General features: G+C 50.3%; 2 protein-coding genes and 1 long non-coding RNA gene across 7 annotated transcripts; 2 read left to right on the plus strand and 1 right to left on the minus strand.

Moving 5' to 3' along the window:
• PITRM1 (pitrilysin metallopeptidase 1) lies at positions 32,286-58,272 on the plus strand. Of its 4 annotated transcripts, XM_018057333.1 has the most exons (28): positions 32,286-32,377; positions 34,288-34,390; positions 37,911-38,017; positions 38,188-38,339; positions 38,772-38,886; positions 38,965-39,061; positions 39,663-39,823; positions 41,650-41,776; positions 42,016-42,104; positions 42,605-42,733; positions 43,295-43,408; positions 43,568-43,664; positions 44,459-44,593; positions 45,885-46,023; positions 50,872-50,988; positions 51,939-52,071; positions 52,811-52,931; positions 53,031-53,107; positions 53,316-53,481; positions 53,714-53,814; positions 54,346-54,466; positions 54,663-54,719; positions 55,166-55,278; positions 55,865-55,990; positions 56,689-56,834; positions 57,046-57,148; positions 57,228-57,336; positions 58,155-58,224. In XM_018057333.1, exons 1-27 carry the CDS (start codon positions 32,325-32,327, stop codon positions 57,325-57,327), a joined length of 3,099 nt encoding a protein of 1,032 aa, XP_017912822.1. In that variant the 5' UTR covers positions 32,286-32,324; the 3' UTR covers positions 57,328-57,336; positions 58,155-58,224. The 4 variants fall into 4 exon arrangements, with proteins under 4 accessions (XP_017912822.1, XP_017912824.1, XP_017912821.1 ...); XM_018057335.1 differs by lacking the exon at positions 57,228-57,336 and having other exon boundaries at positions 58,155-58,272; XM_018057332.1 differs by having other exon boundaries at positions 57,228-58,224.
• Positions 58,226-111,011, minus strand: PFKP (phosphofructokinase, platelet). The gene is made up of 22 exons (XM_018057336.1): positions 110,815-111,011; positions 101,214-101,287; positions 91,204-91,281; positions 82,697-82,886; positions 81,346-81,511; positions 80,368-80,412; positions 80,103-80,211; positions 78,468-78,563; positions 77,111-77,203; positions 76,414-76,539; positions 74,395-74,459; positions 73,872-73,941; positions 73,474-73,620; positions 73,046-73,116; positions 71,421-71,508; positions 70,773-70,925; positions 64,149-64,313; positions 63,103-63,164; positions 62,751-62,862; positions 61,164-61,263; positions 58,617-58,719; positions 58,226-58,539 (listed from the first exon to the last, which is right to left on the minus strand). The coding sequence occupies exons 1-22, from the start codon at positions 110,927-110,929 to the stop codon at positions 58,392-58,394; spliced, it is 2,376 nt and encodes a 791-aa protein (XP_017912825.1). The 5' UTR covers positions 110,930-111,011; the 3' UTR covers positions 58,226-58,391.
• On the plus strand, positions 108,258-112,727 carry LOC108637394. 2 transcript variants are annotated; one of them, XR_001919018.1, is made up of 2 exons: positions 108,258-109,630; positions 112,274-112,727. It is a non-coding gene; the product is annotated as an uncharacterized LOC108637394 (long non-coding RNA). The 2 variants fall into 2 exon arrangements; XR_001919017.1 differs by lacking the exon at positions 108,258-109,630 and adding an exon at positions 111,211-111,328.

Here is a 142,093-nt window from a genome sequence, read left to right on the forward strand (position 1 = left end):
GAGATGCTGTCCCGCCAGACTGACCTGGGAACCCGCACAGAGAACCTGAGGTGTGCCTCGGAGTCAGAAACACAGGGACACCCTTCAGAATAAATGCAGCAACGGCTCAAAGGGGCTGGACAGCAGACACTTTCTGACTGACCGGTAAGATTCTATCAGCAAAGCAATAGCTATTTATCACAGCTGTGGTCCAAATTCTTGGTAAAAAAAATCTACCTCCTTATGGTTTTTTAATTCAGAATAAAAAAAATTTGAATGATGGTGGAAGAACGACTAGGCAGAGCACAGAGGATCAGGGCAGTGAAACTACTTAGTGTGACACTGTGATGGTAGATACTTGTCCTTGGACGTTCGTCCAAACCCACAGGACGTACAGCACAGTGACCCCCAGTGTCAGCTGCGGACTTGGGTGCTGACGACATGTCGTCCATGTAGGGTCATCACTGTAACAGCTGTGCCGTCTGGTGGGATGTTGATGGTGGAGGAGGGGGACAGGAATGGGTCATGTGTGGGAAGTCACTACGCCTTCCTCTCCATTTTGCTCTGAACCTAAAACTGCTCTAAAAATAAAAAAACCTTTAAAAAAATCACTGTGATATGTAAATAAACCCCAAAGTACGTCACTTCCAGAGACAGTGTTATCGGATATGCGAAGGGGGACTGAGAGTATTCAGTAGCTCTGGATCATCTCAACATGTTCATAAACTCAAAGAGTGGTTTTATACCACACACAAGAAAGCAGTAGGGTAGAATATTTTAGTTGGAAAGAATTCCTTCAACCAGTTATCTGTAAAGCCAGTCAGAACCACTTATCAGCATCCACCTGCAACACACAGCCTTTTTCCCGGGATGACTGTCAGCACTGCCAGCCACCGTGCATGGCCGATGGCAGAGGTCACACCTGCTTGTACATATGGACAGACGCCCAGGCAGGCTGTCAGTGACAGGGCCCAGGCCCAGGGATCATGCTGCGAAAGTGCTGCCGTCAGTGTGGTCCCAGGAGCCCACGGAATACACGGGCAGTGTCTTTACAGTCCTGTCAAGACGTGAGTTTTTGATAGAATGTTATTTCTGGTTCTCTGGGTACTGAGAGAGATTGGTGGAGTGAGCATGTAATATTATCAGCTTATGGTAACTGTGTCAGGGGCATTCTTTCACACTGTCGTTTGCTTTGGGGTATATTCGAATACTTCTACAAAGACTCATGGTACATGACCTGAATATGCTAAAGGGTCGGTAGGCAGACGCATGTGTCTTCTGCTCACTCATTGTGACCAGGTTCTGATCTGTCTTTCCAGGTCACTGTGTATGTGTGTGTGTGTTAGTCGCTCAGTCATGTCCGACTCTGCGATCACACAGACTGTTGCCCGCCAGGCTCCTCGTCCATGGAATTCTCCAGGCAAGAATACTGGGGTAGGTAGCCATTCCCTTTTCCAGGGGATCTTCTCCACCCAGGGATCAAATCCGAGTCTCCTGCATTGTAGACAGATTCTTTACCATCTGAGTCACCAGGTCGCCGAGGTTATTGGTATTTATGATAACCTGGGTCGTGCCTCCACTGAATGTTATTCTTCCCGTGTGTGAATGTGTATTTGCTTTTTTAATTTAACTGTGGTAAAATACGCATAACAAAACTCACCCTCTTAACCATTTTTAAGTGTTTGCTCAGTGGCGCTAAGTACGCGCACATTGTTATGCAGCCATTCCCTCCACCGTCTTCCCAAACTGCGACTCTGTCTCGATTCAACACTGACTCTTTATCTCCCCTCCCCTGGCACCCACCATTCTATTTTTGTCTCTGATTTTCACTGTCTTATGGACCTCAGGCATCATGTTTGTACTTTTGCATCTGGCTTCTTTCACTGAGCGTAATGTCCTCGAGCTTCATCCGTGTTGTAGCCTCTCAGCATGTGCTTCCTTTCTGAGGCTGGATAATACCCCACTGTCTGCAGAGACCACACTCCTTGATCCACGCACCCCTCGCTGGGCATCTGTGAACTGTGCCGCTGAGAGCATGGGATGCAAGTGTCTGCCAGAGACTCTGCTTTTAGTTCCTTGCGGTTCACACCACATAAAATAAGTAAGATACTGTCCAAAAAGGATTAAGTATATCTCCTTACTGGAGGAAGTGGAATTGCAGAGTTTGGTTCTAAGTTTGCCTTCTGCTTTTAATGCTTCTTCTTTTCCTGTTTGTTTCTTTTTTTTTAAATTTGTCATTGTGTAGCCTACTGTATGATCTTTATATGCGCTTTGGTGTCCTTTCTTTTATGCTAATTTAAAAGGGTTTTTTTTTTTGTCTTGCTACTAGTTTATACTACATTACTCTGCCAACAAAGGTCTGTCTAGTCAAACCTATGGTTTTTCCAGTAGTCATGTATGGATGAGAGAGTTGGACTATAAAGAAAACTGAGTGCCGAAGAATTGATGCTTCTCCAATACCATGGTATTGGAGAAGAATTTTGACAGTCCTTTGGGCTGCAAGGAGATCCAACCAGTCCATCCTAAAGGAAATCAGTCCTGAATATTCATTGGAAGGACTGATGCTGAAGCTGAACTCCAATACTTTGGCCACCTGATGCAGACAACTGACTCATTTGAAAAGTCCCTGATGCTGGGAAAGATTGAAGGTGGGAGGAGAAGGGGACGGCAGAGGATGAGATGGTTGGATGGCATCACAGACTTGATGGACATGAGTTTGAGCAAGCTTTGGGAGTCGGTGATGGACAGGGAGGCCTGGCGTGCTGAAGTCCATGGGGTGGCAAAGAGCTGGACACGACTGAGCAATTGAACTGACAGACTGACATTTTACTTGCAGTTTTTGTAGTTTTATATATATGGTTTGTTTTGCAGCTTTAAACTACCTGTGTGATATCCTTAATCCTGTTTGGACAGTATCTTGTTTATTGTATGTTACATTGACAGCATAATAGCAGAATGTCATAAGTGAGACGCTGCAGCCCAGACAGCGTCAGGGGCGTGGGTGGCAGTACAAACAGGTAGTATCTCTCCCGTGCTTAGTCTGGAGTTGACACACGTGGCATCAAAGCAAGTGATGCAGGCAATATCCCGCTGTGTCTCTGTAATCCTCACCATAGTTCCGGTCTTATTCCTACATTTAACTGGCTTCAGGGCTCACAGCCCATGTTTTATGTCAGCCTCTCCGTTCCCTCCAGAGCCATGTTCCAGACGCCCCCGGGAGGGGTTCCAGAGACTAGCCCGTGGGTCTTGCACGCTCCAGGTGGCTTTACTCCCTCCCAAGAATGAGCATCATTGGTGAGTGAGAGGGCCGCTGAATTTCCCTTAGAAACATCTCATTCTTTGTTCCCTTGGCCTGGACACCTAAAGGAACTTTCCTTCACCTCTTATAGATGCCTGTTCCTCACCCGCGGCCAGTGTTTCCTTAGTGTCTGGCCTGCAATCTGCACGTGGCAATTTATGCTTCTTTCTGTATCTGATTTAAGCCTCTGCCTTTATGACTTCTTCCGCCTCTTGACCTTGACATCCTCATCTCCAGCACTTTGCCCCGTCCTCCTCCTCATTGCCGGCCCTTGCTACGGTGGCTGCGCATCTGCAGTGATCTGCGTGTCCCTCAGATCGGGCAGAGGAGCCAGAAGTGACCATCTCTCCCCACATGCCCGAGCGTCCCCCGTGTCATGAGGGGAGCCTTTCTCTGATCTCAGCACTCACCCCAGCCTGTTGGTTCCCCTTTATCCAACTTCTCCCTTCCCTCTTTTTTTTTTCCTTAAATAGTATCTTTCCTAGATGCCCGTTTTTTTCTTTCTTGTTAAATTCACCTTTTAATAAAGGGAGCCTTTTTTGGACCAGCTGTTTACACAAGATACAAATGAAGCTCTTGGTGACAAAGGGAAGTGTGACTGTGTGCAGGTGTGCACGTGTGTGTGTGTGTGTGCAGGTGTGCATATGTGTGCCCGTGTATGTGTGTGTGCACAGGTGTGTGCACGTGTGCACATGTATACCCGTGTGCATGTGTGTGTGTGTGCATCATCTCTGTTGCTCTGCCCCAGCCAGCAGGGAGTCAGGACTGCGCTGCTGTGTCTGCGGTCTGTGCCCCACACCCCCAACCCTGATCTGTGGCCTCCAGCAGAGGGTAAAGTAGCACCGCTGTTTAGAGTGACACCTGACACGAGGGCCCAGTGTTCAGGACGGGTAGTTGCTTGCTTCCTTGTGGGCTGTCTCTGTTCCTCTGGGTGCTGGGAGGTGTCTGCAGCTCCTGTCTTCCAGCCAGGCTCATGTCATGTGGGAAACCTGGGGCACTGCCAGCTGTGCCCTGGCTCCACCTGATCAAACCGCGTTTGACGACCTTTCCCGCCACTGTGGTTCACGGTTGTGCTGTCTGCTTCACGGAGGAGAATCTGCTGTCTGGATTTTTTTTAATGAATGTTTGTTAAAAAAATTTTTAACATTATTTTATTTTTGGCTGTGCTGGGTCTTGGTTGCCGCACAGGCTTTTCTCTAGCTGTGGCGAGTGGGGGCTCCTGTCTAGTTGCGGTATACAGGCTTCTCATTGTGGTGCCTTCTCTTGTTGTGGAACAAAGGCAGGTGTGGCTCAGTAGTTGCAGCTCCCAGAAGCACAGGCTCAGTAGCTGCCATTGCACAGGCTTGAGTTGACCCGAGGCACACGGGATCTTCCCAGACCAGGGACTGAACCCGGCTCTCCTGCATTGGCAGGTGGATTCTTTACCTCTAAGCCACCAAGGAAGCCCCTGCTCTCTGGATTTGTTCTTGTTCTCTGGGGATCTCTTTGGATGAGAAGATGATCGAGATGTCTATACTCTGCTGCCTTAAAGTGGAGGCGGTATGTTGTTTTGTTTCCGTTTATAAGCAATAAAAAGACCATCTACTCTAGGACATTTCTTTACTCATCATCCGACAGAAGTTGGTTTTGTTAACATTGCTAACTTTGGTACATGTGAGGCATATAAAAATAAACAAGACCCAGTGGAAATAGAAGGAGAGACTTGAAGGTCTGTCTGTACAACCATGTACACAGCGTGACTCACCACCGCCAAGTGTGCATACAACCCAAGAGTCCATCAGCAGATAACTCCATACACAGAATGTGGTGTACGAATGCAGTGGAATGATACTCAGCCTTAAAAAGGAAGAAAACTGTGACACAGGCTACAGCAGGCATGAACGTTGAGGACATTATGCTGAGTGAAGCAAACCAGGTGCGAAAGGACAAACCTTGTAGGATTCCTGTTACACGAGGGCCCCAGAGCACTCATGTTCATAAGTGGAATGGCAGGGACCCGGGGCAGAGGAGGTGAGGAACTAGGATTTACTGGGCAGGGAGCTTCCGTGTGAGATGGCTCAAAAGTTCTGGAGATGGTGGTGGTGATGGTGGCACAACAATGTGACTGTCTTAATTCCCCTGAGCTGTACACTTAAAGAAAGATAAAGATGGAAAGCTTTATGTGTATATATTTTATCACAATTAAAAATGAGGAAAATAAGCAGAACACCATCGCAGCCTTCAGGAAAGCCCTGGAATGGCCAAGGATGAGGCTTGTTGGCAAGAGACGCCGCTCCCTTGCAGACCCTTGCAGTGTGGAGGCATCAGGTCCCTGTCTGAGCCCGACGGGACAGACTCTCCACGTTCTCTGAGGTTCTGACGTCATGGCCTTGCTTGATGTTGCCCCAAACAAATCGTTAATCTACCAGGATTATTATCACACGGCCCATGCTTTTGCACACACAGCTCTCCACACAGCTATGGACAGCTCTGTACACACAGGTGCAAACCAAGGTGGACAGAAATGGGGTTTTGGAGAACTGTGCAGGGTTCAGGCCAGAGGTGCCTGCTGTGCCCAGTGACCAGAGCTGGCTTCCTCTCCTTGACATTGGTAGGCACCCAGCCTGCTGGGCCTCATGCCCCGCCGGCCCCACCTTGAACATCTTCACGAAGCACAGGGTCCCCAGTCATGTGGCTGGCTCTGGATAGGCTTTCACCCCAAGCAGTGAAGGTCAAGTAGAGTTGCTTCATTTTCAAAGGAATCCAGCCCTTGGCTTCACTACGAGGACAGCTGACCAGGGCTTTGAAATACCGAGAAGGACAGGGCAGCAGGAGGCATAAATATGTCAGAGAGACGCCGCGGAAGCCTGCTTTCTTACGCCAGGCCCTCGGCGAGGGCTGGGATGAAGGATGAGGCTGGGAGCTGGCTCACAATGACCAAACTCGGACTGGTTGACGTCACTTTTTGGCCTGTGCACTTGGCTCTTCCTTTAGGCTTTATTTCTGTTCCACTCTCCCCTCCCCAAGGGCTCCTTTCTCTGATCACAGACAGAATTTTACTAGCATTTTTGAGAAGAAACAGGAGAGGAGAGAGGTTAGGTGGCCCCATGGGTCTGGTTCTGCTTCAGTTGGCCGTTCCTCACTGAAATTTAGAGTAAATAGTTAACCATCTGGAAAGCAACCAAAGTAGAGAATACATTCCTGGCTCAGCATCTCTTGGCTGCTGTGTCATTGAGTGTGCCATGGGTGCTCTGGGGAGCCCTTTCCATAAACCCTGGGGCTTCAGATTACAGGTGTGAAATGTCAAGGCGGTAGAGACCCCAGCCCGGGTCTGTGAACCAGGAAATGGGTCTTCACCAGACACCCTGTTTGCTGGTATTTTATCTTGGACCCCCAAGATTCCAGAACTGGAGGAAATGCACACCTGTTGTGTATAAGCTGCCCAAGGGGCTGGGACACAAGGTCACATGGGGATAAAGAGGCCCCAAGCGAAAAGAAATACTGGAGCCAAGGCAGTTTTGAGGGCTGCTTACACAGTTCTGCAAACAAGGGCAGCTAAGAGTCAAGATTCATTGATGGCTCCCTACCACAGATCTTAGAACTTCAGTGTTCGTTAATTTTTACACCTGATCCAAAAAAGCAGTGTTCTCCATTGTCTTCTCATACACCAGACTCCCATCTCCGTAAATCAGTGTATCCGCCTGCCTGGAGCCTGGACGGTGTGAAGTGCGTTTTAGTCGTGATGCACATGCTGCCCAGGTCTGGAGGGTTGGGGGATGTGTCACTTTTCACAAGCAAAGAGGAGGATGCTTTCCTCCTCAGTGCTCAAGGCAAACGGGAACCACAGGTTAATATCTCCATGTTATTAAAGGTCATCTTCTTTAATTAACATAATCAGGGGAAAATAATATACTTTGGAGGCCAAAAAAGTGGCATATCTTAGATCAAAGATTTTTCCTGGTGATTGTGTTTGATTATCTTTTAAAAACATGCATCATAAGAGTTTCTAGATGGCGGTAATTTGGTTCTTGGCTCTATTTACTTTGTATAATACTTAGTCTGATTTTTAAATCATAAGGCGACAGGGGATTTCCTTTTATAATGTTTGTACTGTTGGTAATCCAGAGGGGAAACTATGTAAACTGTACATTTTCTTAATGCTAACTAGAATTATACCTGGACCTGCAATTATTTTCTTAGGAACAACTTCAATGAGAACAGAGCTTAGCTTGTCCCCCACTGCCCTGTACTCCTTCCTGGTGCTGCCCTTCCATGTGGGAGAATCAAAAAGGCCATGGCTCCCACACCTACACGCTCGTGTGTGTGTGTGTGTGTGTGTGTGTGTGCCCGCGCACGCTCATGTGCATCTTTGTGTATGTGTGTGTGGTATGTGTGTCTGTGTGTGTTTCTTTGTGTATCTGTGTGTTGTGTGTGTACATGTGTATGTCTTTGTGTATGTGTCTCTCTGTTGTGTGTGTATGTATGTGTCTGTGTGAGCACGTGTGTGTTGTGTGCGTGTCTTTGTGTGTTGGTATATGTGTCTCTCTGTGTGTGTTGTGTGGATACATGTGTATTCTTTTATGTGTATGAGTACATGTCTCTGTGTGATGTGTGGACACATATGTCTGCCTGTGCTCTGAAGACCTGCAGGCCCCCATGGGGTAAGGACTCCGCATGTCCCGTGGAAGGTCCTGTGGGGCCCTGCACAGACTCTGCACGTTTCGGTGCCCCTGAGCTGCTGGCCTCGCTGAATCTCATGTTTTCAGGTACAGCAGATGCAGAGAAGACCATGGCTAAAATAAACATGATAACACACACGAGATGCGGGCGGGCCAGCCATGTGCGACCAGGGTGCCCTTGGGTTGGTTATGGTGGGTGGGCACCCTCTTCCTGGCCTGCAGACAGCACCTTCTCGCTGAGCTGTCACAGTGAGGAGTGGGTTGTGGGTCCTTTCCTGTTGTTTTAAGGGTCCTTTCAGATCAGGGGCCCACCCTTACCACCTTGTTTAACCATAATAATGCCAAGAGACCCCGACTCCAAACGTGGGGTCAGGGCTCAACGTGTGAATTTGGGGGACATGGTTCTGCCCCTTCTGGGGCCCTGGAGACCCAGCCATCTGCCCTCCTACATCCTTCCGTAACCTGAGACCTCTACTCCCAGAGAGAGCCTGGGAGCTTTTTCAAACGATGCTCCTCTGAAGGACCGAGGTGCCTGCAGAAACCCAGGCCAGAGCTGCCTTGCCTCCATATCTGAGCCCCCGGGGCAGGAAAGCCTGCCTGAGAAGGTGAAAGGACTCCATCCCATGACCTGAGGAGGCCTGGAGCTCAGAGTCCTGTGTGGAGTCCTGGGGGCCCCACCTTGGAGAGGCGGCTACATGCCTTTCATTTTACAGAGACTCTGAGAGTAACAGAGAAGGCGATGGAACCCCACTCCAGTACTCTTGCCTGGAAAACCCCATGGATGGAGGAGCCTGGTAGGCTGCAGTCCATGGGTTCACTAAGAGTTGGACACAACTGAATGACTTCACTTTCACTTTTCACTTTCCTGCATTGAAGAAGGAAATGGCAACCCACTCCAGTGTTCTTGCCTGGAGAATCCCAGGGACAGGGTAGCCTCGTGGGCTGCCGTCTATGGCGTCGCACAGAGTCGGACACGACTGAAGCAACTTAGCAGCAGCAGCAGCAGCTGAGGGTGAGGGATGACTCAAAAAGCCACGGGGTCCAGAGCACCAGGCTGGGAGGTGCTCACAGTGACCCCAGTGTAGGGGCAGAGGCCCCGAGCTCGCCCCGGCCGCTCACTGGCCCGACAGCAGTCAAAACAGTTCTCTAGGCCTCTGCCCCTCCAGCCAGGCCTCCTCCTCTGTCTCAGAAGACAGATGGCATGGACAGAAACGCAGACTGAGCAACATAGCACGCTCATTTTCAAAAGGCAAAGTTTAAAACCCTCAGAAGCTTTTAGATCTGGCCTCATATTCAACAACCAGTCAGAGCCCTGGCAGCAGCCGCGGCCACGTTGTGCTGACACTCCTGCCCTGATGGGCAATTCGAGAGGTTTTGTCCACACAGAGACTGACCTCTGCTTGAGACCCGGGTCCTGCTCCGTGGGGCAGTGAGCACTGAGCAGGTGATGGCTGGCCCCACAGTGTCGCCTCTGCACTGAAAATACTGGAACACGTAAAGGCCCCACAGGGTACCGCTTGAGTCGGCGCCTGGTGACATCCTGAAGGACCTCGCCATGATGCTCCTTCTCAGTCCTGTGGAGACAGCTCATGGGAAGAGCGAGGTTCGGGCAGAATCATAACAGAGCGGGACCCTTGGCTTCGGAAGCTGTACCCACCCTTGACCCTGAAGCTGCTGTGGGAAATGGAGGGCTTCATCTTCCAGAAAACCCCCAGGTCAGCACTGCGAGTGACCATGATGGAGCAAAGCACGTGCCTCCTCCCCTGTGAGACCAGGTGGTGTTGCTGGGAGGTCCTGGGTATTCCCGAGCACCAACCACCGCCCCCAACCCTATCCCAGGACAGGCAGTGCCCACCCGCAGAGCCAGGCCATCCTGGGGAGCAAGACTGCCTACTCCCAGAGACTACTGTCTCCACACCCGACTGGAAAGACAGACAACGGGAAAGCCCCAAGTGAAAGCTTGGAACTGAGCAGAGTGTTCGTGTGGGGAAGGAGGGAGCTCAGATTTCACAGGTGGTGGGAGGAAAAGGATGAAATTCATCATCCCGGATGCTTCTGAATTGTGGTGTTGGAGAAGACTCTTGAGAGTCCCTTGGACTGCGAGGAGATCAAACTTGTCACTCCTAAAGGAAATCAGTCCTGAATATTCATTGGAGGGACTGATGCTAAAGCTGAAACTCCAATACTTTGGTGACATGATGCAAAGAACTGACTCATTAGAAAATACCCTGATGCTGGGAAAGATGGAAGGCAAGAGGAGATGGGGACCACAGAGGATGAGATGGTTGGATGGCATCACTGATTTGATGGACATGAGTTTGAGTAAACTCCAGGAGTTGGTGATGGACAGGGAGGCCTGGCCTGCTGCAGTCCATGGGGTCGCAGAGTCAGACATGACTTGAGTGACTGGACTGAACTGAACTGAACTGAACTGAACAACACAGGTGAAAGTGGTGGTCACTTGGTGTGTCTGACTCTTTGCGACCCCGTGGACTGAAGTCTGCCAGGGATGAAGTCTGCCAGTCCATGGGATTCTCCAGGCAAGAATAGTGAAGAGGGTTCCGTTTCCTTCTCTAGGCTAAACATACAAATAACCCTGAATGTGTAAGACAAGGGAAGACTGCTCGGAGGTGGATTGCTGTGCAGAGGCAGAGGGCTTGGGAACAGAGAAGGAAAGATGCTGGGTTGGACCGTCTGCTGAGCCATCGACACAAAGATCCTCTGTTCCTTTAGAGCCATGGCAGGAAGCAGACGGGTTCAAAGCTGCTGTGTCTCTCGTCATAGGCACAGTGTGGGAACTGCCTGATCCACGTGATATACAAGCTTCTAACCCATCCGGTCCTTTCTCATGGCAGTCATGCAAACGTGGGTTCATGATTGATTTGGCATATATTCAATATTTCTTTTCCATATGTATTTTTTTTCCTCTTCAACAAGTTATATCAGTGTCCTCATTTATCTTTGGCCTGTTTTCTTTGAAAGGAGTTCTGTATCCCCTCTTCTGGTTTCATATTTTCAGTAGAGTGAGCCCAGATTTGAGAGAAGTAAAGAGCTCATCAACGGCTGTCTTATAGGTGATGACTGAGGCCCTCCCTGTGCTGGGCTTTCCAGTGAAGGGGTCCACTTGGAGAAAGATGATCACTTTCTTCAGCTGTGGAAATGCCATGGGCTTCCCTGGTGGCTTAGACAGTAAACAATCCACCTGCAATGCAGGAGACCCAGGTTCAATACCTAGGTCTGGAAGATCCCCTGGAGAAGGGGATGGCTACCACTCCAGTTTTCTTGCCTGGAGACTCCCATGGACAAGCAGCCTGGTGGGCTACAGTCCATTGGTCGCAAAAGAGGACACAACAGAGCAACTGACCCTTAGATGTTCTCACTTTCAGGAGAAAATGCTCTCCCTCAACTGCGGAAGTCCCCTGGGTCCTAGCACTGCCCTCTCTAGCCAGGCAGCGGGGTTCCCAGGACAGTGGGATCGTGCCAACAGGACCCCTTCATGCCCTCCAGGGTGGCAGAGGCCAGCACTAACACGCCTCTCAGCTGCTGCCATCCTGCCCTTGCTGGCGTCTGGCTGGGATGCCCTGTAGCCTACTTTGTTGGAAACTTAGTTTTCCTTTTATTGTGTGGAATTCACACTTAAATTTCCTGTATATTGTCTACACCCTAGTGAGTCCTTAGAGCCCTGGTGTTTTTTTTTTTTTTTTTTTTTTTTCATGACAGAGAATATGATCAAAGCTGCTTGACCCTCTTCTTACAAAAAGTCTGGATGTAGTCATGTGCAAAAAAAAATATACAGTTGATTTTAGGAGGTCAAAGTCCATAAATAATTCTTGAGATTTCCAGCTTGAAACAAGGTGAACAAATACACTCAAAACCCCAAGAAAACATTAGGAAAACTTTGGTTAAGAAGATGTTGGTGGACTAACAGCAGACTCTCTTAAACTGATAGCTGGCTCTGCCCGCTCATGTACCCTTACTAGCAATTTACCTGGGAGGGATTAGAACCACCTCACCACCATGAATCACAGCCACAAGCAGTGTACAGTTTGTGTAGAGAAGTAATGAAATGCTGACCGTGGGTGCTGGAGCAGGTGTTATTTATTATATTACGACGGAGCATTCACTGTGTGTCAGATCAGGCTGGCATCCCCGGGCAGTGCCCAGCAGGTGACCAGCCGCTGCCCTTCTGATCACACAGGGACACTGAAAGTGGCCTGTGGGTTCGGTATTGGCTGCGCCACACCTTTACCACTACTGAATTTCAGGTCTTCTGTTTGTGTCCTTAAGCCCTGTTTATGGGCTTCCCTTGCGGCTCAGCTGGTAAAGAATTTGCCTGCAATGTGAGAGACCTGGGTTCAACCCCTGGGTTGGGAAGATCCCCTGGAGAAGGGAAAGGCTACCCACTCCAGCGTTCTAGCCTGGAGAAGTCCATGGACCATATAGTCCGCAGGGACGCAGAGTCAGACACAACCGAGTGACTTTCTCTTCACTTCACTTATGTCCTTAAGACATTTCAGTTTGGGAGACAGAAAGATCCCAAGGGGAAAATTGGATCACTGACTGCAAGAGTTCTTCTGCCCTAAGAAGGAAGCTGTCAGTTACATCCTAGCATGATTCTTACTTGCCTGGACCCTGACAGAGATCAGGACTTTCTATGTTTCCAACAAAGGTGTTTCAAGACTGTAGCTTCAGTCAGTGATGTATTTGTTTTTAAGAAAACTCAATAAAATGCGTGTATCTCAGCTTCTCTCTGGGACAGTATTTGATACTTTGCTAGTTTGGTTCTTCTGTGGACTGGGAGGATGGGAGAAAGCATTCGTCAGCAGAGAGAAAATTGGACAGATAATCTGCCTCACTCCTGGAGGTCAAGTCCTCTGACCCAGCCTGACCTTGGAGGAGGGCACGCTTTGTGTTGAGCTTGTCTTCTTCAATGACTGCCATCTTAATAATGCCTGATTCTTGCATTACCCCTGTGGGCGCCTCCTCTTTTCATCCATACTGTGGTCAAAGGTTTCCGGATATTCCATTGTTATTGCCCCAAAGAAACATTCTCACTATTGTGCCTAACTCAGAACACAGAACAATGAACATTTTTCAAAGAGGAAGAAATCTGGGAGATTTCTTTTCATTTCACAGACTTCTTAGTGGCCATTTCAGGAAACGGAGTGTACCCAGGCGACAGGAATTAAAACAGGGGAGGGGGTACTTTTCAAGAAATAGGTAAAGAGAGTCTTTGGGAAACAGAATTGAGCTTGGCTAAAGTGAAACTGAATGTGTATCATTGGGGCCCTTGTGTCCTCTGTGTCCCATCAGGTGACACAGTTACCTGCAGGGTTAGGAGACGCTCGGGCTGTTTGCCTGGAGTCCTTTGAAGATCAGAGAATGATGAGTGCGTTTCAGACGTCATGGCAAACATCTTCAAATAATTGTGCAGGCCCCCCTGGGCTTACATAAAAGATGCTTTATTCTCACCTGAGAGCGGGTGTGATGGCTGGTGAGAAGGGCAGAGATACCTGAGACAGGTGAGTCCCAGACACGAGTGCTCTGAATGGAAGGACACCTGGGGTCCTTTCTACAGGACAGTAAGGAACAGGGACCAGGCTGTCTGTGACGAAGCAGCCTGTTGATGCCTCACTGAGTTACAGTGACCAGCACAAGGAGGAAGGTCACTCTCATGGGTGCTTTTTTTTTTTTTTTTTTTTTTTTTTTTGGTGGTGGTGAGTGCCATGTGGGATCTTAGTTCCCTGACCGGGGTGGAACCTGCACGCCCTGCAGTGGAAGTGCGAAGTCTTAACCCCTGGACCCCAGGGAAGTCCTCACTGGTGCTGTTTGCATGAGACTGGAGCGGGGCGCTCTTTCCAGGTTAACCCCAAGCCTCCCAGCTCCCAGTGCACTGTGCCCACGCCCCCACAGAGCAGTGGTCAGGCTCACGGCTCCTCACCCCTGATGCTGGAGCACCAGCTGCCCCACCTGGGACTAACCTGTTTATGTCTATTTTCAGAGCTTCGGGCATGGCCTGACACACGAATTTCCATACCCCATATATGTTCATTGAGTGAACGAGTAATGGAATCTCTGAAGGAAAGGTGAATGATTTATTATGTTCAGAAGTGTGTCTACCCCATGTTCATTGTTTAGATGTGGGAGCAGCCCACAGGCAGTTATTACTCTTCCACCCTTTGCTGTGCCCTGTGCCCTGGCCAGGCTGAAGTCTGAAAGAACCCTTGCCGCTACCCCCATCCCAAGGGTTTGGGGCCCTTACTTATCCACATATTTGAGCAATTCATGGTGCTACAGGTCCCTGACCTGTGTCCTCCCGTCCCCACCTCTCTACCCACCCCCTCGCCAAGTTCCACTGCCCCCGGCACCAGCTCTGCCCTAAGGTCGCCACCCACGCAGCCCACTCTGAGCTGTCACCTGCCGGCCTGATGTTCACAGCAGATGGTCCAGATGCTCTTCATGTGGTCGCGAGGCTCCACATGGTCACCTGCCCGGAAGACCACTGCGAAGTGGGACCAGATTTGCCTGTAGATCCCACCCCGACCTCTGAGTCAGTCTTTCCTGGCTTGCTCCTCCCACCCCTGCCCTTTGGAAGGTTCCCCTTGAGGCCGGGAAGGAGCTGCCTGCCGCTGGGAAAGTGAGGGCTCCTTGTGGCGTGTTCACAGGTCTGGATCCTCCATCCTCAGGGACGTCAAGGACTGTCCCCTCGTGGTTTTCCCAGGGCTGGGTCCACACTAGACTCCAGGCCCCAGCCCTGGGCCAGGTGCTCCCCACTCTGGATCTCAGGACCTAAATTCTTGGACGCGTCTGTTTCATTCTCTATCAAATTTGTGTTGAGGGGTCCTGAGGTGCCGGACACTGCAGGTGGTGAGGATGAGAGAACCTCCACGGGGGCGGGGGGCATAGCGGGGAGAAGACGGGAAGCAGCAGGAGCCACAGGCAAGGTCCCTGCTGAACGCGGGCCCCTTCCTGGGTGGACGGCCTCACCAGGAACAGAGCAGAGCACCGGGGACCCTGGGCCTCCAAACTGCCCTCACTGGGTCAGTCCTGCTCACATGGAAGGCGGGCTTGGGGCCTCAGGAAACTGTAGGCCCTGGCATCTGGGCCCCCACCTGGGTGCTCCCCAAGAGCGGCTGCGGGGTTCGGGCACATTCCAGAACTTAGGGCTGCTGTCGAGTTGTCCGTTGTTAAGTAGAGTTGTGTTGAGGTTGTCATGCAAGGGAGGAAAGCTCTGCGGTTGTGGGTTAGTGTGTCCCCTGTGTTCCCCTCCTAACCCCAGCACGCCCCCACACAGGGCAGGGCAGGTCTGTAGGGTCTGCAGGCGTCCGTCAGTCCATGGTCACATGGCCCAGGGCCCCAGGCAGCTGCTTGATCCTGAGAGGCCTCAGTGAGGCACAGGGACAGGTGCCGACCAGGGGACCTTTGGGAGCTCTCATTCTACTTTCTTTTAAAAATAATCTTATTTACTCATTTGCGGCCATGCTGGGTCTTCATTGCTGCACCAGCTTGCTCTAGTTGTGGGTGTGGGGCTACCTTCTAGTGTCTCTTGTTGCGGGGAGTGGGGGTACACCCTATTTGGGGTGCTCAGGCTTAGCTGCTCTACAGCTGGTGAGATCCTCCCAGACCTGGGATTGAACCCATGTCTCCTGCGTTGGCGGGATTCTTTACCACTGAGCCACCTGGGAAGCCCTGATTTCACTTTCTTAAGGAGCCTCTGTGCTGTTCTTCAGAGTGGCTGTTAGCAATGTATGTTCCCACCATATGCAGAATTTATTGCTTGTAGCCTTTTTATGCGGGTCATTCTGACCAATGCAAGGTGATATTTCATTGTACTTTTGATTTGCATTTCTCTGCTAAGAAGCAATGTCAAGCATCTTTTCATGTGAGCTTTTGTTTAAAACACTGTGAGTAAAACTTACCTCTTGAAACTGGCTTCTTGAAAGTCTGCCCTTTCTCTTTCAGTTATCTACCCCAGGACAGTGCTTGCAGGCAGGGGTCATTTACAGCCCCTCGGGCCTTGTGACTATTAACAGCCAGTTTTAAAGTTGTTATAGGAAATAGCCACAAGGTGACAGCATTTCTTCATGCCCGACTCTAGGTTCCTGGGGAATCAGAGCCTGACCCAGTGGGGGACCCACGTGTTCCAGGAGGTGTCCTGGGCTGGAGCGGCGGGAGGCCCCGGGCTGGACAGAGCGTCCCTGCACTTGGAGGGCTGCTTCTGGAGCTCAGCTCAGAGCAGAGGTGTGCTGTGGGGGCCTCATGTTCGCGGGGAGGGGGCCAAGGTGGGGAAGGGGGCTCCGTTCTTGCCTGCAGTGCAGGGGCGGACCCCAGGCCGACCTTCCTCTCTCTGCCTCACTTTGCCTTCATGACACACAGGTGACTACCTGTTCTGTCCTGTGTCACCTGCCTGCCTCTGGGAGGGTCACTCTGGTTTCTGACAAAACTAAACCCAGCGGGCAGGAGTGTATCTGGGCTCCCCAGAGGAGCTGGGGCTCTGGCTCTGTCCCCTGCCCTCCACCCCCTGCACAGCCTTTCTGCTGCTTCTTCGCGGGCTGAGCCATCTCACGCCGTGCTGACTGCTGGGTGTCGGGGGAACTGGTCTTGGAGCAGCTGAGGCCCCCTCAAGCGCCTCTCACGCATCCTGCCGGTCACCTTGGCCTCTGTGGCCATGCAGGGTCCCTCACTGCCAGGTGGAGAGGGTGGCCCGGGGCCCAGTCAGAGCTGCTGGGCTCGGGGGTGGGGGGCCCTGCAACCCTCGGATGAAGACGGTTCACGGGAACCACTGAGCCCTCCATCTCCGGTCCTCCCTCTGCCAGGCGCTTTTCTTTTGTGATGAAATCAGATGAAATGAACCCAAAAGTCAGCCTTCAAGGTTCAGTTCATTTCAGTTCAGTCGTTCAGTCTTTGTCCGACTCTTTGCGACCCCATGAATTGCAGCACACCAGGCCTCCCTGTCCATCACCATCTCCCGGAGTTCACCCAGACTCACGTTCATTGAGTCCGTGATGCCATCCAGCCATCTCATCCTCGGTCGTCCCCTTCTCCTCCTGCCCCCAGTCCCTCCCAACATCAGAGTCTTTTCCAGTGAGTCAACTCTTCGCATGAGGTGGCCAAAGAACTGGAGTTTCAGCTTTAGCATCATTCCTTCCAAAGAAATCCCGGGGCTAATCTCCTTCAGAATGGACTGGTTGGATCTCCTTGCAGTCCAAGGGACTCTCAAGAGCCTTCTCCAACACCACAGCTCAAAAGCATCAATTCTTTGGCGCTCAGCTTTCTTCACAGTCCAACTCTCACATCCATACATGACCACAGGAAAAACCATAGCCTTGACTAGACAGACCTTAGTCGGCAAAGTAATGTCTCTGCTTTTGAATATGCTGTCTAGGTTGGTCATAACTTTCCTTCCAAGGAGTAAGCATCTTTTAATTTCATGGCTGCAATCACCATCTGCAATGATTTTGGAGCCCCCCAAAAAATAAAGTCTGACACTGTTTCCACTGTTTCCCCATCTATTTCCCATGAAGTGATGGGACAAGATTCCATGATCTTTGTTTTCTGAATGTTGAGCTTTAAGCCAACTTTTTCGCTTTCCTCTTTCACTTTCATCAAGAGGCTTTTTAGTTCCTCTTCACTTTCTGCCATAAGGGTGGTGTCATCTGCATATCTGAGGTTATTGATATTTCTCCCGGCAATCTTGATTCCAGCTTGTGTCTCTTCCAGTCCAGCGTTTCTCATGATGTACTCTGCATAGAAGTTAAATAAGCAGGGTGACAATATACAGCCTTGACGTACTCCTTTTCCTATTTGGAACTAGTCTGTTGTTCCATGTCCAGTTCTAACTGTTGCTTCTTGACCAGCATACAGATTTCTCCAGAGGCAGGTTAGGTGGTCTGGTATTCCCATCTCTTTCAGAATTTTCCACAGTTTATTGTGATCTGCACAGTCAAAGGCTTTGGCATAGTCAATAAAGCAGAAATAGATGTTTTTCTGGAACTCTCTTGCTTTTTCCATGATCCAGCGGATGTTGGCAATTTGATCTCTGGTTCCTCTGCCTTTTCTAAAACCAGCTTGAACATCAGGGAGTTCACAGTTCATGTATTGCTGAAGCCTGGCTTGGAGAATTTTGAGCATTACTTTACTAGCATGTGAGATGAGTGCAATTGTGTGGTAGTTTGAGCATTCTTTGGCATTGCCTTTCTTTGGGATTGGAATGAAAACTGACCTTTTCCAGTCCTGTGGCCCCTGCTGAGTTTTCCAAATTTGCTTGCATATTGAGTGCAACACTTTCACAGCATCATGTTTCAGGATTTGAAACAGCTCAACTGGAACTCCATCACCTCCACTAGCTTTGTTCGTAGTGATGCTTTCTAAGGCCCACTTGACTTCACATTCTAAGATGTCTGGCTCTAGGGAGGCTCCAAATGGAAGCCCTGGAAGCCCTTTGTTCTCAGCTCTTCTGCTCCTCTACAACCTGGAGAGGGGGCGGGGCCTTCCAGGAGAAACACCAGAGGACGCCTGCACCCCGGGCCTCTGGGATCAGGGGATGCCTGCACCCCAGGCTTCTGGGATCAGGGGATGCCTGCACCCCCAGCCTCTGGGATCAGGAGATGCCTGCACCCTAGGCCTCTGGGATTCGGACCTGCTCTCAATGGATAACAGGCCACAGGCCCTGTGGGTGGGGACTCCATCACCACAGACACGGTGTAGCTGTGGTCACTGCACAGAAGTTTCCCTGCGCTTGCTGGCCTGGGTCTTGGGAAACTCCAGAAAGTCAAAGAAGTTGACACAAGCCACGCTGAGGTTGGAGTCACTCACACACAGTTCACTGAAGGGTGGAAATGTGACAGAGGCTGGAATGGGAACCACACTCAGCAAATGGACGTCTGGCAAAGTGGACATTCTGGGAATGGGTCAGCCATGAACGGATTTTTGGTGGGTTGGCCCATTTCTGGATTCATGGCCAGAGGCCAGGTGAGCAGAGCCTGGTCTTGGTTCCACTGGAATTATTATTTCACAGGGATGACTGCCAGGAGCAGCAGAGGAGCACCCTTGCGATGGGGGTGTCCAGGCGGGGTGCTTGGGGGAGAGTCTCAGGAAGTACTGATGATAGACAGGAACGCACGGACCACTCTCGGATCCTCAGGGACGTGTTGGTCTCTGAGCCAGCTGCGGAGATGGGGACAGCAGTAGGAGGAGCAGACGTGTCCAGTCACACCTGCTCTGTGCAGGGACTCCGCCTGAATCCACTCGCTGACCTTCACAACCCTTGACTTAAGGATCATGATTCTCGCCCTGTTTCTCAGAAGAGAAAACTGTGTCATGTTCACAGGTTTTAATTTTCCAAAGCAAGAATCAACTAGGCTTCTAACAGTTTTATAAATTTTTATGTCCACAACAACCGCATATTTCCTATATGAAACATAGGAACATGTTTGGCACTTGGTTGTGTAAACTTGACCGTCCTCTTGTGAACTTCCTCTACATGAAGATCCTGTCATACTTTTGTGTGCTGCTGCTGCTAAGTCACTTCAGTTGTGTCCGACTCTGTGCGACCCCATAGACGGCAGCCCACCAGGCTCCCCTGTCCCTGGGATTCTCCAGGCAAGAACACTGGAGTGGGTTGCCATTTCCTTTTCCAATGCAGGAAAGTGAAAAGTGAAAGTGAAGTCGCTCAGTCGTGACCCCATGGACTGCAGCCTTCCAGGCTCTTCCATTCATGGGATTTTCCAGGCAAGAGTACTGGAGGGGGGTGCCATTGCCTTCTCTGTACCTTTGTGTAGGCCCAGGCAAATGGCCCATGTTTCATAAATATTTATTAATAGCTTTATGTTCGCCTCTCAAAGCAATCACATCGAAGGGACTCAGTGTCACCTCCTTCCTGTATATTTCATGCCTTCTTGAAGGAAATGTAGATTGATTCAGGAAAAGTCAGTGACTGGAGGGAAAACAGCTTGAGAGAACAGGTGGAAGAAGTGGGAAGCTTTCATAAAATCACTTCAAGAGACACTTTATTGTGATTTGGGGAGATGTTTGTTAAAACTGTCCGAGACTGAGCTAGGATATTTTGCCTGCTTGTGGGGTAAAATTCAGCTTCGAAATGAGGGTACAGGCAAGTGTGGGAATATATGGATTCAAGTAGAAGGCTCCATCGTGGGTTAATGGGACCGGTGTGTGTTTTTTAAAAAGAGACATGATTGAGGGAAAAACGAGATAACAGTCATCCTGGGCTAACAAAAACAGAAGTGTTGTCAGACTCCACTTTCTACTGTAATAAGAGTCTTACTACACTTATAAGTGTAATAAGAGTTCTGGGAGACAGAACTCGCTATGGTATTTTCATTAATTGGGACTCTTAAGTACCAAAAGGTGAATTCGTGAATTTTAATCACCTAGTATTCAATCCTTGTTATAATCTTTCTCCAAACCAGTCTCCCAGGAATGGTTTCCCAAGTATGGTACTGTGAAACTGTTCACAATTCACCAAAATAGTCAAGACAAAATCCAATCTCAGATTAATGTAAGTGCTTCACATGAATTACCCATGACAAATGGAGAGGTGAACCGAGCAACGAATTAACGCCCTCTGACCCACGGAGCTGCCTTGCCAGCCTCCTGCTCCGGACTGAGGAGCTGCCTACAGGGGAGGGAGCGTGGGAGCTGCTTCTGTCTGCAGGTGTGGTCAACTTGTTGCCAAAGTCCTCAGTCCCTTGGCGATTCCCTGTTGAAATAGTTTCTCCTCAAAATGATTGCAATTTGAAGTCTGAGTCTCTGGATGAGGGTATGCTAAGAGGCCACCTGATGTAGGCGAGCGGTGGCCGCGGTGGGGGCAGGCAGGCAGGCAGGCTGCGGAGGGCTGAGTCTGGTCGTAGGAGTCAGGCTGCAGAGCCATTCAAGTTTCTGAAGTCTCAGGAGCTGAAAGCCCACGGAAGTAGTGAGTCTGACCGTATCTCTACAAACATGTATGTGGAGAAACGCTGGACATACGGGTAGCGGGTGAAGGGTCAGGCTGAGGGGTTGTTTCACACCAGCGGCCGTGGGAGCCCCGTAAAGATGGGTGAGGAGTGTGGGCATTGGGAGAAGACCGTTCCGGGTGAGGGCACCGCAGATACAGGCCCTGACGCAGGGAAGACCGGGCGAGAACACGGATCACCTTGTCAGCTCATTCTGGAGACCTGGGCTGGCACCAAGAAGTCGGGCACAGAGGGTGGCTTTCAGGAGGCACTCAGCTGACAGCCAAGGGCTCGTGAGGTAAAGACACGAGGAGACGCACGTCCACACGTGGAGGACGAATTTCAGCCTCTGTAATCCCTGCTTCTCGCAGAATGTTGAGCTGTCAGGGTTCTGGGAAGGGGCGCTGCCAGAAGGAACCTGAGTCCTCACACCCTTGGGTCTGAGAGACGGGGCTGCTCATTCCTGAGATGCATGTGGAGCTGTGTCCACGACATCTGACGAGAAGCTGTCAGCCAAACAGGAAGGCACCAGGTCCTCTCGCCCAGGACTGGCCAAGGAACCTCAGAAACACACAGTGTGTGAAGGATGGGAGGGGGTGTTTCCACCCCCGCAGCCAGAAAATCAGCAGTGGCTTTGGACTTTGTAGCCCCAGGACTTTGGGCTGCCTGGAAAAGGAAATGGCTTAAAATGGGAAATGGTCAAAACCCAAGAGCGAAGAGAGTTTGGGCACGAAGGCCGAGCGTCTGCTCCGCCTCTTGGCTTCCTGGAGGAACTGTCTGCCAGCTTTCCCAGCTGAAGAGTGGAGATGCCCTGCGGTGGGGCCCAAGAACATCCTCGGAAAGGAGTTGGTTGCTTGAGTCTTTGCTCCGCTCCTGAACCAATTCCTGGAGGCACAAGGTGGAACCAATTCCAGTGGAGGCACAAGCACTCTGGCCCACAGGGTGAGGAGATGGACCATTCACATGGAGAGGGCTGGAGGGTGTGTGCAGGACTGGGACCAGGAGGGACGTTCTTGGACGCTGTGGAGACAGACAGCCCTCGTGCACCTCCCGCTCCCTTTTCCACCTCAGACTCCCTTCTCCTCCACAAAGCACCGCTATCAGTGTGTTTATTGTAAAAGTGCGATAGTACTTTGTTGAGGATTTTGCGTCTATTTTCGTCAGTGATACTGGCCCGTGATTTTCTTTTTGGTGATGTCTTTGTCTCCTTTTGGTATCAGGGGGATGGCAGCCTTGTAGAATGAGGTTAGGAGTGTTCCTTCCTCTGCGGTTTTTCAGAAGAGTGTGGGAAAGATAGGCATTAGCTCTTCTCTAAATGTTTGATAAAATTCACCTGTGAAGCCATCTGGTCTGAGACTTCTGTTGGAAGATTTTTAATCACTCTTTCAGTTTCCTTTCTTGTGATTGGTTTCTTCATATTTTCTATTTCTTCCAGGTTCAGTCTTGAAAGGTTGTACCTTTCCAAGAATTTTTCCTTTTCTTCCAAGTTATTCATTTTATTGGCATAGTATTAATAATCTCTTGTAGTAGTTTCTTATGATCTTTGTATTTCTGCGATGTCAGTTGTAATTTCTCCTTCATTTTTTATCTTATTGCTTTGAATCCTCTCCCCATTTTTTCTTGAGGAGTCTTAGTGTTTTGTAATTTTTGATTTTTTCTTAGGATAGATTCCCCAAAAGAATAATGATGGAGATCCACTTTATACTTTCATAGTGATGGACCAAGAAAGGAGGACGGATCTAGGGAATAAGCAGCTTCTGACTCACTGTTGGACACAAGAGGAGGAAATTAATGTTATGAAACAAGAATTGTCATAGAACCGAGATGCAATAAAAACATAAATAATGTTGGGAAATAGGTCTTAAGTTATATGTTACAATACAGTCATTTGAATGATAGATTTTATATTCATTGCCTTCTCCAAAAAAGTCCTTTTTTTATATTTACAGGAGTTTTTTTTTTGATAATTGGGCCTTTCTTTTTTTTTAAAGTTGCTCTATTTAGGTTGTGCTGGGTCTTAGTTGTGACATTTGAATTCTAGTTGCAGCACGTGGGATCTAGTTCCCCTGCACTGGGTGCATGGACTCTTAGCCACTGGACAACCAGGGAAGTCCCTGTGTTGACAAAATTGCTTGGAGAAATGATCAAAGAACAAACCAATAAAAAAACTTAAAAAAAGAAAAGAAATCTCAGCGGTTCTAAACTCCCTGTTACTTTTGATTTATTTACACCAACCATGGCTTTGTCTCACTCATCCTTTTTACAGTGCCAGCCAAGCAGGCTGAAGTGGTCGTAGGTGTGAATAACTGTCATGAAAGCAATTTCAATGAAAATAAATAAACCGTGTAAAGGACGTATTTATGCAAAAGCAGAATCCTCGCCATGGAAATGGTGAAATTTAAGGAAAAGGCACCATCTAGTGGCTGTTACTGAAAATCAAACTGAAGGCTTTGGGAAGACACCTCTGTTGGAGAGGAAATCATTTTATCTTTCCTGTAGGTGACAGTCATTGCTAGGGGCCGAGGGACCCCAGAAAACGTGTCTCTCCTGGACCAGAATCACTCCTCCACATCGCTGCCTCGCAGACTCCCTGTGAGGCAGGACGTGGACCTCAGTAGTTGCAGCTCATGGGCTCCAGACTGGACTCACTAGCTGTGGCAGCTGTGCTTGGTGGCCCTGTGACGTGTGGGATCTTCCCAGACTGGGGATCTAACCCCTGTCCCCTGCATTGCCAGGCAGGTTCTTAACCCACTGGACCACCAGGGAAGCCCCAGACATTTCTAACTACAAAGTTTTATTCAGTACAGCAGTTTTTTTCCATGTAAAGGATAATCCTCTGCAACGCGATGGAAATTCTACTTTATTCATTCGTGAATATATGCACATGGTAAGCCATGCGAGGTAAAACGCCCACTCTCAGGCATGTGAATTATTTTATCATTTGATCAGCTGCTGAGTGCTGCTCTAAAGTGTCCTCAGCGGTTAATACTCCCACAATTTGTGTGGGAGGAGTTCCCAGAGACACCCAACCATTCTCAGACACGACGTCTTTGCCAACTGCATTGGCTAAAAATGGTTTCACACTTCAATTTCAATTTTCTTAGTTGCCAGTTTAAGGGTCTTTCTTTTTTGTTGGTCATTTGTAATTCTATTTTTGAGCCAACTTCCCCAATCTTGAAGAACTGTTAGTTATTTAATTTTGGCTGCACTGGGTCTTCATTGCTGTGCGTTGGCTTTCTCTAGCTGCGGCAAGTGGGGGCTGCTCTCTAGATGTGGCGCCCGGGCCTCCAATTGCGGTGGCTTCTCCTGCTGCAGAGCACAGGTTCCAGTTGCCCCCGTGCCATGTGGCATCTTCTTGGACCGGAGACTGAAACTGTGTCCCCTGCATCTGCCAGGCAGATTCGTAACCACGGGATCACCAGGAAGTCCCCCGAAGGTTTTGATTATTGGTATTTTCCTATAAGATTTTCCTATAAGACTTATCTGTATACGAAGGGCTCTTTCTGTCATGATATTTGCAAAAGAATTTTTATGGTTTGTTGGTCTTTTGACTTTATATTGATACTTTTGTTTACACATATACTTTAAAATTTTATACTGACAAATGTGCCAGGTTTTCCCTTTATGGATTCTGGGGTTTTGTACTATGTGGTGTGCTCAGCCGCTTGAGCTGTGTCTGACTCTTTGCGACCTATGGACTGTAGCCTGCCAGGCTCTTCTGTCCATGGGATTCTCAAGGCAAGAATACTGGAGTGGGTTGCCATGCCCTCCTCCAGGGAATCCTCCCAACCCAGGAATCGAACCCATATCTCCAGTATTTCCTACATTGCAGGCGAGTTCTTTATACACTGAGTGACCTGGGATGCCCATTAGCACACTGAAGTGAAGTGAAGTGAAGTGAAGTGAAGTCGCTCAGTCGTGTCCGACTCTTTGCGACCCATGGACTGTAGCCCACCAAGCTCTTCCGTCCATGGGATTCTCCAGGCAAGAATACTAGAGTGGGTTGCCATTTCCTTCTCCAAGACCCCCTAAATCTTGTTCCCATTAGCTTGTTCCTGTTTTATACCATACTTATAAATATTTCCTAAGTTATGTTTTGCATTTGCTTATCTTTTATGTTTTTACGAGGGCATTTTACATTATACTCATTGATCCATCTGGACTCTCTTCTGGTATAAAGAATGCATCAGTATTAAGCTAATTTAATCTCAACATCATTTCTTAAATAATCTTTTCCTCAATGATTTAAAATGCTTTTTATTGCACATGAAATTCCATATGTTCTGGGTCTGTTCTGGACACAATACACTGGGTTTCTGAGGTCAGTCTGTTTCTTCCCTCTTGAGCAGTGGCCTTCTGTGCTGGTTTGTTAGGGCCAAAAGGGGACACACATCTCACCTGAGGCCTTAAACAACAGACATTTGTTGTCTCCCAGTCCTGGAGGCTGGGAGTTCAAGATCAGGCTGTCGGTGGGGCTGGTTTCTCCAAGTCATTCACTTTCACAGAAAAATTTTGAGAAGATGAGTATTTGCATTTTAAGCCTTTTCCTGACTTGGAAGTGTAATTCTGTCTCCCGCTGGAGTAGTTCAGGCATTAGTGAGTGAACGCTGGGGGTGATGTGTAGAGGAGGTCCTTTCTCTGCCTTGACTTCTTCTGAAAATTGCACCCTGTGAGTGACTTATTCTGAGGGCATTTTAATCTTCAGGATTTTTCTATTACAGGAAGCAGAGACAAGCATAAGTGAGAAAAGTAAAACTTTTAAACCCTTAGAAAAAGTATAATATCACTATGGCATTGGGGTAGGTGCTGAGTTGAAATAGCAATTCAGTTTTTTCCCCCCATATAAATTACGAGATTTTTTGAATTTTTTCTCCAGTGACCTACTTCTAGGTGTCTATTCCTGGCTTTTTATAGATTCCTTCAGCCTGTTTGCTTTCTCTCCCTATGTGCTTAATGCACACAGTCTTATTTGCTATAGCTTTGTTGACTTAAGTCTAAAAGTCCTTAATAAAAAAGTTTTTTAAAAATTCCTGCTAAAGTAAGTTTCCCAAACTGTCCTTCAGAATTGCTTTGCCTCCTCTTGTCTTTTCTCCTCACCTGTGTCTTCGGATCGCTGTGTGCTCCTCACATGTTGGGATCTTTACCAGATTCCCATTGCATTTTTGCAGAGAAATGACGTTCTTATCCCACTGAGTTCCTATCTATGGAAATAGAACATCTTGCCCTTTACCTAGGTCTTTATCAAATGCCTTTCATTAAAATGTTATATTTGATTCGCAACTAAAATCTCCTTTTTGACTCATTCCACTCTAATGCAAATATATTTTTCCTACTCAAGTGAGAGCTTCAATATTCCTTTTTTGGGGGGAGAGGGGGGCCATGCTGTACCAGTTCCTCGACCAGGGATCAAACCTGTGCTCCTTCCTATGGAGCCCAGGGTCCTATCTGGACCACCAGAGGGTCCCATGAATTTTTTTTCTTATTAATCTGTGATAGGTAGGTAGGTAGGTAGATAGACAGACAGACAGATGTAGATATTTATATAGATATGTGAAAGATGATGTATATCACTATTTTTAACTATCAAAAGGAGAAGAGGGCAGTAGAGAATGAGATAGATAGATAGCATCACTGACTCAGTGGACATGAATTTGAGCAAACTGAGGGAGACAGTGAAGGACAGAGGAGCCTAGCGAGCTGCAGCCTACGGGGTCACAAACAGTCAGACACAACTTAGCAACTGAACAACAACAACTAATGACTAATTATATAAACGTGTTATAGTTCATTTAAGAAAACTCCTCTTGGTAGACTTGTATGTTGTTTAGTATTTGTTGTAGTCTAAAAGGGCTGCAGGGAATATCTGTCTTCATATGTCATTGTGCCCTTGAGAGAATATAGCTATAGGTTAATTTTCACAAAGTGAAATTTCTGGTAAAAGAGTTGTCTTCCGCCCTCTGTTGCCCCTTTCTCCTGCCCTCAATCTTTCCTAGCATCAGGGTCTTTTTCCAGTGAGTCAGCTCGTTGCATCAGGTGGCCAGAGTATTGGAGATTCAGCTTTAGTCCTTCCAATGAATATCCAGGGTTGATTTTCTTTAGGATTGACTGGTTTGATCTCCTTGCTGTCAAAGGGACTCTCAAGAGTCTCCTCCATCATGACAGTTCAAAGCAATTCTTTGGCGCTCAGCCTTCTTTATGGTCCAATTCTCACATCCATAGATGACTACTGGAAAAACCATAGCTTTGACTATATAGATCTTTGTGGGCAAAGTAATGTGCATTTAACATTTTTATAAATGATGCCAAAGTGCTTTCCAAAAGGTTAAAAATATATATAGTACCACATAGCCCCTAGAGCATAAAAATACTTAAATCCTTTAAATTCACAGACCTCATTAGCCTTGAGTTTTATCAAACTGTTACATTTGATAATGTCCCATTGTTATTTTAACATACCTTTTCTAAATCATTAATCCTGGTCCTTTTTCATAGTTATATCTATATTTGTAAAGTTTTTATAAGTATTATTGTTCTTAAAGACATTAGCCAAGAGGAATCTCAACAACATCTTGGGTTTTCTAAAACAACTACTTAAGACATGCAGAGTTAAACCAAGCTCAATGACGAGGTGATATGCATCAGGATGAATGTCAGGGATTGTACCTGGAAGCAGAAATGAAATAAAATCTGCCAAATTAACCCGAATTTCTGAATGGGTCATTTTAAACAGACAAAATAAAGCACGGCTGAAGTCAGTGTGTGACCAATGTCAACATTAAGACCCACAATGATAAAACTATGGAACCTTAGGGTTGAAAGTCAAGTGGGAGGAAATCAGGGCCTCTTTCTCTTTACAGATGGACCCACTTTTACAAAAAAAGAGTGCTAGGATTGTAGTCCAGGTTTAACTCTGAGGCTCTTTCCCTGGTTGCGTGTTATCAGCACTGGGTTCTGTTGACATTTTATCCCTTTCAGTCATGCCAACTTCAGAGGCACTTTGCATTTCCTGCAGTCTCACTTGACTGCTGTTTATGATGGATTCAGAAATAAAGGATTTGCAAAAGCATGCATTTTGTCACGGAGAAGGCAATGGCATCCCACTCCAGTACTCTTGCCTGGAAAATCCCATGGATGGAGGCGCCTGGAAGGCTGCAGTCCATGAGGTCGCTGAGGGTCGGACACGACTGAGCGACTTCACTTTCACTTTTCACTTTCCTGCATTGGAGAAGGAAATGGTAACCCACTCCAGTGTTCTTGCCTGGAGAATCCCAGGGATGGGGGAGCCTGGTGGGCTGCCGTCTACGGGGTCGCACAGAGTCGAACACAACTGATGCGACTTAGCAGCAGCAGCAGCAGCATTTTGTTAATGACATGCAATCCTGGAAAACAACATAGTCAGTTAAACCACTGCCTGTTTTTCTTCTGGAGGTAAAATAACCTTGACATCTTGGTATTCACTTGCTAGGACTTCGTCACAAAGTACCACAAACTGGGTGAGTTAGCACAATAAAAACTTATTGTTTCGTAGTCCTAGAGGCCAGAACTCAGGGCTCACAGTATCAGCAGATTGGTTCATCCTGAGGTTGTGAGGGCCAATCTGTTCTATTAGCTCTTCCCCTGCCTTCTGGTGTTCTCAAAATCCTTGGGCACCTTGGCTTGTAGAAGCATCACTGCCTTCATCTTCTTCATCATCACCCCAATTTCAGTCTTCATCTTCATCATCATCACCTGCATCTTTGCCTTCATCTTCATCCATCACCCCTATCTTTGCCTTCAGTTTCATGTGATATTCTGTGTCTGTCTCAGTGTGGCCAACCGTCTCCCCATGATAAAGACACCAGTCATACTGGATTATCATTTTAACTTGGTTACCTCTGCACAGACAGTTTTTCTGAATAAGGTCACAATCTGAGGTTTCTTTAGGACATCAGCATATCTTTACGGGGAGATGCACTTCTACACCTGACACTCCAGTGTTAACTTGATTGTCTTTCTAAGTCCCAGTCACACTTTCCAGAGAATACTCACTTGCTAATCTAACACAATGTTTCATTGTAACAAAGGATATTGCATAGACAATTTTTGATCTTTCTTTTCTACATGGCAGTGATTTGTGTTAATGTAAGTTGAGATGACATACTTTGCATCTCAAAGTAATGATTTATAAATTCTTAGTGGAAAGTTCTGAAAGAGATGGGAATACCAGACCACCTGACCTGCCTCTTAAGAAACTCATATGCAGGTCAGGAAGCAACAGTTGGAACTGGACATGGAACAACAGACTGGCTCCAAATAGGAAAAGGAGTATGTCAAGGCTGTATATTATCACCCTGCTTATTTAACTTCTATGCAGAGTACATCATGAGAAATGCTGGGCTGGAAGAAACACAAGCTGGAATCAAGATTGCTGGGAGAAATATTAATAACCTCAGATACGCAGATGACACCACCCTTATGGCAGAAAGTGAAGAGGAACTAAAGAGCCTCTTGATGAAAGTGAAAGAGGAGAGTGAAAAAGTTGCTTAATGCTCAACATTCAAAAATCTAAGATCATGGCATCCGGTCCCATCATTTCATGGCAAATAGATGGGGAAACAGTGGAAACAGTGTCAGACTTAATTTTGGGGGCTTCCAAAATCACTGCAGATGGTGACTGATGAAATTAAAAGACACTTACTCCTTGGAAGGAAAATTATGGCCAACCTAGATAGCATATTCAAAAGCAGAGATATTACTTTGCCAACAAAGGCCCATCTAGTCAAGGCTATGGTTTTTCCATCCATGTATGGATGTGAGAGTTGGACTGTGAAGAAAGCTGAGCACCAAAGAATTGATGCTTTTGAACTGTGGTGTTGGAGAAGACTCTTGAGTCCCTTGGACTGCAAGGAGATCCAACCAGTCCATCCTAAAGGAGACCAGTCCTGGGTGTTCATTAGAAGGACTGATGCTGAGGCTGAAACTCCAATACTTTGGCCACCTCATGTGAAGAGTTGACTCATTGGAAAAGAACCCTGATGCTGGGAGGGATTGGGGGCAGGAGGAGAAGGGGACGACAGAGGATGAGATGGCTGGATGGCATCACCTACTCGATGCACATGAGTTTGGGTGAACTCCAGGAGTTGGTGATGGACAGGGAGGCCTGATGTGTTGCGATTCATGGGGTCGCAAAGAGTTGGACCCGACTGAGCGACTAACTGAACTGAGTGTGTATGTGTAGGTCGGCTATCAGTGGGGTTTATCCTGTGGGAACATTCTACTAAGTGGCAATTACTGGGTTAATGTAGCATTTATTCTTCAGAGATCAAAATACTAGAAATTTCAGTGCCTCAGTTTCCTGCACAATCACTACAAGGTTAACCATGCCCAGCTGTGTCCCCCAAGATCACAGAGAAGTTGTGGTGACTCAGTGACATTCATCAGCCAGATTCTCATCAGAGGAAAGGTATTTGCACAGAAAGTGTTCATGTTGCAGTGTCTCACCATCACCCTTGCTTGTCCTGAACCCACGGGTATCCCCTCTGAACAAAGAGGTGCTGTGGTTAACTGCAGAATCCTCGGTGCTACAGAGAGGTTTCTGTAGACTTTGCTGACTATCTTTTAGGATGCTGGAAAAGTGTCATGTGTTCAGATCAGCTGCACCTGTCTACTTTGCATTATTTCTTTAGAGCCTGGAAAAAGGGGCCATGGGATTTGAGTCCCTTTTAAGTAGTGGGTGGGCAGGGGATGGGGTTGGGAGGAAAGAGGAAGTTGAGACAAGGGAGGAAGCCAAAGCTTTGAGAAACTGAGGCCAGACTTGGGTCCTGCCTTCTTCCAAGTGCCCCCAACCCCAGCCCCCAGTGTTCCCACCAGCCTGCAGCCACCTACCTGGCCCACCCACTCATTCTCCGCCCTCTTGGGGCCAGTCCCTGAGGTTCCAGAAGGCCACCTGTCTAGTCTCTCCAGGCACAAATGCAGGTAGGGAGCTGTCCTGAAGTTTGCTGGGACATTTTTTTTTTGTAGTTTTTTTTTTAAACCTTTTTATTTTATACTGGATAGCATGACACACATGGATAGCATGTTAAAAAGCGGAGACAACACTTTGCTGAAAAGGTCTATATAGTTAAAGCTATGGTCTTTCCAGTAGTTATGTATGGATACGAGAGCTGGATCATAAAGAAAGTTGAACGCTGAATAATTGATTCTTTTAAACTGTGGTGTTGGAGAAGACTCTTGAGAGTCCCATGGACTGCAAGGAGATCCAACCAGTCAATCCTAAAGGAAATCAGTCCTGAATATTCATTGGAAGGACTGGTGCTGAAGCTTCAATAGTTCATCCTCCTGATGCAAAGAGCCAACTCACTGGAAAAGACCCTGATGCTGGGAAAGATTGAGGGCAAGAAGAGAAGGGAATGACAGAGGATAAGATGGTTTGATGACATCTCCAACTCAATGGACGTGAATTTGAGCAAGCTCTGGAAGATGGTGAAAGACAGGGAAGCCTGGCATGCTGCAGTCCATGGCATTGCAAACAGTTGAACACGACTGAGCGACTGAAAATCAACAATTATATATTGGTACCGAGTCCTTTGGACTGCAAGGAGATCCAACCAGTCCGTTCTGAAAGAGATCAGCCCTGGGATTTCTTTGGAAGGAATGATGCTAAAGCTGAAACTCCAGTACTTTGGCCACCTCATGCAAAGAGTTGACTCATTGGAAAAGACTTTGATGCTGGGAGGGATTGGGGGCAGGAGGAGAAGGGGACGACAGAGGATGAGATGGCTGGATGGCATCACTGACTCGATGGACAGGAGTTTGAGTGAACTCCGGGAGTTGGTGATGGACAGGGAGGCCTGGCGTGCTGCGATTCATGGGGTCGCAAAGAGTCGGACACGACTGAGCGACTGAACTGAACTGAACTGAACAATGTTGTGATAGGTTTCAGGTGGACAGCAGAGGGACTCAGCCATAGATATACATGCATCCATTCTGGCTGGGGACATTCTTGTTGGGACCATTCCTAAAATAGCGTGACATCATGGAATCCTGGCCCTGGAAAGCAGGCAATGCCAGCCTCAGACCACATCCACGAGGCCCCACGCCCCGGGGCTAAGGCACCCGACAGGTGAAGCCCTACTCGGTCCACTGCCCTAGAGTTGCTGATGGAAGCCTGAGCTGGCAGAGTGCCGGCGCCCAAACGTCTGTCCCAGAGACCGGGGTTACCTCTGGCCTGAGAACCAGGCAAATCGCCAGGCTTGGGGTAAGCCCACCCCTCTCGCGCGCAGCCCTTCCTCTCCCCGCCCAGGCCCCACCCCCCCGTGCACAGGCCCCACCCCCTTCACGCCAGCCTATCGGAGAGACCGTAGTTCCGCGCTGGCCAATTGGGAGGCGGCTGGCTGGTCCCGCCCCGCGGCGTGCGTCGGGTTGCACGGGGTCACGCCGGCAGCAAGCTAGTCTGGCGGCATGTGGCGCGGCGGCTGGAGGGCGCAGGGCGCGCTCCGGAGGCTGAGCGGCGGGTGAGGGGGCGGGGCTGGGGGCAGGGAGCGACGGGACTGTGCGCGGGGAGGGCACGAGGCGGCGTGGCTCCCCCACCTGGGACCCCTCGTGCGGGGCTCTGGCTGCGAGAGCCCGGCCCCCAGACGGGGCGCCCTCGCAGGCCGCGGTGCGAGGACGGCAGAGCGGGCCCCGCGGTGGCCTTCATCCCGGAGGGAGGGAGGGAGCCCCTGTCCGGTTACCTCGGCTGGGGAGCTGCCGCCAGCGGAGGCGGGGTGAAGCCGGCCAGGACCCAGCGCGGACCGGGGGTTGGGCCTCCGAGGCGGAGGCCCCCTGAAGTGAGCTGACAAGAGCGACACTAGGGGGCGGCGGGCAGGGCTCTCGCTGGGCGTTTGCTCTTTTCCCCGAGGTTGTGGGCGGGGGGCTTAAGCGCCTCTGCGGCCTGGAGAATGGGGCCTCCGAGGTGAAGGGCTGATCATTCGGGCGTGTCCGACTCTTAGCGGCCCCTGAACCGCAGCCCGCCGGGTTCCTCTGTCCACGGGATTCTCCGGGCGAGAACACTGGGGTGGGTTGCCATGCCCTCCTCCAGGGGATCTTCCCGACCCAGGGATCGAACCCGGGTCTTCGGCATTGGCAGGTGAATTCTTCCCTGTCTGAGCCTCCAACTTCGTGTTTAATGAGTGGATTTATGGGAAAAGAATGCATTTAGTTTCAAACTGAATCAGCTTCATTCCTTTTGACTTTGTAAAATGTAACTTTTTACTCTGTAAAGAAACATAAATTGTTTAGTTTCATGCTGATTCAGAGAATTATTTTATGGTGGAGTTTAGCTGCTGTTGATCCAGGGGAGGGAACGGGGGTGTCTGTCGTTGGGCTGTCTTTTTTGGGTATTTGGGTTAAAATCTTCTATCCCATAATTCTAGAATTGGCTAAATCCAGAATGGAATTGTTGGTTGTTTATAAAATAGACCCATACTATTGCATAATGTTGAATGAGTCAGTGTTTTCAGCCCATACTTTCTATAAAGAATATTTTTGTGAGATTTAATGTTAATGTAGAAAATACTATAAATTGTGTCCCTGTTACCCAGGTTAAGCTTACCCTTTACCCATGATAACTCTCCCTCTCTCTTAAATGAAATTGCTCTTCTGGTTTACAGAAGTAACTTGCTTTCCCCTGTATTTTTACCATCCCTGTGTAGTCTTAGGTTACGGTGTTAACCGGTTAGATGGCACCTTTTTTTCTTTGCTTCAGCATCATGTGCCCACATCGCTGATACATGTAGTTGTTGTCCATTCATTCTTAGGGCTAAGTCTGTCAGTTGAATAGTTCCGTTTATCTGTTCTCTGTTACTGGACATTTGGGCTGCTGAGTTTGGGGCCCTTGGGAATGGTGTGCATGTTGTGTGTTTGTGCGCCAGGGAGTGAGTGCAGCTCACGGGCACATACGTTGAGGGGAATGAACTGCTCATCTAATAAGGACAGGGCTGTTCTGAAGTCTCCCTTCAGAGTGCACACTCAGTGGCCATGTGAGCCCCTGACAACACTAGATTGTTAATTCTCACTAATTGGGCAGGTGTGGGATGAAACTTTATTGTAGTCTGAGTTCATTGGGATACCATGATCTTGACATGAGAATTGTATTTTTCCCCAGAATCAAGGGAAATTGGTGACATGATTGTATTACAGTTATTTATGGACATGTAGAAATAAAAGGTTTTCAACATTAAGTGTTTGGTATTACGAGGCTTAGGTGAGTTGAGATACAATTGAAAGGACTTTAATGGAAACTGATTTTCTGAAATGTGTTTAGCAGATGCAGGTTTTCATTTTTCTTAGAATTCTTTGTCACATGGCAGTGTTTTTTGTTACCTTGCTGAATTATGTTAGCCAGTCTTCCAGCAGATCATCTGACTCCTTTCCTTAAATGTAGTAGTGCCCACCTCGGAGCCTGGAGGTGGGGGAGCACCAAGGCCTGTGAGCGAGCGCTGCAGTACCGCATTGGAGAGAGGATCCACAGCTTCACCGTCAGCCAGGTGGGCCTGGGGCCGCCTCCTGTGTCAGCTCAGAGCAGAGATGTGGGGGGTGGGCTTGTTAATCTGTGTCCCCAGCCCCGCTTCCTTCAGTTTCACAGCAGATGCTCAAAGGAGCAGAGTTTGCAAGTGAAAGGGTTTCCTGACTCAGATGAAAGCGGACCCCCTAATCCCTTCCCTGAGTGCCTTAGGCCTTGCTTCTTTTGTTTCTGCATTGCTGATAACCTGTGTTGAAGACTGAAGGCCCCACATCTACTCAGGTGAAGTTCCTACCATCAAGCAAGTTTGCTCCAAAGTTGGGCAAAATCTTTCTGGTTTTGAGCCATTTAGGTTTCAGGATTATAGAAGAGAGATTGTGTGGGCTTATAGGTACTTAGCTTATGTTAAAATATCTTGTTTTGTTTGGCTTAAACTTTTTTTTATTTTAATGCTATAATTGACAATGATGTACATGACATAGTCGACTGGATGTTGGTTTCACACTGTTCTTTACACTAATAAAAACAGAGGCAGGCAGCTCACAGTCACAAGGACTCAGGTGTGCAACAGGAAGACGCACGAGGGTCTGCTGGGCACAAGCAGGGTGGGGATGGATTTGTGGAGAAGTAAAGGAGAGCCACCATCTGTCTTCAGGAACAGGGGCAGGGGGTATTCAGGGCAGGGTCTCCGAACCACTTAAAGGGGTTCATGGTTGTGGGGCCCCTAAAGAAGTCTCAAGAGACTTGGGATTTCTGTATAGTTCTGGCTAATAATACCTTTTTCAGAGGCATGATTCTTTTCCTGTACATTTCAAGTTTTGTGGAAACTTAGTTTATAATAAACCATGGTCCTTTTTGAGAAACAATTACTGTGAGAGCTGTTTATGAGGTAAACTGGTTTTATTTTATTTTATTTTTACTTTTAATTAACTTATTTTGGCTGCACTGGATTTTTGTTGCTGTGTGGCTTTCTCAGGTTGTGCTAGTGATAAAGAACCTGTCTGCCAATGCAGGTTAGACTTAAGAGGCGCCAGTTCAATCCCTGGGTCAGTAAGATCCCCTGGAGGAGGGCATGGCAACCACTCCAGTATTCTTGCCTGGAGAATCCCATGGACAGAGAGCCTGGCAGGCTGCAGTTCATGGAGTTGCAGAGAGTCGGACAAGACTGAAGCGACTTAGCACACATGCACGGGCTTTCTCTAGTTGTGACGAGCATGGGCTACTCTAGTTGAAATGCGCAGGCGGCTTATTTCAGTGGCTTCTCTTGTTGCAGAGGACGGGCTCAGGGCACGAAGGCTTCAGTAGCTGCAGCACTCGGACTCAGTGGTTGTGGCTTCCAGGCTTTAGAGCACAGGCTTCGGTAGTTGTGTCACATGCCCTTAGTTGCCCCGTGGAATCTTCCCGACCCAGGAATCAAACCCATGTCCCCTTTCTTGGCAGGCGGGTTCTAAACCACAGGACCACTAGGGAAGTCCAGAGGCAGACTGGTTTTAAATATTAGGTTGGTGCAAACATAATTGCGGTTTTGGGCCATGAAATTTAAATCATTATAAGTAGGCTCAAATACATCTTTATTTATTAAAATAGGAATCATTACAATAAACACATTTTTGCCAACAAGACATAAGTTTGTTTATTCCTGTCACATAAAAATCCGTGCTTCAGGATTCAGTGAACTCTTGGGAAGCATTTTCTGCATCCTGTTGGTTGTGGAAGCATTTTCCTTGCGAAAGATTTGTCGAGATGCTTGAAGAAGTGGTTATCCGTTGGCGAGAGGTCAGGTGAGTGTGACAGATGAGGCAGAACTTTGTAGCCCCGTGCGTTCAACTTTTGAAGCACTGATTGTGCAGCTTGTGGTCGGGCCTAGTCATGGAGAAGAATTGGGCTTTCTGTTGACCACTGCCTGCTGCAGGCTTGCAGTTTTCAGTGCATCTCATTGATTTGCTGAGCTTGCTTCTCTGATGTGATGGTTTTACTGGGATTCAGAAAGCTGTAGTGGGTCAGGCATGCAGCAGACCACCCAGCAATGACCATGACCTTTTTTTGGTGCAAGTTTGGCTTTGGGAAGTGCTTTGGAGTTTTTTCTCTGTCCAACCGCTAATCTGGTTGTCATATAAAATCCACTTTTCGTCACATGTCGCAATCTGATTGAGAAATGATTTGTCGTTGTTGTGTGGACTAAGAGAAGATGACACTTCAAAACCAGGATTTTTCTTTTATTTGCAGTCAGCTCATGAGGCACCCACTTAGCAAGGCTTTCCACCTTTCCGATTTGCTTCAAATGCTTAATGACTATAGAATGGTCAGTGTTGAGTTCTTTGGCAACTTCTTGTGTAGTTGTAAAAGGATCAGCTTTGATGATTGCTCTCAGCTGGTCATTGCCAACTTTCAGTGACCGGCCACTATGCTCCTCATCTTCAAGGCTCTCATCTCCTTTGCAAAACTTCAGCCTCCACTGCACTGTGTACATTCACTAGCGGTTCCTGGGCCAAATGCGTTGTTGATGTTGTTAGTTGTCTCGGCTGCTTTACGCCCATTTTGAACTCAAAAGAAAATTGCTGATTTGCTTTTTGTCTAACATCATTTCCATAGTGTAAATATAAAATATACAGTAAGTAATAAGTCATTAGCAAAAAACATAAAGCAAGAAATACCCATTAAAATGATGTATGACATAACCGCATTTAAGAATGTGTTCTAATAACAAGTGGCAAAGTTCGACATTGCAAAACCACGATTATTTTTGCATCAACCTAATACACTGATCACATCTGACAGAAGTACAGTTGTGAACTCTGAGGTGTAAACAATTTCATTGCTGTAACTTATGTGGGCATCAGTAGGCCACTTAAAGCACATAGTTTTTGTAGTAGGGTCCCCAGAGCAGGCTCAGGACAGCAGAACTTTGACCTCTGCCCGGCCAGGAAGTTGCATCAGTAAAGACAGGTCCCTGTCACACCAGGTGGTGGTCATGGTGGCAAGGTGCTGAGGTTAAGGGTGGGGCCTTGATGCTGTTGCTTCAGTACCAAGGACAGTGGAAGTTATTCAGCGCTCACAGACAAGACCTCCCCCGGGGGTGAAGAAGAGTTTGCTGTTCTTAAATAATAGAATAGTTCTTTTCATTTATTTGACTGTCCTGAGTCTGCTTTGCGTGGGCTTTCTCTATTTGTGTTGAGCAGGGCTCCTCTTCATTGGTATGCGTTCCAGGTAAGTCCCCTCTCTTCCAGGGCAGCCCGGTGAGACACAAGGGGTCTGACTCTAGTCTCTGTGATCTTGGCATATTGTCCTGTCAGCCCCAGGCTCAGTTTTCATCTGTAAGTGGGGTGGGATGTCTCCCTCCCAGGGTCACCTGTGGCACACTCGGGAGATGGTAGCAGACAGTGGGAGCTCAGGAGGGACAGTGGTGCTGTCCTCAGCCCCAGGTCTGGCCTTCCTGGTCCGTGGACTCTGGACTCGGAGGTTTCCGCCAGGTCCCACAGACGCAGCGTCCCCATGGTGCACGCCTTTCCAGCCAATCTAACTCCCCCATTTCCTCGTTGGTTCAGGTGACGCCTGTCCCTGAGCTGTCGCTGACAGCCGTGAAGCTCAGCCATGATGGCACGGGAGCACAGTATTTGCACCTGGCCCGCGAGGACAGAAACAACTTGTTCAGGTGTGTGTGCATCCTGGGCTCATGGTCTGGATGCCCTGCAGGGGCGCCTGCAGCGGTTCAGCAGGAATGGAGGGGAGGGGAGTCTCCGCCCCGCCCCAGCTCCCTTAGGTCAGGCGGGGTCTCGGCTGGCCCGCACCCTGAGGGGCTCTGACGTGTGGCTATGTCCCCAGTGTGCAGTTCCGCACCACCCCCACCGACAGCAGCGGCACCCCCCACATCCTGGAGCATACGGTCCTGTGCGGCTCTCAGAGGTACCCCTGCCGAGACCCCTTCTTCAAGATGCTGAACCGGTCGCTGTCCACATTCATGAATGCCTTCACGGGTGAGACGCTGGCCCGGCCAGGGCTGTCTGGTCTCAGATGTGGGGGTGGCAGCCTGGAGGCTGGGGTCGAGTTCCCAGTCTCTGTCTGGAGGCCGTTTGATGCATAATCCCTTAGGAAAACTGGGTTAATTATAAAACCTGGGATTTTAGGGAAAATGCATCTGAATTTTTTCTGGAAAAGGTGACGGCTGTTTTCTTTGGGGAATAATGCTGTAAGAGGTTGGTTAGTAGGGCTGGTGTCTGGGTTGTGGCTGCAGGAAGCAGGGGGTATGGGCTGGCGGCAGGCGCCCTGTGGGCAATCCCACCCCCCGCCCCCAACAGCTGCTGCTGCCTCTGTGCCCCAACACCGTGGACCTGCTATGAGGCTGAAACAGTGCTGGCATGAACCTGGGGAACCGCTGTGTTTAAAACCCTGCTCTTCTTTGTGTCTAGCTAGTGATTACACCCTGTACCCATTTTCCACACAAAACCCCAAGGACTTCCAGAACCTCCTGTCCGTGTATTTGGACGCAGCCTTTTTTCCGTGCTTGCGGGAACTGGACTTCTGGTATGTCGCGATTGGTTCATTGAGCTTTAGTTCGGCGATAGAGTCACTGTCACCATGTAATCATCTGTCACTCTTCAGGCAGGAAGGATGGCGACTGGAACATGAGGACCCGAATGACCCCCAGACGCCTTTGGTCTTTAAAGGTGTCGTCTTCAATGAAATGAAGGGAGCATTTGTGAGTGTTTCCCTCTCTCATGCTGTGTTAAATTATCCTACTGTATAAAATGTTGGAGTACAAACAGTCTTTGCAGATGGCTGGCATCTTGTTATGTCACTTAACATCCTCACTGTGAGAACTTGCGTCAGCGCAGACAGTGCACTGAGCTGACACCGCTGGGCTATGAGCTGGACGGCAGTTCTCAGCGAGGGTGTGGGGACCACAGTGACGTCTGGTCTTTGGGGCTTGGCCAGATGAAAACTGTGTTCCTGACAATCCTGAGACCTTGGTTTTCCGCTCTTCCCTGCCCGGTGTAGGGTGGGGTTCACAGACACAGGGTCTCTCAAGGTACGGTAAAGACGACCACATGCAGTGAATGTTGCAAGAAGGCAGGTCATGGGAGTTTTTGTTTCCTGACGCTGTACTCTGGAGGTCGGGTGTGCAGGAGCACCGTGTCTAGAAAAAAATGTGCACGTCTTAATCAGCATGGCATGGCTGGAAGCATCTGCGTGGGTGCTTGGGGATGTCAGCCGGGGGACTCCCAGGACGCGGCTGCTTTGTTGGACATGTGAACAGTGTGTGTGCTGGTTTTCACTTACATGTGTATTTTTACTTGAAGACAGATAACGAGAGGATATTCTCACAGCACCTTCAGAACCGCTTGCTTCCTGACCACACGTACTCTGTGGTCTCCGGAGGGGACCCCCTGTGCATCCCCGACCTCACATGGGAGCAGCTCAGACAGTTCCACGCCGTGCACTACCACCCCAGCAATGCCAGGTGACACTGCCTGGGAAGCCTGGTGCCGGGCTGCTTTCCCCCATTGTCCTGCTTCTCTTGAGTTGGGCTTGGGAGGCTTCCTTCACGACCACAGGCAGTGGACGGGAGCTGCTGTGCGTGGACACGCCCTCAGACCCACAAGGCGAGGCCCCTGCCTGCTGCCTCTGAAGCTCAGCCTCAGGCTGATGGTATAACAGGAAGTTGTGATCCTCCTCTCAGGGTGGACGCAGTCCTGGAGAGGTGCCCCCAGACAGGTAGCTGTGTCATTCAACCTCTGATCAATTGCCTGTTTCAGGTATGATTAATAATAAAACACTGACAGTTTGCAAGGACTTCCCTGGTGGCTCAGTGGTAAAGAATCTGCCTGCAGTGCGGGAGACGTGGGTTTGTTCCCTGGGTCAGGAAGATCCCCTGAACAAGGAAATGGCAACCCACTCCAGTATGCTTTCTTGGGAAATCCCATGGATAGAGGAGCCTGACAGGCTACAGTCCATGAGGTTGCAAAGAGTCAGATAGGACTTAGTGACTAAACAACAGTAGTTTACAAATACTTTAAGCAGTCATGTAAGGTCATTTGCAAAACTATTTTAAGTGTAAAATTTAAAAAATTTAATTACGAAAACTCCTAATCATCCAGGAGAGTGTAGGGAGTAGATCAGTGAACCCCATGTGTTCAGCCTGTAGCTCCGTCCTCTGGGTGTGTACATAGACACATGTAGACACATGTAGTAACAGGCAACTAGACATGTATAGATATACACAGACATATACGGATACACATAGATGTTTACAAGGATGCTCTCTTATGTGAGATAACACTGTTTTCACATTTAACAGAATAAATGATTGAATAAAACCACCTATGCCTTGACCGAGATTGATTTCCAGTTGTCCCTGAGATGTTTGATCAGTCGAGGCCCACAGGCAGCCTTTCCTTGCTGTGTCCCTTAAGCACCCTTTCTGGTGGGACATTGCCCCCTCATGGCCCATAATGACCTCATGGAAATATTTTCATATGTGTATATATTTAAGACCATGTGATCACCAAATGAAATTCAAAAACTTTTTAGTGCTCAAATTGTCCCCACGGTGGCCTGAGGAAGTTCCTTGACACTCATCCTTGACATCTTTGGTGACTTCTGAGATCTGCCCTGGCCCCAAAGGCAGGCCTCCTCCTGCTCTAGACCCATGGCCGTTCCTCCAGGGGTCCTGGGGCTGAGCCAGTCGGGCGTGTGGGGACCAGTGTGCACAGCCAGGTGCTCCTCACTGCTGGCTTTGCACTATCTAAGCTCTGAGGGGGAGGCTGACGGGATCTATAGGATACTAGCTCCCAGGCCCTTAATTATGGCTCAGACTGTGTTCTGCTAAAAAGATGAGGTCTGCACTATGCTCTTTATCCCAGTAAGTAATGTGTTGTCCTAAAAATATGGGCGATCTGAGATTTGTGACCCAGATTTGATGTTTGTGACATTTTAAATTTTGTTGTTAGTCTTGGATTATTGTGGTGCTGTAGCTTAGGTTTTAAATATTTTAATGTGTAGTTTATTTGGTTTTTCTAACACATTTATAGTAAATTCAAAATGAAGAGCAGTTTTTGCCAGATTTTAATTAATCCTTTTTGTACAATCTGTGCTTTGTTTGAACCACATCTTGAGAAAAGAGCAGAAGCCTCTCTATTCGGTGTTGTGGTTAAATTAAGTGAAACAAGTGTTCCTGTGTGAAGTTGACATCAGCATGGGGACTGGCGTGTTCTGGCCGTTAGATCCTGGACACCCTCTGGTTCATACAGAGCCTGATGTAGACTAAGGTGCTCTCTCAAACTTCAGGTTCTTCACTTATGGTAACTTTCCGCTGGAGCAGCATCTGAAGCAAATTCACGAAGAGGCCCTGAGTAAATTTCAGAGAATTGAGCCACGGACGTCAGTGCCAGCCCAGAAGCCCTGGGATGAGCCGGTGAGAGCTGGGTCCGAGTCACGCGTCAGCGGGCCTGTGAGCATGTGACATGCAGGTGGGGTGTGTGTTCCTAGGGTTTCCAGCGCTGTGGGCCTGCCCTGGGTGTGAGGGTTCTCCACCCGGAAAAGCGGTGGTCCGTGCAAAAGCACAGTTGCCCTGATGAGAAGCACAGGGAATGTCCTGCACGTCAGGTGCCCTTGCCCATCTGTGCCCGTTGACGCACGCCTGTGCCCTTGCAGAGGGAGTTCCAGATCACGTGTGCCCCGGACTCGCTGGCTGAGGGCCCCTCGGGGCAGACGACCATCAGTGTCAGCTTTCTCCTGCCGGAGTGAGTGTGTGAGGCTCACGCGGACCACCCTGTGGGGACGCGCCCCTGGGAGCACATGGGTGGGGGCATTTGGGCCTCCAGTGGTATTATTAGATGTGGGGTGTCTTTAACAGCGGTGGAACGGTTTGGGTTTAGTATTGGGGTCACAGTGCCTCTGCACGTGAAAAGAGCCCTGTGAACTCTGACCTTGAGAAGCTTTGTTCACTCAAGACTGACCCCAGCGGCCTGACATGAGGGGTGTGGGCAGGGAGGGCTCCTGCTGTGCTGTCACTGTCTGCTCATGGTGTGGGACCCCCAAGGGCCCGCAGTGTAAGAGTTTTGCAAGTCAAGAAATGCTCTTTTGCCCATGTAACTATTAAGATAGAGGTTGAAGTGGAAGAATTTCTAGTAGAATTTCAGCTGCTTTGGAAAATAAAAGTGTTTATTGTGGTTTTAATAGTTTTGAAAACATTTCCACGAGCCAACCATTTCCCTCTCTTCCCCCCTTTTCATAAATGAAGCATCACCGACACGTTTGAAGCCTTCACGCTGAGCCTTCTGTCTTCACTCCTGATCAGTGGCCCCAACGCCCCCTTCTACAAAGCCCTCATTGAATCCGGACTTGGCACCGACTTCTCTCCTGATGTTGGGTGCGTGTCACTGTCAGATCAGATCGTTACTCCGCGGTGAGGGGCACTTCTAACACCTGATAGTGTCTGGACACATTTTGGGCTGGTCACTGCAGGGCAGGGGTTACTGGCCGCTCGCAGGGTGTGGGGCTGGGGGGGATCAGTGGTATAGGTGGCTCCGTACCTTGTGCTTAGGGAGGGGCCTCTTCCTGCCCCAGCTGTGCTTCCAGCACAAGCTGTAGATGTCCCCTGCAGTGGGCAATTGACAAAAAAACCCAACAAGGTAACTCTTCCAAGAGTGGCATGCTGCTGCCTGCTTGAAAAGTCAGGCCATTAGAAGTCCTTTGAAATCATAGTATTTGATAAAACTCTCTAGATTTGTTTTGCTCTGGAATTTTAATTGTGGTGGTTTTTGGAAAAACTAAAAGGGTGTGAGTGTGAGCCATCGTATCTGAGCAGCGGGTACCTGAGGAGCTGCCCTCCTGGCTGAGTCCTGTAGAGGCTCTGATCTCAGTGAAGAGTCTTCTCAACCAGCGATGGAGGGGCGTGCAAATTCTGACGTGTCACCTGCTTTCATACCAGGTACAATGGCTGCACTCGGGAGGCCTACTTCAGCGTGGGCCTGCAGGGCATCGCAGAGAAGGATGTCCAGACGGTCCGGGACATCGTGGACCGGACGCTAGATGACGTCATTGAGTACGTGTGGCACCTGCAGCGCTGGGCTGGGTCCTCGTTCCCGAACACAGGCTCACATCACACGCAGTCCTTCGTGGCAGCTGTTTGAATGTCACCTTTGTGGCCTTATTGTTGAGACATATGGATTTTTCAGGGTCTGAGTTCTTGATGTTTTTGTAGGAAAGGATTTGAAGAGGATCGCACTGAAGCATTACTTCATAAAATTGAAATACAGATGAAGCACCAGTCCGTCAGCTTTGGACTCACCCTGACGTCTGTGCGTAGTTTTAAACTTCTCAGTCTCTTTTTTTTTGGTTAGTTCGTGGTTTTCTAAAATTTATTTTCAGCTGTGCTGGGTCTTCATTGCCGTGCGGACTTTTCTCTAGTTGTGTTGTGCAGGCTTCTCATTGTGGTAGCTTCGCTGTGTCGCAGAGCACAGGCTCTAGGTGCTTGCGCTTCAGTAGCTGCAGCATGTGGCTCAGTAATTGTGAGACTCAGGCTTAGTTGCTTCATGGCATGTGGGATCCTCCCGGATCGGGGATCAAACCTGTGTCTCCTGCATTGGCAGGCAGATTCTTATCCACTGAATCACCAGAGAAGCCCAGTTAGTGGTTCTTGAAAATACAGATTGTTATTCACAGCACCTTTCATTTGAACTGGAGAAGTTATGGTGTTTGGATCTGATATAAAATTACTGTTAATTTAGTTTTATAATACATCATTCCTGTTTTTATTTGCTTACTTCATTAGCTTTCCAATGTCTTATTTTTTAATAGATTTAGAGAGTACTTTAAATGGTTAGGGATTTAGCATGATTTCATAATTATATTTTCCAAAAAGTAATCTTTAAATCTGTGCTTTCTAATTTGTTAGGGGAAAAAAATCATGAGTTTAGTTATTCTTCTAGCCAAAAAAAATGATTTAATTTTCTTCATGAGCAGTTGTCTGTGGTATTTTTAAGTCTAGAAGCTGAGTCCTGATAAAAAGGCAGGCTTGGATGTTTGCTGGGCAGACACAGGGTTTGCAGGTTACTGTGGCTTGTTGTGACTCTCCTACCTGCCCCCTCAATAGTACATTGCTTCCTGCTGGAACCATGACGGGGACCCCATAGAGCTCCTGAAGCTCGGAAGTCAGGTGGCTCAGTTCCGAAAGTGCCTGAAGGAAAATCCAAGGTTTTTGCAAGAAAAAGTGAAACAGTATTTTAAGGTAAGAAAGTTGAGAATTTATGTCTGTAATTTTGAAGTTGAATTTTATAATAATGAAGGGAACATTAGGAATATACTCTGCATTGTATAAGTCGAGTTTTGACAATATGAGATTTAATTTTTTAATTGTTGATTAAAAATATAAATGGTCATATATTAGCTTTAAAAATTCTGTTTTCCAGATATTCATGCAGGTGGGTTTTTGTGTATGAGTGAGGGTGTGTGTGTGTGTGTGGGTGGGTGGGGGGGGGGCGGGTGTTTAATGGAGCATCTGCCTGTATTGCTTTGGTGAGGAGGGCGCTTCTTGGCTTGTGGGTTCTTGGCTCCCAGACCAGGGATTGAACCTGGACCCCAGGGGGTCGCCCTGTATTTCTGTTCTGTTTTGCTAATAGATTGTATTGAACACGAGACGAGTTGCCCAAGTGTGTGAATGTTCTGATTGTTTTTACCAAGGTCTCTTTGGTACTCATTTGTCTCCACAGACTTGTGGGCTTTTGTGCTTTGTGTGTGTTCCCTGGTGGACCGTCACTGATGGAGGGGAATGTCATCTCCCCGGTTGCCCTGGGTGGGTGGGGGTGGGGAGGACTGTCCTGTGGTGAGTGGTGTCGTGGTCCTGGGCACCCGTGCTGGGGTGGGGCACCTGCTCTGGCCGTTCGTTCTTCATCTCTAATCACAAGCCATTTTGCACATGGTGCTTGATGTGCTGTGGTCCTCCTGCTCTGTGGTGTCACACTTGAGTTTTCTGTGGGCGTGTGTGTCTAGTGCAGTAAGTCAAGGGGCCCAGTGTCACCTGAGTCATGTTAGATCAGCATCTATTTTGTCCTCACGGTTTATAAAATACTGATTTTAGTTTTGGTTTGAGAGGTTAGTGGTACTATGAAGACTCAGTAAAAAATTATTTTATTCTGTTATCTTCAACTTAGACTAAAGCCAAAGGTTTATTATGGTATTAAAAGGTGCCGGTGGTTTCTTTGTACAACCAAGGTGTAAAGGCACTGTTGAATGTCGATGAATTTGTGGTTAAGACATAGGAACTACAGTGACTATGCCTCAGATGGTAGCAGCTTGGCATGTGGACCACATGGTCCCTGCAGAGCAGGTGGCCTCAAGGATTGCTTGTGGCTCCCGGGCTCTGCATGCACAACCTCGTGGGGCAAGTTCTGTTGTCATCACCGTGAGAAATGAGAAAACGCAACTGTGGGGCTAAGCGCACCCTGCTGGAGGCCGGCTCAGTGCTGGATTCCATAAGACCGTGTTTTTAATTGACTTTTCTCTTGCTCTGGTTGTTGCAGAATAATCGGCACAAGCTGACTTTATCCATGAAACCAGATGATAAGTATTCCGAGAAGCAAGCACAGATGGAAACAGAAAAACTGCAGCAAAAGGTCACTTCTCTTTCCCCGGAAGACAAGCAGCAGATCTATGAGAAAGGTCAGGTCTGGCAGCTGCCCCACCCTCACCCAGCCCCACCGAGCTTCCAGCGTAAGGAGGCGGCTGGTTTCAGCCAATAGGTCTCTGCCGGCTGCCTGCAGAGTTCTGTATTAACCCCAACAAGACTGACCTTCCCCTCAGAAACTATACCCTGTGATTAGCAGGAGAGGCAGGTGTTCTGGGAGAGAGGTGGCTTCACAGGGTTTATGCATTTACACACTTCACAGATGCCGTCTCCTTACCTAGGCTGTATAGGCCACTGGGTGCGTGCTGCGTGGCAGTCTGTGGCTGACTGCAGACGGGTCCTGGGGACAGAGTGCGCTGTGGGCTCAGGAGTGGCAGGTCTCCATTCTTCACAGAGCCCCCACGGGTGCCTCTGGTGCAGGCACTGTGAATACAGAAACGGGTCTGTGGTTTCTTACGTGGTAAACCTGCACCGCCTGTAAAGCCCAGCGGTCCTACTCCTGAGTGTTCACCCAAGAGAAGTGAAAGTGTCTGTCCACACAGGACTTGACATGCCCCACATGTGTCCACACAGAGAGGGAACTGAGGTGTCCACATGGGGGGATTCTGCTCAGCCATAACGAGGGCCAGAACACTGGGACACGCGGGGTCTGTGAGTCTCACAGGCTGCGAGGCCAGAGCGGGTGGGGCTGCCTTCTGGGGCGGAGGCACCTGCCTTCGATGGTGGTGTGCTGCTCACGCTGTGCGTTTGTCAGAGCCACTGGGTTCTATCCAGCAGTTGCAGGTTGCAGCATATGACGTTTACATATGTACACGGTACACAGGAATACATGTACATCCACCCACCTCCCGACCCCTGGAAAGTTGGCTGGGATTACACGAAGAATTTATCAGGCATGTTAGCAGGTGGGGTTGACTGGCGTGACTTGATCATGCTGAGTTTGAGGTGATTTGACTTTGTAAAGACAGAGTTAATGTCGATGTGTAACCTGTTTAATCTCTGAGTTCTTTACATATGCAGAGAGTTACTTTAAGGTCTTCCATAAATTTGTTAATTAAAGTATAAATGAAGTATAATTGATTTACAGTGTTGTATTAGTTTCTGGTGTACAGCAGAGTGGTTCCATTCCTTTTTCAGATTCTTTTCCACTGTAGTTTATCACAGACTATTGAATATAGTTCTCTGTGCTATTACAGTAGGTCCTTGTTGGTTATGTACTTTAGTAGTGTGTATTTGTTCATTCCCATCTCCTAATTTATCCCTCCCCACCTCCTTTTGCCCTTTGGTAACCATAAGTTTATAATTTTCTAAAATAATCTTATTTATTTTTGACTGTGCTGGGTCTTTGTTGCCACAAGGGCTTTTCTCCAGTTGCAGCGAACAGGGGCTGCTCTCGCATTGTGCTCAGACTTCTCATTGTGGTGGCATCTTCTGTTGCAGAGCACGGGCTCTAGGGCGCATGGACTTAGTTCTTGCGGCCCTCGGGCACTGGAGCACAGGCTTGATGTGGGATCTTCCCTCATCAGGGATCAAACCTGTGTCTTCTGCATTGGCAGGTGGATTCTTTACCACTGAGCCACCAGGAAACCCTCCTAAATTTTTTTTTTTTAATTGAGGAGTAGCTGACATAACATCATATTAGTTCCAGATGTATAACATAATGATTTGATGTATTTATATGTGGTGAGATGGTTACCACAGTTTGTCCAGGTAATCTCTATTGTCGTCGTTCAGTCGCTCAGTCGTCTCCAGCTCTTTGCGAGCCCATGAACTGCAGCACACCAGGCTTCCCTGTCCCTCACCATCTCCCGCAGTTTGCCAAGTGCATGTTTGTTGAATTGGTGGTGCCATCCAACCATCTCCTCTTCTGCCACCCTCTTCTGCCTTCAGTGTTTCCCAGCATCGGGCTCTTTTCCAGTGAGTTGGCTCTTTACATCAGGAGGCCAAACTGTTGGAGCTTCAGCTTCAGCATCAGTCTTTCCAATGAATATTCAGGACTGATTTCCTTTAGGATTGACTGGTTGGATCTCCTTGCAGTCCAAGGGACTCTCAAGAGTCTTCTGCAACACCACAGTTCAAAAGCATCAATTCTTTGGCACTCAGCCTTCTTTATGGTTCAGCTCTCACATCCATATGTGACTACTGGAAAGACCATAGCTTTGACTCTATGGACCTTTGTTGGCATAGTGATGTTTTTACTTTTTAACACACTGTCTAGGTTTATCATAGCTTTCTTTCCAAGAAGCAGTCTTATTCTAATTCCTTGGCTGCAGTCACCATCCACAGTGATTTTGGAGCCCAAGAAGAGGAAATCTGTCACTGTTTCCACCTTTTCCCCTTCTATTTGCCATGAAGTGATGGGACCAGATGCCATGATCTTAGCTTTTTTTTAATACTGAGTTTTAAGGCAGCTTTTTCACTCTCCTCTTGTACCCTCAATCAAGAGGCTTTTTAGCTCATCTTCCCTTTCTGCCATTAGAGTGGTATCATCTGCATATCTGAGATTGTTGATATTTCTCCAAGCAATCTTGATTCCAGCTTGTGCCTCATCCAGTCTGGCTTTTTGCATGATGTATTCTACAAAGAAGTTAAATAAACAGGGTGACAATATACACCCTTGTCATGCTTATTTCTCAATTTTGAATCAGTAATTTGTTTCATATAAGATTCTAACTGTTGCTTCTTGACTTGCATACAGGTTTCTTAGGAGACAGGTGAGGTGGTCTAGTATTCATATCTCTTTAAGAGTTTTCCAGTTTGTTACAATACACACAGTCAAAGGCTGTAGTTGGGTGGATGGTGAGAGAAATGGAGAAAAGGAGTCAAAGCTACCCCTCAGTGAAACAGAAGTAGATATTTTTCTGGAATTCCCTTGGTTTCTCTGTGATCCAGCGGATGTTGGCAATTTGATCTCTTGTTCTTCTGCCTTTTCTAAACCAGCTTGAACATCTGAAAGTTCTCGGTTCATGTAGTGCTAAAGCCTAGCTTGAAGGATTTCGAACATAACTTTACTAGCATGGCAAGTGAGTGCAATTGTCCAATAGTTGGAACATTCTTCAGTACTACCCTTCTTGGTAACTGGGTTGAAGATTGACCTTTTCCAGTCCTGTGGCCACTGCTGGGTTTTCCAAATTTGCTGGCATATTGAGTGCAGCACTTTCATAAGCATCATCTTTTAGGATTTGAAATAGCTCAGCTGGAATTCCATCATGTCCACTAGCTTTGTTCGTAGTAATGCCTCCTAAGGCCCACTTGACTTCACACTCCAGGAGGTCTGGCTCTGGGTGAGTGATCACACCATTATGGTTATCTGGGTCATGAAGATCTTTTTTTGTATAGTTCTTCTGTGTTTTGTTGCCATCTCTTCTTGATCTCTTCTGCTTCTACTAGTTCTTTACCATTTCTGTCTTTTATTGTGGGCACAGTAATAGACACACGCTATTATCATGCCTGGTGAGTGGTTTGGGGCACCTTTTCCTATACCCATTGGCCATCTTTGTCTTTGGAAAAATGCCTGTTCAATCCTCAGCCTATTTTTTAATTGGATGGTGTTTGCTACTGGGTTCTTTGGATATTTTGGATATCTTACCAGTAACATTAGATTTGCAAATACTTGCTTGCTGTGTAGGCAGCCTCTTCATGTTGACAGTGTCCTTTGCTGTCAGGTTTTTAGTATGATGTGGTCCATCCATTTTCCAAGCTGTTTGTGGCACAGAAGGTAATTCCACAACCAAGCACAGAGACGTGGGTTCCCTGAGTTATCAGGTGCCTGGCCTGGCCGTGGAGGTGTCTTGCGTTAAGAGAACTCGTATGTTCCAGCACACTCCTGCCTGTGGAGGGATGGCGGCCCTGGTTTACAAGATCATGGCAGAGTGGTCTGGAGACATAGGACACAGCCTAGTGCATTTACCATTGTGTCAGGTCAGTAAGTCTTGAGTGTGGACTCAGTGCAAAGAGTCTGTGAATCGGGGTCCAGTCTGCAGATAAGCACCAGTGAGAAGTGGGAATGGGCGTTAGTTTGTTGGGAAAGTCAGTCTTCCAGTTTGGGGCCTGTATCGTGTGTGCCGTGTGCAGGGGCATGGCTGGGCCGCCAGGGCCTGTGGTGGAGCATGCGGCCTCTGCCCCATGCTCACCAGGACAGAGGGCGTGAGGGGGCTTTCTCAGGATGCGAGGACATGTCTGAGGCGCAGCGATTGGGGTGCTCCACTTGACTGGGGAAAAGTGGCTGGGTGGGGCCCTTGAAGGTGTCGGGGCTTCAAGAAGTATGTGGAGCTGGCTCCCTGGGCCTGCGTGAGGCCAGGTGGGGAACCTGGTGCTAGAGACTCAGGGTAGGGGTGAGGTGACTCAGGCTGACAGGACTGCACCCTGTGACACCCCCTCCCCACGGGTTGCCTGGTCTGAGCAGGAACTCAAGGAGAGGGTGTCCGTCCATCCTCCATCACCCCTCCCTCACATCAGTGTAAGATCAGGCCCTGGAAGTGTTCACCCATTTCTCTCTTTGTGAACTTTATGTGATCACACAGCATATTGCCAAGATGAGTGAAGATGAAATACAAGTAAACAAGTACAGAGTTAGTGCACTTCAACCCACAAGCTCAGTCTGTGATATAAAATGGGGGTGGGAACTGCTTGCACAAACTCCCCTCCCCCAGCAAACCTGTCCTCTGAAGTCACTGAGGATGAGCTGGGGAGACGACTGCTGCTGGCTGCTTACTGTGCTGCTTTCTCTGGTTCTGGCAACCTCCGACCCCAGCGTTGTGGGGCTCCCTGCGCCCAGGGGAGACTACAGAAACTAAAGGACAGGAGAGGGGCTGAGCAGGGGCTTCTAAGGGCTGGCTTGGATGCTCACTGCGGCTACGCCCCTGCCCCGCCCCCTGCCATAGGTTTGGAACTGCAGGCTCAGCAGAGTCAACCTCCGGACGCTTCGTGTCTGCCAGCGCTCAGGGTGTCGGACGTCGAGCCCCGCATTCCTCTCACGGAGCTGGAGGTGGTGCAGGCAGGTCAGTGCCGGGTACCAGTGTCCCTGGGAGGAGAGTCACCGGTGGATGTCTACAGAGGATGTTTGCGCCCCGTTTCTAGTCCTGGGTCCAGCAATGCTGAGCCCCTGCTTCTGGGTTCCCCTGTGTGTGTACACATGGCTCTCAAGGGCATGGGGTCCGGAGGCCCACAGCGCTGGGTGTTGCCTTGTGGGATGCAGAGGGCTCGTTGCTCGCTTCCCCTGGACACTGGACCCTCGCCCGTGGTGCTGACGCTGCTCCCCGTGGCCATGATGTGACAGCCCCTCCTGCCCGAGCAGGTCTGACCCCAGCGCTGGCCTTCATGGTGTCCATGTCTAGCCAGGGTTCTGGCTGTGCGCGAGCACCCCTGACTCATGATGTGTCTGTTGTTACTCGTGTGTGAGTGTCGGCAAAGCCCCTTCTCTGGCCCAGGCTTCTGGGAAGCCAGGTCAGCGTCCCCTTCAGGTCTGGTTTATCAGTGAAGTTCATTGAGTCAGTGTTGTAATTCATCATGAGTAGTGCTCAGCTCCGCTGCAGGTCAGACACTGCGCTTGGGATGTGAAAATGAGAACAGAGGGTAGTGCCTGAGGGGCCTGGCGGTGAGTGGCGTGTGGGGTGTGTTGTGGGAGGGGCCGCCAGTGTCCCCCCATGCCCAGGATTTGAGTGCAGGCGGCGGTGCTGGGCCGCAGGTGGTCAGACACCCAGCGAGGGTCCCTGCTCTGCTCTGGTTCCTCACAGAGCAACTCAAGACTTCCAGGTTCTGCCGTAACAAAAGTACAGCAGGGAAAGTTGTCTGATGATGTGTGGCGAATGAATCGCGTTTTTTTGCTAATATAATATAAAATTTAAAACTCCATCCTTGAAAAACTTTAGTGTTTTACAAATATTACATGATGGTTACATTGTTAAAACTTTGCTGGTAAGAATATGAAGAAGTACCCTTATTCCTGCAGCTGGGGACACGCCAGTCCAGTACTGCGCACAGCCCACCAATGGCGTGGTCTACTTCAGAGCCTTCTCCAGCCTCAACGCCCTGCCTGAGGAGCTGCGGCCCTACGTGCCGCTCTTCTGCAGCGTCCTCACCAAGTAAGGGGCTGCATGGGGTGGACGCGCGCCTCTAGAGCCCGGCACGTCTTCCCTGGTTACTCGGGGCTGTTCACTGTGTGTCCTGTTTCAGTGCATCAGTGTCACTTGTCAGTGAACGGTTTTATTTTTCAAATCTCGTAGTGTTGTTACAGAAAGGTGGATGGGGTATTTGTTGAGAATTTTCCTCCTGGACGTCATACTTTCTTACTGTAATGTAGTACATTAAAATACATTTATAAACTGTGAACGTAATACACAGCTATCTCAACTAGATTCTTTTTAAAATGATGAAGAGGATAATTCTTCTCATCAGAAGCTTTAAGCTTTAAATGTGACGTGTAGGCCTGGGGTCACCCGCAGAACCTGTCCACTGCTCCTCGTCCTCATTACTACAGCTCCTGCTGCCTGCCTTCCATGGCAGAGGGTTCTGGGATAGCCCGGTCGTCACCTTGGCTTCAGTTATTCAATTATTTGGGACAGTTAGTTAATATTGCACTCGGGGCAGCAATGAGGGTATTCCCTCCCAAGGCGTCATCCGTGTTGAAGTGACTTCTTGAGAGTGCAGAGAAGCTTGTTTTGCAGGTCCCCCACCCCCGAGGCTGCTTGTACCTGGGGGCTACAAAGCTTGGGGTGGGGGAGCCCAGCTGCTGGGCGGGCATTGCTGTGGGCGGGGGCCCAGTCGGGGGACTCCCTGCCCAGAGGACCCTCTGCCCTGTGACTCTGTGCTCTCTCTGCACAGGCTGGGCTGCGGCAGCCTCGACTACCGAGAGCTGGCCCAGCAGGTGGAGCTGAAGACGGGTGGCCTGGCTGCCGCCCCCCAGGTGCTCCCCGACGACTCACACCTCAACACCTATGAGCAGGTGACCATTTCCTCGGGTGCAGGCTGGTGGGGGTTGGTTTTCCCCATGTCTTTTTTTCTTTTTCAGAAGATCAGAATTCTTTCTTCCCTCCTGGTTTAGGGTGTGCTGTTCTCCTCCTTCTGCCTCGATAGAAACCTAGCAGACATGATGCATCTGTGGAGTGAGATACTGAATGAGTAAGTATTTGCCAAGACGTGACCCCAGACACAGGGACCCAGTCCTGTGAGCACCGTGCCCTGTTGTGATTGGTCGCAGGCCTGGTCCTTGGTCCCTGCTGGAGTCTCGACATTTCCCTCCCCTGAGAACTTGCCCTCGGCAGGTTTCCCACTGGGGACGGGGGCGTGGCTGTGTCCCCGGGGCTCATCACGGCTTTCTCCGCTGCAGCCCCCGCCTTGAGGAGGAGGAGCACTTCCGTGTGCTGGTGAGGATGGCCGCCCAGGAGCTGTCTAATGGTGTCCCCGACTCGGGCCACCTCTATGCGTCCATCAGGGCGGGCAGAACGCTGGCACCTGCGGGGGACCTGCAGGAGACCTTCGCGGGGATGGACCAGGTGAGGTGCTCAGGCTGGCCGCCTCTCCGGGGCTCTTAACAGATTGGCCAACATGAACTGGCCAGGTTTCGGGGCGGGGGGGCGGGAGGTGTTCTCTCTCACCTTATTTTCTCAAGCCACAGCTCCCTTCCCTCGAGCTGGGCAAGTGCGAATCCCACGCATACACATACACACCTGTTTCCCTGTGTCAGGATGTCTGGTCCAGGCTCTCCCTATGGGCTCTCTGACTCAGGTGCTGCTAATGAAGAGAATTGCGGAGATGACTAACCTGCAGCCCATCCTGGGGAATCTTTTGCACATCTGGAAACACCTGCTGAGCTGTGACAGCCTGAGGTAGGGCCGCGCTGGCCTCCAGGCTGCACTTAACCTCCTTGTTGCTGAGTGTGGTGTGGAGAGGTTTTTCAGAGGGAGTGCTCGGGGGCGGCCACAGCATGCAGAGAAGAGCCCAGGTCTTCTCAGTGTTTGTCAGATGCTTTCTTATGATAGTGTCTGATTCAGTGGAGGTTGGAGGAACCACAGAGAAACGTCTTCTGAGAGGGTGGAGAACTACCACCACCCTCTGACTACTTAACAGTGCTTCTTGAATGAAGGTTTATCTTCCTCTCAACAGTGTGTGTGCTGAGACCATGGCCCTGAAAGCACTGCGGGTGGGTTGTTCTCTGCACCTCCTCCTCCTCAGGGAAACAGAGCTCTGAGCCGGCCAAGAGCAGGGTCAGGCTTTTTCGTACCCAGAAAGCATGTGGTGAAGAAAAGCATGTGGCTTTTGGTTTACTCAGCTTTTGTTTGTACATTTACATGTACGTGTCTTTACACTTCGGTAATCTTTTCACAGTAATGGTTCTGTGCATACACTGTTTTAAACAGATGTTCTGTGAACGCGACTGCCCAACAGATGTCGCAGGTGGAGGGTGCAGTGGAGACCTTCTTGAGGAGCCTCAGCCGGAGTGAGAAGGAGCAGAGGCCTGTGTGCCTGCACGTGGTGGAGGTGAGGCTCGGGGCCCGCCCTGGGGCCCAAGGACGAGGGGACTTCTGCTCCCAGAGCTTCGCGATGGAAGGGTACTCAGGCCACAGAGCCTATACTGCCTGAACCCGAAGCATCCAGGCTGTTTCCAGAATGTACCTGACCCACTCACGTGCATTTCAGGGTTTACTCATTTCTCTGGGAAACATTTCACTTCCAGAAACCTGCACCTAAGGCATCCAGTGGAAGCTGCCCAGTCATAAGGAGGCTGGTGACGGTGAGTCCCTTCCTCTTGCGCCCTGCCCACTTCGCCGTCCCTTCCATGGCCAGCCTGTATCTGAGGCCACCAGGTGCTGTGTGGATGCCTCATGCTCAGTCCACCTTTGTTCAAACATCACTGCTGTATCGGGATCACTTCACCTCCCACCCCACCCCCACCCCCCTCCTGATGACCCTGGGAAAGACAAAGGCGCTTATTCCGGGAAAGTGACCAGACAAGGCCACATGCTCAGGGCCCTGGGAGGGAGTGGGTGAGGTGAGCCAAGGTCTCTGGGCGGGCTGGGATGTGCCACCTCCACCCTGCGGAGGTTGTGTGGGGCGAGCTTGCGAGTGCTGTTATGTGTGGATGGGGTTGCTGCTGCTGCCCAGGGCATCACGGTCAGGGCTCTGGGTCCTCGAGGGTCCTGGCCATGTGGCGCTGACACCGCCTGGCCTCTGCCCCAGGACCCCACCTTCGAGCCCTGCCAGATGAAGACGCACTTCTTGCTTCCGTTCCCCGTGAACTACGTTGCCGAGTGCATCAGGACCGCCCCGTATACATCCCCGGACCACGCCAGGTGCATGGGGCTGGGCCCTCAGGAGCAGCACTATGTAGGGCTCTGATGAGTAGCAAGATGTGGTTTTAGAAACAGACAGGGACCCACCTTCCCTGGGTGTGAGGACTTAACTTCCCGTATATCACAGAAAGAGAAGTTCCTGAAAAAAGACGTGTGGACTGGTGGATTCCTGCCCTCCTCCACACCCGCTGTCCCTGCCAGAGAGCAGAGCCATGCACGGCCCGCCACCTCTCCCAGGAACTCAGGCTCACCCTCCACATGCCCCCCGCCCCGCCATAGAGGAGACCCAGGGCAGGGCGGCACGCTGTCATTGCTCATGGTGGACGTCATGGGGATGCAGAGGCCTGGTAGATTTTCCCTGTTGGAGCGTGTTTTCTAAGGGAGGGACACACTCACGGTGGAGGCCACTCACCTAAGACACCCAAATGCTGCGGCGGGGCAGGAGGGAGTAGGCCCACCCCCATCCCTCCCATCACCCAGGCCTCACCTTGCTCACGTCTTTCTTGCCCTCGTGGATCACTGTGTTATGTTCAGTCTTGCCCTGCCAGCTGTGCTGTTGTTAATGTGCATCTTTTTATCTTTTCAGCCTCAAGATCCTGGCACGGTTGATGACTGCTAAATTCTTACACACGGAAATTCGAGAAAAAGGTGGTGCTTACGGTGGAGGCGCCCAGCTCAGCTACGGTGGGATGTTCACACTTTACTCTTACAGGTGGGTCTGAGCGCACTGCACACTTCAGAAAGACGCTCCCCTGTTCTCACCCCCCAGCAGTGGGGACAGATAATCCTGGGAACCCTGGGCCTGAAACAGCTCTGGGGTTGGTGACCAGGGTGCTTGGGAGACAACCTGGAAACTCTTGGGGCCGGGCTGGGTCCTCGGGGCCACAGACTCTCCGGCCCGTTCACGTCTCCGTCCTGCGGCCCCGCTGCCTGAGGGCAGGACTGACACCCCAAGGAAGAAGGGGCTTCCCTTCTCACGGGCTGGACGTGGTTGTGGTCGTGCGGGGGCCATGGGTCTCCAGAGGGACAGAAACCAGGCGTTTTTCACAGATGCCCTGGGGACCACGTGCCTGTGTGAGGACCTTGGAGGATTCCGTGCTCAGGGAGGATGCAGGAGATTGGCCTCCGCAGGGGCCATTGTTGCGTCTGGGGCGTCTCACATGTGTCTTCTGTTCCCTCTGGCCAGTCCCTGTCCTGGTGGCAGAGGTGTAGTTCACAGGGTGACAGGCTGGGTCTCCAGGGATAGTGTTGGTGGCTTTTGTGGCCACTTGTCAGTGTCCAGAGCACTGGGGTGTCTGTACCATGTGAAAACAGCCGCTGATGAAAACAGCCGCTGATGACCCCAAAGTGTGGACAAACTGCGTCATACTTGGTTGATAAACGTCAGTGTCTGACCCCTCGGGTCTCCAGGGATCCACGTTCCACGGAAACACTGCAGTCCTTCATGAAGGCCATCGACTGGGCCAAGGCCGGGAGGTTCACCCAGCAGGACATTGACGAGGCAAAGCTCTCGGTCTTCTCTGCCGTGGATGCTCCGGTGGCACCTTCAGATAAAGGTGCGTGGTGTAGCAGACACACCTGGAGCCCTGGTGCCTGAGCTCGTCCTCCCGAGACTCTGCTTCCTCCTTTGCCCAGCGTCTCAGCCGAGTCGGGAGGAGCGGGCCTGAGGGTCAGTGCTGAGACCTGTGGTGGAAGCGGGGCGTGAAGGCTGGGGGTGGCTGTGTGTCCTGACAACCACCCCATCCCATCCCCTGTACGCTCTCTCAGGCCTGGACCACTTTCTGTACGGCCTCTCAGATGAGATGAAGCAGGTACACCGTGAGCAGCTCTTTGCCGTCTGCCATGAAGACCTGGTCGACGTGAGCAACAGGTGAGTGGGAGCTGGGTGCTTAGTGTCCAGTCCCTGTGACCCCATGGTGCCTGAGTGACCACTGCCCCCCTGCCTCCAGATACTTGGGCGCCAGGAGAAACACACACGGCATGGCTCTGCTCGGACCAGACAACGCAAGCATCGCTAAGGACCCGTCGTGGGTCATAAGACAGCGGTGACTAGATGATGCGAGTATCGCCAGGGCCCTATCGTGGTCATATGACAGCAGTGACCCTGCCTCCTGACTCCGAGTGCCTTGCTTTCCTCACCTTTTAAGTTATTTTTTTAACAAGACTCTTGATCATGTGTATATATTATTTATATATCAAATATATATGATCGTATATACATGATATCATTTGATATCATTCTTAAAATTTTGCATAAGGTCTTGCCTGGCAAGTCAGATGAAAACTCTTTTGTCTTGAAGAAGGAAATAGTGATCACAAAGAAATTAACTGAAATCATTACTCAGTACATGCCAGAGACGCACAGAGTATATAGTCTTGAGACTTTCTAAAGCTCTAAGTGCTGTTTTACTTTACTGTCCTAGTGCATGCCTTTTAAAACTAAAAGGTGACTCTGACCTACCTGCGCTTTAGGCATTATTTTAAATGACTATTTGCTGAAGTAGTTTTTAGGGACTTTATGGAGAAATGCATGAGGTGTCCTGACGCTGCTGACGCTGCTGACGCTGGCCTTCACTCACTGGCTGTGGGGCAACTGTGTCCAGTCAGGCTCTGCTCCTAGGGGCACTGACTCTCCCCCAGCCCCCTCCTCCTCCAGGCACACAGGGTGGGAGTGGGGGCCCCTTCTCTGCAGACTCTGGGGTGCATGCCTCCATTCCCCCTTGGCAGCATCACCTTCCCTGATCCAGGGCCATCTGTGCGCTGGGCACCACCCACGCGTTGCAGGTCAGAGCACTGCCTGTTTCCTCCGGTGACTTTGCCCTTGCCTGTGGCCAGCTCCAGTTCCCTAGAAAACACCTGTCTGTTTCTGCCAACAGAACCCTGACAGCCACCCGCACACCCCGAGGTCTTCAACTCCCACGTAAAATAAAGACACTGGGCACAGTGGTTGGAGTTGTAGCAAACATTTAATTCTGCGGGACCCGCAGGTTGTGAAGCAGGAGACAGGACAGCACAGGCGGCCCGTGCGCCAGGGCCTGGGGTCAGGCATCACATGGACGATGCTCGCGTAAAGTGCTCATAAATAACTGGACCACGACAGCCGGTGGGCGGCACTAGATGGCGGCCGGCTCCTCAGCGCCACGGGGCTGCACAGGCTCCAGCTGGCTGGCATCTGACACCTCGAAGCTGACCTTGTACTTGGCCAGGATCTTCATGAGGGGCCGCAGCTTCAACCACCACTGCTCCTTGGGGATCCGGTGCCTGCGGGGGGGACCAGGCTGAGCAAGGGTAGGGCCCACCCGGGGGGCCTCCCCCGGCCCCTGGCCTCAGGCGCTTACTCAAAGTCTGTCTCCTTCTTCAGCTCCGCCACGGGCTGGAACAGCAGTGTTCTCTTGCTGATTCCCAGCACACACACAGAGTCCTCACTTAAAAATTTTTTTCCTATGAAAGGTAGAAAGATGATGTAAGAAAACAAGAGGTGAGGTCTAGATATTGGCACAAATTACCAGGGTTTGGAGAGCAGGAGAGCAGGGGGCACGGAGAGCTGTAGGAACTGCAGAGGAGAGGGTAAATTGTGTATTTTCATGCCAAACTTCACAGATTCAGACAAAAGCAGGTCTGTAAACATGGAAGACGTGCAGCCGTCCACTCTCCCTACCGCAGAAGCACAGCCAGGACACAGGCAGAGGTTTATCGAACATCCAAGATCAGGACTCTTAGAGACACTCTCCCTAGGGAACCCCCAGGCCTCTAGGATGCTAGAGCAAGTCAGCCCTCTACACAGAGGGGAACAGACAGGGTGAGTGTAACATGAGCAAGTCAGCTAAAGAAAATTCAAGGGACCATCCATCTCATTCAGTGCAAAAGTGTGTCCTAGCCTTCATGACTGAAACAATTCTTAGCGAACATCAGAGCATCCAGTATCCACCAAAGACCATCAGCAAATAAGTTGCAGAAAGACTTCACTTAAATATTAGGGAGAATTCTGAGTCATGAGGCACTGAGGTGTTCCCTGTGTTATCCAAGAGACAAGACAGGAGTTCTGTCACTACGTCTGTTGGGGTTACTCTGGAGGAAACTCATCCACAAAAAGTCAAGGAAGAAAAAGATTTGCATGCAGATGCTGTGTGTGAGAAAACCAAGAAAAGTCGCATCCATGCAGATGCTGTGTGTGAGAAAACCAAGAAAAGACACATCCATGCGGATGCTGTGAGAAAACCAAGAAAAGATGCATTTACACATAATCACTACAATTTACATCAGTGTATAAAAATAAGGTGTATTTCTGTACTCCAGCAGTTAAGAAATTGTAATACCCTTTACAGTGATATATTTTTAAAATCACTAAGTCAGGAATAAACTTATAGTCAATAGCTTTATGGAAAACAGTGCTTTAGTAGCAAAGGGTCTAATATATGGAGGTTAAATTGTTCATGAATTAGAAGATAAATATTTTTAAAATGTCAATTCTTCCAGATTACTTGTTGTTTATGTAATTTGTTATTTACATGTAATCCCCACCTCCAAAAATCCAACAGAACTGATGGACACAGAGAGTCAGGAATAGCTGAAATGGGAGAAAGCCCAGGTAGGACTACCTGATGACAGTAATTGTTCGCCAAGCTGGAATATTGGCAAGATTGCTAACTGCCAAAAAAAGAACTGAACAATCCAGAAACAGTCCCTTAGGTTTCTGGGTTCCTGTTCTTGGATGGAGATTAATTGTACTGCAGATTGGGGGGAATGGATTTTTCAGTGGCTAGCACCCAAGTAATTATTCCCATGGAAAAAAATTAGACTTTAAATGTTATACCAGTTCAAGTGGGCTAAAAACCAAATGGAAAAGGTGAATATTTTAGTAACAAAAAGCTCAAACCTTCAACGACAAAGTTAAAAAGAACCGACTACATTACTAAATTAAGAGTTCTTCATAAAAAGATAACAGAAAACGACAGGGTTTGCCAAATGGGAGATACATATCTGCAACCTGTGACTCACAGAATATAAAACATGGACCTTCTCCAACATAAAATATCAAAAATTCTTAAAATGTTTTTAAATTCTAGGAAATAACACAGCCCAAACAATCAGATAACAGGAAGAATTAACAGAATAAATGAGTGCTGGGCCAGCAGGAGGGGCCTGGCCGTCTCCCTGCTGACCTGGAGGGTCAGCCTCTGGCCAGCCACAGGGGGACAGGATACCCACCATCATAGCAACAGCTCAGAGGTGACACGGATGGGTGAGCCCCAGGGAGGGTGGGGTCCCACCAGTGAGCATGTGGTGGGCGAAACTGGTTTGGGGAACTGGCCTCACTGGACCTGGGCAGCGGCTGTGACCCTGGAACCACTTGCTCAGGGCCAGGTGGGTTCCAGGCCATAGCAGAGACCAGCTCCCCTCAGGTAAACCACAAAACCAGAGCCTTTGAAGGTTTAATCCTGCAAAGTCAGACCCTGAAGGAAGGATCGCAGGGCTGCTGCCCTGGGGAGGGGCTCAGAGGTGGAGAGAGGACCTGCCGGGGAGGAAGCTGTCCAGGTGCCTCCCCGTCCCTTGCTGTCCTCCCCAAAAAAAGAGGCCATAAAGGAATAATGGAAGGTGCCAAGCGTCAGGTAAAAGCCAACTCGTCGTCAGCACAGCAGAGAAACAGGGAAGGTCACAGTAGGTCTGGGGCCCTCAGAGCGGGCAGTTTCTTCCTACATGAGCGGAGTGCCTCCTGCAGTAATTAGCATTCTGTTTCCTTAAGTACATTTATTCTTAGTTATAACCTAAGTCACAGGCAGCAGCTGCAGAAGTCACGTGCAGCCCAAAGCCAGATGGACATGGGGCAGAAACGCCTGCGCAGAGCACGGCCCTCCCAACCCACGCCGCCTGCCACCAGTTGGTACCTTTCCCCGCAGACTCCCTCAGCTTCGAGCTGATCCACTGCATGGCTCTGGCGGAAATTTTGGTTCCAAAGTTTCTGTCGAACGGAGAAGGTGCCCCACCCTGTGGTTGGTCAGAGTTACACAAGAGTTAGACACCAGCACCTTCCTGGCTGTTAGCTTTTAAAATGGAACGGAAGTTACAATGACTAACAAAATTCACGTCCTATTTCTAAGAAACTCTATAGTTTGTAAATACGAGTTTGGGGGTCTATCTCCTTGTACGTGACTGGGACCAAACCACAAGAAACCCTGTCACTCCTGCAGCCAAAACCCCCCGGTCAGGTGTCACTGCTTCCTGAGGAGGTGGCTTTTAATCAGCCAGACCCTGAGCATCCTCCTCATATCAGCATCTTCATCAGGACCTCTTCAGCTTGTTTGGGGAGGCCGTGGGGAAGGGTCACAGTTCTCTTAAGGAGCTGGCCCACTCTGTGGGCTTGCTTTCAGAAAGACCTACACACACCTACCACACACACCATCGTGTAACTTGAGGGCAGTCAGTGGGTTTGTGGACCCTGCACTACAAGCTCCTGAGACAAGGACTGAAAGGTGGTGATGGGCAGGCCTGCTGTCAGGGGACCGGGTCCCGCGACTCCACCCCAACTGCCTGCCCTGTCTGGGGTGCGCTGACGTGCATACCCCAAGATTCTGTCCAAATCGCTCTGATTTCACGCAGATCTCAAAGAACTGTCATTTGTCTGACACTCCAGTTTAAATGGGTATGAAAGTCTGATACTGAATCAAAGTATACTGAAGAAAAGTTATGACCAAACTAGACAGCATATTAAAAAGCACAGACATCACTTTGCCAACAAAGGTCCATCTTAGACAAAGCTATGGTTTTTCCAGTTGTCATGTATGGATGTGAGAGTTGAACTCTAAAGAAAGCTGAGCACCAAAGAATTGATGCTTTTGAATTGTGGTGTTGGAGAAGACTCTCGAGAGTCCCTTGGACTGCAAGGAGATCCAACCAGTCCATCCTAAAGGAAATCAGTCCTGAATGTTCATTGGAAGGACTGATACCGAAGCTGATGCTCCAATACTTTGGCCACCTAATGCGAAGAACCAATTCATTGGAAAAGACCCTGATGCTGAGAAAGATTGAAGGCAGGAGAAGGGGACAACAGAGGATGAGATAGTTGGATGGCATCACTGACTCGATGAACCTGAGTCTGAGTAGGCTCCAGAAGGTGGTGATGGACAGGGAGGCCTGGCGTGCTGCAGTCCATGGGGTGACAAAGAGTCAGACAGGACTGAGTGACTGAATTGACTGACTGAATCAAGTACTTAATTTGAATGCATCTTTCCACTTAACTGGTGTCACTGTGTATATGGAGGTGGACCGTTTACTGACAAAGCCTATCTGCTCAACTGTCAGAACAGAAAGTGTTCCTGAGGCGGCTGATAACTGGTTTAACAGCATACATAGTTCAGACGCCGATTTTAATCACTGTGGAATTGACTTAGGAATACATTTTCTGTTTGCAAAACGGCTAACACAGGCCATCCAAGTGAGAGAAGGCGTGAGGCCATGCCCCGCCCGCGGCCCACCTGCTGCATGTGGCCCAGCACGTTCTTCCTGCAGTCGAACACGCCCTTGCCCTCCTCGGAGTAGAGCTGGTAGATGAAGTCGGTGGTGTAGTTCTCGCTGCAGCTCTCGTTCCTGCAACACACAAGCCCAGGGTCGTCCCGCCCCGGCACCCGTGCCACCCTCGCTGCTTTATCACCACGGCGTCACTGTGGCAGAAACCACTGAAAGAATCTTCAGAACGGAAACTGACGACCAAGCAAAACTGCATCTCTAAAAATGGCCCTTGAGTCTAAACGCCAGCTGGTCTGAACACGGAGCGAGCGAGACCATGCGGAGGAGGAGCAGCCGTGCTCGGGGACCATGGGCTGTTACCTGAGCACGAGCCCCCTCTGGATGCTGGTCTTCATCTTCTCTGTCAGGTGCTCCACGTTGGACTAGGAAAGCCAGGACACTGTGATTAGGCGCCTGCTGTGTGCCGGGCACTGCCCCAAGGGTGGCCGGCATGGCTGCTCTCAGCTGACCTTGTGGCAGAGGGGACAGTGGACAGTGACGTGTCGGCTAGTGACACCCACTGCGGACAGCGGCGTGTGGAGACCACAGCTGGGGCGGGGGGAGGGGGTCATGGCGTCAGTGCGCCGCTCGGTGTCCGCAGGAGATGCCTGAGAGGTGAGCAGGCCCCTGGTCACGTCACTGTGTGCTCCGTGCGCTCGCCTAAGGCTGCTCCCCAGGCCCCCGGCCAACGCCCGCGCCTGCTGTCTCAGAAACACGGCTGTCACCTGGCTTTACACAGAGACTCTTGACCCTGCCTAACAGGCACGTTCAGGCAGGAGGATTTTCTAAGGAAGGACATGGCTTGAGAGAGGACGTGGGCAAGAAAAAGGGAGCGAGGACACACAAGCACAGGTTCCAAAGGAAGCCGGCTGCAGAAGAGCAGGCGGACTGTGAGTTTCCTGTCCTGATTTTGGGGGCGACACTCCCCTGGGCTGCATCCTGGCCAGGGCAAGCCTCCCCAGGGGCACTGGGCAGCCCTCCCCATGTCCTGGGCCACAGGGGACCAGGGGCTCCTCCAGGTGGGGGTCTGTCCTCCACTGCTGCACAGTTCCCCTGGCTCAGACCCACAGGGACCCCAAGCTCTGGCTGCCTGCGCACCCGAGGCCTGGACATGGTGGCCATGAGCTGGCACATCTGTGTCCCTGCAAGTGTAGGGCCTCCAGGGAGGGCGTTAACTGCTTCCCAGGTAAGCATGTAAGAGACACAGTTTCAAACTCGGGGTACGAGCAGCAGGTTCCAGGGATCACCCTGTCCCTGCACATGGAGCTCTAGTGCCTCACTGGTGTCTGATGTGGCAGGGGGGTGGGGTGTTTCCTGAGACCCTGGACCTGTCGGTCAGCGACCCCTAGGGCCCTGTGTCCACGCACCTGCAGGTCCCGGATGTCGAAAGGCTCCTCAAAGATGTAGGCAGCGTCTGCACCAGCCGCCAGTCCCCCCATGTTGGCCAGGTAGCCGCAGAAGCCCCCCATGGTCTCGATGATGAACACGCGCCGCTTGGTCCCGCTGGCCGACTGCTTGATGCGGTCGCACGTCTGCACGAGGGGACACGGTCAGGAGACGCGGACACCGCCCCATGGCTGGCCCTGACCTCGGGCGGTGTGCTGTGCCCTAGGCCCTGGCCTCTCTGGGCTCGTCAGCAGGCATGTCCCTGCTCTGTTCTCTCCTGAAACACTCCGGGGACACGTGGCGGGAGGAAGACTTTGTGCACCAAAGTGTACCACCACCAGCGGGGAGACCTTCTTTCCAAGACTTTGGATTAAACATGAACAAGCACTGTGATCACCAGACAGGCCCCATTCCGTCACCCATGATGACCCCTCCAGCATCTGTGATGGATCACCACCCTCCCCCAAAACAGACTGATCTCATCCAAACCCAGGGTGCACTTCAGCAACTGGGAAGCTCCACGTTCTCTCCAGGAGCCCAGACAGGAAAAGAAACCAAGTCAATGCGCCCGTCTCCTCCCCCCGGTGCTCAGGCCTGGGGGTGCCTGGCCAGGTGGGGAGACACACAGGACTGTGGTGTCCACGGGTCCTTCACTTGGCACTGGAGCACTAAAACCTGCCTGCCTGGCCTCTGTCTCAGGAATTCAGGGTGGGGGATGCACAGGCCCTCCTGGGCTGCAGGTCTCGTGGGCTCCCCTCCTGACCCAGAACAGCAGCTATCACCACCAGCCGGAAAAGCCCCGTTCCTGTGAGGCCCAAGCACCCAAGTCTCACCCCCACCCAGATGTGCCCATTGGCCTCGACGGCAGAGGTCCCGGTGACAGCCTCCTTGTCTAACCTGTGCTCAACTGCCATTTACCAGGGCTCTTTGCCCAGCTGAGACAGGAACCCTCCAGCACAGGGGGCTCTGCACCTCTGAGGGTCCCCAGTGGGGGAGGACACGGGTCCCACTGCACACAGCACAGGCCAGGCAGCCAGGGTGCCGATGGGTGAGGGTCAGTGCCGATGGATGGCAGGTGGGCAGGGCTCAGAGACACTGGTCCCTCGGAGTCTGGGTGACAGCAGCCTGCTGGGGCCCCACTCGGATGGGGCTGGGAGGGACTGTGGGTGAAGCCCCCCAGGAAGGGCATCTCCTCCCCGCCTCCCTGTGACCCGGGCTCCACTGGACTCTCACACCCCTGGCACCGCGTCCCTCTGCCCACCCCCTTGCTCTGCGTGCTGTCTTCTCCAACACCACACTGCCGCTGGTCGCCTGGGGGCAGCTCGGGGCTTTTGTCCTGGTAGGCAGGAGCAGGCTCACCCAGAGCCCCCGAGGGAACAGGCCACCGAGAGTCAACACAAGTGGGCTCCTCAAGACAGGCTGGGAGGAAACTGTGCTAACCCAGCTGATGAGAAGTAGGGCTCCTTTGCCCTGGAAGATTCAACAGGTCCCCGTTCCGGTTCTCCTTGAGTGGGAAAGACAGACCCTACGGGACCCCTGACGGGCCGTCTCCTCGAGCAAACGCAAGGACCTTACCTCCACGATCACGTTCAGGCTCGTGTCACAGCCTATGCTCAGGTCTGTGCCTGGGACATTGTTGCTAATGGTGGCGGGCACCATACAAATGGGGATGCAAAACTCAGGGTGGCTGTCGCGGTTCTTCGACAGCTCCAGCAAGCTCTGGAAAGCCTGAGCAGAGCGGGGGCGGGTCAGCAGGGAACCCACATCCATGACGGCCAATGGGGAGGAAGCTGCAGGGGACAGACCTGGGGGGGCTCAGGGTGCAGGGGAGACCAGAAGTGGGGGGCTTTGGGGTACAGGGGGAGATGAGCAGGGGGCTTGGGGTACAAGGGGAAGACCAGCAGTGGGGTGCTTGGGATGCAGGGGGAGACCAGCAGTGGGGATTCGGGATGTGGGGGAGACCAGCATGGGGGACTCAGGGTGCAGGGTAGACCAGCAGTGGGGATTTGGGGTGCAGGGGAGACCAGCAGGGGGCTCGGGATGCAAGGGGAGACCAGTAGTGAGCACTCAGGGTGCAGGGGGAGACCAGCAGGGGGGCTCGGGGTGCAAGGAGAGACCAGTAATGGGGACTCAGGGTGCAGGGGAGACCAGCAGGGGGGCTCAGGGTGCAAGGGGAGACCAGCAGGGGGGCTCGGGGTGCAGGGGAGACCAGCAGGGGACTCGGGGTGCAGGGGAAGACCAGCAGGGGGACTCAGGGTGCAGGGGAGACCAGTAATGGGGACTCGGGGTGCAGGGGAGACCAGCAGGGGGACTCGGGTGCAGGGGAGACCAGCAGGGGGACTCGGGGTGCAGGGGAGACCAGCAGGGGGACTCGGGGTGCAGGGGGAGACCAGCACGGGGGGACTCGGGGTGCAGGGGGAGACCAGTAAGGGGGGACTCAGGGTGCAGGGGAGACCAGCAGTGGGGGACTCGGGGTGCAGGGGAGACCAGCAGGGGTGCTCAGGGTGCAGGGGAGACCAGTAATGGGGACTCAGGGTGCAGGGGAGACCAGCAGGGGCACTCAGGGTGTAGGGGAGACCAGCAGGGGGACTCGGGGTGCAGGGGGAGACCAGCACAGGGGTACTCGGGGTGCAGGGGGAGACCAGCAGGGGGGGACTCAGGGTGCAGGGGAGACCAGCAGGGGGGACTCTGGTGCAGGCCCAGAGGATACAGGCCAGGGCAGGCGGGCAGCAGAGCAGGGCCAAGGCGGCATGGGGTTAGTGGTGGACGAGCAGCCAGGCCTTTCTGGCATCAGGAGATGTGGGCGGCCACTTGGCGGGACCTTAGGGGCCAGGCTGCTGGGACCCCTCGGAGAGGTAATGCCGGATGGCTGGGGAGGCAGACGCCCGCGGAGTCCCGTTTGCCCAGGCCATGTGACCCTCACAGAGAGCCCTAAGGGGTTCAGGATCCCCGGGAAACAGTTGGGCTCTGATGTCAGAAAAGCGGGCTGCTCTCAAGCACACGACCAGGGCCCAGACCTCCCTTCTCCGCATTAGTGCAAGTAACTTGTTAGTGTCCCGGTCCACCACCCGCCCCTAAGGCCACAGCGCCCCATAGTCAGACGCTCGCAGAACCTGGGCTCTGCCCTGTCTTTATTCCTCCCACTTGGAGCCACTTCCCACGCCTTGTGCGGGGAAATTCCCGGCAGGACAACCCGGGCTTTCCAGAGAGCGTGGCTCTCTGCCTGCCCTGCCTCTTCCATCTCCAGACTCCCAGACAGGCCGGGTTCTGGGTCTATGGCCCTAGGACATGTGGACGGTGAGCCCACACTGGGTGAGTCCAGGGAGCAGCTGTGAGGAAGGTCAGGGGGTTGCTCACCTGCCTCGTGCCCCACCACCATCAATCACCACCCCACCCAGTCCAGCCCGGATCCCCATGGAGTACCTCCCCAGCCCCGATGCAGCTCAGGGCCACCGTGGGGCTGCCCGGAAGCCTGCTGGATGGTGGGGTCGTAAGCCCCATGGTTAGATGGGCTCCCAGGCTGTCTGCACCCCCCAGGATGCTCTGGGTGGGGTCACCTGGCATAGGGGGCGGGCAGGGCGCCGGCACCTTGAAATCTGACGGCAGTTCTACACCTGTACATTCTTCCCACCCTCTCTCTGACCTCCATCACTCCCTGCTTTTCCCCTGATCTCTGGAAAATAAGACAGACACTCAGAGCCAGGAGAACCCTGCCCAGGACATGAGCCCAGGGCCCTGGGGGCAATGCTGAGCGAGCCAGCCACCTGGGCAGCACCGAGCTCACGTCAGCTGAGGTTCCGAAGGGGACCAGCATGTGGCCCAGAGGAGGAGACGCAGCTCCCTCTTTGGCTTCAGACTCAACCCGAGCCCTGAGGACCAGCGCCTCCCTGGGACACCAGGACCTCATGATGGAGTAAGTTCCCTGGAATCTGTTTCCAGGAACGCATCCGTAAGCTCAGCATCCAGACTGATGAGGAGAGCACGTGAGGACAAGGGTTAAGTGTCCAGAGGATGTGCCACCTGACGATACCAGGCCACCTCGGTTCACCCCCTCGGCCCCCTGGGATATTCCGGCTGAGGACCCTGGCTGTGGGGTCATCCTGACATCATGCGGTCAGCAGCATCCAGGCCGATACTCACCAGACACCATGACCCACCTCCCCACCCCTGGCCGCCCAGTTCTGACAGCCAAGGTGTCCCCCAACGTCGCAGACCTCCCCTGGGGACAAAGTCACCTCCAGACCACCCTGGCCTCTGAGCGGAAGAGAGCGGCTGGGGCAAGAGGTGCCCGGGGCTGTCCCTGAGGCCGGGAGGTGGCACTGCCACCATCAGGACATCCAGACCCCAGATCGCAGGCCACGGAGGCCTGTCCTGAGAGCACAGCTGACCGGACAGACAAACAGACGCTGAGCTGCCTCTGGAAGCCGGAGAGCCTCCTGCCTCCCGGGGAGGCTTGGGAACGATGACCCTCGGGCCCTCCCCCAGCACAGTCCTGCCTGCCGCCCCCTTCTTGAATGTGCCCAGCCCAGCCGAGGGCCAACCAAACCCAGGCCTCCTGAGAGACTCAACTGCACTGTGGCTCAACACACACAAGCTGGGGAACCAGTTGGCCTCCCATCCCCCAGCTCCAGGACCCACTGAGCAGGTCCAGCGCAGGGTCATCTCAACCACCGCCTGACCACTGGGCACGAACTTAGCAGCAGAGCAACACCCCCAATTTGTGGGGCAGCCCTGGCCCGTCACCAACGGTGACCCTGGCTCCAAGAAGCTCCAGTAAAGAGAAGCCTGCATGTCAAGGGCCATGTAATAAATCTCAAAACCTCTTGAAGGGAAGCAGGATGGACCACGTGGAATTTCCCCAGACCTGTCCTGGTTTTCAGATTTTCAACAACCCATGTGTGGAGAATCTCTATCACTTGGAAAAGTAATTCTTCGTAGCAGAGGAGCCTGGGATTAAGAAGTGGGAGCATCCTGTCCTGCTGAGAGTGTGTGAAAGGCCACAGGGGACACACACCGACCCTGGTCAGGACCCACCGACGACCGCCCCCAGAGTTCCTGCCACCCCCGCAGTCTCGTTAGGCGACAATCAGGACACGAACTTCGGATGCTTCTACTGCAAGCGTAGCGAGAGCAACTCAGACCCAGCTACACGGGAGCAGAAGTGACACACGACCTTTCAACTCAGACCTTGAGCAGCGAGCGGTCAGAGGTTGAGTTAGTCCCACAGCAGCAGAAGCACAGACGGCATCCCCAGGGCCACAAGGGGTGGGCACGGGGGTGAGGAGGTCCAGCACGCGGACACCGGCCAAAGCCATGCCAGAAGGCTTTTTAGTACAGAAACTGCAGGAAGTTGAAGAGGTTCAGGAAAGCAAAGAACCAGCACCAAGCACTGCTTATCGCATACATCCTGCTTTAAAAGCTTTTCTTTTATTTACCGGCACTGGAGACAGATTTGATGCCCATTAATTTAAGGGGAAAAAAGCTAGAAATACAGCCACAAGGCCTGTGTCTCCCAAGGAAAATAAAATGTAAGAATTTACCAGAAAATCCTAGACACTGAATTGAAAAAAAAAAAAAAAAAAAAAAAGGTGTTACGCATTCTGATCCTCACTGATCTTCAAATGCCCAAGCAATTTCCCAAGTGTGATTTAAATTTTTGATAATTAAAATGTATTTCTATGCTTTGTATGGACTTTGCTGCTGCTGCTGCTAAGTTGCTTCAGTCATGTCTGACTCTATGCGACCCCACAGACGGCAGCCCACCAGGATCCCCTGTCCCTGGGATTCTCCAGGCAAGAACACTGGAGTGGGTTGCCATTTCCTTCTCCAATGCAGGAAAGTGAAAAGTGAAAGTGAAGTCGCTCAGTCGCATCCGACTCTTAGCCTACAAGGCTCCTCTGTCCATGGGATTTTCCAGGCCAGAGTACTGGAGTGGGTTGCCACTGCCTTCTCCATGTATGGACTTTAGGGGGATAAAAAAACATTCAAGTACCATCAGTATTCTTTTATATATGGTTTATTGTCCCCAGTCCACAAACAGGAGGAGGAGGACAATTGTTTAAAAGGATCCAGGTCAGTGAATGAACTCACAAAATCTTCAGTCCAGCTTCTACCTTCAGACACCACAGCACAGGGCCCTGGACCCAGGTTTCATCACAATAACACAACAATGTGTTATATGCTTGGGGAAAATTTAGCCAGAAAACAACAGGGGTGGGTTTAATCGAATATCCACATCACTGTGACTCAAAACTAGCTGAAGTACAGATGATGTCACCCTGGCTGCAGCAAAGGGAAACGGAGGCGAAAAATCTTTGGGGCCGAATTGTAGATCGTCAGGCTTTTTTTTTTTTCTTTTTCCTCTCTTTTTTCGGCTGTGTCAGCATGCAGGACCGTAATTCCCCCCAATGAGGGATCAAACCTACACCCACTGCCTCGGGAGCGTGCAGTCTTAGCCACTGGGCCACCAGGAAAGTCCCTTTATTTCAAAAAAGATAAACTTTTCAGCAGACCCCCAGCCCAGTCTGTCTCCAGCACACAGTACATAAACGCGGGCCGGCGCCCCAGGTTAGTTCCGCAGCCCCTGCCCTGCTGCCCGCACTCACGTCGGTGATGGTGTTGAGGGCGGTGTCCGCCCCGATGCTGAAGTCGGAGCCGGGCACGTTGTTGGAGACGGTGGCGGGGACCATGACCATGGGGACACAGAACTCCTCGTGCTTCTGCCGGGCGGCCAACAGCTCCAGCAGCCCCAGGTAGGCCTGCGGGTGAGTGTGTGAGTGGGGGGCGGTAGGGTGGTGGGTGGCTGTGCATTGCCATCTGGGCGAGACTAAGCTGCTCACGGGCGAGCGTCTGACCCAGACTTTGAGTCTGACTGTTTGAGGTTCTCACGTTTTCTTTAAAGGAAACGTCAAGGTCATCATGAGGCTAATATTAAAAACAAAGGTGGACAATCCAACAGGTAGTTAAAAGATAATAATCTGGTCCCATAACTTCCCTCCTCTCTGAGTAACCAATGGGCTTCCAACTCGAGAGAGAGGGTCATCTCCACAAACCCAGCGGACATGAGGACTCACTGAGCAGACAGCCCAGCCATGGGGTCGGGGGTACAAGTGGCCCCGAGTCCTGCATCGCCGGTGCTCAGTGGCAGCTGGGCCCGTGCTCCCGATGAGGAGCAGACGGCAGGGTGCTCATGGGAGCCAACGCGGGGTCCCCTCTCAAACCCGCAGTGCTGGCCAGCAGGGGAGCAGACGTACCTCAAATCCACCGATAATCAAGAGAGCGCTGATGCCATGGGTTCGCATCTGCGCCGCGATGTCCTCCAGGTATTTCCCAGGGAGGATGCTGGGGAGGTTCAAGGGGGTGAGCTCAGGCAGGGCCCCCTCTGCACCCCACCCTCTGAGGCCAAGTGGCTTGACACTCAGGGGCAGGAGGTGCCCTGGGCTACGTGGCTGGGGGACAGCATGGCTGGGGAGGAATCAGGTCTCAAAAGAGGGTCTTTTCAAAAGAAAATGGGAAGAAACTTGGCGGCTGCCTCACAGCTGGACCTCAGAAAATCCCAGCGCCTGGGTTAGGGACATGGTGAACCACGGAATCTATTAAACGTTCACAGTGGTAATCGTCTGGATGGAAATGTCCAGTTTTTGAGTCATGTACAGACTACACACTCCTCATCTGGAGTAATCTCACTCAAAGTCACCTCCACACACACCTGCTCACCTTAACCCGTCTCACCCTCCGTCCACACATGGCTGCAAGCGGAGGAGGCAAAGGCTACTCGGCTCTCTAGAAAGCCCACCCAGCGCCCACCCCAACCTTTCTGCTGTATCCCCTGGGCATCAAGGATTCACGTGGGATGGGCTCCGCTCAGGGAAGGTGTAAAGAAGTTGTAGGGCTGGGTGCTCAGGGCACATGAGTGCATGTGGAGTCGACTAGAGGGTTCCCCAGCATCTAAGCATCGTGAGAACGTGCTGCCAGCCACCCCTCCAGCCCCACCGCCCCCAGAGCAGCCCCCGGGGGTGTGGCGCTCATGAAACAAACGAGTTGGGGAGTCATAGTCGGTCTGAAGAGGCCCAGGAGGCAGCCAGGGGGTACTGTCCCCTGCGTGGGGCTCCACCATCACAATACCATCCCCAAGGGCGCTGGGAGGACAGGACCACAAGAGCTCTGAACACCTAGGTCAGCTCCGCGGAGTGCTGGTGGCAGGGTGCCCAGCTTCAGCGCAAGGCAGAAGCTGGGACGATTCCCTTGGATGACAGGCTACCACTCGTGCGGAATCCAACGCCCCTTTGAGCCCAGGTACCCACACTGTCCTTCCATATAACATGAGACATGCAGTGATGGCTGCGCCCAGAGATGAGAGAGCAAACAGCCTTGTGTTAAATCAGCGCCTTGGCGGGAACACATCCGGGCCCTGCTGTATCCGCAACAGGAACAGCCACGGTTCAGAAACCTGCGGTTTTGTGTGGAGCCCCTTGGGTCCTCCCTTGGGTGGTGGGGATCTGGTGGCTGGGCTCCCTGGACGGTGAGCCACATCTAGCCCCTCTGCAGGGCGCAGTCACTGCAGCTCACGCGCCTGTGTCTGCACGGCCCCACACGGGATGAGGGCTTTCTGCCACCACGGGCTTGTTCTGATGAGGGAAACAAGGAACCAGCGGGGAAGCCCTCCCAGGCCCTCCGCTTGGTGTCTCTTTGAGGCCGCATCTCACCGGCTCCCCACACCTGGCCTGGGTGCCCCCCCAGAGTGTGGCCCGGACGTGAGCTGGTGCCAATCCCTTCCCTCCTGGATCCCAGACGGGACACGAATGCCACACAGTTCCTCTCCCTGCGACGTGGCACCCTGCTCCCAGAGAGCAGGTCAGGATCAAGATGAGAGAATTACCGTTTTGTCCCAAGGATGGAGCCACCTTGGCCCGTCCAGCCTCCAACGTCCCCCCAGCCGATTTCCTTTATCTAAGGTGCAAACACAGAGAAACAGCTGAAGTGAACAAGTAAAGGGAAGGAGAAGGTTTTACGAACAGCTCAGAGTCTGCGCCTCTGACAGGCAGCGTGTCTGTAAGGATTTGTCGAACATGAAGAAACAGCTTTCCCTGAGAAGCAGGAGGAGCCGGGGCCTGAGCTGGACCCCAAGGGCCCACAGTGAGGGGCGCAGCATCCCGAGCGCACCTCCCCACTACCTCGCATACATCTGCTCCCCTTCCCACCTAATGTCCCAGTTCCAGGATCCCAGAGATGCAGTCCCCACCCCCTCAGAGATCCAGAACCTGCCTTCCACCGAAGCCCTTCCCCGTGGGCGCCCCCAGGACCCACCTGGCCTTTGGCGAAGCCCTCGAAGCCGTCATACACAGCAAACATCTTGTGTCCTTCAGAGATGCCCACGCGCACAGCGGCGCGCACGGCCGCATTCATGCCAGCCGCGGGCGCACCCACGTTCACGACGCCCACATTGCAGTTGCTCTGCAAGTCAGGGGGTGGCGGTGGGGGTCACCGGCTAGGTGCACCCCCAAACCCCCTGGCACTGCTCCATCCCGAGCGCATGCACAAGTGAGAGGCTGGCGCAGGGGCTCCAGGCCGCGAGGTCCGGCTGGGCTGGGGTGGGAGGGACGCACTGGAGGGGCCCGGGGCGGCCTCCACGAAGCAGGGACTGAGCCGGGCAGGACGCAGGCATGGCCAGAAGCAGGGGAGAGGATGGGGGCAGGGTCTCCTACCTTTGGGATTTCAGAGTCTGGCAGCTTGATGGCCAGCCGCTTGTAGGTGTTGAGGTTGTTCTCGAAGCTCCTGGAAGAAAAGGCCGGAGTCGGACCACAGGCTAGAGAGCAGGACAGGGCAGATGGGCTTTCCCGGGGAGAAGGGGCCCCAGATGATGCCTGCACGGGGTGTGGGTGGCTGCAGTGCGGGCTTCATGACCGGAGAGAAGCCTCGGGCGGTCCCAGAGACTGGGATGGATGCTGTGTGAGGGGGCTGAGGGGGCCTGCGTCCAGGATGCAGCTAGTTTCTTTCCTGGAATGCTAGCAGCCACATGTCAGGCTCTCTCTCATCTCAGCTTTTGAACGACACCCCACCTCAACAAAAACAAACACATTTCCCTCTAATTAGCCGCCCAGACCATCCACCAGCAGAAGCAGTGCCTCCTGTCTCATTTCTGGCTTCTCATGTTGAGAGAGAAGCAGCGCGACCTGGGCACATGCTGACAAATAGAGGCTGTGGGGAAAGAGTTTTCAGAACAGTCACCTTCCTCGGAGTTGCACGGCATCCTTAAATCTCCTCTCATCCATCGCCTTTTGTACCTCCTGGGTCTGTAAGGAAGAAAGAACATGTCAGGACTCAGTGTGTCCCCGGATCACACAGAACCACCTGGGCCCTTCCATCCCAGGTTCGTTCGGGTTTGACCTTGCAGCCGGCAGCTGGGATCAGCGAGCCCACACCACCTGGCCACCACCCAGCCTGCTTCGTAGAAAAGGACTAGAGGCACCGCCCGGGTAAGTGGGTCCTGAGATCTCAGGGATCCTGCCCCTGAGAGCAAGGGCAGGCGGTGAGTCTCCCAGGCCAGGCTCTAAACGATCCCCTTTGACTTTGGTGAGGAAAGAGTAAACAGAAACCAGCTGGCTCCCCGGGAGCAGGGGCAGAGGGACGGGGCTGGGGGCAGGCTATCCTGGAGCCACAGCACTTGGGGTCCAGCACCGACTCCCTCATTCAGCCCCAGGATCCCAGGCGAGTCACCCCTCTCTCTGAACTTCAGTTTCCTCAGCTGTGCGGTAAGAAAAACGCCCCCTAGTTCTGCTGTCGTCTGTTGTGATGACCACACGCCCAGCCCTTAGGAAGAGACCCAGTGAGCAGCACCTGGTCAGGGAGGGGCCGGCTGTGGCCTCGCGACCGTCAGGCTGAGACACCATGACGCACGGTCTTTGGAGAACAAGCCAGTGGTACCGGCCGCCTCTGTCTCTTAACAGACAGAGACTGGACAGAAGAAATGTGCTCACAGTAAAACCACTGCACATCATTCCATGTTCTCTTCTTCTGAGCCACAGTCTCACACTCCACACACGACACACGCACAGACATGCACAACACGTGCACACACTCATACATGCACACATGACATGTGCACACTCACACACAGGCATGATGTGTACACAGACATGCATGACGTGCACACACACAACACGTGCACTCATACACACACATGATGTGCACACATACATATGCATGACATGTACACAGACACATGTGCACACATTCCCACATGCACATGTGCACACACATGACACATGCACACTCATACATAATGGCATAGCACGTATACACAGACACATGCAGGACACATGTACACACGCATGCACACATACATGCCACATGCACGCAAGCGTGCGCACACACATGCACACATACAACACGTGCACACTCATACACATGCATGGCACATGTACACAGACACAAACGTGCACAAACATCCTCGTGTGCACACATATGCAGGACATGTGCACACTCATAAGCACATGACACACATTCATAAACATACATGACATGTGCACATACGTGCACACACGTGCACACACGTGCACACACTCAGACATACATGCACACACTGACTCACATGAATGATACATGTACACACTCAGACACAGATGCACACACGTGCACACATACAGGATTCATTTACTGCCACAGGCTTTTGGAAAGTACGTTTCTAAGGTTTCTTTCAACAAGTCCCTTGACTTAATCACCTCTCTATACACATTATAAAATACACACACCTCAGAGCCATTGACAAGATGAAATAAATCCATAGTCATGAAGAGACTTTGAAAAATAAATGGTAACAATTTCTAATGCAACTCCACGGCCACCTCACCTAGTGGACAGTCCACCGGGAAATGGGCCTGAGGAGGTACTGCATGTCGGGGTGGCACCTGAGAGAGGCCCCCCAACCCATGTCACATCACAGATGTGAGGGTCTCAGGGACAGGAGGGCAGGAGAGGCTGACCCTGGAAAGGCTTGACAGTGTCCCCTCCTGCCCTGTGAAGACCCTGGTCCCTGCAGGGCTGCCTCCAGCCTCATGGGAAGTGCACAGGTGCCCAGAGGATGCCCCCCCATAGGATAGGCTAGACTCACCGTGGAGGTGGCTTGCTTGTGTCACAGGACCGAGACGGGAGCTGACACCCCCATCCTGCTGTCCACCCCCCTGGGATGGGGGCTCCTGGGGAAGTTCATTCACTCGTGCAGTGAACCTGGCCCACGCCCACACTCACCATCTGTACACACTCCATCAGCGGCAGTCGCACTGCCTGGTTCCCGCTCAGCGACACCACACAGGCCGGAGTCTCGGGAGTGGCCTGCAGGAGGGCGACCACAGCCTCCACCCCCATGCGGCTGGCCTGGAAACAACGTCACAATGGTCAGAGCTGGCCCTCCACCTGCCTGGAGCCCAGCTTGCTGTCCTAGGCAGAGGCCTGCCTGGTTCAGACAAGACCAGCTGCATCCTCAGCTTCCCCCTAGCTTCTCCTGCCCCGAGTCTCTGTTAGTCACTCAGTCCTCCCCGCTTACTTCTAACCCCACTCCCAAAAAGAGCTCAACTCCAGTAAGAACCAGCCACTGGGGCTGGGGGCTCAGAGGCGTGCAAAGCAGGAAATGGAGACTGCACTCTGGGTCTCTGTGGTCCCTGGGTCCATTTCTAGAACCTGCACATGAACACTGCCTTTCCACCTTCTGGGTGTTGTCCCCCATGTTTGGTGGGGTCTCCCAGTGGGTGGCTGGGGGCCAAGGAACCCCGTTGGTGAGTAGGTCTCCCAGGGACTTCAGGGAAAAGCCATCCAGCACTGTAGGCAGAGACGTCCTTCACTGATGGCTCCACCATGTCACCCAGTCTTCATAGCAACCTGGTCCCTTTGCGATCCCAGAAGCTTTCCTTGCCTTGGGACATGCCTGGCCAGCTCCAGCCTCACTCACCAGAATCCTGTCAAAAGCTGACGGCGTCCCGCCTCTCTGCACGTGTCCAAGGATGGTCACTCGCGTGTCGTAGCCCAGCTGCGTGACCACGAGCTGAAGGGAAACAAGACATACCCGGGCATATCATCTTGTCCAGGACAGGGGGCTGGGAACTGGAGAAGGTCTATACCCTTTATGCACATCTACATGCAAGAATGTCCTAGTTTCTAAATTTTACTTCCTGAAAGAATGTTAACAGCTTGCCGAAATCACTTTAAAAAAAAAGAGAGAGAGAGAGAGAATGCTTTAACTGCAGGTAAAACCACTATCTCTCCTACTTTGCCAGTGAACGTAACTAAAACAGGTTTTTAAAAATACTATTTCTATAGCTTGTATTTAAAAGCATGGATACTTTATAAAAATGTAAACTTTTCCAGGAATCGCCTTAAATTTGTAAGGTTGTATTTGAAAAGCACAGCACAGTAACTCCAGGCATCCCCTCAGGCCAGGGCCACGAGAACCCAGCTGGGTGGCTAGGCCAGGTCCCTTGTCCCCAGTGGCCCTCATTTACTCTATGAAAACGTCGGGACTGGGGCGTGGGAATCCCATGGTCACCCCATGGTCACCCCTGGCTCTCATCCTCCACAGTCCAATCTCAAGTTAAGTGGATAAGAAAATCTTTGCTCTGATCGTACTCATTACTTCTGTAAATACCAGCAGACAACTGTCACAGATCTCCTGATATTTTAATCACCAGGTAAACAGCTGGTTGGGGGCACAGAAAAGGCAGAGATGCCAACTTGCAAAGCCACGCTGAGAACGTGTCTCCCCTGATGGGCAGCTTCCACCAGAGCCCATGGGCGTTTCCCAGCGCTGTGTCCAGAACCTGCTGGGTTACCTGGGTGACCGGGAGCCCAGTCAGTCCCTCCCAGGCTGGACAAGCCAACGGCAGACAAGCAGCCCTGCAGCCACAGGAGCATGGGGCCGGCCCCCCATGGGGTGGAGGGGCAGTCACTAAGGCTAGCAGAGCACTTCCTCCGTGAGTAAGGCTCAGCTGATGCTCCAGCAGGAGAGAGGATGACTGTGCTGACCCCCTGGCTCCTGGAACCTTCTAACCCCGCCCAATCTCATGTCCTCTGTCTCTGTTGGGAGAGCCTGGAGCCTTCGGGAATACTCCTGACAGTATTCCAGAGGCATGGGCTCCCGAGAAGTCAGGAACTGTGAGATCCTGCCAGTGAAGCCACAGTCATCATGAAAGTATTTTCAACCATTAAGAAGAACAGGAATACTTACCTAACAGCACCCCGCTCCAAACCTCACCACACCCAAGTGCTGGAACCGCCCACTGTCAGGCAGGCACGGCGTAGAGCACACTCACCTCCTTGATCTGCTCCGAGGTGATGGGCTTGTTCTGGGTGTCGATGGCCCCTTCGGCCACAATGATGATGTTCAACCTTTTCTTCCGGGCACGGTTCTAGGAGATGGAAGAAGAAACCCTCAGATGCCTAAACCACTGTGAACGGGGGCCTCTGCCCAACTGATTGGGCTCTCTCCAGGGACACACGGTCACCTGGTTTCATCAGCAGTGCTTCCTAAGGACACGAGCAGGTTCAGGCGCCTGGGGTGAGAAGGTGGGACAGGTTGGCAGGAGGTCAAAAGCCCCCAGTGCCTCTGACCCGGACCCCCAGATAGCGATGAGTCCTGAGGCTGGACTCCCGGGTCTCTCCTACAGACGAGGCCTGCCGGCTCCCCCAGAAGACAGCTTCCTGTCATCTCCCTGGGAACCTGGACCCAGCCTGGCCTTCACGAAGCTGAGAACTGCCCACATTCCCAGGCCAGAAGCAAGGGACAGTGAGCTCACGGGTTACTTCAGTGCTCACGGTCACCCCCGGACCTGTGCAGCTGACTCCAGCCTCAAAGGGGTGAGTTGTCCCCTTTCTATGTGCATGCGCGCCAAGTTGCTCAGTCGTATCCAGCTCTGCCACCCCATGGACTGCAGCCGGCCAGGCTCCTCTGTCCATGGGATTCTCCAGGCAAGAATCCTGGAATGGGTAGCTCATCCCTCCTCCAGGGGATCTTCCCAATCAGTGCTATAATTCAAGAGCCAATGCAGACTTTAGAGTATTGCGAAAAATATATCTTAGGATTATAGTCTTCCCTTCTCCAGGGTATCTTCCCGACCTAGGGATCAACTTCCCAGCCAAGGGATGGCTTTACCGAGTCTCTTATACAGTTTTTGAGTCAAAGCGTATTTCATTAGTTGCTGGAAATCTTCTCTTGGAAACCATCACCTTGAAGGTGACGGCCATGTCTCATGGATCGTGGGTCCTGGTCGCATGCAGTGTTTATGTGCTTGCTGAATATGATAACTGGCCTTTGCCATAGGTTCCCATTTTTTGCCTACAGAACAGAATGAGATGGTCATGAAAATAAGAGAAGAGAAAGTCCACACACTGAGGTGGGATTTCTGTCCTGAAAGCCACCCTTGTTTTCTGTGAGGCCTCACAAAGGAAATCTGCCTGACACCAGTGACCCACAGTGTAAGACGAGCACAGTCCACAGAGAAAAGAAAGGCCTGAGCCAAACCCACAGTGAGGCCAGCGCTGGGAAGGGGACCCTCTCCGGGGAGCTAGCTGTCGGGGCCCGGCCCGCTGAGAGCTGCAGGACTCGGGGGGGAGCCAACTCCCAGGCCTCCTGCCCCTTTTCCAAGGGGACGACTGTGCTGTGTTCCCCAGACCCCGGCTCTCACATGGCCTCTTCCAGGGATGGCTAAGCGCCCGCTTTGTACGAGCAGCTCAAAAGCTCAGCTGCTTCTCCCTCGCCTGTCTCTGCCACAGCAGGCGGTGGACGGATGGGACGCCCCCAGGTCACAGCCACAAGCCCGAAGCCACTCTGAGCAGAGAGCCTCCACGGGCCGAAAGCTCCCTGACGTGGAACATGCCCACGGCCACCACGCCGCAGGCCGGGCAGTGCGACCAGAGGCCGGCAGCCACAGGGGCAGAAGGCGAGTTACCTCTGAGAGCTTGATGCACATGTTTTCCTGCCAGCCTTCCTCCGGTGGGGACTCGGGAAGGAAGACCCAGTCGGCCCCGCAGGCCAGAGCGCTCACCAGGGCCAGGTACCTGCAGGCAGAGAGCGAGGGTTTCACGAGGCATCGGGGCTGGGCGCCCCTGCCCAGGACAGCCCCACAGACAGGACATGCCCCTCCTGGGATGCTTGAGCTGGGGTGTGGGGCTCCCTGGGGACCTCCCACCCTGACTGCGTCCATGTGTCCATACCCGCAATGTCTCCCCATCACCTCCAGGACGAAGGTCCGCTGGTGGCTGGAGAGAGACAGAGGAGCGTCCACTTAGCACGGCCGGGCAGACGGCAGGGCCCCAGCTGTCCCCCTCATACGACCCACACTGCACACAAGCAAACACCATGGGGAGTGTGTTTCAAGCTCTCCTGAGTGAAGGGGCTGCAGCAGTGAGCGCCCCTGCTTGTGTTCTCGTGCCAGGCACGCTCACACCACCAGGACATGCGTTGAGGGCTCCACTGGGCAGAGTCAGGCTTCTCTGGCCAGAACCACAGGCCGGATGTCCCCACATCAGCTCAGGAGACGAGAGCAAAGGAGTCAGGTCTGCACCCCGGGACCATGGCCTTTCCACAAAGAGGAAACTAATTGCCACCAGTAACCCTGGGAACCCAAACGGGGGCTGAGGTTTGTCTCCAGTCACGGTTCCCCAGGCGTGGCCCTGAGAAGGTGGCAAGTGGCTCGTCCACGACAGAGGCACGTGTTCCACTGTATCTCTCACTTAACTTTCGTGAAGGTGCTTTGGAAGCCTGAGGGAGCCAGGGAGGGCGTAATGGGAAAGGTTCAGCCCTGAACCTACAACCCAGAACATGGGGTCACTCCTCATCCATCACGGGAACCTCAGATGAGGAGGGTGCAGGGTGGGGCTTGCCCAGCTCTGACCAGGGCTGTGCAAACCTGGGGCTCTACGGTCCGCCATTCCTGCAGGGGAGCTTTGTGCAGGACTTGACGTAATCATGACTTTTTTTTTCATTTTTCTAAATTCTCTGCAATAAATGCGTTTCTTTTACAATCAGAAAGCAGTGACTCTTGAAAATTGAAAATAAAGAGTAAACGAGGAAAACCGCTGATTGCACCAGTACAAAATTGTTTCTAATATCAAGCGACAAGGCTTGTGGAACTTTCCGGAGCTGGCTCTGAGGTCTACACAGCCCCTCCCGCTGGTCCCCGCGTCCCCCACCTCTGGGCAGTTGTCATGATGGCGTCCACCACCTCGATGATGCGGTGTAGGGCCGAGTCTGTGCCGATGGTCATGTCGGTGCCGCAGAAGTCGTTGTCGATGGAGCCCACCATTCCCACCACATTGAGGTGCCCGTGCTTCTGCACCTGCTCCGCGCTGATCTTGCCTGTGTGGGGACAAGCCGCACGCCCGGGATGATGCGGGGGAGCGCGTGCTCCTACACGCATCTCCTACCCACCATGCCACGCCCATGGGACCTAACCCTGCACACTGACGGACGTAAGAGCCAGATGGAGGTGGAGGCGAGCACACAGAGGGGAGCAGTCACCTCACACCCAGACAGGAGCACCAGCCCAGGAACAGAAGCTGGAGCAGGGAAGGAGTGCACATAGAGACGGGGGAAAAAATGCGACTTCTGTCTGACAGCGGCCTGGCTCTGACTGTGGCAGGTCACCATGCCAGAAGCCCGTCCTCAAGGATGCAGTACAACTGGTACCCTGACTCCTGACAGGCCTGTGGGGCCCCATTATTTCATAGATGTACTTGGCATTCTCAGGACAGACCACCAGGGTTGGCAGAGCTGCTTAAATGGACCACAAAGGTCAAGGTCAAGGCGGGGGCAGCGAGGCTCCCCCCACCCAAGTCACCACCATGGCCACCTGCCTCACACCAGAGGTGGTGCAGAAGCATCACGAGGCCCCTGGTGCTGGCGTGAGAGCACCCTCCATTCCCCAGACAGACTTCACAGAATATGTGGGTCGTCGCTTTAGTTCAAGCTTACGCCTTTCACAAGGTTGCTATTAATATTACTTCAGTTTGTTTCCACTGGTCATATTTTAAATTAAAATGGAATTACATAAAGCCACATTTAAAAGATAAAAATCACAGGATATATAGGATTCTTGAACATCCTTTCCTACACAGCTTTGGAGGTGATAGAGGACCAAGTCTTGTACCAGTGACTGGAGGGACCCCAGGGGAGCTGACAGGGGCAGCCGCAGGTGTCTGAGGGCTGGTGTGAGCGGGGCCACCCTCGTGGCCAGGTGGCTTCAGCGTGAGCCCCTGACCCTCCTCTGTAAAGCGGGGATCGGCACAGAAGCTGCAGATGGTTATCCTGAGCGGGCACAAAACCACCAGGGTCAAAGTGGAGCCATGCCTGGCACATAGGATATTGGAATAAATGTTATTCTTATAATCACTTTTGTTATTATCTGAGCCACAAATCTGAGTCCTGAGATGGCAGCTTTGAGGTCTGCAGCACCGCCAGCAACAAACACCTGTGGAACAGTTCATGGGGCAGGATGTCAGCAGTGGGAGCGCTGACGGAGAGGGGTGGGCGGCAGAGACACACCGTCATGGGCCAGCTCTTCCAGCAGCCCGCTCCACTCCGTCTGGAAGATGTGGGCCCCGGTGAGGCTGCCATCCCCGCCGATCACACACAGGCTGGTGATGCCCAGCTGAACCAAGTTACATGCGGCCTTCAGGCGGCCTTCCCGAGTACGGAAGTCCTGGCAGCGGGCACTGCCGATGATGGTCCCTCCCTGGAAGAGAAAGAAACCTGTTTATCTGTCTCCTCCCAACTGCACAGACCCCTGAACACGTGCGTGCTGGGTATAAACACAGGACTTGGCGTAGATCTCCCGACTTTCGTCTTTTCAGTTGATCAACCGTAGAAGTTTGGAGTCTTTCCATTTTTAGCTCCGAACTGGAATTCAATGGCTAAAGACGCAGGACCACTCCCACGGGGGACAGAGTAGGGCAGGAAAACAAGGATGCAGCCATCAGCTAAACGCACGGAGCAGAGAGAAGTCCATAAGAGGATGGCGGCCATCCCATGGGGAGGGGGGGACCCCGCACGCTCTCTGAGCCCAAGGCGGGCCAGGGCCGCTCACAAGCCATGGCCAGAGAAACCCCGTGTCCAGCAGCCCCAGGCAACACGGCTGCCCTTCTCAGTCGGGCTCACCACAAGCGCCAGCGAAACAGAAATCTGAGTTCTGGCCATTCCCCACAGGAGCAACCAGAAAATTACTGCTTAGGGACACTTAATAGCCACAAGGAAGGACAGCTGGGCATTAAATAATACCTGCCCTCAAAAAATCCAGGGGTAACTGATCAAAAATAATTAAAAACAGGGCAAACTGTCAAGAAAAAAATATCAGCTACGTACAGTTCACAGTGTTAAAGCACATGAGGGATGGCTCAATATGGGAACTTATCAGAGACGAGAAGATCAAAACAACAATGAGGTATCACCTCAGAGAAACGGAAAAGGACACTTAAAAATCTACAGAAGTACACTGTCAGGGTAAGAACGGCGGACCCTTTAATGCTGCTGGTGGATGTAGCTGGTAACGGCAATATGGAAGTGCGTTTAGAAGGCATTACTATAAACAAACAGAGCTGCCCTGTGATCTGGCTGTCCCACTCTTAAGAGCATCTGAGTTAAAAACCAGACTTGGAGAAAACCTTGCACCCAGGCAGGCAGGGCAGCAGCTTTACCACAGCGAAGACGAGGAAGGAAACAGACTGTGCCCGGATGAGCGGATAAAAACAAGTGATACACGTACACAGTGGCATATGACTCAGCCGTGAAGAAGAACGAAAGCATGCCATTTGCAGGAGCACGTGCAATCTCAGGATAATCACACTAAGTGAAGTAAGAGTCAGAGAGACAAAACTCCAAGGTGCCACGACCAAGCGGAGTCTAAAAGTGGTGACCAATGAACTCCTTCAGGAAGCAGAGCCAGCCTCACAGACTTAGAAACGGATGGTTATCAAGAGGGAAAGGTGGTTGGCAGGGAGAACCCAGCAGGTTGAGGTTATTTGATAAATAATGGTGTGTATATATTAATCAAAAAAACCCCAACTGTATAGCGCAGGAACCCCATAAAACACTCAGTAATAACTGATATGGGAAGAGAACCAGAAAAACATATATACATATGACTAAGTACAAGTGAGTTTGGGTGAACTCCGGGAGTTGGTGATGGACAGGGAGGCCTGGCGTGCTGCGATTCATGGGGTCGCAAAGAGTCGGACACGACTGAGCGACTGAACTGAACTGAACTGAACTGAAGTACAAGTGAATCAAGTGGCTGCACACCTAAAAAAGCCACACAACATGGTAAATCACCTATATACTCCCATTCAAAACAAACAGTCAAAGAAGGAAGAAACGCGGGCTCTGTCCCCCTCAGGCCTTGGTGACCCAGGCTGGGGTCACACTCCTGGAGCCCGAGCACTTGGGTCCCCAGGCTGGACCGTCCTGGGCTGAGGGAGCGGGAGGACGTGCCGGTCCACGAGCCCTCCCTGATGGACCCTCTGCACGAGCTGCAGTCTCAGATGCGGGGGGTGGTCCCTCCTGCAGAGTCCAGGCCTCCTGCCCCCACAGGAAGGGGCGGCCTCAGGGCTGCAGGAGCTCTGGACAGTCCCCTGGGCTTCATGGCTCTGCTGGTGGGGTTCCCACCTCCAGCCTCCTTCCTGAAGGCCCACCAACCCACGGATGAGAGCACCCTCCCCAGACTGCTGTTGCAGGAATGGGGAGGTGTTCGGGGGACAAAGGGTAAGGGAGAGAAGTCAGGAGACACAGCCTTGGGTGTTTCCTCTGACATATTCACTCTAAGCTGACCAGGTCAGCGTCCAGAGAAACCAGAGTTGGGCGTGGAGAAATGCTGCCGCCTTGTGACCCTTTTTGTAACAACACCTTGAAAATAGGCCGCCCTGCTGCTGCTGCTGCTAAGTCGCTTCAGTCGTGTCCGACCCTGTGCGACCCCACAGACAGCAGCCCACCAGGCTCCCCCATCCCTGGGATTCTCAAGGCAAGAACAGTGGAGTGGGCTGCCATTTCCTTCTCCAATGCATGAAAGTGAAAAGTGAAAGTGAATTTGCTCAGTCGTGTCCGACTCTTGGTGACCCCACGGACTGCAGCCTACCAGGCTCCTCCATCCGTGGGATTTCCCAGGCAAGAGTACTGGAGTGGGTTGCCATTGCCTTCTCCGGAAAATAGGCCCTGCTGGGCTCTTAATGTTCTAGAGGGCTTGGGGCTGGAAAGGACACCTGCCCTCAACAAATGCCCTGGGGTAAATCATCAGAAAAGATTTCACAACAGGGCTGGTTTTCAAGAAGCCAATGTCAAGAGGTAAACTGTACTCACATAAATAAAAAGAGCATGGCAAGATACCCCACATCAGTTATCAACACAGAAATGCAAATGAAAACTACAATGAGGATTCACCTCACATCTGTCAGAAGGGCCATCATTAAAAAGATCTACAAAGAACAAATGCTGCAGAGGGCCTGGGGGAACAGAGAATCCACCTCCACTCTTTGTGGGGTGTAAACACCTGCAGCCTTTATGAGAACAGCATGTAGGTTCCTTACAAAAACCTACAGGAGCCAGTAATCCCACCCCTGGGCTTAGATACAAGAAATCGCCATGCAAAATGACACGCGCACCCTGTCTTCAGGGCAGCACTCTTTACAAGAGCCAAGGCACTGAATCCACCAACATGTCCAGTGACAGAAAAATGAAGTCTAAGTGCCACCTCCGTACCATAGAGGACGCTTAGTCATATTAGTGAGGAAAATGTCATTCACAGAAGCAAGAATCAGCTGAGGGATGAGTTGATGTAACCCAGAGCAGGTTTGCCCTGTGTGAATTCTATTCACATGTACATATGTGCCTGTGAGCTGATGTAACCCAGAGCAGGACAAGCATCCTGTCTTTTACTGGGGAAATGAATAAATCCATGCAAGAGCACTAACTTACACAGAAAGACAGCATTAGAAAACAGACTTACGGTTAATAAAAACCTAGGTGGAGGGATAAACTAGGAGGTTAAGACTCACACATACACATGCTATGTATCAAACAGATGATCAAGGACGACCTATTGCAGAGCACAGGGAACTGTTCTGGACACGGTACAACCCACATGGGAGAAAAACCCCATAGAGAACAGACAGGTCTGCTGCTGCTGCTGCTGCTAAGGCGCTTCAGTCGTATCCGACTCTGTGCGACCCCATAGACGGCAGGCCACCAGGCTCCCCTGTCCCTGGGATTCTCCAGGCGAGAACACTGGAGTGGGTTGCCACTGCCTTCTCCAGTGCATGAAAGTGAAAAGTGAAAGTGAAGTCACTCAGTCGCGTCTGACTCTTAGCGACCCCATGGACTGCAGCCCACCAGGCTCCTCCATCCATGGGATTTTCCAGGCAAGAGTACTGGACACAGGTCTGTGTATTACTAAAAGAAGGTTCTATACCACCTAAAACCAACACCACATCAACCCTACTCTAACAGAATATAAAAATGAACTTATCAGGGAAAAAGAAAAGAGTGTTGGGCATGAAGAGATGCTGCCGCCTGGCAACAACCTCAAAACCTGTGCAGACGGGCTCTTAGTGACACAGGCCTAAGGGGCTTGCCCAGTCCCCATCTCTCAGAGAGAGATATGCTTCATCTAAATTATTTCACCTGATTAATGACTGTCACTTATAACTTTATTGCTACTTCTGTCTTGGGCATTCCTTTGGAAATGGTGCATGGATTCATTACATATTCTAAGGTCCTACTGATGATAAGATAAAGTCAAGCATGTATCTGCTGATACTTTTTAAGTTGACCTGTCTCTATCCTTAGAAATGTCTTCCCTGATGGCTCAGAAGGTGAAGAATCTGCCTGCAAAGCAGGAGATCCACATTGGATCCCTGGGTCAGGAAGATCCCCTGGATAAACAAATGGCAACCCACTCAGTATTCTTGGCTTTAGAATTCCATGGACAGAGGAACCTGGCAGGCTACGGTCCATGGGCTCGCAAACAGTCAGACACCACTGAGTTACTTTTACCTCAAGGGGCTGTTAGTTAAAAAAAAATACCACCTGCCCTCCACAAATGTCCTGAGGGTAGTCACTGAAATAGAAATCACATAGGGCAAACCTTCAAGAAGCCAATTCCAAGAGGTAAGGGTCACTCACACTGTTTAAAAAAATCACAAGAAAAGATTTCAACATCGTTTAAATTTTTTGAGAAATGCACATCAAAATTACAACAAAGCATCACCTCACATGGGTCAGAATGGCCATTGGCAAAAAGCCTGCCAAGAAGAACTGCTGCAGAAAGTGTGGAGGAAACAGAGCCCATCTACGAGGAAGCTGGGAACCTAAACTGGGAAGAGTCAAAGGGCGGACAGTGTGCAGGTCCTTAAACAATCACAAACAGGGTGAAATGAGAGGATTCCACAACACTGCATACAATAATTAACTTGGAATAGATGCAAGATCTAAACGTAAGGATCCTAGAAAAACTCTTGAGAAAAATACAGGCAGCACACACTTTGAAATTTATGGCAGCAAGTTCTTTATGGATCCACAACTCAGAATCATGAAAATAAAACAAAAATCAACATACAGAACCTAATTACCCTTCAACGAGTTTGCACAGGAAGGAAACCATAAAAAGACAACCATCAAAATGGGAAAAAAAAATTGCAAAAGGATATTACCCCCAAAGAATTCATCTCCAGCACATACAAACAGTTGATGCAACTCAGTAACAACAAACACAACGCAAAGACAAATGGGCCAAAGAACTAAAGGGACATTTCTGCCAAGAAGGCATACAGATGGCCATAAAGGTGGGGAACAGATGGCCAGCATCACTGATTATTCGAGAAATGCAAGTCAAAAGTCCAATGAGGTATCACCTCACACCTGTCAGAATGGCTAGCACAAAAAACCTGCAGGAGTAAAAGAGGGTGTGGATTAGGGAAATGCTTCTACACTGTTGGTGGGAAGGTAAATCAGTACCTGCACTACGGGGACCGCAGGGAAGGTCTTTAGAAAGCTGAGCACCGAAGTCCTTTGTGATCTAGCTTTCCCAGGCCGGGGCGCGATCCAGACAAAGACACCTGAGCCCCAGTGATCATGGCAGCACTCTACACCAGCCAAGTAAGGGAAGCAACCCAAGTGCCGACGGACGGACGCACGGACACACAGATGGGGCCCAAACACAGAATGCAGCCATAGGAAGAGATGAAATATGGCCACGTCCAGCCACGAGAAAGGAAGTAGGGCTGACCATACTAAGTGAAATCATAGAGACAGGGAAAGTCATACGCCATGTATCTCTCCCAGGATACATCAAAACACAGATACAAATGACTTGTTCACAAAACAGAAACAGCCTCACAGACTTACAAAAGCAACCTATGGCTGCTAAAAGGGAAAGGAGCTGGGTAGGAAGAAATTAGGCTGAGATCATTTTATAAATACTAGTGTGTTTATGTTACTCAGCAAAAACCAGCTGATCAGTACAAGTAACCTTACTCAACACTTCGTAATAACAGACATGGGAAGAGACCCAGAATAACACATGCACAACTATGTACAAGTGAATCAAGTTACTACACCTTTAAAAAATAGCCATACAACATTATAGATCACCTATATACTCCCATTCAAAACAAACATTAACGTGAAAAAAGGAAAAAAGAAAGAGAAACGCGGGCTCTGTCCCCCTCAGGCCTTGGTGACCTGGGCTGGGGTCACACCCCTGGAGCCTGAGCACTTGGGTCCCCAGGCTGGACCGTCCTGGGCTGAGGGAGTGGGACGACATGCTGGCCCACGAGCCCTCCCCGATAGACCCTCTGCACGAGCTGCGGTCTCAGATGCGAGGGGCGGTCCCTCCTGCAGAGTCCAGGCCTCCTGACCCCTCACTCAGGAAGGGGCGGCCTCAGGGCTGCAGGAGCTCTGGACAGTCCCCTGGGCTTCATAGCTCTGCTGGTGGGGTTCCCACCTCCAGCCTCCTTCCTGAGGACCCCCTCAACCCACGGATGACAGCACCCTCCCCAGACTGCTGTTGCAGGAATGGGGAGGTGTTCGGGGGACAAAGGGTAAGGGAGAGAAGTCAGGAGACACAGCCTTGGGTGTTTCCTCTGACATATTCACTCTAAGGGATGACCAGGAACAGGACTTTCCCTAAAGTCAGCTTCCAGAGAAACCAGAGTTGGGTGTGGAGAAAAGCTGCCGCCTTTTGTAACAACACCTTGAAAATAGGCACTGCTGGGGTCTTCATGTTCAAGAGTCATTGGGGCTGGAAATGAGACCTGTGCTCAATATATTTCCTGGAGAAAATCATCAGAAAAGATCACAACAGGGCCAACTTCCAATAAGCCAATGCTGCTGCTGCTAAGTCGCTTCAGTCATGTCCGGCTCTGTGCACCTCCATAGACAGCAGCCCACCAGGCTCTCCCGTCCCTGGGATTCTCCAGGCAAGAACACTGGAGTGGGTTGCCATTTCCTTCTCCTGGAGAAGGAGAAGGAGAAGGAAGCCAATGATACTCACCAAATAAAAAGAGCATGGTAAGATACTTCACATCACTGATTATTAGAGAAATGCAAATGGAAACTACAATGAGGTGCCATTCACACCTTTCAGGACTGCCGGCACCAAAAAGATCTACAGAGAATAAGTGCTGCAGAGGGCCTGGGGGATGGGAGTCTGCCTACACTCTCAGTGGGGTGTAAGCAGGTGCAGCCACTAGGGAGAGCATTGTGGACGTTCCTGAAGAAATGAAAATCAGAGTTCCCGTGTGATAGGGCAATCCCACACCTAGGCGTACTTGGGGAAAAAACAATAATTCATGAAGAAACACACGCTCGATTTTCATTGCAGCAACCTAAATGTCCGTCTACAGAGGAATGGATGAAGATGTGGTACGTATATACAGTGGAATATAGTCAGCCATAAGAAGCAGTGAAATAATGTGATTTGCAGACAAGCGGATGGACCTAGAGACTGTATTACAGAGCAAGGTCAGAAAGAGAAAAACAAATACAGTATTGCTTATACAAGGAATCTAGAAAAAATGATACAGATGAACTTATCTGCAAGGCGGAAATAGTAAGAGGTGTGGTGAACAAACTTATGATTACGGTGAAGGAGGGGGAGATGACCTGGGAGACTGGGATTGACCCATATAAGCTACTGATACCATGTTTGAAATAACTATTGAGAACCTACTGTGTGACACAGAGAACTCTACTCAGTGCTCTTGGTGACCCGAATGGGAAGGAAACCCAAAAAAGAGGGGGGGTCCTTGTAAACATATTATAACTAATTCACTTTGCACAGCAGAAACACATTGTAGAACAACTGTATGCCAATAAAAATTCTAAAAAACTCAAGACAAGTCACAGATTAATATTAACACATACATTTCAAAAGATCAAACCGCAAGTAAAACACTTGTCATGAAGTCCATTCTTTCCACGTAATCTCTTTATTTCTTAATCGACTTGGAGCCTTCACTGAGCTACACTGTTCCTGGAATTTATTGGGCATGACATATTCGGGCAGGCTTCTTTACAATTCCGTGTAAGAGCTGTTTCGCCTGCAGTTGTAATTACCTCATCGTTGCACATGCCAAGGAAGTCAGCCCTGAGTCAGGGGAGATGCTGTGTCCCCACTAAAGCCACAGCCCTCGGAGGCTGCTGGTCAGGGGCCTTGCCAGGCCACGGTCACTGATGCCAAATGGCACCCCAAACCCAACAGGCAAAGAGATGCACCACTAAACACGCAGCACCAACAAACCAAAACTGTCTCAACACTGATCTGCTCTAAAAAAAAAAGATCCCCCACAAGTACCACTCGCCATCAAACACAACTTGTTCTTGTAAGGATAATTCCTCAGTATGCAAAGCTTTTTTCAAAACAAAATTAAATGAAAAATTAAGAACGTATTCTTTTCATGATGCCAGGCAGCACATTCACCTGTTTTAAGTGCTCCTGGAACACAAGCAGGAAAAGCTTCAGACCAGAGAGAACTCAGAGAACCGAGCAGGACGAGCACAGCACGTACCACTTGTAGGATGCTGGAGACGCTCTCCCAGTTGGCTTCCACAATGTTGCTGCCGCCATCCACCATGCCCTGGTAGCCCTGAGGAGGAAAGGACAGCATTAAGACCAGGTTCAACTGAGTTGACACATTAACCGATCCATGAGTGACGTAAAACAGAAACGCCAGTGACGATGGAGCCGAGTTTCCAGGAGCCCGGAGCTCAGGAGACAGCGTGATGCGAGTTATAGGGGAGATGCTAGTGCTCTTCCCAGGGGCAGAACTGTGAGAGAGCCCCTCAAATGCCATCTCCAGTAATGAGAATGTCTGCCCAGACTAACCCAGGGTGCTAGAGACAGACGCATTCTGCCTGCTGTCCTCTGGCTCCCGAGAGATTGAAAAGGGACGGAATGACCCCAATACCATTAGTGATTCCACACAAACTTGCTGAGAACAGTGGTGTCAACCACACCGAGTACAGGAACACATCCGCTCGGCAACCTGGGAGGGCCTCCAGCTGCCGGGTGACCTGCAACTCTCCAGGCACAGGAACAGGGTCTGAAGGCACAGCTGATGCCACGCACACCCATCCTCCTCACCTTGGGGCTGGTGCCAGCTCATGACCCCAAGCGAGGCTGCAAGCAGGTCTGGACGGCCATGAACGCTTGGCCGGAAGCCCAGAGACAGTGACCTTTCAACTCTAAATGCAGCCCATTTTCCCCACAGAATATGTAAGGTCAACGACGATGGAATTGTTCACTTGCGTCTCTGTCTACGTGACTCACTTTCCAGGGCATTTTACCCCTGAAAAGGAAAAGGTATTGGCTGTTTAGAAAAGTTTATAATAATTATTGTTGTGGATTTCTATCCCCTGGAGAAAGGAATGGCAACCCACTCCAGTATCTGTGCTTGGAGAATTCCATGGACAGAGGAGCCTGTGGGCCACAGTCCATGGGGTCACAAAGAGTCGGACACGACTGAGCGACTAACACTTTCATTTCATTATAGACAGTATAATTACACACATTATATATAGCACATTATACATCAATATTGTACATAAATACATATACACCTGCACGTATGTGTCTAGTCTAGGGTTACACACATGACCTCAGGACAGGCTGGGTCAGGGGTACCCACAGCCCTGCCTTCACGCTGAAGAAGTGGCATTCGCTCCACACATATTTCGGGCCAACTCCAAGGATCACTTTCATCTTTTTGTCCCCATCTCCCTTCTTTCTTTCTGGAAACCACAGGGGGTGTACGTTTTTAGCCTGCTCCATTGAAAGCCCTGAGCCCAGTACGGCTGTCACCCTGGAAGGCGAGGGTGATAAGCCTGAGTGTGATGCAATCCAGGCCTCCTCAAGGAGACGGAGTGCTTATCAGAGGTGCTATTTCAGTTGTGTCCTGGTATGTCAGCTACCTGAGGCAGGCGCTGTCCTGCAGGGCACCCTGCTACTCCAGGAGCAGATGAAAAACCAGGCCCTCTCCCCTTCTGAGGGACTCCAGGGAGCTTGTTTCCACAGAATATTAAAAACAGAGGACAGACAGGCAGCTAGCAGACGGTGGATAGATCACAGATGGCAGGTGATGGGCGAGCTAGGTAGGAGGTAATTGATAGGTGCATAGATGGGAGAGGTCAGTAAAAGGCTATGGTTTGGTTTTTCCAGTAGTCATGTACAGATGTTAGAGCTGGACCACAAAGAAGGGTGAGCACTGAAGAACTGATGCTTTGTAACTGTGGTGCTGGAGAAGACTCTTGAGAGTCCCTTGGACTGCAAGGAGATCTAACCAGTCAATCCTAAAGGAAATCAGTCCTGAACATTCACTGGAAGGACAGATGCTAAAGCTGAAGCTCCAGCACTTTGGTGGTATGCTGCTGAAAACTGCTCTTTTGGGAGTTGATGATTTCTGAGAATTTAAATATGGATTTAATTTAAAAAAAATAAAGCCCTGCAAATCCTTCTGCTCCTAGATTAAGAACATGGAAAACTGTTCTACAGACCATAACACTTATTCTGAGACTCTCCAGAAAGAGTTTGGTTATTTTGTGCAGCCTAGATACACACAATAAAGAAAGTGACTAAGGAATAGGGGATGAGCTTGCCAGTGTTGCTCTCCAAACCTCTCATTGCGCCCATGGGCTGGGCCATAGGAAGTGACTCACCCTGTTAACTGCAAACTTGTTAGGCCCGTGGAACATCTGAAGAAGAACTACCTACTGCGGTTTTAAATTGTCTTTTGCTAACATGGAAGATGTTCCTGAGACAGGAAGACTAGTTTTATACAGATGTTACTATAATTTATCAGTTCTGATGAGCTTTTTCAAGTCTCCTTACAACGTTGAATACTTATTCCAGTGTAGCCAGAGCCCAAAATATTTTCTAAAATTCTCTTTTGGAATCCTCCTTTCTGAGCCAGTTCTATGACTCACACAAGAAAAACAAACTGTAAAAGCTTTGAAGCTCGCTTAGTTTTGGACCAAAAGTAATACCATCTCATTGGTCCTGGTCATAAGATGACCCAGGAGACCCTCCGCTATCTGATCCAGCCCAACACCAATCACGCCTGAGGCTCTGAAGCCACCTTAACTCACTATCAGATCAGTTTGAACAAAACAGGCACAGTCTCCCAGCTGGTTATGGAGGAGATGGTGCCACATGGGTATTTTTCAGCATCTGTTAAATCTGTTCTAATAGTGTAAGAGCTGGTCACCTGGGTGGTTTTCTCTTAAAAGAAATCTCACGAGTGCTGTTTAAAGACCCAGAGTAAAATTCCGATCTTGGGCTATGACAAAGTTGGCTTTTAAAAAAATTATTTTTGGGTCATGGCTATATGCGTGCCAGATTTTGGTTCTCTGACCAGGGCTTGAACCTGTGCCCCCTGCAACAGAAGAGCAGAGTCCTAACCGCTGGACTGCTAGGGAAGTCCCTAAAAATGTATTTTTAATTTATCTTATTTTCTGGGAGGTATAATTTCTTTTTGGTGTGGGGATGGTATCACTTGTGTTTGCATAAGCCCAGACTCAAATTTTAGATATTCACTATCTAGAGTCCTTTGTGTATCAATTGCACCTTAATAAAACTTTAAAAAGAGAAAAGATATTTGCAACAATTATACAAATTGAAGACAAAGATGAAAGTGAAGGAAAGTTACTGGGATTTTAACTCTACCTGGTGGCAACTTGGCCTTCATTTTTCTGACTACTCTTAAAAGAGAAGATGTTTAATAGTCCCTTCTACTGGTAGTCCACTGAATTAGCTGGCATCTTTACAGAAGATGTGAGACCAATTCTGCACTGAAGCCAGGTAAGATGCTCTGCTCCGTTCAGGCTAGGCTGTTTCTTTTCTAAAAGAAAAGTGTCACATGGGTCCTCATGTCTTCCCAACTTGGCAGTGCTTTTCCTAAATCCTAGATTCTTTGGGGAGCAGCACGGTTTGAATGGCAAGCCTTTCAAGGACCAGAGGAAACAACTGCTAAAAGCTTACCGAGCTTCAAAGTATCTCCTAGATACTGTAACCACCTACATTCAGAGGCTTCTCCAGGGGTCCCGAGCAAACACCCACATTTGTTTCCCACAGAATGAAGATTTCCCAAGTCAATTCATCGTTAATAAAGCTTCTCGTGTATAGCATTTGAGAGCCAGCACACAGGTTCGCTCTGAACTGCTCAAGGGCCAGCAAGTCCGTGGTGCTGGACCAGCTGTGGGTGCCGAAGAGGCGGGCGGGGACAGCTCTCCATGCGGACGGCTTTAGAGATGCAGGAACGATGGTTCCAATCATCCACAGGAGAGTCAGTGCGGAACCTGAGACCACACACTCCCCACACCCAGGCCCAGGGCCTGAGAGGCCCCACCAGGTTCTAAAGGCACGGATACTCCAGTCCAGAGGACCAGCCGTAACCCCTGCTCGCTGACTTCATGGCTTCAGGGAAAACGCCCTTGGCTTTGTCCTCGGTGAGATGTGGTCGACTCCAAAATTCTCAGCAGCTTGGAACAGTCACGGCACAGCCCTGAACTTTGTGCTTTTGAAACCTGATAACAAACCAACGTGATTTATTGAGCCCTCTGGCGTTATTAGATTTCTAAGCCAAAGCTCATAATACACAGTTCCTGGTAAACCAAAAGTCATAGCAGGATAAAGCCAGCCCTCTTATCTCTGTGACTTACGTGCTTAATTAGTGATATCAGTGGGTGGGGCAGAGGCAGGGGGAGACACGATCATTTTTGCAACTTGAGCACTAAAATGAGAGCTAGCCCTCGGCGGTCCGAGGCCGCGGGAGTGATGCCGACAGCGTGAGGGTCAAGCCAGGTCACACACGAAGGATTCTGCTTGAGCCCAGCGGGGAGGAGCCTGTGGTTACGGAGGTGCCCCTCGTGGCTCAGATGGTGAAGAATCTGCCTGCTGATGCAGGACACTCAAGTTCGATCCCTGGGTTGGGAGGGTCCCCTGGAGGAGGGCATGGCTACCCACTCCAGTATTCTTACCTGGAGAATCCCATGGTCAGAGGAGCCTGGTGGTCTACAGTCCATGGGGTCACAAAGAGTCGGACACGACCGAGCGACTAACCCTTTCATGCTCAGGGCTGTGAGGGGTCACTACTCCAGGTGGGCACAAGTCAGCCTCCTACCAAAAAGGTGGGTTTCCTGCTGCGTCCCCCAGGTCACCAGCCTGCTGTGAATTAAATTAAGGAGCTGGACTGACCTGGCACGGGGCACGTTGGCCAAAGGGCCAGGCAGTACTGCCTCCCTCTCAGCCACCCGGAGAAGCTTCTGCGTACCTCCCAGCACCACTGTGGCTGTTTTTAGTTAGTGGTTAAGAAGTTCTGTCTTTAAGGAAGTTAAAATGCAGAAAGCAGAAGTGTAAAAACTTCAAGAGAGGAGACAATGGGACTCTGGTCACCTCCTTGGCCTTCAGGGAACTGTTGAGGGGGCAGGCAGAGGCAGTGACCACGGGTAAGAGAAAAGGACAGGCGTGTCCCCAAAGCTGACCTTCTAACCTGCTCTCTGTGTGAGTGGCGGCGTCACCATCCACCGTGCCCACATGCCCCGGGGCCACAGGACACCATCACAGCCACCTGCGTCCCCCTCCCTCCAGCTTCGAATCCCCTTCGGGGTGAGCCCCCCGCTACAGAGCACAGCCTGGGCTTCTGGGCAGGTCGGCCCGCTCTGTCCCCCCGGGAAAGTGAGCTTTGTTGCTGTTTGGTCACAACGTGACAATTCTCACTTGAAAAACTGTGAAAGTGGACAGTTTCTCACATCCAAGAAGAAAATAGAGTGTCCAGGGGAGGCGAGGAAGGGAGACAGGGCTCCTCTAAAGCTTGTTCATGCTCCTACAATATCCGGCCGGGAAGCTCAGGCCCCAGGTGAGTGCAGTTCAGACTCCAAGCTGGTCTGAGGGGCCCCGAGCTCTGGTGAGAAAGTCATTCACTGGACCTCCTCTGACAGCTGGCGAGACGAGAACATTAACTCCTGGTCTTGCTCCAATGTCACTGTTCTTTTCTAGTTCAAACTCCTGACTCAGCTAATACACTTAGAATGTATTGTCTGTAATAATAAGATCAGCCTCTTAAAGTGAAGCTCCACTTTCAGCTTGTCTTCAATATGTGGAGGATGATGGGTGAACCCTGATATTCACAAATACTGGGCTTGAGCAGGGCAAGCTGCTAAGAGATCCTTTAAAGAGGAAGACTCTTGCGTTAGTCATAGTTAAAGAGCTATAACCAGAATGGTGATTTTTTTTAATCTTCGGTAAAATGTCAGTCCCTCAGTCCTGTCTGACTCCTTGTGACCTTGTGGATTATAGCCCTCCAGGCTCCTCTGTCCATCTCTTCTGGGACACTTCAGGCAAGAAAACATGAGGGGACAGGCATTCCCTTCTTCAGGGGATCTTCCCAACCCGATCGAACACAGGTCTCCTGAATTGTAGGCTGATTCTTTACCATCTGAGCCACCAGGAAATCTTTGGGAAAAGTGAAAGTCACTCAGTCCTGTCTGACTCTCTGTGACACCATGGACTATACAGTCCATGGAATTCTCCAGGCCAGAATACTGCAGTGGGTTCCCTTCTCCACGGGATATTCCCAACCCAGGGATCACACCTAGGTCTCTCGCATTGTAGGTGGATTCTTTACCAGCTGAGCCACAAGGGAAGCCCAAGAATACTGTAGTGGGTAGCCTATCCCTTCTCCAGCAGCTCTTCCTGACCCAGGAAATGAACCACGGTCTCCTGCATTGCAGGCAAATTCTTTATCACCTGAGCTATCAGGGAAGCCACCTTCAAGAAAACGAGCATCTCATTTTGAGCTCATATATTAAATGAAAAACAACTAGGCCATTTCCACAGCCAAAACCAGAGCAGCAGGCAACATATGGACTCTCCCTGCTCCACTTCTTATCCACCTAGACCTGGGACGGTCCACCCTGAGCACCTCACTACCTCCAAGAAGCTGAAGGCACCTGTATGTTTCTAAGGAAAAGTCCTATCTTAAGAAGGAAAAAACACAAACAAATCTACAGCAGGCTAGGTGGAGAGAATGAGTTAATCCACACCCCGCCCCATCCCTCCCAGAAGGCGCCCAAGGGCTGGCATGCACCACACGTAGACACGTTCCAGACTTACAGCAAGCTCGGCGGCAGCTAGACAGAACGCGTCCGTGCCAGACCCTCAGCAGAAATACCAGTGTTTCCTGGTCAATATGCTTCCCACATGCTTTCTGCCCAAGGAAAAGCCAAAGCACCCTCATTTCAATAATTGATGTGGACCTGTTTAACTGTTTTGATGTTGGCAACCGCCAAAGTTCTAGCTAAACTTAGAAATTCAACTAGGGATGGAAAAATATGTTGGATAAGTTACCAAATGATGCTTTAAAAAAACAAACTCATTCTCTAAACTTGAGCCCCACTGGGTACAGGGCGGTGGTCCCCAACCAGGGGACTACTGCTGACTTCTGGAGACATTTCTGGCTGTCACTGCTGTGGACTAGGGGTGGTCCTAGCTTCTGGGGGGCTAAGGCAGGGATGCTCTAACCACCATACACAGCCCAGCCATGCTCCCCACGCCTGGATCCTGCAGGTGCCAAGAGTGCTACAGCCAGGAAGGAAGCCATGTCTATCGGGACATGACCCAGACGGTGGATGTCCACAGTCCTGAGACGGTTCACAGGGAGGTGAGTCCCCCGAGCCCCCGATTCTGCATTTGGCCACAACCAGCAGAGTCAGCGGCACCTGGAACATGATGACCCCTGCCTGGTTTGTGCAGAAAGTCCTTCCAAGTGCAGAAGGTGATGGGCAAGGAAACAGGCCCAGAAGGTGAGCATGTGGATCTCCCATCACTTGGCTACGGACGTGGGCCCTCAACCGCTCCCCCTAGCCTGTAGGTCAAAGATGTGTGGGTCTTAGAAGCTGGGGTTTTCAGCAGCAGCACAAATATCCTGGTCACCTGGTGCCGTCGGCAGCATGAAGAGGCCTCACCTGCATCCTGGGACAGTCATGCTAGGTGGCAGGCACTGTCATAGGCAGCCCCATCAAGGACTGCTGTCCAAATGAACTCAGGCAAACTTGAGAGATTTTTGGATTCAGAATTACAGGTGCAGGGTCCTCACACCTGCAGTGAGAGATGACTGGATTCAGGGGAATGGTACTGATACCATTTGTGCCCAGGCCCTGGATCAAGGCCAACTGAGTACTCTGGTCTCAAGTGGGCCCTGAGGGGAGGCTGACCCCAAGGACTCCCTTCCAAGGAGTGGAAAGAACAGGCCCTGTTCACCAGGATAGCTCTCCTTTTCTATTTCCTTCCAGAATGTAAGGCCCTCAAGTCCTGGTCATTCGTAGCGCCGACCCTGAAAGGCAGCACTCAGCTGGACACTGAGATGCCCATAAAGTGATAATTACGAGAATCAGAGTCATCAGTGCAGCTCTGCCCAGGGCTCTCTCTGACTTCTTCCTGACCGAGGAACTGCAGAACGCCCTGCTCCTATGAAGGGAGTCTGTTCAGACTCAGGAGGCCTTACGGCCCTCCCAAGGGAGGGCAGGATGCTGAGCTCCCAGGGGCCCACCACGCCCTTGCGCCCCCTCATCCCCACCCCGAGAGGTCAGGAAGAGCTCAGCCCAAGGGCATCAGCAGGAGGACCCCGTTACCCGTGAGGAGCATGACTTCTGGGTGCTGAGACTCCTCCAGAGAGACCCTACACGTTCTGTGAAGGAAGCCCGGGTGTGTGGAGCCCCGGGCCATCTGATGTGCCTCAATTCCTTCATTAAGCAACGTGCAGTCTGGTCGGTGTACGTCTGGATACACCAAAATATCCCCTGAATACAGACCCAGCCACAAGACATGGTGCCAATTAGAAACAAACACACAACGAAAACCCTCAGCCTGAGAGGGGCGACTTCAAGTTGACCAGTTAGTGTGCGTTCCAGCATCCACACCGGCCCTCAGCATCAAGCTCTGCGGACGCGGGATGCTGAGCAGCATCCCTGGCTCACGAGATGCCCCTCAACCTAGGAGGACCCAAAACCATCTCCAAGGAAACAAAGCCTGGGGGTGAGACACGCCCCCACCACTGCTTTGCTGTGCATGCCAGCTCCTGCCCCAGCCCCGCCAGTGACTGAGAAGTGACACAGAGGAAGTGTGCCGCCCACAACCCCTCGGGTTCTTCAGTGAAGTAACTCAGCTGACTTCCCTCACCTACCGGCAAGGCAGTCCTAAAGATCCCAGGAGGGACGGAACTGCACTCCCCACCACCCCCACCAAGGGAGGAAGCAAGCAGGGCAGCTGGCCAGGCAATCAAAGGCTTCCTGGGGAACATGCTGGAAACTGGAAGCTGGAGGACTGTTCACCTCCAGTGAGTCTGAAACAACATTATTACACGTAACAGAAAAGCCAGATCTGAGGGGGCTCCGCCTCCAGGACACGTTTAACCATGGTGTTCACGTATCAGGAACTCCTATCAGCCCAGGCTGCGGGGCCCACAACTCAAGTTCTAAGGCACACAACCCCACCTCAAAGTGAAATAAAACAAAAGGGCAGTGGGTGTGAGCGGGAACAAAGGAACACTGGCAGGACCCATAAGAGAACCATCCCTTTTAACTTGGCCGGATGCTGTATCTTGGGATCACAACAATGATGCAAAGTATAGAGCGGCTTCAAAGATTAATCTAGGGCTTGCTGTGTCAGGAGAGCTGAAAAATGGGTGGTGATCTACATATATTTCAGTGCCACGAGAACACGAGGTAAATGATGAGACATCAGGTTGATGGAATTTTATAGACATAGAAAACTGTTACAACGTAGTGGCAGATAAAACGTATGGTACACAAAATATATTTGCTATGACGTTAATAACGTGAATGCTTCCTTCCAGTCTTTACCATACATGATACTAGGAGGGATCAGAATAAAATGCTAACAGTGATTCGGGAAGAATTCAGCAGTCTTAAAAAACCATTCTCTAATTTCCATTTTTAGAAGTCAAAAACTAATGATAAGCTACTTTTTCTAATAGTTGCTGGAACAAACCATGTGGTCGAAGCTACAGGGGCGCCTTCCCAACAAACACAACTTACTTCTAAGCTGCCAGGACCTCAAAAGCGGGATAATCAACCATCCCTGCTGTTTGCTTTCAGAAGCTCCATTTTGAAGTTAAGGCATAAACGGACACTAGGGAGGTAGCCTGGGTTTTACATTTATGATGAAAAGATCAAAGAGGAGGCTTTCTCCCATTTACCTTAATGTCTATTCACATTCAGGCTGCATTTTCAGTGAATGTATCTATAGGGATGGGAACTACAATACGACCAGCTTGAGATCTTTATTCTACTAAGTTGATGTCAAAATGGCATTTGGAGCCCTGCTCTCTAAGACAAATCTCACAGACGTGCATCTAGACCAGGGGGTGTGACCCCAACATCCCCAGGAGGCTCTCCTGGTACCTGGTACCTGCTACCATGTGTGCCCGTCACCCCTTGCCTGTGGTCGGCAGCCCCGGGCAGGCATGAGGCCCGCAGAGAAAGCGGGAAGAGATGTGACACTGACCTCATAGATGAAGTACACCTTGGCGCCCACGTATATCCCCATGCGCACGACGGCCCGGACAGCAGCATTCATGCCTGCAGACGAAGGCAGACAGTCATTACTGATGAGGCCCTAGTTAACTAACTGTGACGGTGGGAAAACCATGCACCCCCTCGGAAGGCTCCTCTTGTGAACAACAGTCCCGACGTGAACCCCCAGGACTAGTGCAGGGAGCCGGGGACAGGAGTACAGAGACCAATGTGTCGCAGGCTGGACCGCAGGGAGCATCACAAGGGAGCCGGGATGTTTGTTTTAAATTTCGCTGCAAACACACTGAGGACATGGGCGACCTCAGTCTGGTGTGAATCTGCAGGTGATTCCATCCAATTGCAGAACAACAGAGAGGAGAGATGCTTTTTTATAGGTAATCAAAGAAAACAGGACTGAAGAGGCCCATTGGTCTGGGGAGGAGAACACTATCATCCGCTGCCAGTGTTAAAGAGTAAAATTTTAATCAGTGGCTTTAAACACAAAACAAATCACACAATCCTATTAAAACAAAGCTCAAGTTAAACAAACATACTATAAGTAATACCTAACCAAGATAAAATCTAGGCCATTTTCCATATTTCCCCAGAGCCTGAAAGGAAATTAAAAGTACAAAGTATCCTTGTATAAAACTGCTACATCCCATTTGGATGCCATCATCAACTCAACGGACATGAGTTTGAGCAAACTACGGGAGATAGTGAAGGACAGGGAAGCCTGGTGTGCTGCAATCCATGAGGTCACCAAGAGTCAGACATGACTTAGCAACTGAACAACAAAACCACATTCTGCTTTCCACTGAAGCCCCATTTCTGGGCAGCCATCTGTGAAATGGACCATAATCTAGACCTCCGTGAACAGGTCAGGATTTCATGTCTCTCACCCCAGGTGATGAGTGAAGCCATCAGGAGGACAGTGAGAAGGGAGGACCATTCCTCTCTGAAAGGAAGGAGCCTTGAGTCTCAGAAAACTCATAGCCTCTGGGCCCCCAAAGGTTTCAATCTGAATCCTTCATAAATTTAAATTTCAGGGTCAAACATCAGGACTAAAGGTGTTGGAGAAGGTGGACGATAAAGTAAGCGGTGCTATAGCTAAACAAAGCAACAAACGAAGGCAGCCGTGGTCCCAGGAACACACTCCACAGACAAGGAGACTAAGTGTGTATATATTTGGAGGGTACACTGGCTCAGAAGACGATTACAAATTTTCAAATTTCTTTGAACCAGGTCTGGAAATGTGGAATAAGACTGCTGCCTCTGAAAGGTGACCATTTTGAAGGTTACTAGGTTCATGGAGCTGAAAAAGCTGGAACTAAATCCACGTTAAACAAATAAATGCATGTTAAATAAATAAATGCACGCTAAATGTGGCTGCCCCACTGCTCCCAGCTGGGCACTCACACTCGCCCATCTCACCACAGCCTCGGGCCTTGACCCCATGGACAAGCGCGCCTCCTTGTGCCCTCCCCACAGACCCTGTGATTCCAGAACTTCATTCTGTGGCCTTGGAATCGAGAGCCTGACCGCCAAACGCTGGGGCCCCGGCAGCCCTTCACTGGGACGCCAGCACGAATGACACTGACTCCTGCCCAACGTCTAACTGCCGTGGCCTCTGAAGACCTCCTGAGGCTGGTGGCGGGTTTTCTAAAGGCAGCCATAAAGAGGACATGGGAGATTTTAAAACATGCAAGTGGGAAAGACAGGGCAGGAGAAGTGGCGAGTGGGAGACTGTCAGAGGTGACCCTGGGGACCCCCAAGTGAAATAAAAACAAGCTGGGGTGACCCCTGCCCGAGAGGCCTGACCACCTTCATGCTAACGGCCTGAGTTCCTCCCGCCTGGAGGAGCTGACCCGGATTCACCTGGGAACCCGACCTGTCCCCTCAGCCTGCAGCAGGCCCCGTGAGGCAGGGTCTGGGAGGGTCTTGAGCACCCATTTCTAGCAAGCTCCTGGGAGAGGAAGCCCTGGCATCTAAGAGGCTCAGTGCCCAGCTCCCAGGGCTTTTATTCGAGGGCAGTTAATCTGCTGCAAGGCAGGCTTTTCCCAGCAGCCCCCGTGGCCCCTTCTGACTGGGCCCTGAGCGGAGCCATCCTGCTTAGAGCTCAGTGATGACCAGGGCTGAGTGCTCTGCACACCTGGGCGGGTGCGCCCTCAGAGCCCTGGGGACCTGGTCCTCCTGGGAGCCCAGGGAGTCAGCCCGAGTGAATATATTGATAGCGGAGGGAACAAGGCAAAGCTGGGGTGTAAGCCCTACTCTCCCCCTTATTGTAACTTAAAACCCATTGTACTAATAACTGCCTCTAGAAGGAAGGAAACTTAGAGGAAAAAACGCCCACTGGGCCCAGTTTCTTGTGTAAATGTTTGTGGAAAGGCCAGCTGTCCACTTGAACTTGGGGCCCACAGGGCAGAGCTGCTGCCTGGCACTGGGCCCCCACAGGTGGGTGCCTTCCAGAAAGTGTCCAGAGGACAGAAGCAGAGGGCAACAGGAAAGGCCAATTTCCACTGGCCATCTCTGTGACACATGAGTGGGGTCCAGGCTGGGTTTGCTGTCTGAGGCCTCCTGGGTGAGCAGCCCCAGGTTCCAGGGCACTCCAACAGCTGTTTTTAGTAAACCTTCAGACACAGTCAGTTTCCTTCCTTTTCCTTTTGGTTTTGTTTTGGCAGCCAGGCCCCATAATTCAAACAACCTCCATAACTGTTTCCATGGGAACCATCATCCTGCTACCAAGAAAGTGCCTTAGTCTTTGGAGAGTAACCTCTTCATCCCTTGCAAAAATTAGAACCCTCGTCCTCAGGGAATGACTGGACTTGTTACAGAAACCAAAAATAAACCTTGACAAACCCAGGGAGCAGCTAAGAGGGAAATGTGAGCAAATTAGGTGTGATAGAAAGAAGGGATTGTTAGACTGTCTTCCTGCTGTGACAGGTCCTCAAGTAGCTTCTTACTAAAAGCATGGTGTATATAAGACAGTCATTAAGATAACTTCTTCCTTCTGACTGGGGAGGCCAGCAACCTCTAAGGGAGGCTTCTAAGATTCTGTTCTGATAAAATTTAAACTTCGAGCAATTTGTAAGAAATGAGGATTGTGTTGCTTCTAATAAAATAATTGGAGCTGTTTTATTTCCCCATGGTCTGAAAAGCCTAATAAATAAACATCCTTGCTCAGCCCTTTTGGTCCATGTTGAGCCATTTCCCCTGCATATTTCAGGGCCTACAACCACTCCCTGACTAACTTCAACATTTAAATTCTCTTTTGAAAAATAAGATCCAGTGCTTAATCTTACTGGCTTCTCCCTGATACCATGCGGTTTTCACCTTTGTACCAAAGGGAGGACGTCAGCACAGATCGGAAAACAAACCAGTTTATCTTGCTCTTGCTACTGCTGCTGCTGCTGAAGTCACTTCAGTCATGTCTGACTCTGTGTGACCCCATAGACGGCAGCCCACCAGGCTCCCCCGTCCCTGGGATTCTCCAGGCAAGAACACTGGAGTGGGTTGCCATTTCCTTCTCCAATGCATGAAAGTGAAAAGTGAAAGTGAAGTCGCTCAGTCGTATCTGACTCTTAGTGACCCCATGGACTGCAGCCTACCAGGCTCCTCCGTCCATGGGGTTTTCCAGGCAACAGTACTGGAGTGGGGTGCCATTGCCTTCTCCACTTGCTACTGCAGCCCTCTACAAAGCTCCCCTGTTTTAGTAAATCAGGTGTGGGAAGGACAAACAGTCCACAGGAGAAAGTGTCCCTGTGACCAATTACCAGCCTCGCCTTCTCAGCACCCTGCCATGTCCAGTCATCGAGCCCTGTGTCAGACACCAGTGATACAAATCCCTGAGGGGTGTCGACTGTCTGTCCATCCAGGACACATGGATGGGTGTCTTCTCTCTGCCGGCACTGCTGGGCAATCCACTGACACGATGGTGGACCTGCTAGCCTAGTGGGCTTCCCCCATGGCTCAGCAGTAAGAATCTGCCTACAATGCAGGAGCGGCAGGAGACACCGGTTCAATCCCTGGGTCAGGAAGATCCCCTGGAGGAGAGCATGGCAACCCACTCCAGTACTTGACTGGAGAATCCCATGGACAAAGGAGCCTGGCGGGCTACAGTCCACGGAGTCACAAAGAGTCAGACACGACTGAAGTGACTTAGGACACATGTGGTAGCCTAGTGGTTAGGATCCCAGGCTTTCACTGTGCAGGACCTGGGGTCAATCCCAGGTTGAACTAAGATCCTGCAACCCACATGGCAAGGTACCAAAAAAAAAAAAAAAGTGCATTTGATTACTGAAGGCTTAATTCATCAAAATGACTTCATGAGAAAAGACAGACAGACTAGTCACCTCCATCTTGCAGAAGGAAGCAGTCCATTCTGAGGTTCGAGGAGGGAGATTCAACAAACATCTGGGTACCTGCCAGGTGCCCCCAGTACTGCCCTGGGCACCAGAAACACCCTGGTGAATGGACACACGTCCTGGGCCACCACTTCCCACTGTAGCCACTTGGCCCAGCCAGCTCATCTCAGAGCTCACTTGCTCGTGTGTGAAACATATGAGTTACTGCATGGAAGCACTGGTGGCTACTGCTAAGCAAATGATCACTAAATGTTAGTTACTCTCTCTTTTTTTTAAATTTTATTGGAGTATAGTTGATTTATACTGTTTTGTTTCAGGTGCACAGCAAAGTGATTCAGTTACACATATACATATCTCCACTCCTTTTCAGACTCTCTTTCTTTACAGATTATTACAGAATATTGAGTAAAGTTCCCTGAGCTATAGAGCAGGTTCTTGTTGGTCATCTATTTTATATATAGTAGTGTGTGCATCAGAGAAGGTGATGGCACCCCACTCCCGTACTCTTGCCTGGAAAATCCCATGGATGGAGGAGCCTGGTAGCCTGCAGTCCATGGGGTCGCGAAGAGTCGGACACAACTTCACTTTCACTTTTCATTTTCATGCATTGGAGAAGGAAATGGCAACCCACTCCAGTGTTCTTGCCTGGGGAATCCCAGGGACGGGGGAGCCTGGTGGGCTGCCGTCTATGTGGTCGCACAGAGTCGGACACAACTGAAGCGACGCAGCAGCAGCAGCAGCAGCAGTGTGTGTATGTTAATCCCAAACTCCTAATTTATTACCCGCCCCCCTCGTTTCCCCTTTGGGCACCATAAATTTGTTTTTGAAATCTGTGGGTCTGTTTCTGTTTTGTAAATAAGTTCATTTCTGTATTTTTTTTAAAAATTAGATTCCACACGAGTAATATTGTTTATTTGTCTTTCTCTGTCTGACTTGTTCGGTCACAAAGCCGTGCTTAGTATGATAATCTCCAGGTCCATCTGTTGCGCTGCAAATGGCATTATTTTGTTCTTTTTTTTTTTTTATGGCTAACCCTTCCTGTTAGTATGAAGGCTTATACAGACTCCATCTACATGTTGTTGTTGTTCAGTCGCTAAGTCCTTTCCAACTCTTTTCCACCCCATGGACTGCAGCACGCAGGCTTCCCTGTCCTTCAGTATCTCAGTTTGCTCACACTCATGTCCACTGAGTCGGTGATGTCATCCAACCATCTCATCTTGCCGCTCTCTTCTCCTGCCTTCAATTTTTCCCAGCATCAGGGTCTTTTCCAGTGAGTCAGCTCTTTGCATCAGGTGGCCAAAGTATTGGAGCCTCAGCTTCAGCATCAGTCCTTCCAATAAATATTCAGGGTTGATTTCCATCAGCTTTCTGTAAACACTGGCTTACTTTGCTATAGGTCAAAAAGGACTCAGTCTTCCTGTTCAGTCTACCCTGTAGGTCCATTTCTCTGCATTTTCATCTATACCGGGCCCTCCAGAAGCCCTCAATTTGAGTCTAAGGCAAGGAGTCATTTTCGGCATATGACAGTCTTGCTTCGGCAGTGGGTACCTTGTTAGGGTAAGTCTGTGCACTGACCTGAAACTTATTGTAGGTTAAAGTGAAAATCAGCTGAAATTTGCAGACATTCCTTGTGACAATAAAAGCAATCCAAAGAATGAAAATAATAATAATTAGCCTTAGAAATAGTCTTCCTCTGTGGCCAGGGCTGGGGGAGTCAGGAATATAGCTGGAGGATTTTCGTTTTGTTCAACAATCATATAATATAAATTCCATTGGAAATAAGCGCTTCATCACTTTAGTCTCAGTTGTGACGTCAATTTAGCCACCCTGATGCTCTCATTGGACAAACGGATTTTATGTTCTACTTGCAAAGCTGCTTAAAAATCATGTGTATCATCTATGTAATATCCTTCTCTTTTGACTGGTAAGCAGGGCAGTTAGTCTCATGTTTAAGTATCTATCTGAAATTTTAGGTTATTTCCTTTAGATGACTACAGTTTACTTCTTCATTAATTTCATCAGGAAATCATTAAAACATTTTATACCAATTAAGTAGTTTATATATTTTTAGTAAGAGAAATTTCACACAGTGATCCTGTCTTCCAATGTACTTTGTTAAAGCACAGTCTTAAACTCCATTTGAGTCTTTTAAAATTTTTAACTTCTTTTGTTTCTAATCTGAGGGAAATTTTTAAAAAAATACTTCTTTCTAATTTGAGGGAAAATATTTTTACTTGTGGCAAATTAATTACTTCTTCATAATCTGCAAAATAGAAAGAAAAATGCCACTTGCCTTACTAATGAAAAGTCTGGTGTTATGAAAAAAAAAATCACCTGTATAATTTTGAGCAAACTAGGCTTCTGAGTATTAATTAGATGTTACAGTCTTAAGAGCAGGGCTTACTGGAAAACATTTGGGATTGAGACTGAACTTGGTTTAAATCCTTCCAAGGGCCACCTAAGAGCCTGTAACCTTAAAAAGGTTACTTCTCTCCCTACCTCCAAAACCAAGACGGTAATCAGGCCTGGAGATGAAAACCACAAAGCTCCTAGGACATGAACTGTGCCCAGGAACCAGCAGCTATAGCCTTCTCCACATGAAATTTTATCTTTGTTTCACATCTTAGTAGAAAACTATCCTGAAATTAAGACTTGTGGTTATTCTCCTTGGTATTTAGCTTCGAGCAAACCTCTCTTATCTTAGGGAAAATCAAGCATGGATATCATACAGAGTCAAGACAAAATGGCAGAGCACAGGGGATAACATCATCTCTAGGAATCACCTCCTCAAGGAGCTTAAGTCCGCTACCTCGGAGACCAGCCCCGTGGTGCACATAGCGAGGAGAGCTTTCTCAGAAAGAAATGCATGCCCCTGTTCACTCAGGTCCCAGATAGGATCGAACAGGAGGTGGCACTTGGCATGAAGTCCAAGAAGAAACAGACAACAGTCTCAGCTCTGCCCCAGGGAAGATGCCTAAACGTCAGGCCACCGGGGGCTCTCCAGCAGAGACCACCCAGAGGAGCCAGCTCAGGGCATCAGGACAACTCCCATCAACCTGACCATACACCGACCAAGCTGTCTGACCTTGTCATATAATTCTGATTCTCAAAGTATGCTTTTCCACTGAGAAGAGGTGTGGATTTACTGACTTCTATTATTCATAACTGCTCACAAGTGACAGAGATAAGTGGCAGGTATGTAGCCGAGAAAATGCTGATTCTGTCTATTGCGTCATCACCTCAATTGCCTTTACACCAGCTACCAGGTAGCTGAGCAAATTTATGGAAAAGGATTCAAGTGAATGACCTACGTTTTTTTTTGAACAGACACAGCACCGTAATTCTAAATGACTTTGCAACTCTGACCTTGAAAGCTGGAGGATTAAGAGACCAGTTCCTTTTTCTGTGCCAGCATTTTATTCTTTTTCCAAGCCCATGGTAAGAGTCACTCAGGATGCTTCCTAACTTGGGTAGCCCACGTCTCGGGAAGAAGGTGCTTTTTGAAGCGTATTTACCCGGAAGCCCCTCTTAGCCCAGCAGCGACTCGGCTGGGACCCAATCCAGCACAGCAGGTAAGTAACGTGGGCTATGTCAGGCTATGTTATCAGTTTCACTCTGCCATTTCCCCGCCCCCAGTCTTTGCTATATCACGTTTTCTCTCTTCACTGGGGCCACTTTACTAGAATACCAAATTAGACCAGCCTGCTCGGGCTCAGCCGGCTTGTGGGACGGGGGCGGTGACAGATGCGGCGCGCACCACCTTCAACAGGACAGGGAGGGGCTCTCCAGGGAGCCGGGGTCCCCTGGCCTCCTGCCGGCTGTGCGTGGGGTGTCCGGGTCGGGGGCGCGGGGCGCACGGGCGGCGACGGGCCCGGCATCACGTACGCGCGCGGGGCAGGCGGGGCTGCGGCCACAGCTCCCCACCTGCAGCGCCCCCCTCCCGGCCCGCCCCTCTCAAGGGCGAAGAGGTCACCAGCAGCGTGGGCGGAGGCTAGGGCGCCGGCCAGCCACTTAAGCATCCCTGCACCGCGCGTGGTGAGATGAGGTGAGAACGAGGCATCGGGGCCTTTCAGCTCATCTAGACAGTAGGAAGGGGGTAAAAGAAACGCCAGAAGCTGGCACGGGAGGCGTCTCTGGCCTGCGGTCCTCCAGGTTCCGAGCGCATCGGCAGCACCCCGCTCCTTTCTAGCGGTTGGCTTGCCCCACCCGGGAATCTACGAGGATCAGGAATCCCCGGGCCCCCACGTGCGCCCGGCGCTAGGGGCGCGGTCGTGTCATCTCTGCTTCGGTTGTCCGCGGGCCCCAACCTTGGGGCCCCATTTCCTCCGAGACCAGCTTCCAGGCTCGCGGGTGGAGGGCGGCGCCCGAGACCGCTCTCCCGGCGCTGGCAACACCCCGGAGTCCCCGCTTCCTGGTCCTTCCCATCCAAGGGAGGCTGGCGGGGAGGGCCTAGTGACCCGCTTCGGTTTTCGGTTTGGTGACGAGCCGGAAGGAGACAGGAGATGAGAGCGGCGGAAAACCGTTTTTAAAATCTCCCAGCGGAAACGCGAGGCGGTGCCGGTTGGCCCGGCTACCCGGGCAGGGATCCCGTGCGTTCGCCGCCGCGCGCCGCGGGACAGCAGCGGGGACCCCGCCCGCGCCGCGCGGGGGTAGTGGGGCTGCAGACGCGTCGCGGGGACGCAGCGGTCTTCCTCGCGACCCCAGGTGTGGGGAGTCTGGGATGTAGCCAGGGCGGCCGCACCGGCATCAGAAGTGGCCGCGCTGTAGCCAAGCCTTGGAGGAGAGTCCGGCTTCATCCCGCCTCGCGGAAGCGGAGGGACCTCCGAAAGGAGTCCAGGCGACCCTGTCGCCACTCGTAATTTAGGAAATAAACGTGGAGGTGGAAAACTGACCTTCCGGGTAAGGGACCCCCGCACTCTCCACGCGGGTCGCGCAGTGACTCCTTCCGAGGCCGCACTGGCTCCGGCCCTGGGAAAGCACCTCCGAGGTTCCCGGGCGCCGGGCTTCTCCCCATCGTCACTTACTCCTGGTACCCCTCTCCTCCTTGCTCCTCTCGGGCCCCCCATCCCTTCTCCCTGACACCTCATCCTTTCTCTGGCGTCCCTTCTCCCCGGCACCCCCATCCTTTCTCCCCGGCACCCCCATCCTTTCTCCCCGGCACCCCCACCTCCCTTCTCACTGGTCCCCTCCCTGAGCCTCCAGCCCGGGACCGGGGACCCGGTGGCGCACCTTGGGCATCCCCGCCGCTGGTCAGCACGCCGATGGCCTTGCCGGCCCCGGAGAGTTGCTCCAGGAACTTTCGGAAGGAGCCCTTGGGGGTCTGAGGGCTGTCGTGGCCGTCCATCGTGAACAGGCCGGAGACCGCGCTCTGGAGCGCGCTCAGTAGGCACTGCGCCCCGCCCGCGCCGCCGCCACGGGAACCGCCGGCCACGCCCGCGCGGCGCGCGCCAATGGGCGGCCTGGGGCGGGCGCGGGGACGCGGGGGCGGTGGCGCGGGCGGGGCTGCGGGCGCCTGATTGAGGGGAGCTCCGGGGGCAGGGGAGCCTGGTCGGCAGGAAGGACCACTCCAGGGCGAGCCACATGGTTGGGGGGTGCGGTGTGCATCGCAGATGGGAGGAGTTTTACGAGCCGGAAGCGCCTCGGAGGGAGGGGACAGCCCGCAGGTGGGAGGGGACAGCCCACAGGTGGGCGGAGCATCCCTGTTAGGCCGCAGGGAGAGCACCGCCGGAGTGTTGGCCACGAGGTGGGCGGACTGAGAGGGGGAGTCCCGGCGACGGGAGGGTGCGGGGGGCAAAGAGGAACTATAGGTGGGCGGGGTCACCGTGGTCGCGGGAACGCGGCAGGTGGGCTAGAGCATCCCGCAGGGGAAGCCCAGGAGGCCAGGTGGGGGTGCGGGGCGCCGCACGTGGGGCACCGGGTCACTGGCGGTTGTGGGGCCCGAACCGTCGCCGAGGCGCGCGCCGGTTCCCACAGGGTTCCTGCCAGGGTGGCTCTCGGGGCCCGGGCTCCCCAGCCTTTCCTCCGGCCTCCGGATCGTCGAGTCGGTGGGCGTCGCCTGCTGGCGAGGAAGAAGCGCGGGCTCCGTCCCCACAGTGGCTCTGGCGGCAAGACGAGGAGGCGGACTGGGGTCGTGGAGGACGCGCGGGGACTCTGGCCACCGCTGGCGCCGGGCTGGGCGCTGGAAGGGAAGGGACGGGGGAAGGGCAGGAAGGTCCTGGCGAGGCGATAAGACCCAAGCCGCGGTGTCCGGGGTCGCCGGCCGGATGTTCGCTGCCCCGCCGGGCACTCCCGGACGGATGCGCTAGTGTCTGGTCCGCTGGGTGATGGATGAACAGGGAGCTTGGTCCCCGTCGGTTCCTGCCGCGGGTGCAGACGGATGCGCAGTCTTTCGGAGCGCACAGCGCTGAGCTTGGGGTATGATCACCCCCAGAAAAGAGTTTCATAAGCGGCCGCATCATCAGTCCCTTGTGGGGACCGCACGGTATCCCCTTAGTACTTGCGCAGCAGATGTGCGTTGGGTGGACACAGGGAAAAGAGGTTAAGTCAAGGCCGTCCCGTCCACCCGGAGCAGCCTGACAGTGGTTTACTCCTGGCTGCCCTGGACAGAGCGGTGTGTGCGCTATGCACTTCTATCTGGTGCTTGCCTTATCCTCCTGTTCTCGCTCTGAGCATCACAGTTTTTTTGCAGAAAAGATACAAATACCTGCCATGAACAAGGCCAGACTTCTGATCTCTATCCTGGACCAGAAGTGATGGAGCAACTTCTAAACCCCCCGTGGTCATTGGAATCACCTGGCCTGGTTTTTCCCGCTCCACCAGAACCGCAGAAGCCCAGTTTCTGGGAATGCTGCTTGAAAAGATGTATTTTCAACAAGTCACAGCACATTCTGATGACTGCAGAGTCTGAGGGCACCTGCTCCGCAGAGTGAAACTGAGCAGCGATACTGAGAAGATATTGGGCATCGGGAGGCTGCCCTTAACTGTCCTGGCCCGGGAGCCAGGTTCATGTTTCTCCAGCCAAAGGTTTTCCCTCTCCAGGATTTGTGCTCCAGAATCATCCACCCCTTTCTGGAGCATTCTGCACTTTGAATTTTAGCCCCAAAGTCTTTATATTCTTATAAAATTGACATTTTTGTAATTTAGAGGATTGGCCATTTGTCATTGAGTTGTCTGTAATGTATTGAGTTGGCCAAACAGTTTGTAAGATGGTATGGAAAAACCTGAATGAACTTTTTGGCCAACCCAGTAAAAAATAATAGATGCAAACTAAGAGTCCAATCAATGGGTTAAGTACATTTTAATGCAGATATACACATGGCCTTCTATTGCTGGTATGATTATGAAGACAAATCCATTTACATGGAAGTGTATTTAGGATATGTTAATAAATGAAGAAGGAGATCAGAAATACCATTAAACTGTGTGTATGCGTGCGCACACATGCATATGTAAATTTAGATATTTTATTTTCCTTCTGCTTATTATGGGACTTCCCACACTATGCAGTGGTAAAGAACCCCTCTGCCAATGCAGGAGATATAAAAGACTCTAGTTCCATCCCTGGGTTGGGAAGATCCCCTGGAAAAGAGCATGGCACCCTCTCCAGTATTTTTGCCTGGAGAATCCCACAGACAGAAGTCTGGTGGGCTACAGTCCATAGGGTTACAAAGAGTCGGACGTGACTTAGCATGCACACAGTCTATGGAAAGACACAGCCATCTCTCCCTTCTTTTTCTTTTGCAGTGTTTATTTTAGTATTTCTTCAGCTGGTGGTGTTTTTTGTATTTTTTTTTTTTTTTTTTTGGTTGTTTGGCCTTAGAAGAGGCTTCTCTGATACAAGAGGGAGAATCACATGCCATGTTGAGGTCACAGCTTACCTCCAATGTGCTGGTTCTCCACTGCTGCCTAAAAAATTACCCTGAGCTTCTGTGGCTTATATGACCACTTATATCACACGTTTATCATCCCAGAGAGGGCGTGCAGGAGGGTTTTGCTTGGGGTCTCAGAGGCTGCAGAGGTGTCGCCTGGGTCCCGATTCTCCTCTGATCCCTCATCTTAGCAACTCCCTTCTGTCCCTGCCCCAGAGCCAATTTCGAGTTAATCTACACCCACAGCTCCACCACCATCTGCCATTTTCCTGGTGCCTCATCTTCTTGCCCCTTCTCCCCTAGACTTGGGAAAGTCGAAGATTAAATGAAACGGCTTGCTAAACAAGGAAATGCTGCCTTCAACCCCTGTCCCTCCCCCGCTGTACAGTTGTCTTTCAGTGTCCTTGTCCAAACTTAAAAATAATTCTGCTTTATGTCCAGCAGATAAACTTTAAATTATATATAAAACAGTTGGATGCTTTCCAAGACCTTGACGCAGAACCATGTTGTCCTGGACCAATTAGAGTCAATATCCAGACACTGGGGGAAAAAAATGGAAAGAAAGCCAGACTCATTCATTTCTGCAGAGTATGTGGCCATTAAGAGTTTAACCGCTCCGGGAAATGTCACTGGTGATGTGAACTGGACCGTCTCAGAGAACAACTATTTCCTTCTCTGAGTGGTGTTGAAAGCTGGTTCACGGAGACTTCCTCATACTTCCAACACTTTTCCTGCAACAGGAGAGCACAGCTTGTGATAAGGTGGAATAAACTGAGCTTCGTAATTGCCGAGCTACTTCAGGAAACAGAGGAAAGGAGAGATGGATGGTTCTTTTGAAAAATGAGTTACATAGGGATTTCCCAGTTAGGAAAGGAAATCATGATTTTGGCAGTCTTGCCACGTGATGGTTAATCTTATGAGTTAACTTGGCCGGATCATCGGTGCCCAGATAGTTGGCAAAGCATTGTGTCTGTATGTGACTGTGAAGATCTTTCCAATGAGATTAACATTTGAATCTTTCCAATGAGATTAATATTTGAATCAGTGAACTGAGCGAAGCCGATCCCCCTCCCTGCGGGGGTCGGGGTGGGGGGGGCCTCAGCCAGCCTATCGAGGATCTGAGTAAAGGTGAGCTTGTGGTCTTTCTCTCTCCCTAGATGTTATCAAATGTATCAGTATACAAGTCCCGCTGGTTCTGCTTCACTGGAGAATCCTGGCAAGTCAGTCAGCTTAAATGAATTCGTTCTGTGTTTTAGTTGTGAAATGCTGTTGTCCACACACAGGCCTGTGTCCCCAGTGGCATTTTACATGTTCAAGTTTGTAATGATGGATCTTAAAGCACCCTTCCTCCCACATCAGAACTGACGTGGTTCATGGCCAGCAGTCAAGGGCAAACATGCCGAAAAACCCAAAACCACAGCCATGAACTATAGTGCTTTTTCAGTTTGCAGACAGGCCCACAAGGACCACGCGTGTGTCAGTGGAAGTGCCGGCTTGTAGCAGGGGTTTTGAGCTTTTTTGGTGAATAAAATATCTGAGATTCCTATATAAACTACACACCTCTTCCTCCACCCAGACATACACAGGTATGCACGCAACCGCTGCATGTTGCAGAGTTTAGGGAACTCCTGAGCCTGGTGACTCCGGCGGACAGAGGGCAGAGGATGGAGTCTGGCCCCAGGTCCCAGGGGCAGAAAGTTGAGTCCTCCTGAGTGGCCTCCCTCTGGCTGCTCCTTGTTCAGCCCTGGGGCCCCATCTGAGCTCAGAGCCTAAGCCAGACCCAGGCCAGATGGGGACTGAGCGCCAGTTCCTGGGGTTTCAGTCCTGCGTCTGGGGGAGTCTCCCTGAACCCCACCCCCCACCCTGTGATGCTGTTTGGAAAGCATCATTCAGAGCGCCAGCTCTTCTTCCATTAATGATGTGGTCCTGTGATCCTGCCTGGGGCAGACTATTATTGAGTCTATAAAACCTTATTACCAGAATGGGCCATCCATTTAGAGCCATATTTCGGCAAATGAGGCACCTCTGCAGCAGACAGGGCTGATCGTTTCTCACCTGGCTTGTTCTGAGTCCCTTCTGCCCTGCAGTCCGCTTCTCTGTTCCTCCCTCCGCCCCAGGCCCTGGTGGGGAGCTGGTCACAGGAGCTGCGTTCCAGGTCTTGTAGGGAACTTCCCTCTGTCCAGGTCACCAGGGGCAGAGGACACAGCCCAGCCCTCGAGACTACCCCACTCCAGCCTTTAACCCCGGAGCCCATTGGAAGGATTGTTTCTGGAGTCATTGATTCATCAGGGGGAGAGAGTTTGAGCTGTGAAGATAAAGGGAGCTGAGAGATGCGGGCAGAGAGACAGAGACACACAAAGAAGGAGAGACATACAGAAAGGCAGAGAGAGAAAGCAAAAACACAACATTCCTTATGTTTGCTTGTGACAACCACCAAAAATGTTTAAAATAGTCGCCGTTCCCTCAGGTTCCCCAAGTCTGCCTCTGAAACTTCTAAATGTCATCAAGTGTAGGTCCAAACAACCAACGAATAAAACAGCTTGTGAAACCAATTACTCGACTTTTTCTTGATATTTTTCTGAACTCTATGGTGGTATTTCCTAACACCGCCTCCTAATGCCCTTTGTAAATTGGATTTTCTTGGTTGCGAACAGAGAACGCAGATAACGATGGTGAATGTAAAAGAAGAGAAGATGAAGCCCTTCAGGAATGTTTTGTTCATAGAACTTTCTATCCTCCGGGCTCCTCCTTATGGAGTGTGTTGGGGCTCCTTTCCTCACAGTTACAATGAGGACCTTAGCATTTAGACTTTCTTTGTGGCAGATAAAATGCCAGATAATAAGCATGTATTTCAAGGTTTCTCCTTGGATCCAGATGGTCCATTTTTCAAATTTTTATTACACTGGTTTGGTGCTTTCTATGTCCTCTGTCACAGAAATTCTGGAAGGAAGAAACTTCGGGAACTCTGGTTAGTCCCATGCAATCTGTTCCATGCCCTTTAGCATACTCTGACTCAGAATTATTGACTCACAGGACTTGAAGCCCCTCAAGGATGCTCCTTGCCCTGCCAAGTTCTGAGGGGCTGAGAATACCTGCCAGCTCACAGTTTAGACCCAGTAGGAAGGGCAGAAAACAGCCTGAAGGTGGAGTCCCTTAGCAAAGAAGGCAAAACTTTTCTAGTCACTAGAAACATGAAGATAGTTCGTCTAGCCATGGGGGGTTGCTGAGGACTTGGTTTTAATTTTTTTTTGTCACTCAGTTGTGTCCGACTCTGCAACCCCATGGACTATACAGTCCATGGCATTCTCCAGGCCAGAATACTGCAGTGGGTACCTTTCTTTTCTTCAGGGGATCTTCCCTTCCCAGGGATCAAACCCAGGTCTCCTACATTGTGGGCGGATTCTTTACCAGCTGAGCCACAAGGGAAGCCCAAGAATACTGGAGTTCGTAGACTATCCCTTCTTCAGCAGATCTTCCCGACCTAGGAATCGAACTGGGGTCTCCTGAATTGCAGGTTGCTGAGGACTTGGTTAAGCACCAGTATTCAAAATAGCATCTTCTGGGAGGAAGGGACAGTTAGACAGGGCATCTGGGGAGAGCATGTACACCCTGCCATATTTAAAACAGATAACTAACAAGGGCCTACTGTGTAGCACAGGGAACTCTGCTCAATGTCAGGTGGCAGCCTGGTGGGAGCGGGGAGAATGGATGTGTGTGTATGTATGGCTGAGTCCCCTTGCAGTTCACTTGAAACTATCACAACAGTCTTTATTAATTGGCTGTACCCCAGCACAAAATAAAAAGTTAAAATAACCCCAAAACAGCGTCTTCAATAAGCCAGCACTCACGGAACAGAGGTGAAGGGCAGGGTCCCCCCGGCTCCGTGTGTCAGAGCCTCAGATCTGCCCAGGAAGGTGATCCTGAGGATCCCAGCTCTCGTTTCTGGGCCTGAGGGCCCCACACCCAGTCCCCAGAGGGCAGGCAGTGAGCCTCACCTTACCTGGCCTCCCAGGCTGGAACATACTCACTTCCCGAGGTTCCTGCCCCTGAGCCGCACACAGAAACCTTTGTTCCCACAGCTGTCACTTCTGGGGCAGGAGGTGCCTCGCTTCTGTCTCCCACTCTGTCTCCAAGAGTCTGACCTCAGTGTAGGGTTAAGAAACTTGCTTTTTAAAACTTATCCTCAGATTTTTTCTTTTTAAATCAGGCAACTAGAAGAAAAAAAAAGGACATATCTAAAGTAAGGTGAGTCAGATGCAAGTGGGAATTTCAGGTGATGAAATATGCACGTGGACAAACACACCATGCTCGGGGCGTGTTGAGCAGTGAGCTTCCCCGCTCACTGAGAACCATGTGAACAAAATAAATGTAAACAGCAAGGAAATGCTAGGATTCTCTGTCAGCTCCTACTTTTTGATAAAAGAAACAGACTTTCTTTTTATTTTTTATTTATTTTTATGTTTAATTGAAGGATAATTGCTTTACAATGTTGTGTTGGTTTCTGCCATACAACAGTGTATAGACTTTCTTCTAGAGACTAAGGGTCATGGAAGTAAGACAACAGGACCTCTTGCGAGCAGTGTGGGCTTTCCCAGGTGGGCAGAAGAATTAGAAGCCCGTTTGGTATAAATGAAATGAGTAGGAAGGATGATGGATTATCTGAGCAGAGTTTTCTACCGAAATATGAAATGGAAAAGGGGCAGGTGGGGTAGGGAGAGAGAGACACAGCAATTTATCACTCCCCTCCAGAGGCCCTGACTGGTTGACCAGAAGCCCCTGCACCCCACTCCCTCCCCACCTCCAGCATTCTGGGGAGAAGCTGGTGCCGAAGCTCTTTTTCTAGAACATTCCACCCTTGGGCTGTAATTAATCCTCTCTTCGCTCTCCATTTTGAAAGCGAGGCCCTGTGATGCGAGCTTGTTTTCGTATCTTGTTAGCTATGTCCTGGTGACGTTCCAGGAATGACTCCAGTCTTATTAGCAAGTGGTACTCAGATCTCTTTCCCTGAGACAGGCTCCCGGAATCTTCCCTGGAGGAGGCTGGTTCTAGGCTGTGTTTATGAGTTCCTGAGAGTGCCTTCAGGTTCACTGTTCCCTGACTCCTGTCTCTTCAGTACTGTGTAAGCGTGTGCAGACACACGTACACATGCGTGCACACCCCCCACCCCCGCCAGGGTGCTCGAAAAGCTTCCTGTGTCCCCGGCTTTCAGGGGCTGAAGCAGGGGGAGCTGTCGCCCCTTGTTCTGCTCCCAGCCACATGCCAGCCTGTTTTCTGGGATCGTGGGACCTTGTTCAAGGCCTTGGCCTCAGGCCTCTACCTGGGCCTTGGTCTCCTCCGCCTCCTGCCGGCCTGCCGTACTTGCAGCCTGCTGGCTGCAGGTGTTGCCCAGTCTCTGCCGCCACCTCTGGGTCTGCAGCTCAGGAAGAGGACCATGCTGAGCGGTAGTGAGTTTGGGGGTCCAGCCGGGGCCCTGGGGCTTCAAGCTGGCTCCCAGGAGGGTGATGTGACCTGTGACTAGGGGACAGGTAAGGGCTGGGGACGCTCTAGCCAGACGGAGGCCATAGGAAGGAAGGATGTGAGTGCGGACAAAGCAAGTGAGGTTTGTGTGGGTGCTGTGCTGGGGGGAGGCCCGGGGGTTGTCGGGGAGCTGGAGGAAAGGCAGCCAGCAGGTGGGGGGGGGGAGATGGGGGAGGGCAAATGGAGGGGGCAGGCAGGGAGAGTGGCTGGCAGCTGGGCAGGTGCTGGCCCTGGAGGGACTCTGAGCATCTAGACTGCAGGGAGCTGCCCCTGGGGTTCCCTTGGAGACAGGAGGGACTGTCCTTGTGCTAGGCTGGGTGCCGTGGAGTCAGGGCTTCTTGGCAAGGCTGGAACTGTCCCCAGTCACCCCTGCTGGTTGCCCTCGGGGCCAGGACAGACCTGGGCTGTCAGGTCTGCAAGTACTGGGTGTGAGGTGCTGAAGTTAATACACCCTGTCCTCCTCCCAGACCTTGGGATTCCTGTACTCTTTTCAGGGCAGATAGGGGCTGTCACTCAGTGAGGGCCTGTGACTTTCGACCAAAAAACACATCATAGCGAAATGTGGAGTGCTGCCAAGGAGGCTGTGTCTGCTGCTTCCTCCCAGCCCCCCTTCCCGGGGAACCCTGCCTGCCTTGTACCAGGGCCAAACCCTGAGCTGTGAGCCCACAACCTGGACCCCTTCAGAGGAGTTTATCTGGGGTGGGGTTGGCAGATTCCAGAGAGAGGGTGGGCGAGGAGAACGCTTAGACAGGTGGGGCTGCAGTTTCTGCAGTCATGAGGCCGGTTCACTCAGGCCTCTTTTTAGGCAGTGCGGAGGGGCTGCAGGTGGCAGGGCCCAGCGACAGGGGTGAGGGGGGATGGTGGAACCAGCTTGAGGGGGGCAGCAGGAGGGAGGGTGGTGGTGACCAGAGTATTTTCTTTAATGCAAAGGAGGACAGACATATGCGAATGCTCTGCCTTTAGTAAGAGTAGCTGCTGCTTTGTGAAACCCTTCCAGAGGTGTGTTGGTCAAATGAGGCTCCTTTCTTGGCATGACTCATGGTTTGCAAACGTGGCTTTGTTGTAGTACAAGCAGAAATGCAGTTTTCCTCTCCTGAGAACAAGGAAAGTAAAGGGAACAGTGAACAGGACAGAGAAGAAAGGTGAGCAGGCCTGGAAGAGTTAATCACTCCTACTTTTGCTTTAACTGTTGCTGATTTGCAGTGTCAGTTAGGAGGAGCCAGCCTAGCACTCCCTAATACTATGTAAATTACATCTTGTCCCGGTATTTGCTCTCCTGCACTCTCCCAGCAAATCACCCCTAGTAGCTGTCTGCACTGCAGAAAGAAGATAACCTCCCAGAGACAAATGGGCCCAATTACCGGCTGCCTGACGCCATGAAAAATGCAAGACCTTCTTTACTTTGAGCCTTATCATTTACCCTAAGATTGTGAGACCCCAGTTCCCCTAGGTGGGGGGAGGGCACAGTTCTTGAGGTGCTAGCCTGCCCCTCTTCCAGCCTAGAATTAAAGCCATCTTTCTACTTCCTCCAAACCCTGTCTCTGTATGTTTTATTCGGCAACGGTGGGCAGAGAAAGCCAAGATTTTGGCGGTCGTGGTTTGCATGCGTTCTGAGTCAGTGGATTTGTTAATCATTTGAAAGCCGCGCGCTAATCTGGGTCTTTCTCCCTCCCCTTCCACCCTTTTCTCCCGCTCCGGGTCTTCTTGTTCCTCCCTGAAGGCTGGGGCCAGGCCCCAAAGGGCCACTTAGTAGGACAAGGAGCAGGACGACAGGACATCCTCCATGTCCACAGGGGAAATGCCCCTTCATCCTCACAGCCTCCACCCAGCCTGGGGACAGGGAGTTTGAGGACGGGGACCTAAGTGCTCAGTGTCCCAGGGACCTGGTCCCCAGGTGTGCTGGACTTGGACCATCCTTCCTGAGTATGAGATGAGCTCCGTGTGCATTTCCATCCTTACTGTTGAGAATAATGGGAATCTAGACACGCCATCTTTGCTCCGTCCCCTAGCTTAGGTTGGAATTTAGAGAATATATATGTACCTGAAAAGCAATTTCAAACAAGCTTTGTGTAAGTGTTACCATGCTGGAATATTAAGAAGATAAAATCCTGACCAAGCAGATGGGATTTCATTGGCAAGAGTCCTTCCCCTCCTCCAGCTCAGCCTGTCTGGGAAGCCTGAGATCTAAACTTAGCCAAAGCTGTTCACTGAAGTCAGAGAAACCCTGTGTGTGTGTGAGTATGTGTGTGTGTCTGTGTGTGCGCGCGTGATGTAATGCAATACTACATTCTTCTCTGGATTTGTCTCAAGATATTAAAAGCAACCCTTTGGGATTTGTTTCCATCTCTCTTCACTGCCTCTGCACCCCTGCTCAAAGCACTGTCTGTGCCCCAGGAATCCACACCCCGGGGCCTGATAGAGATGCAGGTTCTAAGACCTCATTCTCCAAATGATTTTATGCATCATCACTAAGCTTTTATTTATGTATTTTTTGTGCGTGTGTGCTCAGTCGTGTCCGACTCTTTGCAATCCCATGGACTGTTGCCCACCAGGCTCCTCTGTCCATGGGATTCTCCAGGCAAGGATGCTGAAGTGAGTTGTCATGCAGTCCTCCAGAGGAGCTTCCCGACCCAAGGATTGGACCCGCATCTCTTTGGTCTGCTGCACCTGCAGGCGGGTTCTTTGCCACTGCACCACCTGGGAAGCCCCCCAGTCTTACAGAAGACCCCCAAGCTTTGGATGCCCACCATTCCCCACAGCATTCTCTGTCTTTATCGTGCTCTTCCTGGAACAGATACATGAGCCTCTGACATCTCCTCACCCTCCTCGCCACATGATGGCCCCAGAGCCCTGGATGCAGACCTAAGCCACCCTTCCTACCTCATACTGATTCCCTGCTTAAAATTTTAGGAGAACACATCAATTCTACTCAATAAATTTCTAGCGCACAGTGCAGTATTACCTTCACCCACCATGCCCTACACTAGGACCCCAGAATGTATTCTTACTGCTGTGGATCAGTTATACCTCGATAAAAGGTTAGAAGAGAATGAATAATTTCCCTAAAGAATAGACTTGAAATTGGTATATTTCCAAGGATTTTTTTCCCCATGTAGTCAGGGATTAATAGATTCCAGTTAGATCACATGGCCTTTCTCCATTTCATAAAAAGGCTTTCTTAGACGTAGGGTAGATTTGAAATAAATTTATTCTTTTCTTTTAGGACACCAAAATTTACAGAAGTACCTCTGAGCTCAGTATTTCAAATGACTCTGCCTTCAAATTTGAATGTCGTAATACTTTATCATAAATATTTAAAGCTTAAATAGGACAAAGTATGTTTGATTTTTTTGCCATTCCATTATCACTCTCTTTTTTTTTTCTTTCTTAAGCCTTATTAAGGCGTAATTAAAGCACAGCAAACTACGCTTATTGATACTGTGTACTGATGAGTTCTGATCTGTGTGCAGCAAGAACTCAGTGGGGTGTCCATCACCCCAAGACTTTTCCTGAGCCCTCTCTCCTACCCCCCTCCTCCCACCTACCCAACAGAAAGAGTGGCCTTCTCTTGTTTACATTTTCTAGAATTTTATACAAATGAAGTAATGTGCTATGTACACTATTTTTGCTGGCTTTTCTTACTGAGCATTCTGATTTTGAGATTCAACCACATCTTAGCATGTATTGAAAATTCTCCTTTTTATTACTGAGCAATTTTCCCTTGTATGAGCATCACTTGTTGATGGGTGTTGGGTTGTTTCCAGGTTTTGGTTAGTACAAATAAAGCTGCCATAGGCACTGGTATACAAGCCTTTGTGTAAGAGTCTGCTGGATTTCTGGATTTCTTTTGGGTCATTACCAGGGAAGGGGAATGACCGGGTGATATGGACATGTATGTTTAATTTTAAAATAGACTACCAAATTATTCGCCAAACTGGCCGCATTTTACCATTTTACATCCCTGCCAGCAGCGTGGGACGTGTCAGTTGCTCCGTATCCTTGCCAACACTTGACAGAGTCAGCCTTTTACATTGTCACCCTTTTAGGGGTGTGTGGAGGAATCCCATACTCGTATTCAACTGCATCTCCCTAACCACCAATAATCTTCAGGACCTTTTCATTTGTTTATCTGCCATCTGTGTGTCACTTCTAGCGAAGGGTCTGTTCAAATGTTTTGCCCACTTTTCAATTGGGTTGGTTTTTTCTTATTATTATTGCATTGTGAAAATTGTTTGTCAACTGTAGGTATAAGTCCTTTGTCAGATATGTGTTTCATACATAATTTCTTCCAACCTTTACTTTGAAGATCAAAGCTGTTGACTTTTTTTTTAATTAAAAGAATATATTTTTTTGCCTGCCTTGGGTCTCTGTTGCTGACACAGACTTTCTCTAGTTGCCGCTAGCAGTGGCTACTCTCCAGCTTAGAGGCTCAGGCTTCTCTCATTGCAGAGCCAGACTCCAAGGCGTGAGGGCTTCAGTGGTTGTGGTATCCAGGCTTCGTTGCCCCAACGTATGTTGAATCTTCCTGGACCAGGGTTTGAACCTGTGTCCCCGGTACTGGCAGGCAGATCTTTAACCACTGACCCACTAGAGAAGCCTTGAAAGCATGTTGTGAACTCATCATGATACAAGTTTTCAGGGGACATTTGGATGAAGTTCCAGCTTCCTAGTTTCGTAAACTGGTTTTGTTTGTTTATGGGTTACACCAGTCAAATTACATTTCACTGAAAGTTACATTCCACCTGCTCTACAATGAGGCACCGTTTTGTATACTGACAGAAACAAACAGAAAAACCTTAAGTTGTACTACAGATCCTACTTGGAGATAGTAAAAGTTAAATAACTTCACGGTACTAAGGGAAAAGACTAATGGTTAGAAAGATAACAAAGAGGGATGGTTCACGGCGGCAGCACGGTCCTCAGGATGGCAGAAGTTGTCTCGACCCCATGAACAAGCAGAATTTCTTCCCCCGAAACTCACTGCGTCTGCTTCTCTATGAAAACTACGAAATGCGCCTTTACATGCCAGATCCATAGATGGCCTCTGGGACCAGGTTTCATTGTTTTTTTTTCTTCCTTGTTCTTGGAGATACTCAGCTTCTCTCAGCGGAAAGGAACCATTGGAGGAGATCCCACGTGCTCTGCTGGGCCGGTGGGCACAGACTTGCTGGGCTCTCCCCTCTTTCTGGTCCAGATCCTGTAGCACTCTTCCCTTTGACATTGGGACAATTCACTAACCTTCACCGTGGCCCCTTCCTCATTAGTTAATCTGCTCACCACAGGACAGAATCACCAGATGAACAGCTAGAGAGACTCAGGCAATCTCCTCACGGTTTTAGAATTATGTTATTGTCGTATAAAGGGAGCTGAAGCTTATTTAGCATATGATGTGTGCGAGACACTGCTTTCAGCAATGCATGTGTGTGATTGTATTTAACCCTCATCACCATTGCAGGCACAGAGCCCATCTTCATCGATGCTGACTTCAAGAGCACAGTCCCTGGAGGGCCCATCGGAGGGCAGACCAGAGTCACCCTGCGGAACAAGCACCTGCAGTACATCATCGCCCAGTACAGACTCTGCGGCCACATCATACCTCTGGTGCAAGAAGTTCCTAAGTTGGACTCCTGGTGTGTGAGGAGGTTAGCAGAAGTCAGCCTGTCCCTGAACAACGGAAGCCACTTCAAGATATTAGGTTTTATGCTGATCACGTGCTCCTGGGATAAATAAATCTCTAAGGGCTTCCCTGGTGGTTCCGATGGTAAAGCGTCTGACCGCAATGCGGGAGACCCAGAGTTCGACCCCTGGGTTGGGGAGATACCCTGGAGAAGGAAATGGCAACCCACTCCAGTATTCTTGCCTGGAAAATCCCATGGACAGAGGACCCTGGTAGGCTGCAGTTCATGGGGTCGCAAAGAGTCGGACACGACTAAGCGACTTCACTTTTCACCATCTTATAAAGCAGGGCTCTCAGGACCCATATTTCATTGCTGTGGAAGCTGACGGTCAGAGCTGCTCCCAACTTTCAGGTGGCCACACAGTGGTTCAGGAACCAGAACTAGAGTCTACACAGCCTGACAGCAGAGCTGGGCCTCATCTGCCAGGCGTCCTCCACCCTCCATCCCACCCAGGCCCCTCCTCCTGACGCTGGTTACTGGGCCACATAAGTCTAGCTGCAATTCTAGAAAATTCCTTCCCCACTATTTAATTTCTGATGAAGAAAGCCTTGAAATTAATTTCAGAGTTATCTGTATTTGAACAGATGGTATTTGATCACCAGTTTTTCCCTCATGGCTCAGTGACAAAGAATCCTCCTGCCAAGCAGGAGACGTGGGTTCAATCCTTGGGTTAGGAATTTCCCCTGGAGAAGGAAATGGCAGCCCACTCCTGTATTCTTGCCTGGAGAATCCCATGGTCAAAAGACCCCAGTGGGCTGCCGTCCATGTGGTTGCAAAGAGTTGGACACGTCTTTGCAACTAAACAGTGACAACAGCAACTTGGATTACCATCTTTTATTCATGACCCATCTTTACTTCTTTTGCTGTTATGAGACAGTGATAGAAAATGAAACTTTTTAGTTCCCAGTATTTGATATTTTTGCGGCTTCTAATGCACTGACCTTTGGTATGAATCTACATGAATATTCTTGAGTCTAAGAGATTCTAGTCTGTCCCATTATAGAAACACTTAATGGCAACCCACTCCAGTATTCTTGCCTGGGAAATCCATGGACAGAGGACCTTGGGGGCTATAGTCTTTGGGGTTGCAAGGAGTCAGACACGCCTGCAGGGACTAAGCATGCGTGCATACTGTCCTGAATTTCCAGTTTGTTCTGTGTTCCTTCTCCAGTACCTCCCTGGCTGTGGGCTTGTATTCTATTTCCATTTGCTTTTCACTAAAATCCCTGGAAGTCGTATTCCCCAAGGCTCTGAAATCATGCAGTCCTTACAGGCATTGGTTCAGACACTCATGCTTTCTTAGTGTGTTAAACAAGCCTTTTTTTCCTGATCTGTTGACATCTGTGGCCTTAGGGTCCTGTAGGAACTGACCACTACCCTGGGCCCAGCCAGGGATAGCTGTTCTTAGACTCTTTGAGGGACTTATCTGAGGGTATGCCTTTTTGTATGCAAACCAATCAACTCAGAGCCCACCCTGCAAACTGCCTCTTTCTTGAGCTTGTATATGCCTGGTCTCTCTCCCTCTGCCTTAATTACGGGGCCAGGCATCTGACAACCAGCCTCTTCTCCCCTGAACCCACAGAAACTATTCAAAGTACCAATCCTAAACCTACTTGCCCTTCCAATGCGGGCTCTTGCTCACATACCCCTTCTCCCTCTGCCTCCCCAGTCCCTGCTCCTGGCCCCTCTGTGGCCACACCCTCAGAGCCCTGCATGGTGTGGCAGGGGCCCCCTCCTCTTGGAGCCGAGAGGAGCAAACCATCTTGTCAAGGACAATGTCTGCTGACCTGTTGGCCCCACCATCCCTGAATAATAATAAAACCTGCATTTTAAAACACTTTTACAGAAATTATCTTTCTCCCCAAGGGAAATATGTGCAAACGAGCCTAGAAAGGTCAGGGATATGTTCTGTACGATGTGAAAATATGGATTCTGTGTTATATTCAAACAGAAACAGTTTAGGCTGAAGCTATGGAATTCTGTATCTTACGCTCCAACAGATTTGCTTTGAGGATGAAATGGCTCATTATTGCTTCAATGTTTATAGGATAATGCATCTGTACAAAATATTTTCCCTTAGCAGCATATAATGCACACAGCCATGCATTTATTATAGTAAATGCAGAGCATGAGTCACTTGTAGACAAACTATTTTATTTCAGATTCTTAAATTTCAAATTTGCTGAAAAATCTCCCTGACTCAGAAGTAAACTGCTTTTCAGCACAGATGGTGTTGTCCTGTTTTAAAAAAGTAGTTATTCATCATAGTTAGGTTGCAGCTCTCTTTTGTAAAGCTGAAGCAATAATGTTGCATGGGGTCCTCTAGTGAATGGGTCTCATTATACATCTGGTCAGCCAAAATGTAAATATAATCATCAAGTCTCAGATGCTTTATAATTGTGTTTAACCCACATGACATTGAGCTCGGAATAAACAGCAATGTTTTTGAATAGTACTGGTGTGAGTGTGTGTGTGAGAGAGAAGGAGAGTCTAGTATTAGTCCTACATGTAGGACTTGTCATGTGAGTGTGTTCTGATGCTTAGTCATGCCCGACTCTTGGCGACCCCATGGACTGTAGCCTGCCAGGCTCCTCTGTCCATGGATTTCCCAGGCAAGAATACTGGAGTGGTTGCCATGTCCTTCTCCAGGGGATCTTCGCAACCCAGGGACTGAACCCACATCTCTTGACATTTCCTGCATTGGCAGGCAGTTATTAATCACTGTACCACTTGGGAAGCCAGAATATGTCACAGTGCTAATAAAACAAAGGACTCACTCTCAATCCCTTTTCTAAGTAAAAAGTGGTTTCCTAATAAAATGAGTTTAAAACCCCACCCCTGTTGCCATAGTGGAAAGAGGAAAACAAATCCTCCTATGGGAAGCGAAGACACACTCAGATGAGAGCCGCATCATTCCTATAAGGCATGAGCCAAGTCTTCCAGAACGTGCCAGAGAGAAGCACAGTTTAACAAAAATCAACTGGATAGACAAACTGTACTTTGGACAAGTTTATAGGCACAGACTACATTTTGGAATAGAAGCCTTGGAAGGAGAAGTAGACATCTCAGTGTGATGGGGTCTGAGAATTAGGTGGGATCCAGGTCCTTGATCAGGAGAGAATGTTCCCGAATAATGGAAGATAAAGGTGATCATCAATTATTGAGAAGTTGTGAGTGACTAGAACCAAAGTCCCTTTCATATCTCTATGGTTCATATTCCACTGAGTACGTGAATGATTTGCTGCTTTTTGTTTTCAGGGACTTCCACTTGAATAAACTGCTCTAGATGCCCTGGGTTGACACTGGCTGTTGGCAATGAAGAATCTGGTGCTAAGGAATGTAGAACATCGTGCTAATATCCCCCTGCACAGAACCTGGGGTTTAGGAAGATGGTTTCAGACTGAGACTGTTGTGTTATATAAGTATTCTGTGTTCTTCTTTTTTTTTTTTTTTAAAGAGAACTTTCTATTTTGTACTGGGGTATAGTCAACTAACAATGTTGTAATAATTCCAGGTGAACAGGGAAGAGACTCAGCCACACATACACATGTATCTGTTCTTTTCCAAACTCCCCTCCCATCCAGGCTGCCACATAACACCAAGCAGTTTTCCCTGTGGTACACGGCAGGTCCGTGTTGGTTACCCATTTAAAATACAGCCGTGTGTACTTGCTGCATTGTTACTTAGCCCTGTTTCTCTGGGCCTAATGAAGGCAGTATTTGCCTTGGAGAGACATGAATTAATTATGGCTCTGAGTCCTCTGAGGAGTCTCTTTTAAGATGATGCTGAGTCATGATGAATACCTCTCGGAGTTGAGCTCTCCTTCTGAACCTGAAGTTCCCTTGTTTATAGAAAAATTGAATCATTAAATATTAAAATGGGAAGAGGGGAAAGATTCCTAAAAGAAAGACTTGACTTTACTACACACAGAGAACACCCCAAGGCTTAGGAACAATTAATCTAATGGTTACAGGAGTGATTGGGTTCTGATGTGATCATTGAAAACATTGGGAATTTTGTGATTTATTAATTTCAAGTTTTTTAACTGTTTTAGAAGGGGAAGCTAAGAATGTCCACACTGAAAAGTCTCATTCTGAGCTTCACCTCTCTTAGTCACAGGGACCAAATGGAATTCCGAGTTATACACAAAGGACTGGTTTTCCTAATCCTTGGAGGAAAGGGTCATTTTGACTCACTTGATGCTTCCAGGTTCCTCAGATTCTCTTATCAAAACAAATAAAGCTGTTTTAAAATTGCCCAGTAACAAAGAGGAACTTACAACTACAACTCTTTATTGTGTCTTATTTTTTTCTACTCTGTGGAACAAGAATTAATGCCTCATACATTTGACAAGGGCTCCACGTTGTGCTGGCATTGCTGTGCCCTATCTTGGCTTTCTTTGCCCACTGAAGCTGAATAAAAAAATTATGGAAACAGAGTTTGGAGGAAAGAAAAAGGTGGTTTTATTACTCAGCCAGCAGAGGTGGGACATACAGCAAGCTCGCCTCAACTGCCCCTCCTTCTCCCCTCCCCCTTCCCCCCTACTCCCTCCCCATCCTCCCACCCCTCCCCACCCCTCCCCCTACTCCCTCCCCCCTCACCCCTCCTCACCCCTCCTCACCCCTCCCCCCTTACCATGAGGAGTCTGGGGGATTATATAAGATGAGGGCTTACAGTCAGGGGGAGGTGATGAGGAAGAAAGGTGTAAGGACCTTATATTCTTCTCTTGTGTTGTTTCAGAAAAAATGGTCATGGGCTGATGTCAGGTAGCCCAGTAACTGGGTCCATTGACTTTTGTGTATGGTACTGCTTTCCTCTTTCTGTAATGCAAAAAGAGAAGAACTATGAGGGGTGGTCTTTGAAGAGAGCTGTAAAGGTGAGCACCAGATACAGGATGTAATTAACATAGAGCTAAAGGACTGTAGCAAGCTTAGTTACAGACTACAGATGAGGATCAGTTAAAGTAAAACGTAGGAGTGATCAGGCCTGCTGACTGTCCTCTTTATTTTCTTTGTTTTCAGGAAAGAAAGACTCTTTCCTCTTTTTGCTTTTTCACTGCAATCCTGGGAGACACAGGCTGTATCCATCATTGAGGGTAGACAACAAACTCCTGGGTTTAGTCTTTTGCAAACTTTCTTCCCCCTCCCGTGTTGGTTATGATTATAAATCACAGCCAACAAATACTGTGCAGATACTAATATGATACAAGTCAGATTAGCATTGCCCGCATTGGGGGGCTTTTGTTGAAGAAGCTCAGCACAGCAGGGCTGGGTTTCAGTCACAGGCTGTCAACTTGAGTGTGTCTTTGGCAGTGGGCACATCAAGCGGAACAGTTTCTCAGTGATCCTGGGGCTCGGGGCCAAGTGCTAGCCAAGCCCTTTAGGCATGTCTGATTCCTGTGACCATCCTCATAACCTTGCGAGCAAAGTCCCGTTCGTTCCAGTTAACCGGGCAAGGGTGCTGAGTGACTGACATCCGTGACCTTGCTCATGACCACCGCCGGGACAAACGGGTGCGGGCAGTGTGGCCCGAGTGCCAGCCACGTGTTCTGCCACTGCTCTCAAGGCCCTCCTCACACAATAGTGACACACCTTTGAATATAACAATAATTCACAGATAACGAGCTTAGGCTTTGGAGTCAGACTTTGCTTGGCATCTAGCTGAGCCGCTTGCTAGCAAGGTGAGCTATTGCTCTGTGTCTTCTTATCTATGAAGCAAGAATAAGCCAACCTGTCGGGCTACTGACTTAATTAGAGACAGGGCACTAACCAGCCAGCCTGGCACTTGGGCCCTTTAGAAGGAGCTATTAGTAACAATTGATTAAATATTAACAACAAGGCATAAAAGCATAGAAAAAAGTACAGCTAACCCTTATGGCAGAAAGTGAAGAGGAACTAAAAAGCCTCTTGATGAAAGTGAAAGAAGAGAGTGAAAAAGTTGGCTTAAGGCTCAACATTCAGAAAATGAAGATCATGGCATCTGGTCCCATCACTTCATGGGAAGTAGATGGAGAAACAGTGGAAACAGTGTCAGACTTTATTTTTTTGAGCTCCAAAATCACTGCAGATGGTGATTGCAGCCATGAAATTAAAAAGACGCTTACTCCTTGGAAGGAAAGTTATGACCAACCTAGATAGCATATTCAAAAGCAGAGACATTACTTTGCCAACAAAGGTCTATCTAGTCAAGGCTATGGTTTTTCCAGTGGTCATGTATGGATGTGAGAGTTGGACTGTGAAGAAAGCTGAGCACCAAAGAATTGATGCTTTTGAACTGTGATGTTGGAGAAGACTCTTGAGAGTCCCTTGGACTGCAAAGAGATCCAACCAGTCCATTCTGAAGGAGATCAGTCCTGGGATTTCTTTGCAAGGAATGATGCTAAAGCTGAAACTCCAGTACTTTGGCCACCTCATGTGAAGAGTTGACTCATTGGAAAAGACTCTGATGCTGGGAGTGATTGGGGGCAGGAGGAGAAGGGGACGACAGAGGATGAGATGGCTGGATGGCATCATTGACTCGATGGACGTGAGTCTGGGTGAACTCCAGGAGATGGTGATGGACAGGGAGGCCTGGCGTGCTGCAATTCATGGGATCACAAAGAGTCGGAGACGACTGAGCAACTGGACTGAACTGAACTGAATAACAAAGAATTTTGGAAACTACCTTTGTGCGCACAAATAATCAAGCCACAAAATCTCTATTCTTCCAGTCCACAAGCCTTTGTGTATTACAGAGGCAGCATCTCTGGGTACCAGGCCTCTCGGGTGTGGGTGAGCAGGAATGGTACCATATTGATGGGCTCCTCTTCCTCCCCAGATACATCTTTATTTTTTTTTTAAGTTCAGTCCCTATACTTTTTTATTCATATATATATATATTTATTTATTTATTTCTGGTTGCACTGGGTCTTTGTTGCTGCACATGGGTTTTATCTAGTTGCAGAGAAAAGGGTCTCCTCTCTAGTTGCAGTGTGCGGGCATCTCCTTGTGGAGTCTTCTCTTGTGGAGCACGTGTCTAAGCGTGTAGGCTTCAGTAGTTGCAGCACATGGGCCTAGCAGCTGTGGTGCACAGGCTTTGTTGCTCCGCAGCCCGTGGATCTTCCTGGACTAGGGATTGAACCCGTGTCCTCCGCACTGGCAGGTAGATGTTCACCCACTGTACCATCAGGGAAGTCCCATATTCTTGATCAGGTTCAAAGTACATTCCAAGGTATTTGTGGAATAATACAGTATTGATGCAGAAGTGTTATCTTTTTCACTCTCTGACAGGTTCAAAGGAAAGAACACTGCATCTTGAGTTCCAGAAGTTAACATAAGTCTAATAACTCCCCCCTTAACCTTTTTTCCCTTCCTGAACTACATTCACATCTATGCAGCATTTTCAGTGTTATATTTTATATTCTACTCTGTAACATGTACATGTCATATTTGATACTAGTTTGTAAGTTGCTTTCCAAGGTCAGGGCCATTGCAAACTTGATTTTCTACCATCACCCAGCACAGAGTTTTAGGTACTAATGGTTTATCAGTTGTGTCTTTAGCTTTTTGGTACGAACCACAAGATGTGCACTCAGTAATTTGAATCGTCACTCTAAACTAATCAGTAAGGTAAGTGTCCTTGTTTCTTCTCAAGCTTAAAATTGATGGTTAAGATGCCAAGGGAGTCAAAGCAGTAGGTTATATTTTAAGTCAAGAAGCAGTTCTTTCATGTCTATAAAGAATCAATACCATTATCCCTTCTGTAAACAATCCCTTAGGTTTTAAATTATTTAAATGTTGGTGTTCTGAGTCATTGTTGTTCACTGGTATTATCTGATGTTCTAATGTGACAGTGAAGCCTGTTAAACCTTACATGTCTGGCTTAATGGGAAGCATGTGAAGGGAGTTCTTTTTGGATTGACTCTTAACAATTGACCGTTTTTATACTTTAAATGTAATACAGTGGTAGTGTGCAGCCAACTAAGATCTGATAGCAAGAACAAAATCTTTGTTTCCTTTATTACAATTATTTTTGACCCTGGACCCTCCTGGGTCCTTGTTGGGGGTGGGATGGTGGGATGGTGTAGTTTGGACATGGGGAGCTCGTAACTGCGGTCATAAACGCTCCTTCGAGAGAAGCCACTGCTCTGAGGAGTGTCACATTCGCTCTGCATTTTGTTTCCAGTGCCTGGGAGGTGGAAACTTCCAGGATGCCTTTGGCCACATCCCCAGTCCTGGAGGACTGAACTTGTATTTGTGTCTTCAGTAAATCTGTTCCTGGGAAGAGTGACTTGGAAGCGACCGGGTGCCTGGTAAGTTTCTTCTTGAGATTGTTTAACTGATTCACACACATACACAAAAACAGGTCATGCAGTAAATCATGCTCTTTATCAGAAACGAAACCAGAATGTTAGGCTCTAATCACGAAAAAGAGTGAACTTTGGTTTTGAAAATAGAGAAGTTGTCCATTGATTTCAGTCAATGTTCACAGCAGATCCTAAATCAATAAAGCACTGCTTTTCCTTGAAACATTTCTGTCATCATCTCAGTCATCATAAAACCCAGCTCCCACGGGTCTTCTCTCTTGTGCAGGTACTTGGCTAAGAGCTGGACCCTACAACAGATCACACTGATTTCCTCGTTTTGCAGAAGGTGAAAAGATGGCACAGAGAGGTTATGTAACAAGCCCCTAGGTTGTACAGCTGGAAGAGCTGCACCTGGGGTTTAGATCTGGCCCTGGATTGGTCTTGTCAACTGCAGTACAATATTGCCTCTCAGGCAGAAGTGAGGCAGGTAAGCACAGGTATTACAGGTACTGTGACATCGCAGCTGGTGGAGCTAGGACTGTGTCCAGTCTACTCCCAGCCCGAGGTCACCTCCAGCACTTGCTGTGGTTGGAGGGCCCCACCAGGTTCACTCCAAGGTGCTCACAGTCCTCGCTCTGGTCTAGTTTTTTGCCCAGGTGATTGTGGGAAGCTGTTTAACTCCTCCTTGGTCTCACGTGAGTGATTGAGTGAGTGAGCATGCTGCCTCTGAGGAGGGCATGACCACCCACTCCAGGCTTCTTGCCTGGAGAACCCCATGGACAGAGGAGCCTCAGTTTCCTATTTGCTAGTGTAACAAATGACCACAAACTCAGTGGCTCAAAACAGCACACAAGGACTTCCTGGTGGTCCAGTGGCTAAAACTCTGCACTTCCAATGCAGGGGGCCTGATCTCTGGTCAGGGAACTAGACCCCACATGCCACAACTAAGACCTGGCATAGCCGAATAAATAAAAATAAACAGATATTAAAAAACCCAAACAGCACACATTTCAGTCTTGCAGTTCTGGGATTAGACGTCCAGAGTGGGTCTCACGGGTCTAAAACCAAGGGCTTGGCAGGGCTGGTTCCTGCTGAGGGTCCTGGAGAACCTGGTCCTTCCCATTCCCCTCCACTCCGGGCCCCTCTCTCTCCAAAGCCGGGATGTAGCCCCTTCTCTCTGATTTCTCTCCCACAAGGGCCCCTGTGGTCATACTGCTTCTCAGGACAGCCTCGCCATCTCACCACCCTTAATACGATCATGCTGATGCAGTTATTTCTGCCATTAGGTTCACGCTCACAGGCTCCAGGGATCCGGGCCGGGGCCTGACTCACCTCACTGTAACGTGTGTAGGAGTGATCGTGCTGAGTCGCTTCAGTCATGTCTGACTCTGTGCGGCCCCAGGGACTGTAGCCCACCAGGCTCCTCAGTCCGTGGGATTCTCCAGGCAAGAATCCTGGAGTGGGCTGCCACGCCTTCCTCCAGGGGATCCTCTCAACCTAGGAATCGAACCTGCATCTCTTATGTCTCCTGCACTGGCTGGCATATTCTTTACCACAGCACCACCTGGGAAGCCCATGTAGGTAACTTCAGTTCAGCTCAGTCGCTCAGTCGTGTCTGACTCTGAGACCCCATGAATCACAGCATGCCAGGCCTCCCTGTCCATCACCAACTCCCAGAGTTCACTCAAATGCATGTGTATCGAGTTGGTGATGCAATCCAGCCATCTCATCCTGTCGTCCCCTTCTCCTCCTGCCCCCAATCACTCCCAGCATCAGAGTCTTTTCCAATGAGTCAACTCTTCGCATGAAGTGGCCAAAGTATTGGAGTTTCAGCGTCAGAATCAGTCCTTCCAATGAACACCCAGGACTGATCTCTTTTAGAATGAACTGGTTGGATCTCCTTGCAGTCCAAGGGACTCTCAAGAGTCTTCTCCAACACCACAGTTTAAAAGCACCAATTCTTCAGTGTTCAGCTTTCTTCACAGTCCAACTCTCACATCCATACATGACCACTGGAAAAACCATAGCCTTGACTAGATGGACCTTCGTTGGCAAAGTAATGTCTTTGCTTTTGAATATGCTATCTAGGTTGGTCATAACTTTCCTTCAAGGAGTAAGCGTCTTTTTAATTTCATGGCTGAAATCACCATCTGCAGTGATTTTGGAGCCCAAAAAATAAAATCTGACACTGTTTCCCCATCTACTTCCCATGAAGTGATGGGACCAGATGTCATGATCTTCATTTTCTGAATGTTGAGCTTTAAGCCAACTTTTTTCACTCTCCTCTTTCACTTTTACCAAGAGGTTCTTTAGCTCTTCTTCACTTTCTGCCATAAGGGTGGTGTCATCTGCATATCTGAGGTTATTGACATTTCTCCCGGCAATCTTGATTCCAGCTTGTCCTTCTTCCATCCCAGGGTTCTCATGATGTACTCTGCATTTAAGTTAAATGAGCAGAGTGACAATATACAGCTTTGATGTACTCCTTTGCCTATTTGGAACCAGTCTGGTCCACACAAAACCTACAAGGCTCTGCAAGGTTGGTTCATACCCAATTTCCTTGTTGTTGTTGTTTTTTTTTTGCTTTACGTTTTTAAGTTCTTATTTTCCTCTCCTGCTAGAGCAGCTGATGGAGAATGAAAGGAATTTAAAAAGTAAATATTCAAGTGGGATACATTAAAAGCTGAGCTTGGGTGTCTTTGCCCCCAAGACATGCACTCAGAGGGATAGCCTGGCCAGCTCTGGGCAGCCCCACCCCATAGAGGGGCAGAATATGGCTTCCTCTCATTTCCAAGTTTCACACAGGTGAGACGCAGGTTTACCGTGTGGACTCTGTGGCTGAGGTGAGCCGTGTGAGGAGAGCGCCCTCGCTCCCTGCCCTGCCTGCGCCCCACCTGCTCCGTCAGTGATGCTGGATAGAGAACGAGCACTAAGTCAGATGGGCATCCTCGCCCTGTGCTGGGGAAGCCTCCCCTTCAGTCCTGGACCCCTCAGTTCCTCCTGTCCTCACACAGACTCTCACTGCACTCAGGAACAGAACTGAGTTTCTCTCCTGTCTCCTCCCACATGGCTGGAATGAGGGGCCAGCGCTGTCTTCTCTTCCTCATTCCGCCTTCCCAAGCCTATGGAAAATTACATTAGCAGTGTGTGTGTGGGGGGGGGGAGACACATTTCCGAGATGGAAAAACAGCTTGGTTCACACTTTGGAGGATGTGGCTTTGGGTGGTTCTCAACCCAGAGTCTTTCTTTCCTTTCGAACGCCTGCCTGCTTGTTTCCTTGTGGTCATTCAGTCCAGCTAAGAAAACCAGAGGCCACAGAAATAGGTGAATAAGTAAAGACAACTCAGTGTGCCCATGTTTGTATGGCTATTGCTTTTACATTCCATTTTCCCCTTCTTGCAGGTGATTCCTCTGATGGAACTGTTCTCCTAGCCGGCTATGATGGTTTATTCCATGCGTCACATTTTCTGTGACAGATGGAATAAATGTGCCCAGAAACGTGCTCAAACACTGTTCTTGATGTTTCTATGAAACTGTTTATGGGTGAGGGTAATGTTGAAATGGCACCCCACTCCAGCACTCTTGCCTGGAAAATCCCATGAACGGAGGAGCCTGGTAGGCCGCAGTCCATGGGGTCACTGAGAGTCAGACATGACTGAGCGACTTCACTTTCACTTTTCACTTTCATGCATTGGAGAAGGAAATGGCAACCCACTCCAGTGTTCTTGCCTGGAGAATCCCAGGGAGCGGGGAGCCTCATGGGCTGCATGACCCCTATGGGGTCGCACAGAGTCGGACACGACTGTAGCGACTTAGCAGCAGCAATGTTGAAATGGTCAGGCCCTGAGTAAAGCAGGTCCCACACCCCAAATGTGGTGGGCTTCGTCCAATCAGTTGAAGGCCTGGATAAAGCAGTGACTGAGCTCCCTGGACCAAGAGGGAATTGTCCAGCAGACATCCTTGAGCTCCAGCTGCCCTGGCCTCCAGCCCACTGGCCTCCCATATCCTGAGGGAGTTTGCCAAGTCTCCACAATCACATGAGCCAATTTCTTGAAATAAATTTCTCTCTCTCTCTCTCTCTCTCTCTCTCTATATATATATATATATATATATATATATATATTTTTTTTTTTTTTTTTTTATTCCGTTGGTTCTCTTTGGTTCTGTTTCTCTGGAGAACCCTGGCCTTTTTCTCAAACATTTAACCTACTTTTGAAGACAGGATGGGGTGGCCCTTTCTGAGCTGGGAGGGGCAGGAATGACAAGCACAGAGCCAGTACTGGGCTCTGAGCTGTGATGAAGTAGGGGTGGGGCAGAACCTCCTCCCTGGTGGCCAGGCTCAGTGTCCACCCTGTCACTTCCCACTTCCCACCTGGGTGGGCGTGTGTGGCTCATGTGACAGACTCCGTGAAGTGGCGTGAGCTGTTTCCAGCATGGTACTATAGGTATGGCTGGGTAGACGAACCATGATGCGGATAATTAGGAAAAAGTCAGCCAGGTTTTGCTCTAGAAAGTGTGCTGGAATTCCTTTGTGAGTTCCTTTGTGAATTGTGAATTCCTTCCTCACAATTCTTTTGTGAGGAATCAGGAGAGACCACTGTAGAAATGTCCTTGTCTTGACTGTATTGCGAAAAGGAGCATTTCTGGTCACCAAAAACTTGTTTAATCGGTTTGACCTTATACACAGGGAATTAAGCATTTAATGGACTGAATGTTACATTACCTCGTGTGAACTTGCTTGAGGTTTCATAATTCTTCCTGGATAAAGGTAAGCTTTCATAATTCACAGCTGAGATTTTTTTTGGAGAAATTTTTATTTTATTAAAATTTTATTTATTTAATTTTGGGCCATGCTATGTGGCATGTGGGATCTTGGCTTTCCAACCAGCAAATCCAATCCAAGCCCCCTGCAGTGGGAGCACAGAGTCCTAACCACTGGACTCCCAGAGAATCCCCTTAGAGACGTCTTTAAGTAAAAATCTTTCATGAGTGAATATTTGGAATGTTACCATAGGTTGTCAATGTATGTTAAGAGATTAACATTACTGACTCAACACAAAAAATAAATCCAAATAAAAGACAGGAGAAGGAGCTGACAGCATTTCTCTAAAAAAGATACACAAGTGGCCAAAAAGGCCGTGAAGAGATGCTGGACATCGCTAATCACCGGGGAAATGCAAATCAAACCCACAGTGAGATACCACTTATGCATGTCAGAATGGCTATTACCAAAAACAAAACAAAAAACCCCAAAACTTAAAACAGAAAATAACAAGTGTTGTGAAGATGTGGAGACTGGAACAGTTGTACTCTTCTGGTGGGCATGAAAACAGTACAGCCACCATAAAAACAGAATGATAGCTTCTCAAAAGTTAAATAAACAATTACTATATGATCCAGCAAGTCCACTTATGGTTATTTATCCAAAACAATGTTAAGCAGAGACTCAAGCAGGTGTTCATAGCACTACTCACAATAGCTAAAGGTGGTTTAGAGGCGAAGCGGTGTCCAACTCCCCCAATCCCATGGACTGTAACCTACCAGGCTCCTCTGCCCACGGGGTTTCCCAGACAAGAACGCTGCGGTGGGTTGCCATGCCCTTCTCCAGGGGATCTTCCCAACCCAGGGACTGGACTCGGGTCTCTTGTGTCTCCTGCATTGCTGGCAGATCCTTTGCTGACGGAGCCACCAGGAAGCCCGCTGAAACCTGGAGGCCACCCAGTGGCCACTGGCAGACGAACGGAGAAGCGAAATGGGTAGAAGCACACAGTGGAATATCATTCGGCTTTGAAAAGGAAGGAAGTTCTGACACATGTTACAACACGGATGAAGGCTTCATGTTAAGTGCAACAAGCCAGTCACAAAAAGACAAATGCTGTATGAATCCATGAGGAGTCATTGCATGAGGTCCCTAGAGAATCAAGCAATGGAGACACAAAGTAGGATGGTGGGGGCCAGGGTCTGGGGATAAGGGGAAACGGGGAGTTGTTGAGTAATAGGGACAGACTTTCAGTTTGGGAAGCTGAGAAAGTTCTGGTGATGACGGTGGTGATGGTTTACAACAATGTGAATTAGTGCCATTGAGTGCACACTTAAAATTGATTAAAATGGTAAACTTTATGTTACGTATATTTTACCAAGATAAAAAGACATTATTTCTTTCAATCTTAACCTCCTTGTCGTGATATTGTATTTGTTTTTTTTAGACTCTGACAACTCATACTTTCAGTTTCTGAAAGCAGCTTCTTCATAAATTGACTATACAGGACAATTTCCCAATGTATTAATCATCTCTGCTAAAAATACAGCTGTGCACTGGGAATGTTTTCCAGGAAGTCTAAGAATCCTAGATCAAAGTTGTGTTTTATGGTCCCTGAGAAACAATGGCCTTCTTCAAAGTTTCAGGGAGGTAGCATTGAGCGTTTAGCCCTGTGTGCATGGCTTTAGGGTTTCGAACCACGAGCCCTGGCTGCTACGCTGCCCACATGACCCTAGACATGAGGGCACAAGGCTCTCTTATTTACTCTCATGTACCCTCGGAAGCCTAAAATCAATTTTTGGTGACTAAGTTATTGAATGTCTTTTCCACTTCATTTCTGGGTAGATTAATCTTGGAGACGTTAAATTCTTTCTTTCGGATACTGAATCCATGTTCTGGGTCCTCGCTGATATCCGTGTTCAGATACTGAATCTGTGTTCTGATACAGTTCTGGGCTGTATGCTGGGACCTGGTGACTCCAGCCTTACCCCAGAGGGCTGGCAGCTTAGCCCTCGAGGCTCCAGGTGGAGCCTTGATCTTGGAGTCCGGCCTCCAGAGCTGGAGAAGTCTGTGTCGGTAGTTTGTAAGCCTCCCAGTCTGTGTTCTGTCACAGCAGGCTGCACGGAACCCAGGCACTGCCACGTTTTCCACGGCCCAGCCTCCCTCAGCCTGTCGGTAAGAGGGACGAACACTAGAGTCTGCTCCTTCGGGAGCCTCTCGCTCCATCAAATGAGGTGATTTCCAGCAGCCCCTGCCCTGTGCAACCCTGGACACACCCGAGCTCCTTCTGGGTACTGAGCTCCGTGCACTGTGACCTCTTGTACCAAAGTAGATGATATAACTAGTTCATATGATCCACGCTGACTTTTGAAAGTCTCACACTAATGCAAACCAGTGGTCACGTATGGATGTGAGAGTTGGACCATAAAGAAAGCTGAGCCGAAAAATTGATGCTTTTGAACTGTGGTGTTGGAGAAAACTCTTGAGTGTCCCTTGGACTCCAAGGAGTCCATCCTAAAGGAAATCAATCCTGAATATCCATTGGAAGGACTGATGCTGAAGCTGAAACTCCAGTACTCTGGCCACCTGATACGAAGAACTGACTCATTAGAAAAGACCCTGATGCTGGGAAAGATAGAAGGCAGGAGGAGAAGGGGATGACAGAGGATGAGATGGTTGGATGACATCACCGACTCGGTGGACATGAGTTTGAGTAAGCTCTGGGAGTTGGTGATGGACAGGGAAGCCTGGCATGTTGCAGTCCATGGGGTTGCAAAGAGTCGGACCTGACTGAGCCACAGAAACTGAATTGAGCTGAATGTAAACCTTGCCCTTTCGGCTAGAGGGCAGGCAGCTCTGGAGGCAAACTATGACTCCTTGAATCCTTTCATTTCAAGTCACTCCTGTAGCGCAAAGAATCACGTGCTGTGGTGAAGGCCTCCTCATGTCCAGCGTCGTTGGATAAATAACACACCTTGGGCACTTTTGCTTGGGTCACCCTGACAATTCTTTGATGCGCAGACTTGCATGAGACCACCAGAGGGAGCACGACGCTGGACCACACACGCAGGCACACACAGCCTGGTCCCATTCATCCCGTCCTCCACAGGAGGATGCCCACGGCTCAGCCTCTGACCCCGCCAGCTGTGTCCAGCACGAAGGGCTAATCAGGAAAATGCAAATGAACGAGGGACAGAAGCGGGCAGTTTCCTGGGCTGACAGCATCCCTCGGGCCGGCACAAATCACGAGCACCAGCAACAGATTGTTCTTTTCTCCAAGGAAGCAAAAGAGACCAACACCAACACCATGAATTGTCGTAGAAATGCAAACTTTTCCCGCCAGGGAGCAGTGTTGATGCTGCCCCGGGTGGAGAACTGTATACCCACTGCCCACTGCTGGGAATTGCAGGATTCACCCAGGGGATCACTGGGAATCGCTGGGTCACCAGACCTCCTCTGACCTGTTACCAACCCTTGACCTGGTCCAGTGAGACCGTGGCTCCCCTCATCCCAAGCCCGGGTACCTGGGTCTGGCCTGGTCTCAGCTGGTTGGGTCCATCATGGCCCTGAGGGTCCCCCCACCCCGGCAGGGTGACACGCAGGACATGTGTGTTGTGCTGAGAGCTGAGTGGGCAGGCCATCCCCTCCCACATGCCAGCAGGGTTCCCAGGCTTGGCACCCTCGGCCCACCGGCCTCACACAGCCACACAGAGGGCGCAGACAGAGCCCAGACTGAGCAGATCAGGGCCTCGCCGGGAGCGGGGCACAGAGCTAGGCTGAGAGTGCCACGGGACCGAAACCCTGGCTGGGTCACCCTCCCAAGTTCCTCACTCAGTCTAGGACTCAGCTTAGTTATCAGATAGGAAGAAACTCCCTTCCACAGGCAGGATGCTGAGCTGGGCAGCCCTGGACCTGCCCTGTCTTCATAACCCTAAACAGCATCTTTCCAACTGCCTCTCGCTCACAACCACTTGCTCTCTTGGTCCAAGTGTAATTATTTGTCTTCCAAATTTTACTTATTTATTTTTGATAAAAATTGTGCCTATTTAAGGGGTCTGATGTGGCGGTTTGATACACGTACATTGTGAAATGATTGCCACAATCGAGCTAATTAACACACATTAAACACATCCACCACCTTCCATAAATACGTTTTTATTTTCTTTTTGTGGTGAGGACACTTAAGATCCACTCTTCCACTCTTTTAGAAAATTTCAAGTATACAATGCACCACTGCTAACATACTATCGACCATGGGATTTTTGCAGAAACCAAAATCTGTGAGCTAATATGTCTCCGGTCAGTAGTGTGTTAACTAGAGTCTCAACTGTGGTTCAACCCCAGGGCTTATGCACCCGATGATGGAAGTGTGTGCCCTTTGACCACCACCCCCCTGACCACC

The sequence above is a fragment of the Capra hircus genome, chromosome 13 (assembly GCF_001704415.2).
Source record: "Capra hircus breed San Clemente chromosome 13, ASM170441v1, whole genome shotgun sequence".
NCBI classification, from domain to species: domain Eukaryota; kingdom Metazoa; phylum Chordata; class Mammalia; order Artiodactyla; family Bovidae; genus Capra; species Capra hircus.

Bases quoted from the DNA above. Each gene is read 5' to 3' on its own strand.
- PFKP (XM_018057336.1), bottom strand. From the start codon at position 110,929: ATGGACGGCCACGACAGCCCTCAGACCCCCAAGGGCTCCTTCCGAAAG. The intron at 77,204-78,467 runs GTGAGTGTGCTC...GTTTCCCTTCAG, and splicing joins CCTCGGAGCAGATCAAGGAG to CTCGTGGTCACGCAGCTGGG. The intron at 76,540-77,110 runs GTGAGTGAGGCT...CGTTGTTTCCAG, and splicing joins CAGCTTTTGACAGGATTCTG to GCCAGCCGCATGGGGGTGGA.
- PITRM1 (XM_018057332.1), top strand. From the start codon at position 32,325: ATGTGGCGCGGCGGCTGGAGGGCGCAGGGCGCGCTCCGGAGGCTGAGC. The intron at 52,932-53,030 runs GTGACCATTTCC...CTCCTGGTTTAG, and splicing joins ACCTCAACACCTATGAGCAG to GGTGTGCTGTTCTCCTCCTT. The intron at 54,467-54,662 runs GTGAGGCTCGGG...TTTCACTTCCAG, and splicing joins TGTGCCTGCACGTGGTGGAG to AAACCTGCACCTAAGGCATC.